The 132547-nt window shown below is 33.5% G+C and overlaps 2 protein-coding genes across 4 annotated transcripts; one reads left to right on the top strand and one right to left on the bottom strand.

Moving 5' to 3' along the window:
- Positions 1-22589: 22589 nt before the first annotated feature.
- Positions 22590-97166, bottom strand: LOC145247543 (recQ-mediated genome instability protein 1-like). Of its 3 annotated transcripts, none has more exons than XM_080109383.1 (16): positions 97038-97166; positions 88413-88550; positions 76672-76824; positions 74572-74682; positions 71590-71709; positions 68837-68970; positions 64456-64601; positions 63051-63087; positions 58695-58750; positions 56561-56607; positions 47920-48583; positions 34273-34358; positions 32019-32129; positions 30965-31006; positions 25458-25508; positions 22590-23538 (listed from the first exon to the last, which is right to left on the bottom strand). In XM_080109383.1, the coding sequence occupies exons 2-16, from the start codon at positions 88518-88520 to the stop codon at positions 23374-23376; spliced, it is 2031 nt and encodes a 676-aa protein (XP_079965509.1). In that variant the 5' UTR covers positions 88521-88550; positions 97038-97166; the 3' UTR covers positions 22590-23373. The 3 variants fall into 3 exon arrangements, with proteins under 3 accessions (XP_079965509.1, XP_079965510.1, XP_079965508.1); XM_080109384.1 differs by lacking the exon at positions 97038-97166 and adding an exon at positions 94340-94359; XM_080109382.1 differs by lacking the exon at positions 97038-97166 and adding an exon at positions 93999-94110.
- On the top strand, positions 94246-107791 carry LOC145247544 (uncharacterized). The gene is made up of 2 exons (XM_080109385.1): positions 94246-94410; positions 106422-107791. Exon 2 carries the CDS (start codon positions 106430-106432, stop codon positions 107624-107626), a length of 1197 nt encoding a protein of 398 aa, XP_079965511.1. The 5' UTR covers positions 94246-94410; positions 106422-106429; the 3' UTR covers positions 107627-107791.
- Positions 107792-132547: the final 24756 nt, after the last annotated feature.

Here is a 132547-nt window from a genome sequence, read left to right as displayed (position 1 = left end):
ATATTAATTAATATTTTCAAACTTTTAGTAGGAAGGATGGAAAAGGCATCTAAAAAATAGATAAAAACATAAAATAAGGGAAAAAGTTTAAGACAAACAAGTTAGTTGTTACGTTCCTTTGTTATTTGTCGCTAGTTAAACGGGAAATCGATATATCGATTTCAAACAATAAAAAGTGATTAAGCGTGACGATGAAGTCACATTCTACGAAGATGACACGATGCGTGAGGATGGGTGTGTACTAAATAAATAAAAGATTTTATGGATTAATATATAATGAAACAAAATATTTTGAAAAAAAAAGGATGAAAGCGAAATGCAACACAATATTTTCATGTCTGGGGTGTTACCTTCTTTTTTTACGGACTCTGAAGATGGCCTCATCGAAAAAAAATAAAAATCTAACATACCTCGAACATTACGAACAATTGTACGCAAATAAAAACCGATTTTTGTGAATATGTGATAATTTTTGTTTTCTACATTTGACGTGGATTTTAGAATATCACAATATTTTTATTGAAGTTCCTGTCTTATACATGTGTGTGTATAAATTAATGTATTTTTAGTATGTTCATACTCGATTGTGCCATCGTCGTTCTTATTGCCTTATTCTAATAATTAATTGTGAATGTCATTAAGGTGTTTCATGACGATAATGTTGGTTGGAAAGTGCCATTTGGTTGTGATATCATTACAACCGGCACGCTACATATCTTTTATTTTTATCTTAAATCGTGCGTTTGAGAGGAGAATTTCCCTTTGAAATTCCTAACCCCGGGCTACTGACGCACGGGATTTCCATCCGGGATCCCAATACACGTCAAACCCAAAACCGTTACAATATATATATATATATATATATATATATATATATATATATATATATATATATATATATATATAATATCACAATATTTTTATTGAAGTTCCTGTCTAACATTATATATACATGTGTGTGTATAGTCTGTTTATTTTACAAACATTATTGGTTACATAGGTGCATACATGAATCCCAATTCAAAGAGACCACTTCATTCGACCAAATTCATCTAAAGAAAAATGCATCATATAAAGAAAAAAGCATCATATAAAGAAAAATGCATCATATAAACCAAAAATGCATCATATACAGAAAAATGCATCATATAAAGAAAAATGCATCATCTAAAGAAAAATGCATCATCTAAAGAAAAAAGCATCATATAAAGAAAAATGCATCATATAAACCAAAAATGCATCATATAAAGAAACATGCATCATCTAAAGAAAAATGCATCATATAAAGAAGAAAGCATCATCTAAAGAAAAATGCATCATCTAAAGAAAAATGCATCATATAAAGAAAAATGCATCATATAAAGAAAAATGCATCATATAAACCAAAAATGCATCATATAAAGAAAAATGCATCATCTAAAGAAAAATGCATCATCTAAAGAAAAATGCATCATCTAAAGTAAAATGCATCATCTAAAGAAAAATGCATCATCTAAAGAAAAAAGCATCATATAAAGAAAAATGCATCATCTAAAGAAAAATGCATCATATAAAGAAAAATGCATCATATAAAGAACAATGCATCATCTAAAGAAAAAAGCATCCTATAAAGAAAAATGCATCATATGAACCAAAAATGCATCATATAAAGAAAAATGCATCATATAAAGAAGAAAGCATCATCTAAAGAAAAATGCATCATCTAAAGAAAAATGCATCATATAAAGAAAAAAGCATCATCTAAAGAAAAATGCATCATATAAAGAAAAAAGCATCATCTAAAGAAAATTGCATCATATAAAGAAAAAAGCATCATCTAAAGAAAAATGTATCATCTAAAAAAAATGCATCATCTAAAGAAAAATGCATCATCTAAAAAAAATGCATCATCTAAAGAAAAATGCATCATCTAAAGAGAAATGCATCATCTAAAGAAAAATGCATCATATAAAGAAAAATGCATCATATAAAGAAAAATGCATCATCTAAAGAAAAATGCATCATCTAAAAAAAATGCGTCCGTTAAAGAAAAATGCATCATCTAAAGAAAAATGCATCATCTAAAGAAAAATGCATCATTTAAAAAAAAATGCATCATCTAAAGAAAAATGCATCATATAAAGAAAGAAGCATCATCTAAAGAAACATGCATCATCTAAAGAAAAATGCATCATTTAAACCAAAAATGCATCATATAAAGAAAAATGCATCATATAAACAAAAAATGCATCATCTAAAGAAAAAAGCATCATCTAAAGAAAAATTCATCATCTAAAGAAAAATGCATTATATAAACCAAAAATGCATCATCTAAAGAAAAAAGCATCATATAAAGAAAAATGCATCATCTAAAGAGAAATGCATCATCTAAAGAAAAATGCATCATCTAAAGAAAAATGCATCATATAAAGAAAAAATGCATCATCTAAAGAAAAATTCATCATCTAAAGAAAAAAGCATCATCTAAAGAAAAATGCATCATCTAAAAAAAATGCATCATCTAAAGAAAAAAGCATCATCTAAAGAAAAATGCATCATATAAACCAAAAATGCATCATATAAAGAAAAATGCATCATCTAAAGAAAAATGCATCATATAAAGAAAAAATGCATCATCTAAAGTAAAATGCATCATATAAGGAAAAATGCATCATATAAAGAAAAAATGCATCATATAAAGAAAAATGCATCATCTAAAGAAAAAATGAATCATCTAAAGAAAAATGCATCATATAAAGAAAAAATGCATCATCTAAAGAAAAATGCATCATATAAAGAAAAATGCATCATATAAAGAAAAAATGCATCATCTAAAGAAAAATGCATCATATAAAGAAAAAAGCATCATATAAAGAAAAATGCATCATCTAAAGAAAAATGCATCATATAAAGAAAAATGCATCATATAAAGAAAAAATGCATCATCTAAAGAAAAATGTATCATCTAAAGAAAATGCATCATCTAAAGAAAAATGCATCGTCTAAAGAGAAATGCATCATCTAAAGAAAAATGCATCATCTAAAGAAAAAATGCATCATCTAAAGAAAAAAGCATCATATAAAAAAAATGCATCATCTAAAGAAAAATGCATCATATAAAGAAAAAAGCATCATATAAAGAAAAATGCATCATCTAAAGAAAAATGCATCATCTAAAGAAAAATGCATCATCTTAAGAAAAAATGCATCATCTAATATATATATGATGCATTTTTTCTTTATATGATGCATTTTTCATGCATCATCTAATATATATATGATGCATTTTTTCTTTGTATGATGCATTTTTCATGCATCATATAAAGAAAAAATGCATCATATAAAGAAAAAATGCATCATATAAAGAAAAATGCATCATATAAAGAAAAATGCATCATTTAAAGAAAAATGCATCATATAAAGAAAAATGCATCATATAAAGAAAAAATGCATCATATAAAGAAAAAATGCATCATCTAAAGAAAAATGCATCATTTAAAGAAAAATGCATCATTTAAAGCAAAATGCATCATCTAAAGAGAAATGCATCATCTAAAGAAAAATGCATCATATAAAGAAAAAGCATCATATAAAGAAAAATGCATCATATAAAGAAAAATGCATCATATAAAGAAAAATGCATCATCTAAAGAAAAAATGCATCATATAAAGAAAAATGCATCATCTAAAGAAAAATGCATCATCTAAAGAGAAAAGGCATCATCTAAAGAAAAATGCATCATATAAAGAAAAATGCATCATATAAAGAAAAAATGCATCATCTAAAGAAAAATGCATCATCTAAAGAAAAAATGCATCATCTAAAGAAAAAAGCATCATCTTAAGAAAAATGCATCATCTAAAGAAAAAATGCATCATCTAAAGAAAAATGCATCATCTAAAGAAAAATGCATCATATAAAGAAAAATGCATCATCTAAAGAAAAATGCATCATCTAAAGAAAAAATGCATCATCTAAAGAAAAATGCATCATATAAAGAAAAAATCATCATCTAAAGAAAAAATGCATCATCTAAACAAAAATGCATCATCTAAAGAAAAATGCATCATCTAAACAAAAATGCATCATCCAAAGGAAAATGCATCATCTAAAGAAAAATGCATCATCTAAAGAAAAATGCATCATCTAAAGAAAAAAGGCATCATCTAAAGAAAAAAGCATCATCTAAAGAAAAATGCATCATATAAACCAAAAATGCATCATATAAAGAAAAATGCATCATCTAAAGAAAGATGCATCATATAAAGAAAAAATGCATCATATAAAGAAAAAAAGCATCATATAAAGAAAAAATGCATCATCTAAAGAAGAATGCATAATATAAAGAAAAAATGCATCATCTAAAGAAAAATGCATCATCTAAAGAAAACTGCATCATATAAAGAAAAATGCATCATATAAAGAGAAAATGCATCATATACAAAAAATGCATCATATAAAGAAAAAATGCATCATATAAAGAAAAATGCATCATCTAAAGAAAAAATGCATCATCTAAAGAAAAATGCATCATGTAAAGAAAAAATGCATCATCTAAAGAAAAATGCATCATATAAAAAAATGCATCATATAAAGAAAAAATGCATCATCTAAAGAAAAATGCATCATATAAAGCAAAAATGCATCATCTAAAGAAAAATGCATCATATAAAGAAAAAAGGCATCATCTAAAGACAAATGCATCATATAAAGAAAAATGCATCATATCAAGAAAAAATGCATCATCTAAAGAAAAATGCATCATCTAAAGAAAAAATGAATCATCTAAAGAAAAATGCATCATATAAAGAAAAAAGGCATCATCTAAAGAAAAATGCATCATATAAAGAAAAATGCATCATATAAAGAAAAAATGCATCATATAAAGAAAAATCCATCATCTAAAGAAAAAATGCATCATCTAAAAAAAAAATGCATCATATAAAGAAAAATGCATCATCTAAAGAAAAATGCATCATATAAAGAAAAAATGCATCATATAAAGAAAAAAAGCATCATCTAAAGAAAAATGCATCATCTAAAGGAAAATTCATCATATAAAGAAAAATGCATCATATAAAGAAAAATGCATCATATAAAGAAAAAAGGCATCATCTAAAGAAAAATGCATCATCTAAAGAAAAATGCATCATATAAAGAAAAAATGCATCATCTAAAGAAAAATGCATCATCTAAAGAAAAATGCATCATCTAAAGAAAAAATACATCATCTAAAGAGAAATGCATCATCTAAAGAAAAATGCATCATCTAAAGAAAAAATGCATCATATAAAGAAAAAAGCATCATCTAAAGAAAAATGCATCATCTAAAGAGAAATGCATCATCTAAAGAAAAATGCATCATCTAAAGAAAAATGCATCATCTAAAGAAAAATGCATCATATAAAGAAAAATGCATCATCTAAAGAAAAATGCATCATCTAAAGAAAAATGCATCATCTAAAGAAAAATGCATCATCTAAAGGAAAATTCATCATATAAAGAAAAATGAATCATCTAAAGAAAAATGCATCATATAAAGAAAAAAGGCATCATCTAAAGAAAAATGCATCATCTAAAGAAAAATGCATCATATAAAGAAAAAATGCATCATCTAAAGAAAAATGCATCATCTAAAGAAAAATGCATCATCTAAAGAAAAAATACATCATCTAAAGAAAAAAGCATCATATAAAGAAAAATGCATCATATAAAGAAAAATGCATCATCTAAAGAAAAATGCATCATATAAAGAAAAATGCATCATCTAAAGAAAAATGCATCATATAAAGAAAAATGCATCATCTAAAGAAAAATGCATCATATAAAGAAAAAAGGCATCATCTAAAGAAAAATGCATCATCTAAAGAAAAATGCATCATCTAAAGAAAAATGCATCATCTAAAGGAAAATTCATCATATAAAGAAAAATGCATCATCTAAAGAAAAATGCATCATATAAAGAAAAAAGGCATCATCTAAAGAAAAATGCATCATATAAAGAAAAATGCATCATATAAAGAAAAAATGCATCATCTAAAGAAAAATGCATCATCTAAAGAAAAATGCATCATCTAAAGAAAAAATACATCATCTAAAGAAAAAAGCATCATATAAAGAAAAATGCATCATATAAACAAAAATGCATCATCTAAAGAAAAATGCATCATATAAAGAAAAATGCATCATCTAAAGAAAAATGCATCATATAAAGAAAAATGCATCATCTAAAGAAAAATGCATCATCTAAAGAAAAAAGGCATCATCTAAAGAAAAATGCATCATCTAAAGAAAAATGCATCATCTAAAGAAAAAGCATCATCTAAAGAAAAATGCATCATATAAAGAAAAATGCATCATATAAAGAAAAAATGCATCATCTAAAGAAAAATGCATCATCTAAAGAAAAATGCATCATCTAAAGAAAAAAAGCATCATCTAAAGAAAAATGCATCATATAAAGAAAAAAGCATCATCTAAAGAAAAATGCATCATCTAAAGAAAAAATACATCATATAAAGAAAAATGCATCATCTAAAGAAAAATGCATCATCTAAAGAAAAATGCATCATCTAAAGAAAAATGCATCATCTAAAGAAAAATGCATCATATAAAGAAAAAATGCATCATCTAAAGAGAAATGCATCATCTAAAGAAAAATGCATCATCTAAAGAAAAATGCATCATATAAAGAAAAATGCATCATATAAAGAAAAAATACATCATCTAAAGAGAAATGCATCATATAAAGAAAAATGCATCATATAAAGAAAAAATACATCATCTAAAGAGAAATGCATCATATAAAGAAAAATGCATCATCTAAAGAAAAATGCATCATATAAAGAAAAATGCATCATATAAAGAAAAAATACATCATCTAAAGAGAAATGCATCATATAAAGAAAAAAGCATCATATAAAGAAAAATGCATCATCTAAAGAAAAATGCATCATCTAAAGAAAAATGCATCATATAAAGAAAAATGCATCATATAAAGAAAAATGCATCATATAAAGAGAAAATGCATCATCTAAAGAAAAATGCATCATATAAAGAAAAAATACATCATCTAAAGAGAAATGCATCATATAAAGAAAAAAGCATCATATAAAGAAAAATACATCATCTAAAGAAAAATGCATCATATAAAGAAAAATGCATCATATAAAGAAAAATGCATCATATAAAGAGAAAATGCATCATCTAAAGAAAAATGCATCATATAAAGAAAAATGCATCATATAAAGAAAAATGCATCATCTAAAGAAAAATGCATCATCTAAAGAAAAATGCATCATATAAAGAAAAATGCACATATAAAGAAAAATGCATCATATAAAGAAAAAAGCATCATATAAAGAAAAATGCATCATCTAAAGAAAAATACATCATCTAAAGAAAAATGCATCATATAAAGAAAAATGCATCATATAAAGAAAAATGCATCATATAAAGAAAAATGCATCATCTAAAGAAAAATGCATCATATAAAGAAAAATGCATCATATAAAGAAAAAATACATCATCTAAAGAGAAATGCATCATATAAAGAAAAATGCATCATCTAAAGAAAAATGCATCATATAAAGAAAAATGCATCATATAAAGAAAAAATACATCATCTAAAGAGAAATGCATCATATAAAGAAAAAAGCATCATGTAAAGAAAAATGCATCATCTAAAGAAAAATGCATCATCTAAAGAGAAATGCATCATATAAAGAGAAATGCATCATATAAAGAAAAAAGCATCATCTAAAGAAAAATGCATCATCTAAAGAAAAATGCATCATCTAAAGAAAAATGCATCATATAAAGAAAAATGCATCATATAAAGAAAAATGCATCATATAAAGAAAAATGCATCATATAAAGAGAAAATGCATCATCTAAAGAAAAATGCATCATATAAAGAAAAAATACATCATCTAAAGAGAAATGCATCATATAAAGAAAAAAGCATCATATAAAGAAAAATGCATCATCTAAAGAAAAATACATCATCTAAAGAAAAATGCATCATATAAAGAAAAAAGCGTCATATAAAGAAAAATGCATCATATAAAGAAAAATGCATCATATAAAGAGAAAATGCATCATCTAAAGAAAAATGCATCATATAAAGAAAAATGCATCATATAAAGAAAAAATGCATCATATAAAGAAAAATGCATCATATAAAGAAAAATGCATCATATAAAGAAAAATGCATCATATAAGCAGACATGAGCACTACTAGCAGCACGTGCTGGACGGTCACTTCTAAAAAGCCTAGATCTTGCACGTCTGCCCGCAGTTGACATAAGTTAGTTCTGGAAACATTGGATTTTTTATTGATGTTCATATCTGTATTAGCTTTCATTGAATGTTTGTTTATCGTTTTAGGCCAACCTTATTGTTATCGAGATACGCACTGATAATAAAATGTGTATTCCATTGCATATTAAATAATGCCTGTGATTGAAGTTTTTTATAGTGAAGAAAGACTTTGCGCCACTCTCTGAACAACTTTCACATTGAACCAAAAAGAAGAGCAAGTCAACATCATTGGATGCAGCAGACGCCGCAGGTTTTATATCAGGGTTTTCCTTCTCCTAGAGAGGTTGCCTTCACTACGTCTTACATGAGCCTTCAATGCATACATACATGATGATTGCAACGTCTTGTCAGACGAGTGTCAGCCCGAAAATGACTTTTTTTAGTTCTGCCGGCGAATTCACACGCTCAAGCAGACATGACACTGAAGACGGTCATAGGTATACATACATATATATACATACACGCATATATACATATATATACACATACATACACATACACACATATACACATACATGTCTGTAACCATACACACATATAGACATATATACATACATACACAATACATAATACACATACATATACATATACATGCACACATGCATACATACATATATACATACATATACATACACATACACACATATACAAATACAAACGCCATATACATGCATATGCACATACAAATACGTACACATATATGCACATATACATACATACACATACATTTACCAACATATACATACACAGACATATATATGCATTTATACAGATACATATATATGCATATATACACATACATATATATGCATATATACACATACATATATATATACATACCCACATAAACATATATATACATATATACATACAAACACACATAAACATATATACAAACATACATATATAATACATATATACATAGATATACATACATATACATACACATGTACCTATATAAACATACATGCACATATACATACACACATACACACATACATACATACATACATACGTACGTACATACATATGATGGTAGCAGATCAATTATTACATGCTTCCAGTATTTCAGGCGTACACGTGTCACAACTTTTCCATCACCACAGGACTATTTTTTATAGACAAATGCCTGAGGGAGTATCTATACAAAGATGATGTTACAGAAGAGATTTAGCTTTGTTGGACAGCTAAATCTCTCTCTCATTTCAAAATGTTGAGATCAAACAAGCAAGAGCAAGATAGTCAGCAACAAGTCAAACTACAGACAAGCTTAATGCGGGTACTGATCTCCTGCTTTATGTTTTTTTTTTAATTAGAGATTTGCTTCTCCTACAGAGGTTACCTTCACCACAGTTAACGAGAGCCCTCTACACCTCTGCATACATATGGAAATAAACACATGCATGCACACATACATGCATATATACAGATGCACGCAAACATACACATACATGTACACACACATGCAAACATATACACATAGAGGCACATATATGCATGTACATACATACACTTATACACACGTATACATACACATACATGTAAAATACACGTGGAGTAGCATTCTAAAAGTCATAAATCCTCAATGATCAGGACGACGATGATGGTGATGGGTACGATTAAATGAGTTTGACATGAACAAAAAAAGAAAAAGAATCCAATACAAACAATTTGTAGAAGAGACAGTCATTCGTTGAAGTGTTTGTGCAACTTAACAAATGAATGGACGTAGGAATCAGACAAAAACAAAATCCAACAGATCAGTATTTGAAACGCCTGGACTTTTTTTAAATGTTTGTTTTTAAGACTCGCACTTCCGCTGTAGATAATGATGATGATGACAATTTTCACACATTATTTTACGAATAAAGGGACGTAGGAATTAGACGAAAACAGATCAGTACTAAAACGTCTGGACTTTTTTTTTAATAAAACACACATATTCACACAATGAACACATTGATCTACACATTTCTAAGCTTTGTGACTACTAACTCAACTTTATTTACTAAACACAAATTTGTATAAATGAACATAAACCAATAGAAAACAACATTAATTTATTTATAAAATTTTAGACATAAAAATGCTTTGTCATAAAAGTTCGTTTTTCCTAATTTTTCCATTTACAAAATTCTTTTTTAGTTTACATGTGTTAACTGATGACCCTCCTATTCTCTCCATGTTTCATTTCTTTCCATTTTCATAGGCATACTCATGCCTACTGAAAGAGCTTGAATGCATACTATATACTATCGTTGAGTGTCTAAGGTCTCTCTGTACAGAGGTTTGTCAGGACAACCTGGCAAACAGATACTTTTAATGTACAAGTAAACTCAGACTAAATATTTTAAATCATGTAGTATTTGCAGCTCAAAAAAGATCTTGCTTGATATGTCCAACCCACACTGGCTTTTAGGGGGAGCAGTGCACGTCTCTAGGTGATGTTATTTCAAGTAACAACGCTTACCTGGATACTCCACCAGACTAGATTAATTCTCGTTCTGGAATCCAGTTAAACAAAAAAACACAAGAAATACATGTGTTATATTATGCCGGTGTGCATTGCTAATAGTCTATTTATGAAATCTACTATTATTATTATTATTATTATTATTATTATTATTATTATTATTATTATTATTAAAAAAAGTAAAATGTTAGATAATGAACATTATTGTTGTTTTGTAAGTTAAAAAAATGGTATGCAGAAAGAATGTTATTGAAACAAAGGAATGTTAGCAAAATATTTAACTTACAACAAAGAGATCTTGGAATTTGACAGAGAAATGTGACTAAATCAAGTAACGGAAATGTGTTTGGAAGTCACGTATCAGGCTATGGAAGTCAATGACATAATAGGATCTGTTAGTTTAGATATATGTATGAGTTAGTTACAGAGCTAAAAAGAGTCCGGGACAGAAGTTCAAATGGGGAGAAGTCGAGGAGAGACAGTGGGACAGTGGAGTCCTTAACAACAGGCCTTTGGGAACTGGCGTAAGAGGAGTAGACTAAGACCAGCATGCAATCTTTCAACAAGGAAACATGGTGAAATAAAAGTTATCTGAAATTTAATCGAAGACTCCTGGTTATTTCTTTAGAAGAAATGTTCATTTCAACTTTTGGCAGCTTTATCAACCAGAATCCGGACAAACAAGGTACGATTTCTTTGTTGGCAAGATAATAACCCTACGACTGTGTCCATCCCCGTTTGTGTATTAAATGTTATATGTTGGACTGTACTGTATGTCATACCCACAAACATACTCGCACAAACACATACAAATACACAAAAACAGACACACTCATACACAAACACACACACGCATAAACACACACACAAAAACACAAACACAAACACACACACAAATATGCATACACATACACAAACACACACACACACTCGCAAACACACAATTACACACAAACAACACACAAACACATACACAAAAACATACAAACACACAAACACGCATACAAACACAAAAACACACACAAATACACACACAAACACACACACCCAAGGACCAATTAGGAACTACTAGACGACCCAAGAAACTTCAAAATAAATACACTTGATTCTATACACACGATTACGTGAACATTGAACGGTTACACTCTCCCACTATACAACATATTCTTGCTAGTGCAGTATACACACAGTCATATAGAACCCCCCCCCACAACGTAACAATATGCTATAAAATATTTAAATGGTCAATTGGGAAGAGGATAATTTTGTTCTCAACTTCTTTTCTAAGTTTGAGATGTAAAACCTTTAATGGAATATTTGAATCTTTATGGATCTCATATCGAGATCAAGTGTAAGCCCCAGATTTCTGAGAACTTCGACTGCAGTAAAATGAAACATAAAAACTACGACACATTCAAAACTTCTTCATCCAATCACGGATCAAGGCAGTGCTATATAAATATTGACTCTGTTAATTTGATATATTTTCTTGATAAAGTCCATACTTTAAGACGAAATATTGAATACTGATAAAAATGGTGACCCTGACGTGATCAGAACATGCAACTCTCTGGGCACCTATTCATTATAACTCTTCGCTGTCAGACAGTTTCTGATTGTGTTCAATAGCAACATTCCAGCATTTGTTTGGTAAAACTTGCGGAGAATGCTCTGTTTTACGGTTCTTGTATAAACTGAACGGAAATTTAAATTTTGTTCCGTTGTAATCTTTTTTTTATTGTGTCTTCCCACCAAAAAAAACGAAATTAATCGAAAGAATAACATTCAACAATCATACTTCTTATTTATAAAAAAAATCGAAAGATTTTTTTATAAAAATAAAATTTTATGAACAAAACAAAATTATTTAATTTTTAAACGAAAAAAAGTCAATTTGATATACCTTTTTTACATAAGTCCGACTCACCGTTCATATTGGAAATGTTGACCTTTATAGGTTTTTGGGTATGCTTACAACGAATAAACACCCCAACCTCCCCATGTTAAGAACAGCTTTCGGAATAGACACCCCCCAACCTCATCATGTTAAGAATGGCTTTCGGAGTAGACACCCACAATCTTGTCAGCATGCCCGAAAATCTATATAAGTTGGCATGTAGAATGTGAACGATGAGTTGTATATAATGGAAAAATGTACCGAATTTAAAAGGGAACGAAATTAAAATTTCTGCTCCATTTTTACAACAACCATAAAACAGAGCATTCTCCGCGAGTTTTACCATTTGCTTTACATTATTGCCAACTAAATATCTTCAGCGAAGAATGTACGTCACTTTCACCTTATTAGTAGAAAAGGCCGTATTCTCTGTCCATGTTTCTCAATATAGAGGTAGTGCCAATGTCTATCATAATGAAGTTTCAAGTCACCTTGAACAAAATATTCAGATGGCATAAAGATGTACGCATCTTCTCACTGTCCTTTTTTAAACATGTGCTAGATTGCATGTTGTTGTTGCTGAGCAAATAACTTATACCAAACGCAATAAAATTTTAATTTTTACCGACTTGCATAGTTTTAAACTTCTGAAAACTTTTTAAAAAAAATTTTTTTTTTAATTTCAATATAAATTTTCATTTATATCAAAACAAAGAGAGAATATCCTTTATTTTCTTCCTTCGCTAAAACAATTTTTATGTCCAAATTCATATTAAATGTTCTTGACAATATCCAAAGATGTTACTGTCATCCAAAATGGTCTCTAACGAGACCAGCAACCACACCCCACATTTCCAATAGAAAAGTACAGAGAGTAATAGAACCTTGTATGGGGTGGACTATTGTCACTCAAATTCCAGAGAAAGCCATCAGTGTTACTCAATCAGAAATCAATGGAAAACGTCAGTTGCTATAATGCATAGTGTTGCAGCGATTAACTTAAGAGGGAATGAGTGTTTGATATTTGGTAGACCTGTTACTCAGACTCCAGAGAACACCAGTAGGTGTATCAGAATTTTTGTAGGAATTTTTGACACCCCTAACACGAAACTGCGACTAAAATATAAAAACTCGTAATTTCTCTTTTAAAAGTGGGTTGTTTATTTTCTTTATGGATTATACTTCCAAAATACACAATTAAAGTTGTTTTAAAAGTAATAGAAATATTTTTTTTTTTTTTTTTTTTTTAAACAGTAATGAAATTTTACGAGCTCAGTATTTTTCAATTTTTAAACTTTAAAAATCTATCAAAATTTTTCTATTGAGTCTATTTTTACGATATTTTCAGGGTCAATGTGAAATTTTATGTTCTTTCCAATATAATATTTTAGACAAACGTTTTTTTTTTTTTTTCAATTCACGCCCCCCTCCCCATTTCAAATATCTATTAAAAAGTAAATAATTAATTTACTCACCAAAGTTTTATATATCACAAATTGAAGATAAAAGATCAGTAAATAATATATTCAAATTTAAAGCAAAAAAGTAGTGTTTTTTAGAAATTTACCTGTAAAGTCTGAAGTTTAAAACCTTTTTTTTAACCACGTTGTTTACTTTGTTTTTGTTTTTTTTTTTTGTTTTTTTTTTTTTAATGAAACCTTGATCCTTGCTCCTTTAATTGAAAAAAAATTAGGGTTTGAATTACATTTTTCGAGGAGTTATAAGCTTGGAAAGACAGGGGGTGGAATTATTCAATATTTTTCACGAAATTTCTGACACACCTAGAACACCACTTGTTATTGCTAGGGAACCACCGACTTGTATGAAAAATCTTAATAATAATAATAATAATACAATAATAATAAGAACGATATTTCACAATTGTTTTGCCGAATTTTTAAATAAATTTGTCAAAAATGGAAAAGCATTGTTTTCTAAAGACAAACGCGATAATTTTTTTTCAAAATAACAAGGTATTAAATAAACAAGGGCAGTAATTCTGTATTACTAAAACAGAGTTATCTCCCATGTTATTTGTGGTTGCGTTGCCTAAATTTTATATTTTCAATATTTTTATTCGAAATCAAAATTCTCGTAAGAAAAAAAAAATGAACGAAATAAAAGGAACATTCGATGATTTTTTATTGTTACTGGTGTTATAAACTTTGTTACATTAAAAACAAAAAGACATCGCATTTCTCCGATTAACGTCGCATTTTAAAATAGTCACATCTTTTTTATGCAAACGAACTTGGTTGTTTTTCAAAATAACAGACTATTTTTAAAATAGCATTTTAAAACTGGTAAACATTAATCAAAAATAACTTTAGTAAATTTTTTACTTGGTTTACACCTTAACAATTTCCTTTAAAATGACGACTACCATATGTTTTCGGGTATGCTGAAAATGAATATCGCATTTAAATTTTCTGCAAACAAATAGTTTTCTAAATATTAAGCAATGTAAATTTTTATGCTAAAAGTAGTGGCGATTTTTGTATGCGTAAGCGCGCGTATATTTTTCCCCAAAATTTAAATGCGATATTCGTTTTCAGCATACCCGAAAATCTACAAAAGTCGTCATTTTAAAAGAAAAAGGAGGTATTTATGCATTTAATGAACCAAACGTAACAGCGTTTGCTTGGCTTTGTTTGGCGCATGACGTCAACAGATTGGGTTTTGCTGCTGCCTGACGAAACATGGCGATCAGCCAATCAGAATGCCACACACTTAGTTACGACTCAACGCACGTGCGCGTGTGAGCAGAAGATAAGAATTTCGATATCAATTAAAAGAGTGAAGAAAAGTGCATACAATTCAAGAAACGCGGACGCTAACAGTAACATTGAAATGAATTTTAGCGAACCAGATCCAGATCCCGGAGCCAGAACAGAAACTTGATGGCACAATCGAAGGAGTGCTCGACCTGCAGCCAGAAATGTTTACTTGCCAAGAGAATGAGCCAGTCTCACAGACGGGTACAGCTGGAGATGCCGCAGTGCAACATGTCGCCATCGGACATCAATTTGAATTGGGACCTTCTTCGCCAATTCTTGACTGAGGATCGCCTGCATTATTAAATTAATTTACCAACGAGCGTTTGAGATGGCCTCATCAACAAGGCATCTCCAGCGTGAATGTGGTTTATGCTCATGACACACAATTGTAGACTGGAAGAATTTCCTGGGAGATATTTGCCGAGATTACTATCTCAGAAATTCCCAGCAGATAGGAGGCCCAGGCCATACGATTGAATCAGCGAGTCCGTTTTTATTCACCAGAAACATAATATCAGCAGACGTCTAACACCGGTCTGGGTCTTTTGTGAAACATTGGCATTGTGTTTTCAGTGTTTGTTTTATTTTAATATTTCTACATTTATGACCAAACATGAGCAGCCCCGACAGACTGCTGACTTCCAACATTGTGTGTTGTGGATTTTTCGTTCGCCTATTCCTCTTATGGCCGGATCGTCATTTTCTCGCTGGCAACTGTTGATGGAAGCACACATGGTTTCACAAAGTAGAAATATTAAAATAAAACAAACACTGAAACACAATGTCAATGCTTTACATACATATCAGTTGAAATCAGGGTGTGTGTGAAGCTATAGTCTAACCCCCACGTACTACCAAGGTTAGGTTCAGCTGTCAGTCGCAATTCGTCTCTGTTTTGCAGTCAGCTCTAAAAACTGTCCATACGTGTCGCTATCAGCTACTATCCATCGCAATCAGCAACTCGATGTCAACTGTTTCCTCTGCGTTGGTATCCCCCCACCCCACCACGGCTACTTCCCTGTTTTACCTGTAGGTTTCTATTGTCATTGTCAAATCTAAAAATACCTACAGATTCATTGATTGCTATTTCCTATCTATTGTTTCCCTTCAGCACTTAGCGACTCGTTGGTCACCTTCATAGTATCACATAATTGCAAAAAACATTTCATGTGTTTTCAATAACAATTTTTTGTGAAAATTTCAAATGTAATATCATAGTAGGTTTCTTGTATGCATGAACGTATAAACATAGCATAATATATATATATATATATATATATATATATATATATATATATATATATATATATATATATATATATGATGAAAATAATGGAAATGTCATGGTGTAGTTCTCTAGTAGGTCGTTAGCTAATGTTTGGGCTTCATGGAATAAATGAGAGCTTTGTTGTTTTAAAAGATCCGCTGGAGCAACTAAATATTTTTCAATTTTCATTTAAATATTTGAAATATTTGCATCATATTTTCCCGGATTACATTGAAAAATATTTAGTTGCTTCAGCGGATCTTTTCAAACAACAAAGCTCTCATTTATTCTATGAAGCCCGAACATTAGCTAACGACCTACTACAGAACTACACCATATATATATATATATATATATATATATATATATATATATATATATATATATATATATATATATATAATTGTTTTTGTTTTTCTAATCTCTCTCAAGTGATTGGAAATCATTGTATATTTTACATCTAATTCAGAATCAATTTATCGGATAGTTGTGTGTGGATTGGCTTCAACTAAGGCTCTTAATTGATTGTTGATGGCCGACCACGACACGTATCATCTTCAAGACTCTTGTTGCCAGCACAAAATTTCTTAAACCACCATTGTGCTGTGCGTTCAGTAGTGGTTCCTGGGCCAAACGCTTCGTTGATATCTTATATATATATATATATATGTTTCAGTAGCTTTTCAGCCTAGTTTGCATTCAAATAAGAAAATTATGCAAATTTGCTTTTTTTCCATCATATAGTCAACATTGTGAAAATAGGATAGAGAGAGAGAGAGGAGGGAGAGTCTGAATTACAGTGTAGACACGTTGACAGGAAGTTAAGATCAGCTGATTGGATTGCGTGTGAGTCATGTGATCAGGTTAGCTGAATCGAGGAGATTTGGTTGCGACTTGGACGAGAGCGGACAGCTTCGCCGTTGTCTCCTCCCCTTCGCTGGGGGTAGGGAACAAACGCTGACGTGGTAGAAATAAGACCTAGAAGAAAAAAATAACACAGGTCAAATTCACTTTCCACCTTCTGCAAGACATCTGGGAAAGTGAAATAAACTATAGAACCAATTTCTTGTCTTGGTGTGAAATAAATCTTTGTTCCCAAAAACAGGTATCAAGTCTCCCTCCCAGACGAGAATTTCCAGATGGACCAACAAAATGGCAGAAGATATGCTCAAATGACATGTCACACACATATTCACACTTAACAGCATATGAACATATGTAATAGAAAGACCACTAGATGATCACACACAAACGACATTAACTCTGATAAGATAATCAAACAAACAGACACGTTTTAATATATCATTTCCATTCCAATTTCAACCAATATACAACAAACGCTCATTTTATGATATGACACAACGTAACAAACGCTCATTTGTTGACACAACGTAACAATAATTGTTTTACAATGATTGTACCTATTTACAATGCCTCCCCACGGGACAGAGTTAGACACTAGGGTCGTTTTTTAACGTGGAGAAAAGGTACAAAAATAAAAATTGTCTCAGTCGTGAATGATTTCTCCTCCACTGAAAGAGAACGAGAAATGGAAGTGCCGCATCTGAAGAACAGATACTACACTTTGATCTTGGCCAAAAGGCCAATATGATTGTAATTCAAATGCTTAAAAGCTCTTTAAAATGATATAGAAATGTATTATAATGAAAATTTATTTGAAAATGCATCATTTGAAATCAAAATTTAAAATTCCACAAGAACTTTCTTTTCAATATATATATATATATATATATATATATATATATATATATATATATATATATATATAACTACTTCATTTACTCACATAAAATTAATATACGAAAGTATAAATTTATGCGTAAACTTTAAGTATTTACTTCAAAAGTGCTCAATACTTAGGAAGAGCTAGTTAGTAAGTTATAAAATATATATGGCGCTACACTGAATATTCCGCGTTTCATCCACTCTAGGATTCTTCAGGCTTATGTATATCCACAAAACCTCTGGTCTTGGTGGAGAGGAGACTAAAACTTTCTGCTATGGTTTCAAATGATCTGAAATAACAGCAAGAGGAGACTTGATTCCAAATATTTCTCATATGTTATATCTCCCCTCTTTTTGGAAATAGAGTACAATTATGAATAACTCTAGAATCAAATAATCCTTATACACTGTGAAATTTACTTTATGTACGAAAACCAAAGAGGGGAAATATAACAGATGAGAAATATTTGAAATGAAGTCTCCCCTTGCTGTTATTTCAGATCATTTGAAACAACAGCAGCAAGTTTTAGTCTCCCCTCTATCAGGAGCAGAGGTTTTGAGGAAATGTTCCTATTTACAATGCCTCCTCACAGGACAGAGTTAGACACCAGGGTCGTTTTTTAACGTGGAGAAAAGGAACAAAAATAAAAATTGTCTCAGTCGTGAAGGATTTCTCCTCCACTGAAGAACAGATACTACACTTTGATCTTGTCTCGTATACAAAACTAGGAAAACAAATGACTGTGATTGAAACATTTTATGGCTGTAAAAAAAGTGCTAAAAATAAGCTCTGGGGGATGGATGACCCTTAATTCTGCGATCTTAAGGTCAAATGTCACATAGCCCACTACACAATTCCGGTCATTACCTTTCCAACAAGCCTTCATTTGTTAAATCCTGATCAATAGTTGCTGAGATTTGGAACTTATAAAATTGCCAAAAAAGGTGAGATATATATATATATATATATATATATATATATATATATATATATATACTCATAGCCATATTGAATATTGAAATGCTCATATCTTTGGTTCTATGAGATGAAAGTACATGAAAACTCGCAGACTTTTTGAAGATTATAATACTATTCTATGGCTAAAATTTTATAATTTGTAAAAAAAAACTATATTTTCAAACCAATAAAATATGCAAAAATTTGCCTACATTTGCATATATATAGTGTCCTGGCAGGCATCTTCAGTTTTGCTGCTTTGGTTATCTCCCCTGTGGCCTTGCCAGGACACTAATATATATATATATATATATATATATATATATATATATATATATATATATATATATATATATATATAGTGATGATCATATTTATTGGCACGGTAAAATAAAAGTTAAATTTTGTCTAATAAATTCTAAAAAAGGGATTAAATTAAAGAAAATAACAAAGTATATTATGTATTTTTAACTGGCCTTTCCGATGCAGCAATCGGATTTTAGAAAAAATAAATAACAAAGGAACAACAAACATAATTGCAAAAAACCCTTGTTCAAAATTATTGGCACGGCTTTGTTTTTCTTTTAGTATCAGTATAATATCAATCAATTTCCGGTTTACGTGCTTTCTGAACTTTTTTATAGCCATATTATGCTTGTTTAACGCTAATTCAGTGAATAATTTTTTTCAGATAATTTTTAGATAGCGATTTATTTAAACTATTATAAGTGACTAAATTATAATTTTCAATCGCCATGGTTAAAACTAAGGAACACAGCGAAGACGTCAGGAAGCTTGTTGTAGCATGCCATACCAATGGGGAGGGCTATGATAAGATTTCAAAGAAGCTAAACCTTCCCAAATCCACTGTTAGAGCCATAATAAACAAGTTCAAATCGCAAGGCCACGTTATGAGTTTAGAGGGTAGAGGGAGAAAAAGGATTTTTTCCCCAAGAGATGAACGGAAAATTGTTCGACAAGTAAAACAAAACCCAAGGATCTCTGTTGGGGAGATTGTTGATGAACAGAGCACCTCTGGAGTGAATGTATCTCGACATACAGTTGGTAGAGTTTTGAAGAGAGCTGGTTTAAAAGCATGTCGTCCGAGAAAGACTCCCTTATTGAAGCCTATGCACCTGAAAGCAAGGCTAGCCTTTGCAAAACGTCATATTGATAAAGATGTTGCATTCTGGAAACGTGTTCTATGGACTGACGAAACGAAAATAGAGTTATTTGGCCATAATAAAGTGTCTTATATTTACAGAAAATCTGGCGAAGCTTTCCTGCCTAAGAACACCATACCCACAGTGAAGCACGGTGGAGGCAGTTTGATGTTTTGGGGATCCTTTGCTGCCTCTGGACCAGGGCGACTTGTTAAGGTCACAGGTAGCATAAAAAAGGAAGATTATGTTAAAATATTGGATGAAAACCTGAAAGACTCTGCTAAAGAGCTCTCACTTGGTCGTCGTTGGTGGTTCATGCAAGATAATGACCCAAAGCATTCGGCTAAACTGACTAAGAAATGGCTTGAGGACAATCATATTAATGTTTTGGAGTGGCCATCACAAAGCCCAGACCTTAATCCAATTGAAAATTTATGGAGAACATTAAAATTGAGGGTAATGCAAAGGAAGCCTAAGAATCTTATTCAATTGGAGGATTATTGTCAGGAAGAGTGGGCTAAAATTACTACTGAAGAGTGCAACAACTTGGTTGTAAACTATGAAAAGCGACTGAGGAAGGTAATCAAGGCCAAAGGCTATACAATTGATTATTAAATAAATCGTGCCAATAATTTTGATCAAGGGTTTTTTGCAATTATGTTTGTTGTTCCTTTGTTATTTATTTTTTCTAAAATCCGATTGCTGCATCGGAAAGGCCAGTTAAAAATACATAATATACTTTGTTATTTTCTTTAATTTAATCCCTTTTTTAGAATTTATTAGACAAAATTTAACTTTTATTTTACCGTGCCAATAAATATGATCATCACTGTATATATATATATATATATATATATATATATATATATATATGACTAAAAGACTTAACTTCTTTTTATTTGACTTGTTCTACCTTCTCATTTTTTATATCAACAACCGACCATGTTGGATATATGCCAGTATATGGCTAATGTATCACAGTGCCTCCATAAACTTTGTCAAAAAAAAAATAGAAGCATAGGGAAACATCACGACAAATGTCAGTTACTTTACCAATTTAACAAGTGTTTTTGCTTTCATATTTCATACGTAATACAAAATTGATTTTAAACACTAATAGCACGTCATAATCTTTAAAAATAAATACAATGTTTAAGCTATGGATATCGTCTTTCCGATAAAATGAATCATGAAACAACACGATTACTGAATATTTTTAATTACTCAAACAAGGGTGCGTTGAATGTCAATAAAACTATCTTCATAAATAATCCCATCTGTATTTCCTTTTAGCAGTCATAAACTGACATTTCTTTCGCCTCACAAAGAGCAACTCCTTTGAGATGGTTTCATCACACGATGACCAATCAGCATCTAGAACTAATTTTAACTAAGCCCTTTCGAGATGACTTCCAGATCCTTTGGCATTTACAAAGCAGTAACAGAGAGCTTTGAGGTACACACAAAGAAAGATGTCTTCACTTTTGCCCCGGTCATCATGACGCCAAGCAAGACATCATTTTTCTATTTCATGAATAATACTTAATTGATTTTAACGAAAATATGTTCAGCATATGATCTAGGCCAAATACCAAAGTCAAGGCAAGATTTTGGCAATTACTTCGGTTCTGTTTATCATCAAAACTCAAAAGACCATATTGTAGCCAATGATTTCCTTATTTCAAATAATTTGACAATAGCTATTTATCAAGGCCCGAAGGTTACTCGAGGATAAGGGTTAAAGACCATATTGTAGCCAATGATTTCCTTATTTCAAATAATTTGTCAATAGCCCTTTATTTATCAAGGCCCGAAGGTTACTCGAGGATAAGGGTTAAAGACCATATTGTAGCCAATGATTTCCTTATTTCAAATAATTTGTCAATAGCTCTTTATTTATCAAGGCCCAAAGGTTACTCGAGGATAAGGGTTAAAGTAAAGCATACTCTAAGCATAGCATTTCAAATTTCTTAACTGAACTGGAAGAAAAAAAATCAAATCATTGATAAATGAGTTAGAAAATAAACTTTAATCAAAGAAAATATTTTAAAGCAGTTTTTTATGGGGGAGGGGGTAAGACAGCCGAAGATTAAACGGATGAAATATTTGAACAATTTTATGATGACTGCACAGCAGTTGAATTTGTTTAATGAAAACAAATTAAAATTACAAGCATCCGAGAATGATATATATATATATATACAGGGTGATCTGAAAGTAATTCACTATTCTAAAGTAACTATAATTTTGTAATATGTTTCTCAATTTTTGTGTGTATGTTACTTAATTTGTTGTAATTAAATCTGTTCTTTTGTTTTCTTTTCAGATCTGTTATATAAATTTGGTTTTTTAATCTTGAAAGGAGAATATGTGAAGTTATTAGTTTCATCCCGCAAGAGTTTCTTGTGAAATCAGTTGATGCGGTTCATGGCTGACTTGAAAAACTGGTGGCGAATGGTGGTGCCCATATTGAATTTTAAATAAAAGTCCATGTAATATACTTTCTTCACGTATTCATTAATTGGAGAAATTATACTTCAAAAATATATTATAGTTACTTTAGAATAAGGAGTTACTTTCAGATTACCTTGTATGTATAGAAAATAATATATAAGCTCCACATCAATTTGTTGAGCTTTGAATTATCCTGATAAGTTTCTTCTTTTAAAGAATGTATCTAATATATATGCTGAATATAACATTTTCTTTTTTTACAAAAGTTTTTTTTGGGACGGGGGGGGGGGGTAATGAAATGATCCTTTTCCTTCTGTTTCATCTTTCATTTTTTTGTCACACTTTTTCCAGAGCACCTGTGAGTTGCCGCCTTAACTGTTGAATATGTCCTGCATTTATGGATGTGATCTTCGTCACCAGAGGATGCGTATAGTTTTGGTTGGTTTCAATCTCAAAGATGCTGCTTAGGTTGACAAGCTTCAGTTGACACTGCTTAACACCCTGCAACGGAAACAAATATCCAAATTTAAATACAATAACTCTATGTTCATGTGTTGGAATGGCTCCTGATTAATATTGCAGAATGCATACATATATATATATATATATATATATATATATATATATATATATATATATATATATATATGTATGTATATATCGAGAGAAATATAGTATTTTATTGGTGTTCAAAAGCTTCATATTAGCCTAGATGTATTGAATTTGTATGTGGCATCTGTTGTTGCAAACCTATGATACTTTGGTCCAGAGGAGAATTTCTACAGCTACTTTATTAATATATATATATATATGATGTTTGCAACGTCTTGTCAGACGAGTGCCACTCCCTCAAACACTTAAAGTCCATGAGCCCAAAAATGACTTCCATCGTCACAGAACCATTTTTATAGACAAATGCCTGAGGGAGTATCTATACACAAATGATGTTACAGAGTCTTAGCTTTGTACAACAGCTAAGTCTCTTTCTCGATTCAAGATGTTGAGATCCAGCAACAAGCAAGAGCAAGATAGCCAGCAACAAGTTAAACTGCAGACCAGTTTAATGCGGGTACTGGTCTCCCGCTGTAAGGTTTTTTTAAATCAGTGATTTGCTTCTCCTAGAAAGGTTGCCTTCACCACAGCTTACGGGAGCCCTCTCCACCCCAGCACATACATACAAACACACACGGTGCTAGTTGGCCGTTGACCCTAAAAAAGGTTCATTCGCCCTTTGAAAGGTCTTGTTATTCCTTCAGGGAGACAAGCTGCCCTCCTCACCAAACAAGTCTGGTGGGGGAACCAGTTTAGTCGCCGGTGACCTGATCATGAGGCAGGTAGTACTGGGTTACATGGTACCAGTAGCATATGACATGACTTGACATACATATATATATATATATATATATATATATATATATATATATATATATATATACAAACCCAAATACATAAACACATAATAACAGTGACTAAGAGTATAACCATATAAAAAAACCTGTGTTAATTTAAAGAAATTTACATTCAATGATTATTTAATTCCATAGAAAGATTTGTTATATTTATCCTAGATAAATTTATGAAGTGCTTACAATTAATACATATTTCATCTCTTTAGATCATCAATTTATTTCTAAATGTGAATATAATAATAGCTAATTTTTCATTAAGACAAAAAAAGCAAGTGTTGTTCTGTAGCGGCAGGTTGAAGTTTTCTTTAAAATGTTTCACCATATTATAGGTTCTATATTATTTTCTTTATGACAAAATTATTGATAAAAGTAATAGTATAGTTTCATCTTCAGGCAGACAGATATCAAACCGCTATTAGTAATAGATCTGTGAATGAGAGAAAGAGGAAATATACAAAATTATATATATATATATATATATATATATATATATATATATATATATATATATATAAACTTAATGAGAAAAAAATATGTTCTTCATTTCAATATAAGAGAAATTTAATGCAACATGGGTCACTTGTATGCACACAAAGCACAATCATTCAAAATGGACATTTATTATCCAATATTCAAACACTTTTCATGTTTGGCCCTGAGACTTGACGACTCTTGTTGTCAATAATCTTTGGTATGTCAAACTGAAATTTTTGTGTGGTTCCAAGTTTTATCAGAGTTGACAAGTGATTGATTTTGCAATTGCATTATTTAGAATTTAAAGTGAAGACAGCTAAGAAATTCTCACAACTTTTATCAGATATTTTGATATTTTCCTTTATCTCCTCCACGTTTTGAAAGTTATTTAAAATCGTCTGTGTAGTCTGACCACAAATAAGCAAGCCACATGTTTGAAAGGTCCCTACTAGTGTACAGTCTCTGTCAAAAATGGCTGAGAAAAAATATGCTTCATTTCTGGTTCTACTTTATATAACAGGAGAAAAAAAACCCTACCTCTTGAAGTTTCTTTTTTAAATTTGGATCCACCCCTGGCCCTGTCATTTCCTGAAACAAAGAATTGCAAAGATTACATTAAACAAACTTTAACAAATGCAGAGGGAAAACAGTGTTAAAGTGTAAAAAGATGAAACAGTGGACATATAATTTCGTTACAAGTTTATAGACAAAGAACTCGAGAGCTTTACAATTAAAAGTGAAATCCTTTTCGTTAAAAGTCATTGAAACGTAATTAGTAGTGTTGGGACGATTAATCGGAATCAGAATCGGGAATCAAAAAAAAAAAATCGGAATTTTTTGTGGTATCGGAATCGAAAAAATTTGTGTCTATTTTCCGATGCCAAAAACGATTCTTTTAATTGGCCTTTTTATTTGATTTTCTATAAAGAAAAATATTTTCCCACTAGTAGTATTACAAAAACAATGAATATATATTAATTTTAACCTATTAGTAAAACTAAAATTGACAGATCATCACTCACATGTAAATCCTTACATTTGAGAACAGCACATTTAACGTGTGTTTTTACGGTAATCATGAAAAATAACAACTTTATAGTTAAATATTTAGAGATTTATAAAGAATCGGAATCGGTAATTGTATCGGAATTGGAAAAAATATTGGAATCGTGACATCCCTAATAATTATATCTGTGTTAGTGTTATAATCGAAAATAAAGGGAAATAAAAAAAAATGTAAAAGAGTAAGGTTGTTTCCTCTGGCAGACTCACATTATTTACAATATCGTTCTTGTAACGTTATCATTTTTTTCTATTGCTATTAAATAGTTTCATGCTAATATGAAGTGTTCTCGTTAATTCTCATAATCAGCAGCAAACGACGTCATTCTTACAAACACAACAGTCAGGATTTTTGTTTGTCAACGCACAATGGATAAAATAGTTGTTAGAATTTGTTAAATCACGAAGGTAAAATTATTTCACATACATGCTGTGAATTACCTACCCTAGGGAAGGTACAATTATTTCATACATGTGTAATACCCGTCCTAGGATAGGTAAAATATTCTTTTACTCGAAATAGCAAATGATACATAGACATCAAAAATTCCTCTATCCTAAGAATAAAAAATATGTTCAAAATCAACTTCAATTTTCTCATTGTTTATACGGTCCCAAGCAACACCGGGTAGCCCTACTAGTTCTTACAAAACAAAATTTTTGTTTGTGACATTAGTCAACGCACAATCGATAAAATAGTTGTTAGGATTTGTTAATTCTCAGCAGTCACAATGTTGGAAGGATCACACTGGTAATTGATAATGTACACTCTATGGAAGCTGATGTCCTAGTTATGAAAAGTGGGCTGTTGGGCTTTATCATCATCAAAGAGTTGACGGTGGCTAATGACACAGACAAACAGCCTGGGTGTCATATGAAGACATCTTTTCCTCTTAAAATATGAAGAAATTACAATTTCTTACACTAAATAATATAATTAACCAAAAATAATAATTAATAAATAATATATAATGAAACTATTTATTAATATAATTAAATATTATAATAATATAATATTACTTGAAATATTATATAACAAAATAAAATATAAAATATAATACAAAAATAAATATAAATAATATATAAATTAAAATATATAAGATAACATAAAAAATATTACTTTAATATTAGGAAATGAAAATATCCTTTTAAGCGTTTCTGGAAACTTTTAATATATAACTGAAATAAGTATTCTTTTTTCGTTGTTTCCAGAAGGTTCCAAAAACTAAGTGTATTAAATTATTGGATTCTGGAACATTCTCCAGTGATTACTATGAATAGAAGAGTATGCGTTTGTAAAACCAGTTATTGATTCATACACCAAATTGAAACAAACCACAACAGACAGCATCTTGGTGAATATAGATTTTTCTGAATCTTGATATTGACCTAAGAAAATATATCTTCGAATGTTATTAAGTACTTTTGACTTATGGCGTATTGCTAGAACAAAATCTCCCTTAGATCATTTTGTTTACTGCAAAATAGTTTTTGTTAATTTTACTTTTTGTTTACAATGTTTTTTCTTTTTACTCCTTTTTTTTTATTTATAATATTCATGTTGCAGTGAATACCCCTAGTCATCACAATAACATAACAATCACACTAGTAAGTGATAATGTACTGTTGGACTTTATCATCATTAGAGCTGTGACAACAGCATATTTTTTTCATTGCTTTGACTTTCGAGTGTGTATCCCTTGATATCATATATGCTTTTATATAGAGTGATGTGGTTCTCGGTTGATTAACTGTGTCTGTGTTGGATATATACTGGAGAGTCAAAACAATGAAAAGAATATTCTGTTGTCACAGCCCTACTCATCATCAAGGAGTTGGTGGTGGCTAATGACATGGACTGACAATCTCGGTGTGCCAAATTCAAATCCAGTTCGTTCCACAAAATCATTTTCACTTAGGAACGTTGACAACTTTCACGTGATCAATCCCATAAGTACCTAATGTCTTTCTAGAAAAAATTTTAACTAGAAAGATATCAGAGGAATGAATACCAACTATAAAATCATCTGATTCATTTCAAATGACATCAGCTTCCATGATTCAAGATGTGATGTAAGCCAGGAAAGAAGCAGGCTAACCCAACCATTTATCTCCTCTTTATCTCAATTTTTATCACGTTTTTTGCTATCTCCGTGTCATCTGAACCTGCTACCTCAACTGCTCTATATCTACAAACCCAAGAACCACCCCTCCATTCTTTCAAAGTGGTCATACCATTAAAATCTCCTGTTCTGCACACGTCTCTCTCTATACTGTCCAGATTTAATCAGAACTAAGCCTGTCTTTAAGAGTCGCATTATGAATCAATAATATTTTGTAATATTCTAACCTACTTATTGGTATAGAACGTAATTAAAACGCTGGATGGAGTTTTTTTTCAAAGAGTTTGGTGAAACTACATTCTCAGAGATGAGTCATCATGCTGACCGCATTGCGATCAAAATAGAAAAACCAGATTTATATGTAGAGTTTAATGACAGGACCAAGTTGTAGACAATACATTAATTGTCCACCTAGGGAAATGAAAAAATAAAAATACCAACATGAACTGGAGAGATGGCTGAACGAGAAATACTTTCCTATTGTGCCCCCCCCCACTAAAAAAGCTGGATTCCATTCCTCACAGTCGTTTGACAGAATTAATTTATGATGCGTCTCGTGTTGGACTTCCACAAAACTAAGCCGGCACATGATGCATGCACAGTCCATGCTGACATCTGTGCACAAAAGCTAAGAGAGTCACTGTTTATCAAGGTGTGAAGGCCACTGGAGGATAAGGTTTAATGAATGTAAGGTGGTAGTATAGTAATCGTTAATGGTTTCAATTGGGTAGAATTTTGATTATTTATGGGGACGGTTCAACAAGAACTTGTTTACATTGGATTTCAAGGCTACCATGTTGTATTCAACCGGGAAGCAGGCCAGAAGAACAGTGTTCCAAAGGTGGGCAGTTATGGGAAAGAAGCTTTGTTCATGGAATCTGCGTTTAGATATAGGCACAGATAGAGAGTGGGAGAAATTGTTGAAATTTTGCGATTTGACAAGTCCATCTGAGTAAGGTACCGTTCTTAAGAAAAAGCAGTTAACCAAATTCTGGGTGGTCAAAATTTAATAGGCCAGATATTATGAGTTTCTTTGGATAAGGAAAAACAAGATGGTGGAAACAAAGTCAGGTGTCTATTGATTATTGGCCGGGGGAATTTGATCATCCCAAAAGGATAACCAAATTATGTCTTTTTTTTTTTACTCATACGAAATGGTATTTGGGGGAAAAAAACGCCTGGTTATGCAAATGAAGGAGTGACCACTCCCACCCCGCGCGCACACACACACGAGTGATGATAAAAGGTAAAAACCCAATGGAGAGTGAAGGCAATGAACCCTCCGGTCGGGAATGGCAGTCAGAGATGCACATTAAGGAAAAGAAATGGAAAAAAAATTTTTAGAGCTTGAGAATTTCATGAGCTGCCTAAGATTGGTTTTCTGGGAATTGTGAGATGGAATTGTGAGAATTGGAGGTAGGGTTAAGCCCACCTGATTTTTAATATTATGAAAGGCAAAAATAGCTTCAAGGACACATTCTGCTAGCCACTTGGGGTTTTCACACCAGTCAGAGAGAAGCTCCTGACTTAAATCTCACTTTATTCTCAGCTTCTGAATCTTGAAGAGACAAGCATAACTTTACAAATGGAAGTCGCCAGAAGATTTGTATTTAGTCACAACTTATGGACACTCAGAGTTTTGTAACTTTTGTTTAATAATTAATTTTTTTTGTTTATAAGAAAAATGACCACTGGTTTTTCTTTATTTGTTGGTTGCCTGTCAAATTGAAGGTGCAGTTGACTTCTGATCTGCCTTGCTGCCAGGCGGTGAAGACACAGACCAAGCCATTGTGAGAAGAGAAATCAGCACAAAGACAAAGCAAAGTTAGTTGAAGTAAACAGTGTTGCCACACTGACTTAAGATTGTGCATGAGCGTCCGAGCAGTATTTTCCAGTGACCAGTGAGGATCTAGTCACTCTTAAAGGACCCACCACTAGACAAAGTTAAAAGTGTAGTTATTAGAACTAAGGGTTTTCCTTGCCCGTGTGTATGACGAGGACCTGTCCAGTGTTACAAGATTGGCTTTCAACCGTCCTTAGGCATGTTGGTTGTTGTTTGGGAAAGAAAAGAGAAAAGTTATTGACTCTGTAGATATTTTCGTATTCTTTGAGTTATTCTCTATTTTATGGTTATTGTTTTGTATTTGTAAAAAATTAGTTGACAAAGGGAAGGCAACTCTAATAAAGATCAACAGGGGATTATCTCCCTTCCATTACCAAAATTTTACGGGTGTACATTCGTTTTTTTCTACAATTAAAGGCTCCCAAATGGTACTAATCTCTAGACTTGGTCTGCTTAGTAATTTTTCGTTTTTGTGCTGCCTCCTTTTCTTTCTTTCGTTTTTCAAAAATGACGACCGTGCCAAACAGCATACTCGTTCACATTATTCTTTCAAAGTAAAAAATTTAATATCCATTTTTTATTTTAAAGAAAAACATATAAATACTCTTAATCCATCTAATTAAACCTTATCCTTGAATGGCTTTCAACCTTAACTAGCATGGGACTAACCATGTTTGGGCACCCAAGTGACTAATGCAGGGTTAAGGAGTTGGATTTTCCCCACATTAAAAACTGATCTAGTGTCTAACTCCGTCTTCATGGGAGGCAGGTAAATAGAGATAAGATGCAGCGTGCATCATTTGCAAACCTTATCCTTTAAACTTGACCCCAACTAACTGAAATGCTCTCTGACAATAATATAACATGTAAACCCTTCAGCAGCTTCGCAATTCTCTCATAGTATTTATCATCATTCACCTGAAGATCTAGCCATCTCAACCATTACTCTTGAGTAGCTTTTGGTTTTGATAATCGTGGACAATTTATAAAAAAAAAAAAAAAATTGATTTACTTACAATTGATTGTTGCACTGTGAATCCAATCAGTTGAACAAGAACCTTAAAAAAGAAGAAAGCAAATATAAATACACGTCTTTTAAATGTGTTTAAAGTTGAAAGAATGATTATGTTCTAATGTGTGAGAGAATAGTGCATTTAAGGAATTGTTATTTTTTTTATCTTTTATGTTCACCAAGCCTTTTCTTTAGTTCACACTGACTTTTGCCAATATGCATATCTGATGGCAATTACAACATGAGACAGTATACACATATATATATATAGATAGATGCATTGGATGTGAGAGGTTTTGGAAAAATGTTTTAATGTTTGCAATGCTTTTTCTACAATTTATCTCTTTTAATAAGAAAACTTATACTAACCAAACAGAAATTGAATTTAGAACTAAGCTATTTTACCTCGGACTGACCTTCACTTCTGATCTAGAATGGAATACATAGATCAAATCTATTGCCAAGATCGCTGGTAAAATGGTTGGATCACTCTACTGCTCCAGTAAGTATCTCACTGCCGATGCGATCCTCTATCTGAATAAGAGTCAGATACATCCTAAAATGGAGTACTGTTGCCAGTTCTGGTTAGGAGCTGCCTTGATAGAATTCAAAATCGGCTTCGAAATCTAGTAAGTGATGCCTTTTTCTCTTCCCTGTAATCTCTTTCCCACAGAAGAGACACCACAAGCCTTTCTCTATCGTTATTTTCATTGAACTCCAATCGAATTGCCAAACTTTCACAAAAAAACACTCAACTAGCTACAAGCATTATATATGATTTTCCCCAATCTCTGTCTGTGCCTAAATGTAAACACAGATTCCATGAACAAAACTTCTTTCCCAGAACTGCCCACTTTTGGAACACTGTTTCGCTGGCATGCTTCCTAGTTGAATACAGCATTATCATATGACGTCATCGTCATTCATTTCCATTCATCATTTTCAATCCTCTCATAATTATCTTCATCATTCAACTGACAATCTAATCATTTCATTAATTCTTATCCTCAAATGGTTTTTAGTCTTGCTAAGTAGTAAAAAAAGGTCCAGAAGCTCACCTCATTTGATAACTGCACCGGAAGTGTCCCCGTTCCATCATTTAACATACACATCAATTTCCATTTGTGATCAGTTCGTTCTAGTTTCCCAAGTAAAGTCGAAACGTAACCCTAAAACGTAAAAATAGAAACAGAAATGTTACTGAGTGAAATAAGAATGGTGTGTTCTCGTCTAAAATTTCCCCCATATTAAAAAAAAATGTAAAGAAAAGTCTGTACGATGTACATACCTTGACAAAACAAAAATATCATATTCCAAAAGTCACTTTTTTTTTTTTAAACTCACTTTACCCCAAACAAAGCATATCGCCGCTTGGACATAAGGGGTTACTAATTGAGACCATGTCTAAGAAAGATTAACAAATATTAGTTTATGTTACATTTGAACTTCTGCATATCAGTACAATTAGGAAATCAGGTAGCAGGAAGGGAATTCCAAAGTTTAGCTGCTCAAGAGAAGAAGCTATTAGAGTAGAAAACTTTCTGGCATTTAGGGACCTCAACAGTGAAGGGGTGTGATTTTGTTGCTAAGCAGGTTTGTCAGTGATATGTACATGAAGGGGGCACAAGTGCAATGAGTTCATCAGAACATATTTCATTATAATACCTATAAAACAGGCACAGGATGCAACATTGCGGTGATGGGACAGGGGTTAGAGCCTTGTTGACAAAACGGGACTTATTAAATTGGAGACTGTTTTGGACCTTATCCAAGAGAGAGAGGCTAGTGGTAGAAGATGCACCAGCCTAAATGTGGCAACAATACTCCATGCATGGGCAAATGGTAGCCTTGTAGAGGTACAAGATACTCTTATGTGTGAGTAGTTTTCTAGTATGATAGAGGGAGCTCATCTTTCTTGCAGCAGTAGTTTTATTCTTTTAAAGAAAATCATTTTTAACTGATTAATTGGAATTTATAGGCATCGCAGCATAAATCTTACAAGTCTTCAATTATTTTTGAGTTATCTCCCTTGTTTATTTTTAATTTTTTCAAAATGGCAGGCAAGACAGTCACTCATATGATGTCATAAAATTTGATTTTCTAATTAAAAATTAAATTTACTTGATCAATTTATGTGATTTTTGGAATATGATATTTTCGTTTTGTCATGGGTAGGTATATCATATATATTTTTCTTTATTCTTGTTTATTCCAAAAATCATATAAATTGTTCAAGTAGTTTTATTGTTGGATATTGGACTCCCAGATAGCACCAGATGACCCGATTGAAGCGGGAGAGGTTAGGGAGATGGCATTGTGATTGTCAGTGTTAGAAAATATGAAATATTTCACTAAGAGAAAAATGTTATTGAAATGGATGTTTTCGATGGCAGAAGAATGTGTTAAAACAATAAAATATTTACAGGATATTTAGCTGATAATTTTGATTGATATTTGGGTAATAAAAGATATAAAAATAAATTACAATTTACAAAAACAATAAGATTGACCTGGTATTATGACATCAGATAACGAACAAAGAAAGAGTGATCATATATTCATAAAAACACAGACCAGGCAGGTAGTGAGAAGCAGTTCACCAGAAAAGGTTGAAGTTAGAGTTTGTCAATTAGTCATTGAAGCATTTGACTTAAGAATACTAACTAGAAGAATGTAGGAACACCTATAGAAAAGTCTGCAACTTCGAGGGAAGTCACAAACAAGAAATAAATGTTATATATAAAATATAACTTGGTCGTTATGATTTTCTTCAGAGAAAAAGTGTCTTCAATTTCAGGACAGCACGGCAAAGAACTAATCAAGAAAGTATGTGTTCCTTTGTCTGGTGCCAAGCTGGCAAAGATGCTCATCTCTTTGTAAAAGAACTGTCTCTAAATTCTAATGTGCCTCGTTTGCTGAATTATATCTATGTGTAATTGTCTATGTGTAAACACCACATGCACCCATGCAGTCACTAGCTTAACGAACAATATACATACAAGAAAAGAGAACATTATGTATACACAAATTGGCATCTATATACACCCACATGCACAACAGAGATACCAAGCGATACGGCCCTGTAGCAATATGGACATCAATACACATACATGTATTTATCCCAGGTTGACAAGAAAATTCTTCCAGTTTTTAACTTTTAAATTCGGATGAACATATCTTGGCTCAAACAAAAATAGTTCTGCAGTTTCAACTTTAGACAGATACCAAATCTTCATTTGTAATAGAATAATATAGTTTGGGCTCCAAACAGACAGGAACCAAATCTCCATTAGTAGTCAAAATGCAACTTACTTTAAGACGAAATTTTGATGCATTTTCTGGCAACTGACATTCTTGCAACACAAATAAGTATGTGAATGGCAATCGCTTTGGTTCAACTGCAAAATAAAATTTTTCATTTAACATATAAAATAATCTTGTGAGATTTCAAAAGTTGGACCTAAATAGCATTTAAACTGACGTAAAATATTGATTCTAAGTTTCATTTGTTATAACATGTTATTAACACTATCATTCAAACACGATATGTACAGAATATATTCACGGAAATACAACATATCAATAGTAATAATAATAATGATGACTGGCAGATCACATGGAAATTTCACAGTAGGTGAAAATTTTTAAAACACATTTTAAATAAAATGAATAAAAAATAGAATGAAACCAATAACGATGAATTTAAAACAATTTTTTAGCAAATTCTTTTTTTACCTTTTAAAGCTAAAAAGAACCAATTTTTAAAAATTTAGATTTTTTTTCAACGAAAATTCAACACACAACACAGGGTTTTGTCTTGTTTTTCTGAATAATGTTTTTTATATAAATTATAAAGGAACGAACTGAACTCCAATCTCTGGTCCCCCCTCGCCAATCTTTCACGAAAAACACCCGTCTAGCCGAATCCACTGTGAAAAATTTCCCCCACTCTTTATCTGTGCCTAAATCAAACCATGGATTCCATGAACAAAGCTTCTTTCTTAAAACTGCACGCCTGTGGAACTCTGTTCCGTCTGCCTGCTTCCCACCTGACTACAACTTGGATGTGTTCAAGTCCAATGTTAACAAATTCCTAATGAACCGCCCCCTTAAGTAAACACTTCATCAAATCTCCACACTAATGTAATGTACTTGCAATAACCCTTATCCCTGAGTGGCTTCCGGGCCTTGATAAGTGGTGACCACTGTGTAAAAAAAAAAAGAAAAAAACAATTCACTTTAAAAAGAAAATATAATAAAAAAATTACAGTCTCCTCTTAACATGACTTTTTTTTTATTAAAAAATAAAATAGCTAATTTGAAACCGAAAACAGATAGCTATATTTTTGTTGTTTTTTTTTAATTTTTGGAGCCCTGAACTCGCAGGACTACTTCGTTTGGTCATACGTCGAGAACATCACCAACATGATCTTCCACAACACCAAAGCCAGCCTGATCACCGTCATCTGCCGAGCATTCATTGAGCTCCCACCAGTGCTTGTGGAAAAGACATGTTCCCAGTTCCGGACTCATATCCAGGCGGTGATTAAGGCTGAAGGCGGCTACATTGAATAGATGTCAACTGTACTACATGATTAAGTTAACTGAATTGATTTTTCAATAAAAGTTTTAAAATAAACTGTTGTGTTGTTTTCTTTAGGGCAACATGTTTATCGTTTCACTCTGTATATAAAAATATGCACACATAAACTCCTACCTCAATATATATATATATATAGATAGATAGATATAGATAGATATAGATATGCATATACAAAGCCAAATACATAAACACCTAAATATATAAGCACCTTATTAGTCAGTGACTAAGAATATAACCACATAAAAAAAAACCTGTGTTAACTTAATTTAAAGAAATTTACATTCAATGATTATTTAATTCCACAGAAAGATTTGATTTATGATATTTACTCAAGGTAAGTTTTTGAAGTGCTTACAATTGATACATATTTCATCTCTTTAGATCAACAATTTATTTCTAAGTGTGAATATAATAATAGCTAATTTTTCATTAAGACAAAAAAAGCAAGTGTTGTTCTGTAGCGTCAGGTTGAAGCTTTCTTTAAAATGTTTCACCATATTATAGGTACTAGTGGTGGGACGATTAATCGGAATCGGAATCGTTAATCGTAAGAATCGTGTATTTTGGGAGGTATCGGAATCGGAATCGCATCGTTAAAAAGTACCTTAATTTTCCGATTCCTTCATTACGATTCTTTTAGTCTGATGTTGAAAAAAAGTAAAAAAATTTCCTGATATTTCTAACCGCAAGAGAGAAATGTAGCATGTTATAAAAAGAAACCAAAGAAATTCATTATTAACAGGGCAATGCTTAGTGCCCCTCCCTTACAAGGTTCATTCATTCAGATCTATTGTAATCAAAACTACAAAAGAGTTAACTTGAAAAGAAGTATGCAGGGCTCTACATTGCGAGTAAAAATAAAAAAACGCTTATCTTTTTGGCGATTGTTTTCTTTTACTGACAAATCTTCTAATACTGAATGAAAATGTTTTTTCAACTTATATTTTCTTAAAATAAAACGAGCAAAGTCAAATTATTTAAACAGTAAACGGTTTAATAGAACAATGTACTTTTTTTTCTTTTTTTAAAAGAAGGCTTTTGAAAGAAATATCTCTAAAATGAAATTGATCACATTGTATTATTTCGCAAAGTTTTTACAGTTGTCGGCTTCTTTTGATGTTTCCAAAAAATCGACCCCATACCTATCTCTTCCAAACCTAAAGTTATTAAATAACCCCTTCGTTAATTCAAGGGTAATTAATTCAATTCAGTCAAGTTTTTTTTTTAATTTCATTGAAATAAAATCCATTTTTTAAATTTTTTTCTCCATAAAGATAAAACCCTGAATTTGATTATATTAAAAGCAGAATAATATAATCTTTTTTCTAGAATTTTAAATTGAAAATTAAAAGTGTTTTGCGCAGTTTTTTGCTGAACGAAAAAGAAATTAATATATATATTTTTAAAAGGTTTTGTAATCAATTAATTTTTATGTCTAAATAATATTTACGATTAATTAAATAATTTCATTCTAAAAAGTATTTATGAATAGAATTTTACTTAAGACTTATAGTTTAGCAATATTGAACCGCATCAACCATGTGTGAATTGAACACAGTCAACCAAAAAAAAAATTCAAAAGAAAATGCATATTTGCATTTCATTATGTAAACTTTTATACATTGGTTTCAAAAATTAAATTCTATAAGTTTTTTTTGTTAACTACCGGTTGGTACAATTTACCGCCCCATCTCTTTATATTTTTTTTTTTGTCTTTTTTAGCGGATTTTTTTTTTTTTTTTTTTTACACAGTGATCACCACTTATCAAGGCCCGGAAGCCACTCAGGGATAAGGGTTATTGCAAGTACATTACGTTAGTGTGGAGATTTGATGAAGTGTTTAATTAGGGGGGGGGGGGCGGTTCATTAGGAATTTGTTAACGTTGGACTTGAAAACATCCAAGTTGTAGTCCGGAGGGAAGCAGGCAGACGGAATAGAGTTCCACAGGCGTGCAGTTCTAAGAAAGAAGCTTTGTTCATGGAATCCGCGTTTTGATTTAGGCACAGATATAGAGTGGGGGAAATTTTTCACAGTGGATTCAGCTAGACGGGTGTTTTTCGTGAAAGATTGGCGAGGGGGGACCAGGGATTGGAGTTCAGACGAGCACCTGCCATGAAAATAATGATCAAACAAGGATAGGCTCGCAACGTCTCTTCTGTGGGAGAGAGGTTGCAGGGTAGAGAAAAGAGCATCCCCCACTAAGCCACGAAGACTATTTTGTACTCTGTCAAGGCATGATAGGCTGTTTTTGGCAGCTCCTGCCCAGATATGGCAACAGTATTCCATCCTTGGACATACTTGGCTTTTATATAGATAGAGAATTGCATCAGTAGTGAGATATCTTCTGGAGCGGTAGAAGGATCCCACCATCTTTCCAGCGACCTTGGCAACAGACTTGATGAACGTGTTCCATTTCAGATCAGGAGTAAAGGTCAAACCCAGAAGCTTGTCAAAACACGGGGCCTCACCCAGACGAGAGCCATCCATCACAATTGATGCCAGCTGGGGATCAGAGCGTTGATGATGTAAGGATAGGAATTTGGTTTTGGATGCATTAAAGGTAACCAGCCACATCTTCCCCCACTGAACCACGCGCTCGAGATCAGAGGAGAGAGAATCCGAGAGAACTTTGTCATTTACAGCCTTTGATGTGTTGCCGTAGATGGTCGTGTCATCAGCATAGATGTCAATGAATGATTTAAGTATGTGTTTAGGGAGGTCATTGATGTAGATCAGGAAGAGAGTTGGGCCCAGGATTGACCCCTGAGGGACTCCAGCATTTATATTGCAGGCCTCCGATTTTTGTCCATCTACCACTACTCTTATGAGCCTATCGGAGAGAAATGATTTAATGATAGAGAACACATTTCCAGTTATACCGTAGCTGGAAATCTTGTGAAGTAGACCCTTATGCCATACCTTGTCGAAGGCCTTTGATATGTCAAGAGCAATTGCCCTAGAAAGGAAGCCTTTGTCAAGAAATTCACTAATCCTGTGGGATATAACTGTCAGCACATCTGCGGTAGATCTTGCAGAGCGGAAACCATATTGTGTGTCACTAAGAAGGTTATTCCTGCTGAGGTGGTTGACTATTTCTCTATTGAATATGGATTCCAGCAACTTACTCATAACACACAGGAGACTTATTGGTCTGTACTGAGAGGGAGAGGACTTATCACCTGAATTCTTAAACACAGGGCAAACTGATGAGGTCTTCCAGGGGGTCGGAAAGCACTTCTCCTTAAGGCAGCGCTTAAATAGTTTCGTAAGTATGGGAGCAAGTTCTGGTTGAAGCTTTTTTAACACTATAATTGGGATGCCATCAGGGCCAGTTGCCTTACTAGAATCTAGGTTCTTGATTAGCTTGGCGACCTCATGCACAGATATTTGTATGTTACCTAGCTTGTTCTGTGTTGTAGGAGGAAATATGGGGAGTTGATGGCCTTCGTCGCATAGGGTAGAATTAGCTGCAAAGTTCTTTGCAAATAGTTTGGCCCTGTCTGACGCTGACTAGATGACCTCTGGTCCATTGATAATGGTTGGGATAGAACGCACAACGCCAAAGTCCAAAAAAGTCTTCCATGGAAACTTTTTGAAGTTGATGAAGATGATGAGTTGAAAGCCATTTGCAAAGTCTGTCAAATTAAAATATCGCGAGGAATAAAACCATCTAACATGACCACAACCAACATGTTAAAACATTTAACTATGATGCATCCAAATAAATTGGAGGAGCAAAATAAAAAAGAAAAGGAACAAAAAATTACCAACTAGTCACTCAGAGCAGTTTTATTAGTGAGGGTCGAAATCGCAGTGTCTTTTTGTTTTTTTTTGCCTACGTCACCATCTAGGTGTCACTAATTTTTTTAACCCTCCTTAACTTCAAAGAGTAAATACAATATATACAACTAAAAAAATAATTTTTAAAAATGCTGATTCTATTCATGAAAAATTCTTTTAACTAAAATTAAAACTTAGGTAAAGATAGCTGACTGACAGCAACAGGAGCACTGGTTAACTACTGAACCACGTGGAAAGGTGTGGGGGGGAGGAAAAAAAGGAAATTAAATGATGATAATAAATTATGATAACCGTCTTTGAAAGGCACTAAACTCCTAAAATTTACTTCTTTAAAATTTTAGGCGGCACTCCCCGGCGATTTTAAAGCACTCTCTCTCTCAAAAAAAAAAAAAAAAAAAAAAGATTTAATTTTTAAGTTTGGGAAAGATATATTTATTAAAACCGAATTCTTGTATGAAGACTGGATCTACTTTATTGGACGTTAATTTGTGAGATAAGTAATTTTTCAATGTTTAATATGTTTTTAAAGTTTCAATTATCAATTAAATTTTTTTAATTGCGTTTATTTTTAAATTTATTTAAAAAAACAGGGTTTTAAATGCATTTTTCATGGTAACAAGCTTCGAAAGAAGTCTAATAAAAAAAAATCACTTAATTCTTAATTTCGACAACCCTGAGAATTTAATTATTAAAAAAATATTGAAATGTGACATTTTTTTATTTAACATTTCTATTAGTTCAATTCATTTTCTTTCAATAATTCATTTCACTCAACAAACTTCACCATTTTTTTTTTTTATCGTTTCCTGTAATTTTGGTAATTATGTTTGCTCAATTTTATCTAGTATTTCATTTGTTTTTTATAGTAGTATCATTTTTATATGTGTTCCTTTGATATACCCTATTTCAAAATTAGTTTGGCTAAACTTATTCTTCACGTTAGAAACAACGTGTAAAAGCAATGAAAAAGTAAGAAAAAATAATATGTGTTAACTACTCCTTGTGAATTATGGAGGTCTGAAGAACTGCCGTCACAAATACAACTATCAATAGCCAAACAAAAAATCGTTTTTGAAATTCCTTTAATTGTAACTTTTCGCTATACCTACCTTTTTGGTATAAAACACAAAAACTTTTGATTAATGGTATTTCTCATATATGGTCGTTAACTTTGGAAAGGTTATTTTGTATCTACGGCGCCATGTCACATGGTATATTGGTTTTTTTTTTCATTACGCACGTTCATTTATAAATTATTTAATTAAATATTTATCTTTTTTATATTTAATTAGTATATATTTTCTTTCTCTTCCGCTATATTTTTTTTATTTAATTCATTAAATCTATTAATTATGAGGACCAAAATAATGAATCGTGTGTATTTATTCTCTAATTTTCTTGTTTTTGTTCTGTTATATAAATTCTATTTTATTTGTTTTTTCTCTGAAGGATAAATTCTATTTTCTTTGAGTTTTTTTTCTGTATTCCAATTAAGTAAAATAAATTTTCTCTAAAATAAATTTTGCTAAGTTTTCCGTTTAGTTTATTATATAATAATTCTATTTAAACCAAAACACGATGGTGTACTGGTGTAGACATAAAATATCTCTTCCAAAGTTAGGGAACATATTTGGGAACTACCGACCATAAGTATAAAACTACCTGGTATATTTCAAAACAATAATTCCCTAGGAATCGGAATCGGAATCGTACTTGGTATCGGAATCGTTAATCAATATTTTCCTGGAATCGGAATCGGAATCGGAATCGTATAAAAATTAGGAATCGTCCCAACACTAATAGGTACTATATTATTTTCTTTATGACAAAATTATTGATAAAAGTAATAGTATAGTTTCGTCTTCAGGCAGACAGGGGAAATATACAATATATATATATATATATATATATATATATATATATACAAACCCAAATACATAAACACATAATAACAGTGACTAAGAGTATAACCATATAAAAAAACCTGTGTTAACTTAATTTAAAAAAATTTACATTCAATGATTATTTAATTCCATAGAAAGATTTTTTATATTCATCCTAGATAAATTTATGAAGTGCTTACAATTAATACATATTTCATCTCTTTAGATCATCAATTTATTTCTAAATGTGAATATAATAATAGCTAATTTTTCATTAAGACAAAAAAAGCAAGTGTTGTTCAATAGCGTCAGGTTGAAGCTTTCTTTAAAATGTTTCACCATATTATAGGTACTATATTATTTTCTTTATGACAAAATTATTGATAAAAGTAATAGTATAGTTTCGTCTTCAGGCAGACAGATATCAAACCGCTATTAGTAATAGATCTGTGAATGAGAGAAAGGGGAAATATACAATATATATATATATATATATATATATATATAAAATTAAAAAAGATGAATATATATATATATATATATATATATATATATATATATATATATATATATAAAACTAAAAAAGATGAATATATATATAAAACTTAAAAAGATTAATATGAGACAAAAATATGTTCATTTCAATATAACAGAAATTCTAAATACAAAGCCAAATCCATAAACACATTAGTCAGCGACTAAGAGTATAACCACATAAAAAAACTGTTACTAATTCATCTGTTAATTAATATTTTAATTACAACTAGTCTTAATTTAAAATAAAAATAAAGTGTTGTTTTCTTTGGGACAACAGATTTATCGTTCCACCCTGTAATAATAATAAGTATAGTAATAACAATAATTATAATAGTAATAATAAAAATTATAATAATAACAATAATTATAATAGTAATAATAATAATAACAATAATTATAATAGTAATAATAATAATTATAGTAATACAGCTTCCAGAGAACATCACAGGTTGTTTTCAATGGGAGATCTTTGATGACCTGCGTGAAAGCTCCTTGTAAGCCAATAATAGTAATAATTATTACTAGCGGGACCTGTGGAAATTCCACAGCAGCATTTTTCCTATGCAATATATTGTTGCTGGGCATGCTGTGAGCGTTCTATTCAGCATGAATGAAGGCACGATCATATTATTCAAGTTTTTTAATAAAACTGTACTGCCGCCTTACTAAAATAATAACTTTGATATATTTCCTGAGCTGATTATTTCATTACAAATACACCGGTCAATTAACTCACATTTTATCATTTTTCATAATTATTGAATATGTTACTATGTTCGACAATAATTTTTCATAATTTCCACCCACATTATCGCCCCTCCCTTTACTAAAATATTAAATTTGATATATTGTATCGGCTGATTATTTTATAAAAAAACACAACTATCAATTTACTCGCATTTCGTCATTTTTAATAATTCTTGGATATGGTACTAATTTTGACAATAATTTTTCATCATTTAAACTCACCATATCGCACACCTTACTAAAATAATAACTTTGATATATTGCATAGGCTGATTATTTCATTACAAAAACACATCAATCAACTCACATTTCATCATTTTTCGTAATTCTTGGATATGTTACTAATTTCGACAATATTTTTTTATAATTTAAACCAACGTTGTCGCCCAACCTTACTAAAATAATAACTTTGATACATTATCGCCCCCTCCTTAATAAAATAATAACTTTGAAATATTGTATGGGCTTATTATTTTATTACGAACACACTAATGCATGAAATCACATTTAATCATTTTTCATAATTCTTGGATATGTTACTTATTTCAACAATCATTTTTCATAATTTTAACCCACATTTTCGCCCTTCCCTCTTTACTAAATAATAACTTTGATATATTGCCTAGGCTGATTATTTCCTTACAAACACACCAATCAATTAACTAATATTTCATCATTTTTTCGTAATTCTTGGATATGTTACTAATTTCGACAATATTTTTTCATAATTTAAAGCTCTCCTTGTCTCCTTCCCCTTTACTTATATAATAACTTTGATATATTGTCTAGGGTAATTATTTTATTATAAACACACCAGTCAATTAAATCACATTTCGTCATTTTTCGTAATTCTTGGATATGTTACTAATTTCGGTAATAATTTTTTATAATTTAAATCATCCTTGTCGCCCTCTCTTACTAAAAAATTACTTTGATATATTTTCTGGGCTAATTATTTCATAAAATCACAACTATCAATTAACTCACACTTCATCATTTTTCTTAATTCTTGGATATGTTACTAATTTCAACAATTATTTTTAATATTTTTAACCAACATTATCAACCCCTTCACTACTAAAATAATAACTTTGATATATTATCTGGGATGATTATTTCATTTCAAACACACAAATCAATTAACTTACATTTCGTCATTTCTCATAATTCTTGGATATGTTACTAATGTCAACAATCATTTTTTATCATTTTAACCCACATCATCACCCCACTTCCTAAAATAACTTTGATATATTGTCTGGTCTTATTATTTCATGGCAAACACACTAATACATTAAATAACATAGCATTTTTCATAATTCTTGGATATGTTACTAATTTCGACAATTATTTTTCATAATTTAAACCATCCTTATCGCCCTCTCTTACTAACATATTTACTTTAATATTTTTCCTGGGGTGATTATTTTATTATAAACGCACACTCGATTAACTCACATTAAATCTTTGTTCATAATTCCTGGACATGTTACTAATTTTGACAATAATTTTCATAACTTTAACCCACTATGTCACTCCCTCTTACTTAAATAATAACTTTGATATATTGCCTTGGCTGATTATTTCATTACAAACAAATCAATCAATTCTGGGTATTCTCATAGTATATATGTTTCACCTATCTTATCCAATCCCGAGTGACGCAGCATATTCTGCTAATATATATCGTTCACCTATCTCATTCGATCCCGGGCGGCGCTGGGTATTTTGCTACTATATGTTTTCCACTTATGTCATTCAATACTGGGCAACGCTTTCTGATATTATATATTTGCACATCTCATTCAATCCCGGGACTTACTTCATGTCTGCCACCCCACTGTTGAGAATATACATTAAATAATGTAATGTTTTAATCATAAACAGTTTCAGCCATTTCCGGGACTGACTTTATATCCCCAACCCATTGCTAAAAATATACATGAAATAATGTAATGTCTAAATAGTAAACTGTTTCAGCCATTTCGGGAACTGACTTATAATCCCCACCCCACTGTTGAAAATATACATGAAATAAAGTAATGTATAAATCATAAACTTTTTCAGCCATTTCCCATTTCCGAGACCGACTTCATATTTCCCACCCCAATGTTAAAAATATACATGAAATAAAGTAATGGAGGAGAAATCCTTCATTACTGATACAATTTTTATTTTTGTTATTGACCAGAGTGCCCCTTTTGGGGAGCTGGTTTCCCCCCTAAATTTTTAACCGACCTCATGTTTCCAGGGCATTTTATAATTAATCAGAAATGGCATTTCCAGGGCATTTTGTAATTAAATCAGAAATAACTTTTTCCAGTTACTTTTTTAATATTAAAACTTTGTTACATTAAACATAGTACCTATTCACAATGCCTCCCCACGGAACAGATTTAGACACCAGGGTCATTTTTTTAACGTTGAGAAAAAATTGTCTTAGTCGTAAAGGATTTCTCTTCCACTGAGAGAGAAGAAATTGAAATGTAGAACCTTAAGAACAAATACTACACTTTGATCCAAGTCAAAAGGCCAAGAAAGCCAAATCATTTTTATTAGCTTTGCCTCAACCGCGACTCCAATTTTTTTTTTTTTAATTTTTAAGGGGTGACAAGTTTTATTTGAAATATTCTACTTTCCTTTTTAGGGATGCACAGTATGATAATGGACAGAGCGATAAACGTAATAATATAATGATTATAGTAATAGAGGACATCACAGGTTGTTTTAAATGGGAGATATTTGATGACCTGCGTGAGAGCTCCTTGTAAACCAATAATAATAATAATAATTATTATAGTAATAACAATAATTATAGTAATAATAATTATAATAGTAATAACAATAATTATAGTAATAATAATTATAATAGTAATAACAATAATTATAGTAATAATCTATTTAATATGATAGTGTGTGTGTTATTTTTTTGTGTCACGTTTACATCCATGTCGTTTAATGTCATAAATAATTTTACCAAGAATTCTTCATAATTTTGGTTTCGGTTTCGATTATAGCTGATGGCACTTAAGTCATCTATTGCTTTTATAAATAATTTTACTAAGAATTCCTCATAAGTTTTGGTTTTGGTTTCGATTATAGCTAATGGCACTCCAATAATTTATTTTTTTTTAAATAATTTTATCAAGAATTCTTCATAAAACTTGGTTTCGGTTTCAGCTGATGGCACTTTAGTAATCTATTTTTTTTTATATAATATATATATATATATATATATAATTTAAAGGAGATTAGAATAATAGTCTAAAGAGCTAAGTGTATTTTAATGTAATAGTGAAATTACTAGTTTAATTAAAATACAGGAAATGCTCGTTGTAATTTAGATATATAATAAGCTCGATAGTTAAATGTCCTAGAGCTAATTCAATATTAAGTAATCTGATTTATAATTTAAAAGTTTCAAATTTTTTTTAAATTTAACAATCAAAATTTAATTAAATTAAAAATCAGTTTCATAAGAAGGAACAACAACAAAGTCAATTATCTGTACGATCGTTTCGGAAATCCGTGCTTTTTATTTGTGGTATACATGAAGTCACGTAGAATAATTATACATAGTTTTTTTGGTAAGCACGGTCTCCTCATCAGCAAATTTAGGAGGATTTCTATTGAATTGAAAAGACACCAAAAATAAACCTAGCATTAAAAGTAAGGCAGATGAATCTGAAAAATTGAAGTAAAAGGTTTGGATATAAAATTTATAAGAAAATTAATAAGAAAATTTGTATAGGTTAGAGATAGAAATGAGTAGAAAAAATATATATATTTTTGAATTTACATAATAAATTTGATTTAAAAATATATAGATATATAATTACCTTTTGGTTTTTCTTTTTTTGAAATCAGGAACTGTATTTAAAGTAGTCATTTAGATGTTTGCTATAGCTTTTTATTTTATTGAATGATGAATTTTAAAAGGGCGACGCTCGTGCAGTAAATTGTTTCCGTTAGCGTATTTTGATTTAGAGACGCTACAGTTAATATCTATAGAGAGAGAGTTTTTTTTTTTTTTTTTTTTTTTTTTTGCAAGTTTTTAAGGGGAGATAATTGTCATGGCTTTATTTATTATTTGATTTACGAGTCTAAGGGCGGTAATTGGTTTAACTTAATTTATTAATAAAAAAAAAAAAAAAAAAAAAAAAATCTATTTTTACTAATGAGTAATTTTTAATAATTTAAGGTGGTTTATATTTATTAAATTTAAACCAACGTTTATGATTACACGATAGAAGCTCGTGTCTTGAATTTACTAGTTTGGTTGTGCTTTTTATATCTTCATATTTTAAAATTTTTAGGGTTTCTTTTGTACATAATGTACAAAATTTATCTCCTGGTTTATATGATTTGCAAGTCTCAATTATTTGCCATTTTAAGTTGAAAGAAATATTGCTATTTTTTAGTTGCCAAATATAGTTGGATAGAGTTATAGTTGGAAAAGAAAAACCAAAAGGTAATTATATATCTATATATTTTTAAATCAAATTTATTATGTAAATTCAAAAATATATATATTTTTTCTACTCATTTCTATCTCTAACCTATACAAATTTTCTTATTAATTTTCTTATAAATTTTATATCCAAACCTTTTACTTCAATTTTTCAGATTCATCTGCCTTACTTTTAATGCTAGGTTTATTTTTGGTGTCTTTTCAATTCAATAGAAATCCTCCTAAATTTGCTGATGAGGAGACCGTGCTTAACAAAAAAACTATGTATAATTATTCTACGTGACTTCATGTATACCACAAATAAAAAGCACGGATTTCCGAAACGATCGTACAGATAATTGACTTTGTTGTTGTTCCTTCTTATGAAACTGATTTTTAATTTAATTAAATTTTGATTGTTAAATTTAAAAAAAATTTAAAACTTTTAAATTATAAATCACATTACTTAATATATATATATATATATATATATATATATATATATTCATGAGTTTGGGATTCAGTTTCGATTCAAGCTGATGAACCCAAGCCATATAGATATATTTTTTATTTTTGCAATCACAACTTTATAATATATAAAAATCGATAGAACAATAACTCTAAAATAATATATACAAAATATACAAGAATTTAAATATCATATGTAAGCGTATTTTACGACCTGGCTTTGCCGAGTGTCCCTGCTAGCTTAGATAAATACTTTTGCATTTTAACAAAAGAGCTACAATAATATCAGAGCATCTCCATTTACATTGAACATCTACAGAATGCCAACATCAATATATTACATATGAATAAGCCCCCTGTGGAATTTCCACAGGTCCTGCTAGTAGTAATAATAATAATTATAATAATAATAATAATTATAGTAATAGAAGTAATTATAGTAATCAAATAATCAAATAATTTTGCTCACCTTTCATCAGATCAGAATAGGCATTTGCGTTATTAGTTTTTTGTTTACAAAGTTCAAAAAACTTTTTCAGAATATCATCCGGGCTTGAATTTGCAGTTATCTTTGTTGATTCCGACCGAGTTTCCATGCTCAACTTTATGATCTGACCGGACTGAGAAGGGGGTTTGACCAGAGAACCAGATAACTGGCATGGTCTGGATGAAGAGGATGATGACGATGATGATGACAGTGTAATAGGTGAACAGTCTTTCTTGGCACGATCAGACATTAAACCCGGTTTGTTTGTAACGGCACATCCAGCGGAAGAGGATTCTTTAGCAGGGGCCTTTGAAACACAACGCGAATACAAGTCTGCATCCATTGCCATGGCCATCTCCATCTCATCATCGTCCCAGTTGTCAACACAATGTGTGCTGTCGTCAAAACCTGAAGCTGGTGATAATCCGTCTTGGATGTTGCTCGTGGTAGGTGTCAATCGCGATGTCTTCTTCCGAGGCAGAACAGAAGTGTCATTTATTTCGTAGGGACTGAAGCTACGTTTTTTATTCTGTTGTTGTTGCCGTGGTGTTTCGTCTGCGTTGCTGTTCCGAAGATTCTGTGCAAGTGACGAGGATTCCTGCGAGGCTGCGATCAGGAAATCATCATCAAGATCATCTGCTTCCCACTAGCAAAACAAAAAAAAAAATGTTTGTTATAAAATCATTGATTCATTAAAAACTGATTTGGTTATTTGGTGCTTCTTTATTATGAGAGCGAAATTGAAAATCAAAATATTGAATTTCAGGTAAAACTAATCTTCTTCTCATATCATTATGTGTCCATGCCGGAGATGAAATCATGGTTAGTGTGGTCCATTGTTGGTCCAATTCCTCTGAAGACATCACATGATTTGCACTTGGCCGAATACCTGGGGTGGGTTGCCTTTACCTTTCCTAGCTCAATCACATCCGACTCGCCTGTTTACACCTATCCGTTGTCCTTACAATTCAAACTCTCCTGCTTTTTTTTTTTTTTAACAAAACTCAATTTTCACTAATTTTCTTTGCAAATATCTAGCCGAATTTATCTGGCCTTCGGGTCCAGATCAAAGTGTAGTATCTGTTCTTCAGATCTCCACTTCAATTTCTTGTCCTCTGTCGGTGGAGGAGAAATCCTTCATGACTGAGAATTTTTATTTTTGTTCCTTTTCTCCACATTAAAAAACGACCCTGGTGTCTAACTCTGTCCCGTGGGGAGGCATTGTAAATAGGAATTTTCTTTGCAAACTATTTTCATTAATAATTCATTTTCTACCCTATCGTTTTTCATAATTTTTGAATATGTTCATTACTGCAACATAACAATTAAGTAGATAGCATTGGTTTTATTTGAAGTTCAATATTTCGATTTTCGCTCTAATAACAAAGAAAGCTCCAATTATCTTACATCAAACTATTATTATATATAGTAATAAAAGAATTTAATAAAAATAATCTGTAAACAAATAAACCTATCACGATAGTGAAAGCATAGACGTGCATACATATCCAAGACTAATGGTTGAATTGTTGATCCGAAAGATTCTATTAAGAATACATCAATTCCGGACTTTCATGGATTTTTTTTTGTTGAAAAAAATAATCTATTTGAATGATCTCCCTTTGACTGTGTTAAATACTTTGTTGAAGTTTGTTCCCTTCAAGTGTATTTCTGACTTATGTTAACACTATATATATATTATTCCTTAATTGGAATTCATTTTTTGAGATGAGCATTATATATATTAATTTATTTTTATTTCGGACTACTAGTCTAATCTTTATTAGTTGTTGCTTTTTCATCTTTTATTGATTTGTTTATTCACAACGTTTCGGCCAACTAATTCCTCTGGCCTTCGTCAGGTGGTAACCGCGACGGATAGGAACTTCGAATCTCCTAACTGCATTCTCAGCCATCACTGCCATCTGTAGTTGTTGTCGTCTCACCACATTTTTGGCCAATTAACCGTCGCGGTTACCACCTGACGAAGGCCAGAGGAATTAGTTGGCCGAAACGTTGTGAATAAACAATCCAATAAAAGATGAAAAAAAACAACAACTAATAAAGATGAGACTAGTAGTCCAAAATAAAAATAAATTAATATGTTAACACTAGCAGGGTGCCCGGCATTGCCCAGGTGTTTGGAGGTGTGTATGCTGTGTTTAGATCTAAACAACCCTGTTTAAAAAAAAAAAACGTTGCCAGGTGTTTGGAGGTGTAAAAAAAAAAAAAAGTTTTGGTAGGAAGGTAGGCTCGAACCTGAAGCCTTGACGCGAAGGTGGAAAAGAAAAGAAAAAAACCTGACGTCTAACTCCCTCGGCCACGAGGGGAGAGGAAGTGAACACTGTCTTAATTTAACGTTTTTAAAGTGAAATTGTCAGGTGCAAGAATTTAATAAGTTCAAACATCACGCGACTTAAGTTTGGCTTAAGTGTAAAAATATGAGACAACCATAACTCTTCGCATAAGCCTGACGAATCCTAGCGTGGATGAAACACGGAATATTCTGTGTAGCTTAATTGCTATATATATTTTATAACTTACTACTACTATATATATATATATATATATATATATAGTATATTTCTATCTCATTTCTAAGCTAATATATTTATGCCAGCATCTTTTTGTATATATATAAACCTGTGGGAATGGAAATTCCCAGCCAACTGACACACAGACACAAACAGTACTCCCAGGATAAACTCAATTCTCGCCCCTTAACTCTGGTGACACATGCTTGGCCACCAGAGAGCAAGGTATACGCCATTTCCTGTTTCTTATATTTCTCTCTCTTTCGTGCTGAACCCTCAAGCAGTCAACATGTATTCAAGAACCACTCTGGTGGCATCGGCCACCAACCAGCTTACCGGACGAACCTGTCAGCCTCTCATCAATCGCAAGTAACGTTACTCATCTCTCAACGAACTCTTATTCTTTCTATCTCTTTCTTAATATTTCTCATGTAAACTTATGTAAATAAATTGTATTCTTTCGCTGGTTTATACCGGTACGTTTTTCGTCATCATTATGAGACCTTTTGCTTATCAATCCTTCTACCATCCCATTCACCATACACATGGGGACGGGATCGTCAATAACACAAGCAGACCATCCTGACCCCTCAACAAACCTATCTTTTTCTCCTTTTCTAATGAAAAGCATTAGGTTCCGAAATACCATGGCCTAAAGAGGTCCTTTCTTTGCTTTTTATTTTTAAGTTTTATTTAACTTGAAAATTTGATCTTTTCTTTCTTATATTAATCTATCATCGCAAAGTCCTAGGCTTAGACCCTACGCTAGCAAGTAGAGATTATATTAACTAGTATGAATTTTGGTGAGGGTTACATTAAGTACATGTCAGAATAACCTGGCAGCAAATGGAAAGAGACCTTGTAACCTGCGTGATTAAGGTGGGGACTTAAAAGTTAGCTCCCCAGACAAAATGCATTAGAAATGCAGATGTCGAACGATATGACACAGAGATAAATTCACGTGTTTGAGGGATGGAACAAACTTTTCTTAGTCAGTCGGAGTTAGGAAGCGAACGAGGCAACATGTGCCTCGGAGTACTGCTGCCACATCTGAGCAGGAGCTGCTAGAAGCACTTTATTCTGCCTTCACAGAGATCAAATAGACTTCATAGCCTAATAGGTGATAGGCTTTTTTTTCTCTTCCCTGCAACCTGTTTCCCACAGAAGAGATGTTGCGAGCCTGTCTGTGTTTTTTTTTTGTTTTTTTACACAGGCATCACCACATTATCAAGGCCAAGAGGCCACTCAAGGATAAGGGTTAAAGAGTGTACAGTAGAAATTGGAAAATATAGTAATCATTAGTAATGAAAATTTGGTAAATTTGTTCATGGCAAGTGCTCATCTGAGCTCCAATCTATAGTCTTTCACGAAAAACACTTGTCTTGCTGAAACCCACTATCAATAATTTCCCCCACTCTCTATCTGTGCCTAAACCTAAACGTAGATTCCATGAACAAAGTTTCTTTCTCAGAACTGCACGCCTGTGGATCTCTCTTCCATTTCCCTGAATTCCAGCTGACTACAATTTGCGATAAATCTTATACTCTTGTTTGTTCTTTTTGGTAAACTTATTTTTGTTATACTTTATCGTCTTTTACTTCCTTATACATGGGGATGGGGAGGGGTGCGACATTGTTAGCATCACATGTACACATGCTTCATGGAACGAAGTATGGAAGTGAATCTTGGCCAGCAAAATTACATGGAAAGAAATGATGAAAATCTCATTTATATTTTTCCATTCTGCATGTTTGTTTTTGTACGAATGAGCCATTACTTATCAAGGCTAAAAGATACTTAAGGATAATATGACAGGTGAATCATAATGAATACAATGAAAGAAATTAAAATAATTAACGGAATTAATAAAAACTTGATCACCTATGAAGACAAGTGTTTATCATGCTGTAGACCTTGGGGAAGCAATCCTGTGCTAATGTTAGGCCAAATATAACTTATCGAAAACTAATTTAATGTTACAAACCGTGTTTGTCTCGGAATCACATTATCATTTGATCACTGGAAAAAAGTAAATCATTTCAAGTCAATCATATTTCGATTGAATAAATTGTTTGTTTTACTTATTCATTAGTTGTACCTATGTGATATTGCCTGAAGTGCAGAAAGTCATTTTAGTTGTTAATTTTTAGTTTTTGGCACATTTTTAAACATAACAAAGAAAATTCCTTGGTGCAAGTCTATAAATGGTCCACAAGTAATCTTTTTTACTATAAAAATCTGAAAAAAAATCTTTATAATGTACGTACTTGTAACTGCATGAAAATGTCATATTCCAAAAATCAATCGACTTTCCACACTATAGAAAAAAAACTTGGAAAATTAAGACATTTATAAGTTTCTGAGGATGTTGAAAACGAAAATAACGTTTAAAATTCCAGCAAACGAGTACTTTCCAAGATATGAAGAAATGTTAGTTTAAAGAAAGTGGGGTATCACTTTTCTATAATAATTTAACGTATAATGATCACCCACTTTATGGCCACCACTAGTGTAAAAAACTTGAATTTACGCCGCTGAAATACACATTTGCCGAATTTTTGTTGGAGGAGCGTCAACATGTGGGTGCTCAATTTACATAAAATTCTTTTGCTGGAATTTTAAACGTTATTTTTGTTTTCAACATCCTTAAAAACTTATAAATGTCTTAATTTTCCAAGTTTTTTTCTATAGTGTAGAAAGTCGATTGTCTGCCCCTTTCAGGTCTTATATGCCAAACATTTCCAATAGGTGTCGCTAGCAGTGTATCATTCAAAAACAACATGTTGTGAAGTTTTTCTTCAATAAAATGTCTTATATTTGATTTTCTTAAATAAAAAGAAAAACTACTTGATCGATTTACGTGATTTTTGGAATATGATATTTTCATGCAGTGACAAGTACGTACATTATAAAGATTTTTTTAAGATTTTTATAGTAAAAAAGATTACTTGTGGACCATTTATAGACTTGCACCAATTCCTTTTATATTCTTCAATTTGAAATCATTTGCTAACTTATATTTTTTGGGAAAGTATTTAAAAATTTTTCGTATTCGAAGTTGTATTGTATAAACTTAGTAACTTTTAAAATAATTTGCTAATTTTTATTTTTAAATAATTATTTAAAAATGTTTCATATTAGAAGTTGTGTTGGGCGAACTACATAATTTTTGTAAATAAATTTTTACAAAGAAAATTATTATATTGTCAATAACATGGTACATACCACTAACAAATGAAAATCAGCTAGTCAGAAAGAAAGTTTTGATTTGGTTAAATGCTATTTGGGTCTAACTTTGCAAATACGAAAAATAACTTTATATATTGATTGCAAAAACATTTCATGCGTTACTCAAAAATATCCAGTATACTAGCAAAAATATGCTCCTCCTGGATGCATATTTTTTGCTAGTATATATAATATGAGCATATAAAAAATGGGGTTCCTTCAGTCTTTGACAGACTATGGATACCCATGAAGGGAAGCCTGCGAATGAAATTTTTTGTGGCAGGAGGTGCACAATCTCCAACCACACCTCTCCTGAGTCGACATTGTTAAATACCAGCGGCAAGTGAAATGTATGTACAGGATGACTGGAAACAAATGTTGGGATAAGCGGAGAGCACATACAGTGCATAAAATTCCCAAATGGTCACCCATCTGGTCCTAACTAGACTCAACGTTGCTTAACTTTGGTGATCTGATTAGAACGGGTATGTCAATGTGGTTATATGAGTATATATATATATATATGTATATATATATGTATATATATATATATATATATATATATATATATATATACATATATATATATATATATACATATATATATATATATATATATATACATATATATATATATATACATATATATATATATATATATACATATATATATATATATACATATATATATATATATATATATACATATATATATATATATATATATATATATATATATATATATACATATATATATATATATATATATATATATAGGAAACATGAGTTGGAACAATTACATTGAAAACATTGCCAGGGCCGCTGCGAAGAAGGTAGGCTCTCTCTACCGTGCTAGAAAACTACTGACACCTGAAAGTATCCTATACCTCTATAAGGCCACCATTCGCCCATGTATGGAGTATTGCTGTCATATTTGGGCTGGTGAATCTGCTGCTAGTCTCTCGCTCCTAGACAAGGTTCAAAAGAGAGTCGCCAATCTGATAGGCCCTGAACTGGCATCTAAGCTTCAGCCTCTGTCCCATCGACGAAATGTTGCATCCCTCTGCCTGTTCTACAAGTATTTTAATGGTGAATGCTCTGACGAACTGCAGACACTTGTGCCCCCACAACGTAAATACTCCCGACAAGCAGCTAAATCCCACCCCTTCACAGTAGAGATCCCTAGATGTAAGAGAGCCTTCTACTCCAGTAGTTTCCAGAACCGCTAGACTGTGGAATTCCATTCCAGGTTCCTACTTCCCCAACTGTACTGACATGCAGAAGTTCAAGTGTAACATGAGCCGACATCTTGCTGCCCAAATCCCTACATAGTGCCCCAGTAGTTGCTGCCCCTGATAGTAGCCCCCTACACCAAAGTGGCAATGTGCCTTGTTTGGGGTGAAAATGTAATAAAAAAAAAAATTTTTTTAAATATATATATATAGCATAATCACACTGACACATTGGTTCCCATTAAATCAACAAAGTTAAGCAATGTTGAGCCTAGTCAGTATTAAAATGTGCGACTATTTGGGAATTATTGATGCTGTATGTATTCTCCGCTTATCTCAGCATTGTTTCCAGTCATCCTGAACTTCTCCTTGCCACTGGACTCAAGCAGTGTCGATTCAGGAGAAGTTTGGTTGAGAATTGCGCAACTCGTCTCACAATTACACGCACAGTTACTCTTACTGGGGATATCCATTGTCTTTCAAAACCGAACAAAGGCATCCATATAATATGAGCATTGCATTTGCTAATAAACAGCCAATTTTTACAACTTTTTTATTGATATACACAAACCCACCACCAACACCATAAAGAAGGAGATAATGCCTGGGAGGATGTTACTATGACAACGGAACAAATATTACATTACCCTAATTTTAAAAAACTTGAGGAGTTCATGGCTGGAAAGGTAGAATCATGATTATGGAATAGATACTAGACTACTTTCACCTCCCCAAAAAAAGATAATGCCTGGGAGGATTATCTCATAACAAAAGAACAGATACTATCCACCCCTAATTTGAGCATTGAACAGAGTATTCTATACCTCTACAAATCCACCATTCTCCCATGCATGGAGTATTGTTGCCACATCTGGGCTGATCATACATCGCTAGTCTGTCTCTCTCTCGGACAGGATCTAAAGAAAAGTCTCCAATCTAATAGGTCCCACATTGTCAACTAAGTTCCTACCCCTGTCCCATTGCTGCAATGTTGCGTCCCTGTGCCTATTTTACAGGCATTTTAATGAAATGTGCTCTGATGAACTCGTTGCACTTGTGCCCCCATGATGTATATATCTCCAACAAACCCCTTTAGTCACAAAATCACACCCCTTCACTGTTGAGATGCCTAAATGCGAGAAAGACTTCTACTCTAAAAATAGTTTCTTCCCTCAGACTTTGGAACTCCCTTCCTGCTACCTGCTTCTCTGACTGTACTGACATGGAGAAGTTTAGATGCAATGTAAACCAACATCTTGCTCATCTTCCCAGATCATGGTCTTTAATAGTAGCTCCTTACATTCAAGTAATGACGTGTCTCGTTTGAGGTGAACATACATGAAAAAAAAAAAGGTATATTAATAGAAGTAATAGTATAATTTCAGCTTGTTTGAAGCAGATATCAAAGCTCAATTAATTATAGAAGTAAAATATTCCATTAATAAAAGAAATGGACTTCAAACAGACAAATATAACAACAGAACAACTACATTATTCCCTCCCTCTCCAAATTGAGCATTAAAAGGTAGCATAATAGTACATTAATTAATAATATAGTTTCAACTTCAAACAGACAGATACCAAATCTCACTAAGTAACGGATAAGATAAACATTAACTATGAACCTACCTCATCTTGAAAATCATCCACGCTCATGTTGGTCTCCGTTGACATCGCTGAAAAACAACTGATCAAAATTTAATGTTTCGAACTTTACAAAAAGTACAAAAACAAATTATGAAGGCTTCGCATCCGTTTGCAACGTGCATCAAACACACTGCGGCCATTTGCGGTCATGATTTGGGACAATGTACAAATATGGCTCAGGCTTCCAAAAAATAAAAATCGTTCATCGAAATTGAATTCATCTGGTAGTCTTGTTTTTATAATATAACTAGCATTTCAGCCCGGCGTTGCCCGGGTGTTTGGAGGTGTATGCTGAGAAAAAAAAAAGGGGGGTTAATTTTTTAAACTTTGACCCCTATTATGACCCCTTAAAATTTATTGTTTTGGGCTCAAACTGAGTTATTAAGTTAGATCTATGTGCAAGGAACCTATATCTAAAATTTCAAGTGTTTAGACTCCAAATTGTCGGAGGAGCTTGGTAGAGTTCTCAACGGTCAAATTGTTGAACTTCAACCCCTTAACAGCCAAATTTCTGGCCGAAAACGGATTACAAAGATTTTCCCAAATCTCAGTACCCTGTATATCAAATTTAGAGTCTGTAGACTTAAAATTGACAGAGTTATTCGGTAGGGAAATGTACACAGACACACACACAGACAGACACTTTCACTTTTATAGATATATATAGGTAGATAGATAGATTGGATGCAATATATAGTATTGATTTTAAAAAAAGTATTAAAAGAAGACTCATGCGCCACCACCGAAAATCGAAACCAAAACGTTCAGCTCGTGATTTATTTTGCCGTGCTGTCAATAACTGAGCTATGAAAACATGTTTACTGCAAGGCTAAAAATTAAAACATGAACCAATATCAACTACGTTGTGCATTCGTAATGCCGGCGTTCGACCTTCACCTGGCAAATTTCATTTTTTTTTTTTCATTTTCACACTTTTGCACCGATTTTTCTGGGCTAAAACCCAAATATAAAGTTTTGCATAGATTCAAATACCTTATATATGAAGTTTCATGTCTGTAGACAAAAAACTCTAGGAGGAGTTTGGTAGACAAAATTCGCTAAACAAAAATATATACGTATACATAAATATATATGGAAACAATTTTGTGTTTACTATAAACATTTTACGCAAATATTATGCAAGTATAAATCATGTAGAATATTTGCATGAATATAATTACACGTAATAGTTAACTAAAGATGATTATCCCATTAAAAAAACGAAGCAACTAATGGGGAATTAATTAAAATGAATGCTTAAAAGAATATGGAAATTAGCTAGATCTTTTTGCTGATGGATGCAATTGTACAACTCATATATAACAAAATTGTGTTTTCTGTTTAAATAAGTAGAAAAAGGGGTTTTTAATATGAATATCAATACACACAAAAGAGAAACGAATTTATAGGAGTATAGATTTCAAGTTTTAGCGATACGAGGAAAATTACTGTCACTATCAGGATGAATGCGGAAGTCAAGGGAGATAATTCAAAGATAGTAGATCTGCTCTTCGGTCTAAGATCACAGTGTAGCATCTGTTCTGATGCTGCATTAAACTTAATTTGTCTTTAGTCACTCTAGGGGAAACCCTTTATAATAAGGCATTTTTTATTTTTGCCTACTTCCAGAGTGCCCCTGTTTTGGGGGGAACTGATTTTTCCCCACATTAAAACGATCTTGTGTCACATTTTATTTTCATGGGGAAGCAAATAAATACTAATTCAAACTTTTTCAAGAAAAATCAATTTTAAATAGGTTTATGTGAACAAAGTTATCTCCCTTGAATTGCATCGACATTGCTCATTGGGATAAAAACTTAAATTTACTTTAGAAAAAGCAGAATTAGTGGATAAATTTATGTCAATTTTGGTTAATGGTTTTTATTTTCCATGACAAGTAAGTTCCTTGGTATTATTTTTACGACATTCATATTCAATTTACGTGTAATCATGGAAAGGCAGCAAATATGATTAACATTTTTTAATCACCATAACAATTACTAAAATTGGAATTTTATTTAGTTTATTTAATGAGGAGTGCTATGCCAAGAAATACAAAAAATTCCCTTGTAAGAATTACGAAAAACATGTCTATCATTTATGTTAATAAAGTTACCTTTGAGATTGTTGCATTTTGATTTCCATGATTCTGTTTTATGGGCTGAATTCCAACTGAAATAGCAAAAGAAACATTAAGGCAAAGTATCTTTTTATTTTTATTATATATATATATATATATATATATATATATATATATATCTTTTTATTTTTATTATATATATATATCTTTTTATTTTTATTATATATATATATATATCTTTTTATTTTTATTATATATATATATATCTTTTTATTTTTATTATATATATATATATATATATATATATATATATTTTTATTTTTCAATATTTAAATATAATATAATATAATAAATATATATATATATTTTTTTTAAATAAATAGAAAAGAGGCTTGCCTTTTTTCTGTTGTTCTTGGCCTTCGGGCCGGGATCAAAGTGTAGTATCTGTTCTGCAGATGCTGCACTTAAGATAATTTGTACCAGTCAATGGAGGGGAAACCCTCTATACTGGGACAATTATTATTTTTGGTAACCAGAGTGCCCCCTTTTTGCCTACTTTTAGGTGAGCTGGTTTTTACCCCACATTAAAAACGGCCTTGTGCCTAATTTGCTCTCGTGGGGAAGCAAATAAATACAATATATATATATATATCTTTTTATTTTTCAAGATACCATGTTAATAAGGATAGATAGTCATTTTCAGAAAGTTTTTCTTTTATGTGTCACAACAATGTATACAATTGGTTCAGTCCCAAGTGTTGGCATATAAGGATAGACTTGTTCATCAAATTATAACTTGCACAAGCCTGGGATTCATCAGTGCATTAGAAAAACCAATATTTCAAAAGTTATTTCAAGAGTGTTTTTCGCCTACGAATAGAACCTTTCCAGTTAATACAGTTGGCATTCATCATTATTTTATCAACAACATATGTATGAGATTTCAAGCAGACTTAAAAAAGGAAAAAAAAAAAAAAAAAGAAGATGAATGCCACTGTATTAACCAGAAAGGTCCTACTCATGGGCTGAAATTTTTTTTTTTTTATTTTTTACTAACGCGCTGATGAAGCCCAGGCTTATGCAAATTATAATTTGATGAGCAATTTTATCCTTATATACCAACACTGTGGATCGAAACAGTTGTATGCAATGTTGTGACCAATAAAATAAATTTTTTCGAAAACGAGTGCATCTGTGTATTTATCCTTATTAACATAGTATTTTGAAAGAAAAGAAATATTTATAGCTCTAGTATTGCACTATTGAGCTATCTAAATGAGAACTTTATTATTCATTTATATTTATGTAATCACTGCCTCAAGTATTTAAATTTCATATAAACATATTAACTATATAGATAGACACAAAATATATAAATATAATGTGTATAATTTGGTAGATTATTGACAATGAAAATTTTAAAAATAAAGTAAATCGAAAATGTGAAAATCGATATACACGTTTATCCATATATACACGTGTTTCAAAAAAAAAAATTTTATTATCACTATTATATTAGAATAAAGCTTCAAAAAAAACTTTTACAGTTGCTGTGTTGCTGTTAGGTTGACATACTGTCGAACTGCGTATGCTATGATGGGGTACGAGGTGAACATTCAATATACGTGCGCCTATGTGCAGATATTATTATTTTTTTTTTTCTACATGGTAGTCACCACTTATCAAGGCCCGGGAGCCACTCGGGGATAAGGATTATTGCGTGTAAAGTAATCAATGGGATAATATCGTAGTAATCATTAGTAATGGAGACTTGATAAAGTCTTACTTAAGGGGGGGGGGGTTATCAGGAATTTGTTTATGTTTGGCTTGAAGACTTCCAAGTTGTAGTCAGGTGGGAAACAGACAAATGGAAGAGAGTTCCACAGGTGTGCACTTCTAAGAAAGAAGCTTTATTCATGGAATCTATGTTTTGATTTAGGCACAGATAAAGAGTGGGGGAAATTTTTGACAGTGGGTTCAGCTAGACGGGTGTTTTTCGTGAAAGATTGGCAAGGGGGGACCAGAGATTGGAGCTCAGACAAGCACTTGCCATGGAAATAACGATAAAACAAAGATAGGCTCTTCTGTGGGAGAGAGGTTGCAGGGAAGAGAAAAGGGCATTCCCCACTAAGCCACAAAGTCTATTTTATACTTTGTCAAGGTAGGATAGGCTGTTTTTAGATGTGGCAGCAGTACTCCATCTTTGGACGTTTATACAGATAGAGAATTGCATCAGTAGTGAGATATCTTCTGGAGCGGTAGAAGGATCCCACCATTTTCCCAGCGGTCCGGGCAACATACTTGATATCCATGTTCCATTTCAGATCAGGAGTAAAGGTCAAACCCAGGAGCTTGTCAAAACAAGAAGCCTCCCCGAGACGAGAGCCATCCATTTCAATTGATGCTAGATGAGGATCAGAGCGTTGATGATGTAAAGATATTTGCACTTATATTTTTCATAATTATCTATTATGTGGACCGCGCATAAGCCCCCTATTTCAAGAAAACTCCTTCTCTAATTATAACCTCTAACTGCATATGATTATAAAAGCATCTACCTTCAATCACTTCTCCTAGATTCCTCCCAATAATATAGATGCACATAGGCGCACATATATTGAACATTCACCTCATACCCCACCAGGGCATACGCAGTATCCACCTATCTCCATTTTGTAATATCACCTATCTTCTTCTTCTATCTATATGACCTTAAACTATATCCGATGGTGAGACCCCAGCTTGCAGGCTTTGGGGAGTGTGGGGGAGTGTGGAGCCACCCTTTAATTGCCATTGCTCCCAGGTCCACTCTGACCCAGAGTGGTAGTATCTGTTAGAGTCCCAACTATGGGTTAAATAGAAACCGACTTGAAAAAAAATATATTCTATTAAAAATTTTTTCAGCAAAATAACTGGATTCGGCATTAAATAACCTGAAAAGGGTTGATATGCCGTAAAACAAAAACAACCAAACCAAACCAAACTATTTCCCTCCCCAACAGTTTCAATGTATTACCATTCTCCTCTCACACACAATTATTTCGCTCCTAATGAAGTTATTGCTAGATGTCACATCTCTAGCATCTTCTCTCCTCTTCTGATGAGAAGCATTAGGTTTCGAAATACCTAGGTATAAAAGTTTACTTATCCCTAATTGATGTAACAACCATATTGAATAAATGAATAAATCTATATGCATTGGTATACATTTTTATATTCTCGTTTTTATTCTTCATAATTTATATAAGTTCCAAAGCAATTTATTGATCTTTGCATAATCTCGATAAGTCTTCTCTTAAAGAATCTATCTTTCAACTCCCTCATATATATAGAGACACACATACACACACATAGATACAAAAATATATACATACATACATGTATATATATTTATATTTAAACAGACATTGTTAAAGACAACAGAAAGCTTCTGTTTTGTAATACCTTTTTTTATTTTGTGTATTATCTTTTTTGAATATACATCGAAGGTACGGATGTATGATTCAAGCATTATATATATATATATAATATATATATATTATATATATATATATATATATATATATATATATATATATATATATATATATATATATATATATATATATATTATATATATATATATATATATATATATATATATATATATATATGTATGTATTATATATATATTATATATATTTAGCATAATTTAGGAATTTAACATTTCTGAGTTGAAAAAGTTAAATTTCAAATACAGAAATTTTATTGTATGCAAGACAAAGAATAGTATAGTAAAATATATTTCCTTAACCCATGAGTTTTCGATGTGTATACATCATACGGAGGATACATATTAGCAAATATTATAAAAGGTTTGCACCTAATTTGCTAAAGGTAATAAACATAGAAAATTAAATTAAATGTTTTTCAATTACTGGATTAGCACATCAGTAGATTTATTGTATTTCATTATTCTGAATATATATATATATATATATATACAGGGTGACCAAAAAAAACGGGCCCCAACTCTAATTAGGCCTCGTTTCTTAGTGTTTTGTTCAAATGAAATGAAACATTGGTCATAACTAGTTTATTATATTCAAAACATCACATCAAAACACTAGGGTCTTTGGCCTTTTTTTCTCCGTTCTGAAGCATATGTTCTAGATGGCCTCCATTTAGCTTTTGTTTTTTTTGGGTCACCCTATATATATATATATATATATATATATATATATATGTCTATTAGTAGGGATACAAATATATAATATGCGAGTGTGTACAACAAGCATTAAAAACGGTATTTCACATATAAGCTTAAAGTAAACAGAGGCAAATTCCATTAGAAATTAAGACAAAGTTAGTAAACAGTTGGCTATAGATTCAATATTCAGTGCAAAACCTTACCTTTTATTTTTTGTTTCAATAAATCTTGAAGAATTTCCTAAAATAAATTTTTAGAAAATTTTTAACTAGTTAGAACCAAATTAAGTTTCATAAAAAATTTGAAAATTAGTAAAAAACCAGATAACACGATGCAAAATATTTTTAAATATTTTTTTTAATCCAAAATCTTTTAAAATAATAGATTTATTTTTTTAATCCAAAATCTTTTCAAATAATAGATTTATTTTTTTAATCCAAAATCTTTTCAAATAATAGATTTATTATTTCTTAATCCAAAATATTTTGGGCTCTATAAGCCCCCCTTTTTGTTTCATTGTTGAGATCTTACAATGTTACCAAATATCACCAAATTGTTTTGGTCGTGTTGAAGAAACTGTTTTTCGTTCCAATAGCAATAGTGAGAAGCATTAGTATGCATGTACAAATAACAAGAATAATTTTACTACAGTAGAAACATCCATATAAGAAATTGTTTTTTTTAATTCTACACATTGCTTTTAACTTACATTAAATTATACCAAAGTTTTATGATTAAATAATCATATGACAACTTCACCAGTATCACCAGAAACTAATCATATCATAGAAATATCACCAGAACCTAATCATATAGAAATATCAGATACTAATCATATCATAGAAATATCAGATAAATAGTAATATTATAAGACACTAATCATATAATAGCAAAATCATCAGATACTAATACTATAATAGCAATATCAACGAAATATCAAAAACTAATTATATCATAGCAATATCATCAGATACTAATCATAGCATTGCAATATCATCAGATACTAATCACATTATAGCAATATCATCAGATACCAATCACATTATAGTAATATTATCAGACACTAATCATATCATAGCAATATTATTACATACTAATCATATTATAGCAATATCATCAGATACAAATCATATCATAGCAATCATATAGAAATATCATCAAATACTAATCACATCATAGCAATATTACGAGATACTAATCATATAGCAACATCATCAGATACTAATATCATAGCAATATCATCAGATACTAATTTTATCATAGCAATATCATCAGATATTAATTTTATTATAGCAATATCATCTGATATTAATTTTATCATAGCAATATCATCAGATACTAATTTTATCTTAGCAATATCATCAGATATTAATTTTATTATAGCAATATCATCAGATATTAATTTTATCATAGCAATATCATCAGATATTAATTTTATCATAGCAATATCACCAGATATTAATTTTATCATAGCAATATCATCAGATATTAATTTTATTATAGCAATATCATTAGATACTAAAAATATTATAGCAGTATCATCTGACACTAATCATAGTCACACAGTAATAAAAATTAATTCTCTAATAAAGAAATTATTTTACATACCTGAAGTGTATGTGTTATTATGCATGCCAGGTAAGTCAGAACCTTTCTTTTTTGAAGCAGCACTAATCCTGTCAGCAAATTTAACAGCATCAGCCGCTGTGAATTCTCGACGCTTGCATTCTCCTGCATAAGATGCACTAGATTCCCTAAAAAAAACAATTCATTTATTAAACTGCACTTTTGAGGGGGGGGGCATTTTTAGTTTGTAAAATTTCAGATTTCAGATAATAATGACATGGACACTTTTTGTCTAAAGTTTTCGCAAGGACCCGTCATGTTGTGCATAAAGTACTTGATAAAATTCAATAATAAGCTACACTCTTTTGGTGGTTTTTAGTTCAATCCTCAGTGTGGGCAAAACTCAAAATACAATTGTAAATTACTTAGGACTTCTACCTGGTTATGGTTGACGGAAGGAGAGCATGCTAACGCCATGAATTAAATAAAAATGTCTGTTTTAAATTCTGTGCAGATTGACAAATTTGACAGAAAGATTCATAAGTTCTGATAAGATGCACCTGAAGAAGATTGGAGGTTATATTAACTGAAATAGTTTGAAAAATGGTAGTAGCAAGGGGGGAGGTGTGGAACAATAGTAGGCAGTTTGTGTTGAGAGAGAAAAAAAAGTGGTAGTGGGCAGGGAAGCTCGAACTCATAACACGAAGGGGGAAAAAAGTGACATCTTTGCCGACGTTGAAATTAAGCGAAGTCAATCCAACCGATACAATGACTTGCAAAAATGGTGACACAAAACACTGACCCCTCCTTGTAGAAAACTGGCCAGTTTAAGGTGAAGGAATTAATGCTTTTGGCTAATTTTTGGATATTTGTCGTCCGAAGGGTCAAGCTTTAAAACGACATTGATCTCATGAAAATCCGTTGCCTCTGTCGGAAGTTTTTGCCATACATACAAATACACACACACATTTTGTCTTTTATATATATAGATAAATAAAAATCTTTTTTTTCAATATTTTTTTAAAACCTTTTTTTTGAAGATGATTGTTGGTTATTTAGTGTTTTTTTTTATTCTTCATCTTTCTAGTGGTATTAAACCTGATGAGATTGCCTCATTGACAGCAGAGGGTGTGACCAGCCCAGTGAAGGCGTCTCACGAGAAGAGCCTGTTGGAAAGAGGTGATGTGGCACCTCACTTGGACAACCGCGTTTGGCAGTCTGCGAAGATCAACAGATCTCATCAGTCAGGACTCACAACTGTAGAAGGGAATGTAAATACCCAGTAACATAACATTTTTTTCGTACAGGCTACAAAGTGTTAAAAGTTTGTGTTATGAGAGGGCATTTCCATATAAGGTCGTTTTTAATGTGAGGGGGCAGTCTGGAAATTGCTTTAGTAGAAAAGGGTTTCTCCTACATTGTCTAAGGACAAATTAACTTAAGTGTAGCATTAGAACAGATACTATGCCATGATCTTAGCCCGAAGGCCACATCTATTTAAAAATGTAATGATTCCTTTCCTTTGTTTTTAAAAGAAAAGAAAATAATTTTTTATCTAACACTATTTGCTGAGGACTTTGTGTTGCCCATTTTTCCGTGTTACCAAAATATTGAACAAACTCTACAATCATGAATTATCTCGGTAACAACTTTAAACAAAATTCATATTCTCCGTTCACACACCAACTCGCATGTACGCATGCACACAGTCTTATGCATTTTTCACAAAAGCTATTGTCTGTAAAAATATGCAAATATTATTTCTTGTTTTAAATAATGCTGTATTTGTATATAAACTTGGTATCTATGTTTGTTAATTCATGTCGTCAAACATGCAACGAATACTGCAATATATATATATATGTGCTCAGCCGAAGTAGCTTCAGTTCTCTCCAAACTCTACAATTCTTAATGAATCTTGCTTTCCGGGCTGTTGGAAAACTGCTTCTGTGGTACCAGTATTCAAGAATTCTGGCGAAAGAACTGACCCATTAAATTATCGCCCTATTAGCCTCCTCCCACTTTTTGCCAAAATATTTGAGACCTTAATTAACCATGCTCTAGTCCAGCACCTTACAGATGCTAAACTTCTGACCGACCAACAATATGGATTTAGACAAGCCCGTTCCACAGCAGACATCCTCACTGTAATCTCTGAACGCATATACCATTCACTGTACAAAGCGGGAGAGGGCAGAGCGGTAGCTCTAGATATATCTAAGGCTTTTGACAGGGTATGGCATGAGGGTCTCCTCAGGAAGATTAGATCATACGGTATCACTGGTAGAATACTTAACATAATTAAATCCTTCTTCGATAAAAGAAAAATCCAGGTTGTCCTCGACGGTCGTACATCTAAACAATATGATATAAATGCAGGAGTGCCCCAGGGATCTATCCTTGGACCTCTACTGTTCCTGATATTCATAAATGACCTCCCCGACAAAATTGCCTCTGAGATGGGTATATATGCTGATGACACCACAATCTATAGCAGGCACGACAGGAAAACAAATGAACATATATCTAAAGTAATGGCAGAAACACTAGAGGATGACCTCCAATCAGTAGTGGAATGGGGACAAAAATGGATGGTCACATTCAATGCCGCCAAGACTAAACTGGTTTCATTCAATAATTACAAGCAACCTTCTCTACCACCTATAGCAATGGCCAACGACTCTTTATCTGAGAGTACGTCTTTCAAGCTCCTTGGCCTAACATTCACAGGAAACATGAGTTGGAACAATTACATCGAGGGCATTGCCAGGGCCGCTGCAAGGAAGGTGGGCTCTCTCTACCGTGCTAGAAAACTACTAACACCCGAAAGTATCCTGTACCTCTATAAGGCAACCATTCACCCATGTATGGAGTATTGCTGTCATATTTGGGCTGGTGCATCGGCTACTAGTCTCTTGCTCCTTGACAGGGTTCAAAAGAGAGTCGCAAATCTGATAGGCCCTAAACTGGCATCTAAGCTTCAGCCTCTGTCCCATCGACGAAACGTTGCATCCGTCTGCCTGTTCTACAAGTATTTTCATGGTGAATGCTCTGATGAACTGCAAGCACTTGTGCCCCCACGACATGAGCACCCTCGACAGACCCGACAAGCTGCAAAATACCACCCCCACACTGTAGAGATCCCTAGATGTAAAAGATCTTTCTACTCGGGTAGTTTCTTCCCCAGAACCGCTAGACTTTGAAATTCCATTCCAGGTCACTGCTTCCTCAACTGTACTGACATGCAGAAGTTCAAGTGCAACGTGAACCAACATCTTGCTGCCCAAATCCCTACATAGTACCCCAGTAGTTGTTTCCCCTGATAGTAGCCCTCTACACCAAAGTGGCAATGTGCCTTGTTTGGGGTGAAAATATAATAAAAAAAATATATTATATATATATATATATATATATATATATATATATATATATATATATATTTATTGTCTTGGAAGCTTTTTAACCTTAAAAATTATAGAAAAAGATTTTTTTATAAAAAATTTAATTTTAGTCCTTCATTGGAAAATTATTTTGTCTGTAAATCATTTAATCTCCTGCAAACCTTCTTTCTTGAACTAATAATAGTTCTATGTTTTCAGGGATTATCAGTTTGTTTGCCATGGAACACTGTTTCAGGGATTTAAAAACAATATAAAATACAATATCACACAAAAAATAACAATAAAAAATAGTTCAGACATTTAAGTTGAACAGAACCTTCCAAATGAGAGCAAAAAAAATAAAATTATTTTTGAACATTTTTTTCATAATCCTGCAGCTTATCACTTCACTCTTAGCAATAAAAAGAAATTTTTCGTTTTTAAAACTTTCAAAATCTATATTATAGAGCAGATGGCATTTTGTGGTGTACCATAGAGAGAAATCAGTGCAATGGACAGATTATTTTCTTCTTTAAATATTGGTACTTACGCAGAATTTAGACTCTGTTAAAATAATAATAATGTTATTTAGAAACCCTTTCTTATCATGCTGACACACTAGTTCCCGTTAGATCACCAAAGTTAAGCAACGTTGAGCCTGGTCAGTACTAAAATGGGTGACCATTTGTGAATCCCAGGTGCTGTATGTGCTCTCTGCTTATCTCGGCATTGTTTCCAGTCGTCCTGGACTTTTTTGCCACTGGACTCAAGCAGTGCCGATTCAGGAGAGGTGTGGTTGGTTGGAGAGTGTGCAATCCTTGCCTCATAATTACAGGCAGTATCCATTGTTTTTTTAGATTAAACGGAAGCATCTTAAAATGGAAAGGAGAGGGTTTTTTTTAAACTATTCTGTACTTTCACCAAAAAATGAAATAAACAAAAGTAAAAGTTCCGTAAAAATTGCATTTAACTTGAAAATCCTATCATGAAAATGCACAGCCCATATTCTGCATAAGTACGTAAATAGCTTTACTTGCACTTACATGGCTTTCGTAAGTAATTGTGCGTTGGTGTTTGTCTCCATAAGGCAATCAACCTCTCCGCCCAACACTTGAATATTTTCTTTCTTTAGCATCAGCATTCCTTTTCGGCATAAAATATTACCTTTGATTAAAACCTAAAAAATACAAATCAATACGTGTCATGAATTTCAAAACCTAGAAATAATTATTTAAACACATTATAACAACATAAGTTATTTCCCTTTCAGAAGAACTTTTTTAGAAGCTAGAGTTATGTCCCTTGGTAAAATGGGTTAAAAGTTCTGTGGTAAAAAAGGATTTATCTCTTATCTATCTATAATTCTCCTTATATTAAACAAAAAAATAAATAAACTTCTCTATGACGTACATACTCGTGACAAAATAAAAAATGATGAAAATTGATCAAGTAGTTTTATTTTTATAAAGAAAATCATTTCTAAGCGATAAATGAGAATTTATAGGCATTACAAAATAAATATTGAAAGTTTGAATTATTGAGTTATTTCCCTTTATTTTTTTTTAAATTGTTTAAAAAATGGCAGACAAGGCAGACACTCTTTTGTTAGTCGTAAAATTTAATTTTCTAATCTAAAAACAAAACTAGTTGATCAATTTATGTGATTTTTTGGAATATGATATTTTCGCTTTGTCATGGATCTGTACATTATATCCATGTGTTACCCGCTCGACAGCATTGCTATCCCCAACGTTGTTTCCGTAGTTATCTCCTTTTCGTCTACTCTTCTTTCATATTGACATGATAAAGACACTTTATTTTACAAGGAAATCGTGGAAGAAAAGGGAAACAAAAATGAAAGAAAAGGTGAGAGGTAAGACATTACGGAACATTTCCTGATCGAAAAAAAAAAAAAAAAACACAACATCCACCCTCCATCAAACTACTTCCCTCCTCCCCTCTATTTGATAAAATCAAAACTAAAACCCTTAAACTTTTGGTCATGTCAAACGATCAATCAATGTCCTGTCAAAGTTATGATTTGTGGATATGTTAGAGGGCAAAAGAGGCAGAGGAAAGCCAAGGAGAAGGTGGAGAGAAAATGTTTTCGATTGGACATCTCTCAACAGTTGGCCGTCCATCGACCAACTTGCCCTGGATCGGAAGGAACGGTGAAAACGAAGTCACGTGGGTTCACAATCTGCATCAAATGGAAGATGCAACTCATGAAGATAAGAAATTCACGAAGGAGATGGGATGTGTCAGTAAGGGAGAGTATCTCACACATAGAGTGATACCTAGCGTAGAAGCAACTGGTGTTGTTCTAGCATAAGGAGTTCCTATTTACAATGCCCCCTTCTCCCGGGACAGAGTTAGACACCAGGGACGTAGAGAAAAGGAACAAAAACAAAAATTGTCTCAGTCGTGAAGGTTTCTCCTCCACTGAGTGAGAACAAGAAATTGAAGTGAGAATAAAATGCGGGAGTGTGAAACATTGGTTAATCACTATTCAATCCCAGGCAATATCAGGTTTCCCTTCTAGTAATATAACCAAAAGTTTTCACTGTAACCTTAATAACATTCATCGACCATATGACAATTAATGTTCCTATTTACAATGCCTCCCCACGGGACAAAGTTAGACACCAGGGAGGTTTTTTAACGTGGAAAAAAAGAACAAAAATAAAAATTGTCTCAGTCCTGAAGGATTTCTCCTTCACTGAAAGAGAACAAGAAATTGAAGTGCAACATCCGAAGAACAGATACTACACTTTGATCTTGTATATATAGTGTATTGCCGGTACAAATTTAGTTTAATGTTGAAAAATAATAAAAAGAAAAAATCACAAACAAGAAACTTAGGCATGAAGCACTACAAGGAATTGGGGGAGGGGGATAGGTGCAGGGTCTTTCTATTGTCTATATAACTTGTGAAATTACTCTTGACTAGCACCATTTACCACAATACCGCATTCACTCCGTGGAGTTAAACCTACTTAATAAATGAATTCCTCAGCGTTTTATGTACATGTATGTGTATATATATATATATATACATTTTTTTTTTAATAAAAACAAACTGAAAAAGGTTCATCTGACGAGTTCATTAGACGAAAAAAGTCTTTGAATTTCTTGGTGTAATAAAAGTTTGTGGCGTGGAGTGGGGAGGGGAGCTAAGAAAAACCCAAAAAAGAAAAAGATTTGAAACAAAATAAAAATAAAAAGATTTAAACAAAAAAAAAACGCCTATTGGGGTATGTTAGTATGGTCCCTCCCGAACCTAATCAAGTATTTGATCTTGGCCCGAAGGCTCCATGAATGAAAAATTTACTTTCACCATGATTAATGTTTGTGCAATAGAAATACTGAAGAACAATAAAAGTGAAGGAACTGATTTGCCTTGTCACCGCTTCCGGTAGTTAGGAACTACATTAGCTGACCTCCTTGCTATTTTGATTGAAAGAAAAGTTGTTTTGATTAGTCATCAATATTTTAGCCTTTTACATATCAATTATTATATAGTTTATTTCAAATCAACACACTCCTTGCTAGGACTGAAAGTGCAAAATAGTAAATATATCCACATAAATCTTTCAAAGACAAACAGATTTTTTTTGTATATCAAAGTAAATCTTTGAAATCAACTTCTGCAACTTTCTCTGTTGCAATTTTACATTTTCTCTGTTGCAATTTTACATTTTCTCTGTTGCAATTTTACATTTTCAAAAAATAGTTGAAAATCAACCTACCCTCATACATGAAGATAAATGTAATCAGAAAACCCGTTTTAACATACCTTAAATCCAGGCTTAAAGTCTGATTTTAAATCCGGAATTGTATTGTATTCCATGGCATAAACTTTTGTTGTTCCATCAGTCAGTTCCAGCTTAAACATTCGAGTGTGTGGAGGTTGCCACTGAAAAAAGAGAGAGGAAGATCTCAGCCAGATTATTTTTAACATCTCCATATTAATAAAAGTACAAGTGAGACCTATGGAAATTCCACTGTTGTATATTGTTGCCGTGCTTAAAAATTTTCCTATTCTATGAACATTCGGTGTGAACAGAGAACAGAATCATTTTGTACCATCTTTGTTTAAACTGCATACTATGCAGTTTCAGAATATATCCGGTTATGGTCTCAAATACTTAAAAGAAATATATCAGTCACTACAACACCACATTTACTCCAGGGGGTGTCCTACTGAAGATAAACCCAAATTTGAAAAAATATTATTGAATCTAAATATTTACAGAGATTACATTTCATTGACCAGTGAATGGAGAACAAAGAACAACAAAAATTGGTTAGTAAGACCCTCCTAACACTTTCTAAATAATAGACCACCCACTGTTTTTCAGTTTGCTCAAAACAAACAGGTCATGGTTTGCTGAAAACAAACAGGCCAATCTCTAAGTGAGAGTAGGATCTAAGTGTGGGAGAAAAGAAAGAAGTGGATTAGAATCAGGGAGTGTGTGGAGTTCTTCATCAGGAAGGTTTAGACCAGGGGTGCACATACTTTTCTACTTATGGCATAACCGAGTCTAAATGATCTACCATCTACTAAAAATGGGAGGATGGAGGGAAAAAATAAGAAAGGTGTTTTCTGATAAACAAAAATTGAAATTAAAGACTATTTTTGAGTTTCTATTGAAAAATTTGGGGGCAATTGCATAATTTTAAAATTCTGATGTGTTTTATTATGTAAAAAAAATTCTGTTGTGAGAATTTTTCCTTTATGGACAAAAAAAAAACATAATTTCTATAAATTCTTATAAATATGTCTTCTTCATTTATTGAATAAAAATGCTTACTAAAAATAACGAGAACAATCAAAAGTGAAGCTATTTACTTCTAATAATGTAATTGATGTTTCTAATTAACGTGGGGGTAACAATTTTCCAATATGTTCTGGCATATGTATGTCACGTGTCATTGTGAGGACAGATGATAGGTTGGCATTAATGCTTTTTTTTTGTTTTTTTCCTCAATGTTATGCGATCTGTCGCCAATGCCTTTGCAATTGATGTATTGGGCACCCCTGGGTTAGACAATACTTTTTTTCTTTTTATTTTTTAATTATTTGTTTTCCACAAAATGGATAATCATACTTATAATAGATTGACATTTATTCATTTTAGAAATGTTTTTAGTTCAGATTTCATATGCGGTATCGTTTCTTGTTTCTTCAAATGTTTTTTTTTTTTTTTAATTTCAGCAGGGTCAAACTTATGGGCTTATTTTCATTAAACTTAGTAATTTTTCTTTTGCCTTAATTGAAAATCTGATATTTATGTATTTTTAATCATTTTATCACTATTTCATCTCTTGTGCAATATGGTCTCTCTCTCTCTCTCTCTCTCTCTCTCTCTCTCTCTCTCTCTGATTTATTTCTCTCTATCTTTTCTCTCCCCCCCCGTCTCTCTTTCTTTTCTCTTTCCTCTTCCGTTCTTCATTCATAGTATTTGTTTCTCTTCCTTCTCCTCCTGTTCACAGGTCTCCTCCTCTTTTCCTCTCGTTTTGTTTACATAATAGAAACGAGCAGATGGCAACTGCTTATTTTGAGCGCAAAAATGAAATAAATAAAAGATGGGACAAATATATTTTCTCTCGGTTTGAAAATCAATAAAAATAATTTATTATACATTTTCATAAATGTATCACACTATATGAATTGATATATCAAGTGCGAAGACAGTACTGCAGAAAGTGTGTTAGAGGAAGAACTAAACGAGTCTGGGTATCTATTTTATTGAAGGTGTTTTAAAATTTTGGTTGGCTTGGTATGGTAATTGGTATCTTGGGCTTATCTCTTTGTTAGTGGTAGATTTAATCAATTGGGATGTTTAATTAAATGGGTGCATTAGGTATATTTCAGATACGCATATATAGATACACATAGTATTGTATTTACATTGTATTTGTATTGTACATTTGTATATTTTTTTCACTATTTCATAACTTTTGTGAAGTTTCACTATTGTAGAGTTAACTGCCCAAGAACAGAAAAGATAATCTCTTCACATAAATAGGTCACAATTAGCAAGAAAAAATCCCCTACAAATGAATTCAGAAACAAAGCAGCTTGCAGTTTTTTATTATGACTAGAACTTATTTCTTTAAATGTTGAACCTCCTTTTTTATTTTTAGCGGTCACAGCTAGGAACAGCAGCTTTGTGTCCCTGTGAAAGCTTAAAGAATTATTTAGCTTAAAAAATAATTATTAGAGTATCATTTATGAATAAAATATAATATAAGAAATCCACTGTAATTGACATGGTACAAATATGTTTCGTTTCTGGATTTTTTAGATTGTAACGTAATGGATAAACATTCTGTTGTAAAGTTACACCCTTCTGAAGGTTGGGGATACAATCCTCAGTGTGAGCGATACTCCAAAAATACAACTGCGAATTACTTAAGACTTCTAACCAATCACGGCTGACAGAACAAGAGCATGCTACCCCCTTGGATTAAATAAAGGGTTCCATTAAAAATTCTGTGCAGATTCCTGAGTTCAACAGAAAGATTTCCGCGTTTGACAATATACACCTTAAGAAGGTCAAAATTTACAACTAATATGTCGAATATGTTTATTTGTCGTATGTAGTACAATTCTCAAACTACTGTGTTTTAATAATTCTTTGACTTCCGATTTTATCAAGTCCTTTGTAAGTGACTTAAAGCTAAACTCTACGTCCATCGTCGCACCATGTTACATGGAGATAATTTGACTGTGCAATTGGCGCAAAGAGAAAAAAACGTAATGCAAACTTACCGTCGGTTTCTTTGGTTCATCAAACGTAATTTTACTATTGGTGTTATCTATGCCCTTTAGCTTCACCTGTTGGGCATAGTACGACATACTAATATCAATCATGCTGTTCACCTAAAAAAAAAAGAAAAGAAATCTTAGGTGATTTGATAAACTTTGCTACTGGTACACTTTTTAAACCGGACATAACTAACTTTTGCAGACCCTCGTGGGTACAACTTTTGAACTGGTTAGAGTTAGTTTAAGGTTAAGTTAAAAATAATTTTAAAAATGACATAACTTTTGTAAAACCGATATAAAAATCAAAACAAAATCGGTATAAAATCAAAACAAAACTGGTATAAAAATAAAAATAAAACCGTTATAAAAATCAAAACAAGGTAGATTGTGAAAAAAAAAAAAAAAAAAGAATATACCGTATGTTAATTTTTATGATAGAAAAAGTTTGGGTTTCAGTTTCAATTATAGCTGAAAAAACTTGTTTATATATATATATATCTATATATATATATATATATATATATATATATATATATCCATATATATATGGATATTGTGTCTGTATTTGTATGTCTGTGTGTAGGTGTGTGTATGTGTATCTATATATGCGTATCTGAAATATACCTAATGCACCCATTTAATTAAACATCCCAATTGATTAAATCTACCACTAACAAAGAGATAAGCCTAAGATACCAATTACCATACCAAGCCAACCAAAATTTTAAAACACTTTCAATAAAATAAATACCCAGACTCGTTTAGTTCTTCCTCTAACACACTTTCTGCAGTACTGTCTTCGCACTTGATATATCAATTCATATAGTGTGATACATTTATGAAAATGTATAATAAATTATTTTTATTGATTTTCAAACCGAGAGAAAATATATTTGTCCCATCTTTTATTTATTTCATTTTTGCGCTCAAAATAAGCAGTTGCCATCTGCTCGTTTCTATTATGCAAACAAAACAAGAGGAAAAGAGGAGGAGACCTGTGAACAGGGGGAGAAGGAAGAGAAACAAATACTATGAATGAAGAACGGAAGAGGAAAGAGAAAAGAAAGCTCATAGATGAGAAATAGAGGGGGGAGAGGAAAGACAGCGAGAAATAAACCGTATATATAGAGAGAGAGATAGATCGTATATAGAGAGAGATAAACTGTATAGAGAAAGAGACAGACCGTATAGAGATAGAGGTGACTGACAAAAGTTGTCAACAACAGTTAGAGCTTTGCACTGAGAGGCGAAAGTCGGGAGTGGCGAAGGCAGCGAAAGTGGAGAGCAAAAGATGACAGCGACAATTATAATAGTTAATGTGGAGCAACTACTCTCGCGCATGTGCACCTAATAAAAACATAAGTGAGGAGGAGTATATAATGGTTTTATTTATATAAGTATTAGAAGATGCATCTGGTATTGCCCGGTATTAAACGTAGCGTTAAATTCCTTTAAAAAAAAATGAAGTAAAAAAAGCGGAAAAAACTGAGACATGTGCACGCAAGTATTACGTTTTTTGTAAGCACTTCACTTCTTGTAAGTAAAAAAACATACTCGAGTTGAGATTAAAACCAAAACCTAAAAGCAGTGAGTCAAGTACAATAACCATTAGGCCAGCTTGACACGACCCATAAAATGCGTTTTCAAACCTACTTATTTTTAATATAATGTGAACGATTCGTGCATGCGCAGTTGTGAAACAGTTGACAGATAAAAATCAGATGGCCCTTGAATTACAATTTTTCAATTTTTACTCCTAGCAGCCTTTTTTTTCTGGATGAAAACCGATTAAAAGATTTTCCACATGTCTGAATACCTATATACTAAATTTCAAGTCTGTAGATTAAACATTTGTTGAGTATATAAGTTGAGAAATGTCTTCACACAATTTTCACTTTCATAGATATATAGATTTGACTACATTGACGTGTTTCGACTGGAGTATTTGAAAATATCAGGTGTACAAATGCTCTGATTGGAATATGTCATAAAATTTAATTAAATGTTTGTATAAATAAAATTATTTCAAAGAAAATGTCTGTTTTGATACACACTGGACTAGATTAAAGTTTGTACCTGAAATTTAAGAGTTATTTTTTTTACCTGTAGACAATAATGTCCGGAAAGAGAGTATTTTTCTGCAGTGGCCACCTGAGGGGGCAGATATTGCATCCCCAATTCTGTTAGGTCTGCCACCAACCATTGTTCATAGACTAATTTCTTTATTTTATCCAAACTGAGATGATCTCCAGAACTCTGTAGAAAGAAAATAAAAAAACATTGTAATAGATTATGTTTCGAAAAAAGTTTTTAAGATAACAATTGATAATGTATTTATCTTTTTATTTCTACAAAAAAATAAAGGAAAAAAAACAAGATGTGGTATAAAAAAAAGATGTGGTACACAAAATAAAAAGATGTGGTACACAAAAAAAAGATGTGGTACACAAAAAAAAAAGATGTGGTACACAAAAAAAAAAGATGTGGTACAAAAAAAAAGATGTGGTACAAAAAAAAAGATGTGGTACAAATAAAAAGATGTGGTACACAAAAAATAAGATGTGGTACACAAAAAAAAAGATGTGGTACAAAAAAAAGATGTGGTACAAAAAAAAAGATGTGGTACAAAAAAAAGATGTGGTACAAATAAAAAGATGTGGTACACAAAAAATAAGATGTGGTACACAAAAAAAAGATGTGGTACAAAAAAAAAGATGTGGTACACAAAAAAAGATGTGGTACACAAAAAAAGATGTAGTACACAAAAAAAAAGATGTGCTACACAAAAAAAAGATGTGCTACACAAAAAAAGATGTGCTACACAAAAAAAAAGATGTGGTACAAAAAAAAAGATGTGGTACAAAAAAAAAATGTGGTACAAAAAAAAAATGTGGTACAAAAAAAAAGAAAAGATGTGGTACAAACATTTTTTACCGTTGGACTACTATTCTCATCAAGATTGATCAAGATTTCACGTTTCAGCAAATGTAACCTTCAACCTTCTTCAGGTACATCTTTTTGAACTTGGAATGTTTGGGGGGGGGTTATGGTTTTGTTTTTTTTGTTTTATCATTTTGTTCTAGCTGGGGATGGGGCATCATACCAGATGCCAAACATTTACACATTATCTCATACATTCTAACCAAAAGATCTTTTTGAGATTGTAATTGTCTCTTTAACTGCAATTGTTTGTATCTCTATTGCACTTGGATCACGAGGCATATTTGCCAGATCATTTTTGAAATTCTTTTTCATGAGTCCAGTTATTCCTTTAATTATTAGAATCCTAAGATTGCAGTTTCTTTTCATGTCGTACAAAAAATCTTGGTATTTCATTACCTTTACCACCTGAGCTCTATTTAACCCAGAATCATTGGGGGCACTAACTTCTACTAAGGTTGTCACTTTCTCCTTCTTGTCCCATATCACTATGTCAGATTTAATAGCTCCGTTTTTGTAGGTACGTAGCTGTAGGGATTGCATAATCATAGTGGATGCTGAAGGACTTATTTCCAACTGTTCTTTCTGGTATATGTTCCCATGACACTGTTTCATTTGAGATTCAACTTTTTAAAGATGCTCCAACAGATATATTTACACACTTCATTGTATTAAACTGTATAGTCGACATCCTTCAGCAGAACCTTGACAACCGCCACAGAATTTCAATCTGAACCCTTTATTTTATAAACAAGATAGATTGTTCTCATTTCATCGGCCATGACCAGATAACAATGTTAATTATAACTAGCGGGTTGCCCAAGTGTGGAGATCAATGGAGCCCTAAAAAAAATGTTTCAAAAAAAAATAAATAAATAAAAAAATAAAAAGTAAGTGAAAAAAATAGCGAACGGTTTAGTCACTGTGCCCACCACGACATACAACATCGATGCCATTCAAATTAAGCTTAGTCATTGCAAAGCACGAATGACTTTGCAAAAGTGTTGACAAAAAAGTGACCCCTCCTTGTAAAAACCGGCCCAGTTGACGGTGAAAGAATTAATGTTTTTGACCAATTTTTGGGTATTTGCTGTCCGAGAGTCCAAGCTTTCAAATGATAACCTATTTTGCCAGTGTTCGTCGCATCTGCCGAAAGTTTTAGCAAGACATACAAACATACACACACACTAACAGACGTTTGAGATTTATATTATAGATGGTATTCTTAGTTATTATCAGATGCACCGGCACAGTGGATAAAAACGTTGATAACAATTAGTTGTACCTATTTACTATGCCTCCCCACGGGACAGAGTTAGACACCAGGGTTGTTTTTTAACATGGAGAAAAGGTACAAAAATAAAAAATTGTCTCAGTCGTGAAGGACTGATCCTCCACCGAAAGAGAACAAGAAATGAAAGTGCAGCATCTGCCGGAACAGATGGTATTTATTTGCTCCCCCACTGAGCAAATTAGGCACAAGGCCGATTTTTAATGTGAGGAGTGAAGGGAGGGGGAAGGGAAAAAGGGGGACCAGCTCCCGAGAGGTGGGAAATGGGAGCTGGTTAATGGTCAGGCATGTGGGGTTGCCCCCACATCTGGTCTTTGCTAGTCATAGCTAGTCATAGCTTGCAGCATCTGCCGGAACAGATACTACACTTTGATCTTGCATCTGAAGAACAGATACTACACTTTGATCTTGACCAAAAAAAAAGGCCAACACTCTTCTAAAGGTTGGAGATCAATTCTTATGATGGGCAATAATAACCGAAAAAATAACACGAATTAATATTTCTATTTCGGTCATGGTTGATGGAATAAGAACAATCTACCCATGGATAAAATAAAAGGTAAAGTTTGACAGAAATATTCTATCAAATTAGTGGATTTATAGGGAACATTGCCTTCCTTTAAAAAAAAATCCAACCAGTTTGAAGATCATGCCAATAAGAGATACTCATTTTCTAAATATCCAACAATATTGAGAATGAGACTGCAAAGGCTTGGGTTCTTGTCCAGAATTCCCACTATGTTAAAAATAAAAATAAGGAAACATCTGTATAATGTACATATCTGTGACAAAACAAAAATTTCATACTCCAAAAATCACATAAATTGATCAAGTAGTTTTATTTTTAAGTAAGAAAATCAAATTTTATGAACATCTAAAGAATGACTGCTTCGCCTGCCATTTTAAAAAATCTAAAAAAAAAACAAGAAAGGCAAATCAACAATAATTCAAACTTACTATGTTGTAATGCCTACAAATTCCCATTAATTGCTTAAAAATGCTTTTCTTTATAAAAATAAAACTACTCGATCAATTTACGTGACTTTTGGAATATGATATTTTTGTTCCATCACAGGTACATTCATAATAAGAGATTTTTCTTTATTTTTGTCTTTTAATATTTGGGGCCAGTAGTGCACTTTTACATTAAAACCAAAGATTTCAAAGGGAGACAACTGTGGCCCAACAAGACTTAAAATTCTGTTCTGCAGCCGTTTTCTACCAGCTGAGGATGCTTATTCGGCAATCAATCCGACAATAATCAGACCTTTCTTCTTGGGATGAGGAATGGTCCAGCTGGGTCCTAGGAAGTTCACTCTCCCAGTGATTACCTTCTACTTTTGCAAGGAGTATTGCCGAGCATCTAAGGTGTCTCAACTGGAGATTTATTTTTGCATTGTTTATTAAATTGTTAGGTGAAAATATAGACTAGTTTTTCAAAAAATACTCTTCTCCACATGTTAAGAATGGGATTATTAATAATAGTTTGCTGCATGCTTGAAATTTTAAATCGGGAATATTTTTATTGCAGACGACTGTAATTTCAAGAAATTGAAGGATATTTTCAATTTCACTGGAAGAGGTAGAAGACCATCCATTCCCAAAGTTAGCATAAACAATAAAACTTTTTTTACAACTGTTTTTACCTGAAAGATGAAAAAAAAAAATCTGGGATGACATTGTCGAATTTGCATCCCAATTTCATCATCATCAATCAGTTAAGAATAAGATACTTAATTGAGAAAGCTCATGCTAATGCCAATTTGCACATAAATGACTCTGACAGATTCCAAAAGAAAGAAGTACTTCCATCATTTTGGGTATGTCAGGCTGCCGAGTATCTATCTGGACGTTCTATTGATAGGCAGTTTTTTTTGGGAAACAGTTAAAGAAAATTCAGGCAACAACTTAAAATGTCTGTAAATTTCAGCATCATAATAACAATTATGAAGACTTCATGAAAGCAGATTACTGGTGTCAACCAGTCAGTGAGGATGTCAGCACAATCATTGTAAAATCTAGTCCAGGTACACCGAAGGCAGCTATGCCAGCCTGTAGAAAGACACTGATGATTCAACAGACTCGGACTAATGATGATGAAAGCAACCTAGAAAACTCACTATTGCTCTCTGGCTCAAAAACTATTCAGATAAAAAAATAGAGGGAGAGATGGAAGATATGCAAAAAAAACTGAAAGAAGAACAAGATAAAGTGCAAACCATAAAAGATGTACTTTCGGAAAAGATACCGTCTTTTCACAACGATTTGCAGCAGAAAAATGAAGAGTTAAGAAGAAATAAAGATTTGTTGTCGTCATTACAACAGCAATATAAGGAAATTCAAACTAAACTTGAAAGTACCGTGACTACCTTGCAGCAAAGAAATCAGGAGCTTTCAAAAATTAGACAGCACTTTACAAGCGTTTGAAAAGATGGGAAACAAGATTGAGTAAGAAAGAAAAGATGGAAAGAATGCCCAATCAAATATTGTCTAAACAAATTTTTAAGTTGAAACTAAAACTCAAAAAAACCCAAACTCTCCTTTCCAATTCCAAAAAAACTTCATAAGTAAACAAGGAAAAACAAAGAAGAGAAAAAGAATGAGTTGAAAATTCAACAGATGAAATTTGATTTTCTTAATCAGGCCGAGAAAGGAAATGTTTCTATGAAGGAACATAATAGCAACCGATATACCAAAGATGTCATCAAGTGTGTCATTGAATTGATAGGGCAAGCAGAAGTATCTGGCAAGAATTGTGGAAAGATAATTGATATTGTAGCAAGACACATCTTTCACGCAGCTATAGATTCAAAAGACCTGCAATCAAAGCGATCATCTCTTAAGGTATGCATACTGACAAAGGGCATGTCCTCGCCAAACAACAGATAGCTGAAGCATTACTGCAATCGAGCAATGTAGACTTCCATTCTGATTGAACAACTAGGAATCGTCAAAAGATTGTGGCACACCAACTTTCAACAGATAGTGGTCAGTTGCTTTCATGTAGATTCACTTCAGTATTCAAGGAAGATTCAGATACACTTGTTGATGTGGCCTTTAATCTGCTCCAGGAGTTGGCTGATCTCTATACAGATAGTGAAGTGGATACTGTATTTTGATCAATGTTACAGAATCTGATTGGTCTTATGAGTGACAGAGCAAGTGTCATGAAGTCATTCAGCAAAGCCTTTAACATACAGAGGATGAATACACTTGGCATTGATGAAAACATGGAGTTTTTGCATTGTAATGCTCACTTCCTTCTTGGCCTCAGTTCTGAATCCGAAAAAGTCTTGAGAAAATGAGAACAACATCTGAATGAGAAAATCAGTAGAGATGGTATTGAAAAATTCAAAAGGTTTTCTTCAAGTTCAGAAAATGCAGGATATCGCTTTATCAGGGCTGCTTGTGATGTGTTGGGATCAAGAGATGATGAGAAAAATGGATGCAGAGCCTCTTGGGAAGCCTATAGTCACCTTCAGTCACAAAATTCTAGCATAACAAGTTTTCAAGCGAATAGGTTTAACAACCTTTTTCAGGCTGCTGCTTCACTCCACTATCATCGAAATGATATTCTGACATTTTTTGCAAGATTTCATGGCATCATTGAATCTCAAGCAAGAAAGTGTACATCATAACGCGAGGAGTGATTCAATTGACTGTGCCATGGTTGCACTTGGACTGTTATACAACAAAGTTACTGGACCTTACTGGATCCTACTCAGCAGACAACCAAAATACTTGGACTTCTTTTGCTATGTTGTGGAAATGAATGCTGCTCTTGGAAGATGGGAACATGATGCCAAACAATTGACAGATGCCAATTTTCCACCACTTTTTAGCATCAATTTAAACAGCCCTGTTTTTTCTGCCCTTTACAAAATGGATGCACAAAAGAAGACTTGTTTAAAGTTTACTTCATAGACTTTGTTCAGCATACAAAGATGTTCTTCAATGTCAGCTGACAGACTTCCTGCGAGGTGGAAGATACTATGATATTAAAGATGAAAAGAAACGTCAGCAAATGCAGCATAGCCAGATAACCAATTTGATAGGAGAAGAATACTTTGACGATTTGGATTTTAGCATTTTCAAGAGACGACATGCATCTTCACACCACCATAGTACCATCAATACGCTGAAGAAAAACAAGACTTCAATTTGGCTTGATAGTAAATCTGAACAGGAACAAGTTGCTGGGATTGTTGGATCCAAATCTAAAGAAGTCCGAATAAAACACTAGACATTACAGAAGGTGGTACTTCAGAAGAGAAAGTAACAACTGGAGAAAACAAAACAAGAAAAGGAGAAAAATGCAAGGAAGCAAGCGATAAGAAAAAATCTCATCATTGAGAGGGTGAAGACACATGGTGGGCCTTGTTTCAGTGAAGAGAATGTCACACAAATGCTACATGTGCTAGGAAGCAGGAATAGTAAACTTGAGACCCTCAAAGATGAAATTAGGTTTCAGAAAATAGTTCTGGCCAATAAGTCTGAACATTTAAAACTTGACCGACCTTTAGAGTTACTAGCAAGCCACTTGAAAGCATTTTTGAATGGCACAGACCTAATAAATGACTATGAAACACTTGCCGACAAAGAAGAATCAGAAAGCGCAACAGATGAAGAAAGTGCTTTTGTTGATCAGGCAGTTTGGAAACTACAGCTTCAGCAAACGACAGTTTGTGGCAGTATATTATGACGATGACTTTTATTTAGGTCAAGTAATTTGTGTCACAAGTATTGAAGAAGGACAAGTGAAATTTCTGGACAAGTGTAAGGTGAAAATAAATGCCTTTAGATGGGCAAGGTCAGAAGTAGAGAAAGTTTCTTCTCTGTTTGTGTTTGACTGGGGGTTTGAGGTAACCACTTCAAATGGACGAATGTGGTCAGTTCCCAGTGAAGAGTTTAACAGAATCACAAGGACATATCAACTGTATAGAGAACTCTATAGTTAATATGCAGCTTCCTTTTGTAATGAATGTAAATTGGTGTTAAACAGGTACGTTTGCTTATATACTATACTTCGCCATGATAAACACAGTGAATTATTGCGATTTTTAAGTTTATTATTGTAGAACTACAAGGTGTACAGAGCTGAAATTTAGGTATGACATTCTACAATATGTATTGATTATGCATGCAAAATTTCACATCTATATCTTTAATAGTTTTTGTAATTTTAAAATTTGTATACGTTTAAAACATTTGGTACTTTATTTTCGCCATTGAAATTGAACATAGCAGTATTTTTATCGGCTTATAATGAAAAAACTTGCAGCTGGAATTGTTTGAAAAAAAAAGGCATAATAACCACTATGTATAGAATTATATCGCATGTTCATATTTAATTTTCTTTAATTCAGTTTTATTTGCTGATACTTCAAAAAGTGCCCACCAGTGTGATTTTGCGATTATAAATAATGCAATGTTCATTTTTCACATCTCAAAAATGAAGGCTGAAATTGAATTAGATATGATTATACTTTTATTTCCTATTGTCTTCTAACACTAAGAGTGATGAAAGCATCTTTTGTGACATTTTTACTGGTTACTTTTTTTGTCAGTTGCTTTCAAAGTTGCCATGTCGTAATGTAAACATGTTCATGCTACGTTTGCAAATATGAAAATGATCATAACTTGAAGACTAAACAAGATATCTTCATGGTTTTTGTTTTGTTTTTCTTGTATTTGTGTGTATTTTTATATGAGAGGATCAAATTTAGGTGTATTTTTATATGAAAGAATAAAATTTAGGTGTATTTTTATATGAAAGAATCAAATTTAGGTGTATTTTTATATGAGAGAATAAAATTTAGGTGTATTTTTATATGAAAGAATCAAATTTAGGTGTATTTTTATATAAGAGAATCAAATTTAGGTGTATTTTTATATGAAAGAATCAAATTTAGGTGTATTTTTATATGAAAGAATCAAATTTAGGTGTATTTTTATATGAAAGAATAAAATTTAGGTGTATTTTTATATGAAAGAATCAAATTTAGGTGTATTTTTATATAAGAGAATCAAATTTAGGTGTATTTTTATATGAAAGAATCAAATTTAGGTGTATTTTTATATGAAAGAATCAAATTTAGGTGTATTTTTATATGAAAGAATCAAATTTAGGTGTATTTTTATATGAAAGAATCAAATTTAGGTGTATTTTTATATAAGAGAATCAAATTTAGGTGTATTTTTATATGAAAGAATCAAATTTAGGTGTATTTTTATATAAGAGAATCAAATTTAGGTGTATTTTTATATGAAAGAATCAAATTTAGGTGTATTTTTATATGAAAGAATCAAATTTAGGTGTATTTTTATATGAAAGAATCAAATTTAGGTGTATTTTTATATAAGAGAATCAAATTTAGGTGTATTTTTATATGAAAGAATCAAATTTAGGTGTATTTTTATATAAGAGAATCAAATTTAGGTGTATTTTTATATGAAAGAATCAAATTTAGGTGTATTTTTATATGAAAGAATCAAATTTAGGTGTATTTTTATATGAAAGAATCAAATTTAGGTGTATTTTTATATGAAAGAATCAAATTTAGGTGTATTTTTATATAAGAGAATCAAATTTAGGTGTATTTTTATATGAAAGAATCAAATTTAGGTGTATTTTTATATGAAAGAATCAAATTTAGGTATATTTTTATATGAAAGAATCAAATTTAGGTGTATTTTTATATGAAAGAATCAAATTTAGGTGTATTTTTATATAAGAGAATCAAATTTAGGTGTATTTTTATATGAAAGAATCAAATTTAGGTGTATTTTTATATAAGAGAATCAAATTTAGGTGTATTTTTATATGAAAGAATCAAATTTAGGTGTATTTTTATATGAAAGAATAAAATTTAGGTGTATTTTTATATGAAAGAATCAAATTTAGGTGTATTTTTATATGAAAGAATCAAATTTAGGTGTATTTTTATATAAGAGAATCAAATTTAGGTGTATTTTTATATAAGAGAATCAAATTTAGGTGTATTTTTATATGTGAGAATCAAATTTAGGTGTATTTTTATATAAGAGAATCACATTTAGGTGTATTTTTATATGATAGAATCAAATTTAGATGTATTTTTATATGTGAGAATCAAATTTAGGTGTATTTTTATATGTGAGAATCAAATTTAGGTGTATTTTTATATGTGAGAATCAAATTTAGGTGTATTTTTATATGATAGAATCAAATTTAGATGTATTTTTATATGATAGAATCAAATTTAGGTGTATTTTTATATAAGAGAATCACATTTAGGTGTATTTTTATATAAGAGAATCACATTTAGGTGTATTTTTATATAAGAGAATCAAATTTAGGTGTATTTTTATATAAGAGAATCAAATTTAGGTGTATTTTAATATGTGAGAATCAAATTTAAGTGTATTTTTATATAAGAGAATCAAATTTAGGTGTATTTTCATATGATAGGATCAAATTTAGGTGTATTTTTATATAAGAGAATCAAATTTAGGTGTATTTTTATATGATAGGATCAAATTTAGGTGTATTTTTATATGATAGGATCAAATTTAGGTGTATTTTTATATAAGAGAATCAAATTTAGGTGTATTTTTATATGATAGGATCAAATTTAGGTGTATTTTTATATGATAGGATCAAATTTAGGTGCATTTTTATATGATAGGATCAAATTTAGGTGTATTTTTATTTGATAGAATCAAATTTAGGTGTATTTTTATATAAGAGAATCAAATTTAGGTGTATTTTTATATGATAGAATCAAATTTAGGTGTATTTTTATATGATAGGATCAAATTTAGGTGTATTTTTATATGATAGGATCAAATTTAGGTGTATTTTTATATAAGAGAATCAAATTTAGGTGTATTTTTATATGATAGAATCAAATTTAGGTGTATTTTTATATAAGAGAATCAAATTTAGGTGTATTTTTATATGATAGGATCAAATTTAGTCACAGGCGATTTTAAAATTTTGTCCACCGGTACCTATTATAACCAACAAAATTTCCTTAAAGATTTTTCCGACCTTGCAGCTTTCTGTTACATCTTGCTCCAATGAGAGGCTTTTAACAAATATATTGAAGACATTGCCAAGGCTGCTGCAAAGAAATTGAGGTCTTTCTATCGTGCTAGAAAATGACTCACATCAGAGAGCATCCTATACCTTTACAAATTCACAATTTTTCCATGCATGGAGTATTGTTTCCACATCTGGACTTGTGCATTTACCACTAGTCTCTACCTCTTAGACGAGGTCCAAAAGAAGTCTCCACTCTAATAGGTTTCACACTATCAACCAAGCTCCAACCTCTGTTCTATCACCGCAATGTTGCATCCTTGTCAGTTTTACAAGTATCTTAATGAAATGTGCTCCAACAAACAGCAGTTATGCCCCCTCAATGTAAATACCCCTGACTAACCAGACAAGCAGCAAAATCACACCCCTTCATTGTAGAGGTCCCTAGATGTCGAAAAGCCTTCTACTCTAATAGTTTCTTCCCACAAACTGCTAATCTTTGGAATTCCCTTCCTGTCTCTTGCTTCCTTGATTGTATTAACTTGTAGAAATTTAAATGTAATGTGAACAAACATCTCACTGTTCAACTGCCTAAATAGTGCCTCCATAGGCATGGTTCCAAATAGTAGCCTTTTCTGTCCACGTGGCAATGTGCCTTGTTTTGGGTGAATAAGAGTACAAACGAAACAAAACTAAAGCTTTTAATAAAGGACATTATAGGTTATACTTAGCAGACCAAAAGAAACTGGTGCAATGAAAGGGAGTAAAAAATGTCGGTTCTTATTTAGAATTCAACCTAATTAAAAAAAAAAAAAAAACTACAGAAAAATCTTTATGATGTACTAGCCTGGGTGCCCAGCGTTGCCCGGGTGTTTGGAGGTGTGTGTTGAGCAAAAAAAAAAAGTGGTAGTAAGCAGGCAGTGAAGAAGGTTTAAATTAAGGCTAGTCAATCGAAAAGAGGGGATGACTTTCGAAAATATCGGCGAAAAAAAAACGACCCCTCCCTGTAGAAAAGTGCCTAGTTGAGGGTGAAGGAATTAATGTTTTTAGCCAATTTTTCGATATTTGTCGTTTGAAGGGTCAAGCTTCAAAACAATACTGATCTTGTGAAAAGCCATCGTTTCTTTTAAACAGACAGGTGAGATTTATATAATAGATGTCCTTGTCACAGAATGAATAATGTCATATACCAAAAATCACATTGATTGATCAAGTAGTTTTATTTTTATAAAGAAAATTATTTTTAAACAATTAAGTAATTAACAATTTAAGCAATTAATGTGAAATCATTAGCATTACAAGGCTGATTTCACAAGTTAAAATTATTGTGGATATATCTGACCTTGCTTTTTTTATCAAGATGGCGATGGGAAACAGCCTCTTTTGGCTTACTCATAAAATTGGATTTTCTTAATTAAAAATAAAAACTACTTGATTAATTTACATAACTATTTGGAATACGACATCTTTGTTGTGTGAGGGATCTGTACATCATAAAGATTATTCTATATTTTCAGAGTTTTTATTTTTTTAATTTGATTGAGTTCTAAATACCCCCCCTCCAAAAAAAATATATGACAAAACACTTACTTGATGCTCTTCTTGCAACCAATCAATACAAGCCTCTACCCATTCATCGAGCACTTTGATGTGGATGCTTTTCAAATAGGACGTAATCGCAGCTACCGTTCCTGTCATGTTGGTCGTGTATCAACTTTCACGGCATCGCTAATACAGGAGAAATACAAAAATAATTACAGTATATTATCTGGACGGACAGAGCTTCTTTTAGAAAAGCATTGACAAATCTTCAAATTCTTTTTCTGATTTAACCATGACAGACAGACAGACAGAAAAATGAGTGAATATTAGTGATGAGACAATTCCAATACAATTACTGATTCGGTACTAAATTCATGATTCCAATACAATTACAGATTCCGATTCTTTATAAATCTTTACATATTTAACTATAGAGTTGTTACTTTTTTCCCCCCGATTACCATAAAAAACGTTAAATGTGTATATATTTTCTCAAACATAAAATCACACTTGGGTCGAGATGATCTGTTGATTTTAGTTTTACTGGTAGTTTAAAATCAATAACTATTTATTAACATATTATCAGTAGTGAGAGATTTTATTTTAAACAAAATCAAATAAAAAAAAAGATAATTAAAATAATCGTTTTTTGGCATCAGAAAACAGGTATGATTTTTTTTCTGATTCCGATACTAAAAGAAGTTCCGATTTTTTTCAATTCCAATTAATCGTCCCAACACTAGTAGATATGTCACGTGTTAAGACTACACACACATACACGTAGGGCGGTCTAAAGCTAAAAGCACTGAATGATGAGGTGAAGCTGTCAAAACTGATGTCACTGAAGAATTGACCTCACAGCTCTCAAGGTTGAAACAGCTGCTAAAGAACAGGTCAATATAAGCAGGGGAGACAGAAGAGAATGTGAGTTGCCGCTGAATCCACCACCTCCTATCCTCGTCTTTGTCTACCACTTGAAGCACGCACATGAAGTAAGAAATAAAATAATAATTTTATATTTTTCTAACAAACGTGTTGCAAGTTTGTTTTTCTTGGCTGACGAGAAACTACTATCATTCAACTGGCTACATCACAGACATATTAAAAAATGTTATTTTTAACATGAGCATGACAAATGGGCAAGACAAAATTAAGTTTGACAGACGAATAGACTGATGGACATACAACTAAATGGAACATCCATGAGTAAAGTTTCTTTCATAGAACTACCTGTCTCTGGAACACAATATCACAAGGGTACTTCTCAGTTGACTATAACATGGTTATTTTCAAGTCAACCCTTATCCCCAAGTGGCTTCTGGGCCTTGATAAGTGGTGACTTCCATGTAAAACAAAAAAGTCTAATGTTAACAAATTCTTGTTGAGTCATCCGCTTAAATTCTGCCAATTTCAACCATCATTTTAGCATAAAAAATTCTTGTATGAAAACAAGGAATGAATCATTTAGGAAAATAGAGGGTATTTTTTTTTAGTTTAACTGCAACTCAACATTCACCATTAAACTGATGACTTTTACTGGTTTTCAGATATGCTGAAAGCAAATATTGTATTTAAATTTAGGGCAGACAAGTAGTTTTCTGGATATTAAGGCCTTTATTATCCAATGTAACCACTTATGTTTTCACTGGCGGCCAAGTTTTTTTCCAACTGAATAAGTACTAATGTGAACGTATGTTACAAAACACCTCCCTCCCCATGTTAACAATGGCGACGGGCATTGAAATTCATCAAGTAATGCATTAGAAAAAAATGTCTTAATATTCAGAAAACCAGTTGTCTACCTTAAATTTGAATGTGATATTCGTTTTCAGCATACCCAAAAACCTTTAAAAGTCGTCAATTTAGAGGTGAGTGTTGAGTTGCAATTAAAGTAAAAATTTATCAAATAGAGTTATCTGCCTCAGACCAATGACGACAATTGCAAAAGCAGCCGTCTTCAATCCTTTGTCTCAGCCGTTCACCTGACAAACTCATTAAGTGTTATTTTTGAGCTTTGATAAGTGCTGACTCATACATGAAAAAATAAGAAACTTTTCATAGTAATTTGAAAATACTACTTTCATTTTTTACTTATGCTTCTCATTTTCTTGTATCATGGTATGTTCATGCCGTCGATGAAATCATGGTTAGTGTTCTCCATATGTTTTTTTTTACATGGAATTCACCACTTATCAAGGCTCAGAAGCCACTCAGGGATAAGGGTTATTGCGTTTACAGTAATCAATGGGATAGTATCGTAGTAATTGTTAGTATTGGAGATTTGATAAAGTGTCTTACTTAAAGGGACGGTTCATCAGGAATTTGTTTATGTTGGACTTGAAGACATCCAAGTTGTAGTCAGGTGGGAAACAGGCAGACGGAAGAGAGTTCCACTGGCGTGCACTTCTAAGAAAAAAGCTTTTTTCATGGAATCTATGTTTTGGTTTTGGCACAGATAAAGAGTGGAAAAAATTTTTGACAGTGGTTTCAGCTAGACGGGTGTTTATCGTGAAAGATTGGCGAGGGGGGACCAGAGATTGGAGCTCAGACGAGCACCTGCGATGGAAGTAACGATAAAACAAAGACAGGCTCATAATGTCTCTTCTGTGGGAGAAAGGTTGCAAGGAAGAGAAAAGGGCATCCCCCACTAAGCCACAAAGTATATTTTGTACTCTGTCAAGGCAAGATAGGCTGTTTTTAGCAGCTTCTACCCAGATGTGGCATCTCCATCATTGTTGGTCCGATTCCTCTGAAGACAATCACATAATTTTTAACTTGGCAGAATACATGGGGTGGGTTGCCATTACCTTCCCCAGTGCAGTGGCATCTGACTCACCTATTTGCACCTATCCGTTGTCCTTACATCATCTGCATACCTGCCGTCGAATGACATAAGGTATTGCTTGGCCTTTTAACCAAGATCAAAGTTCAAAGTTTAGTATCTGTTCTGGTAGATACTGCAATCAAAAACCATATGTGGGGACAACCCCACATATAAGACTATTGCTCTTGTAGCAATCAGTTATTGGTCAAAGTAGGGGAAACCTTTCATACTAATGGTCACTTTCCAGCTCCCCTATTCCCCAGAGAGCTGGTCCCTCCTTCTTCCTCTCTCCACATTAAAAAACGGCCTTATGCCTAATTTTCTCAGTGGGGAAGCAAATAAATACAAACTCTTAATACCATAGAACCGTTGATCTGCTAGAGATTCATCCTCCTCCATGGCCATCCAACGTTCTGCTTCCGATGTCATCAGAGTTATCTTCTCCTAGATGCATGTCTTAACGAAGACTAGGAGTGCATCTCTCCCAGTGAATTAATGTGCCTTCAGATACCAACCTGGAAATTTCGGTAAATTTATACAAATACCGTGACAGCGAATTAGTAGAAAAAAATGTACCCTAACCCTAACCCAGTTTTCAGATTCGTGTTCAGCACACCGAAACGTAACAGAATACTACGTAAAAGATTTTACTAATTCGCTGTCACGGTGTTTGTATAATAATACCGAAATTTCTTATGACTGTGTGGGTGCATCTCATATTAGGGTATAAATGCCACCATTTGCATGAAACAAATTTCTACAAGTATTTTATTTAATTTTCAATTTTTGAAGAATTATCAACACTTCCCCAGATGATTGTCTAATGTCGGTTAGTTTTCTTGTTTTAACTTAAGACTCGGCACTGATTGTGTTTTAAATGAAATAAACAACTGAAACACAACAAAACTGATTAAGGTAGGTAGAAGAGTAAATTATCTTGCCTTTGGTAACATTTATTTGATATATATTTGTTTTTTGACAACTTTTTCATTTTGTTATCTATACAGCAAAATACCCTTTTTTATAACTAAACTTCAAAATTTAATTGGCATCTAAACTCCAGCCTCTGTCCCATCGACGAAACGTTGCATCCCTCTGCCCGTTATACAAGTATTTTAATGGTGAATGCTCTGGCGAACTGCAGACACTTGTGCTCCCATGACATAGACACACTCGACAAACCAAACAGGTAGCTAAATCCCACCCCCACACAGTAGAGATCCCTAGATATAAAAGATCTTTCTACTCCAGTAGTTTCTTCCCAAGAACCGCTAAACTCTGGAATTCCACTCCAGGCCCCTGCTTCCTCAACTGTACTAGCATGCAGAAGTTCAAGTGTAACGTGAACAACCGGCATCTTGCTGCCCAAATCCCAACATAGTGCCCCAGTATCCCCCTACACCAAAGTGGCAATGTGCCTTGTTTGGGGTGAAAATGTAATTTTAAAAAAAAGAAAAAGAACTATGAAAAAAGTAAATAAAGAAAGTGAAAGAGAAAATATATCCGTAATTGTTTAATTGGAAATGTTTCGATTTAATTAATGAAAACGGGAAAACTTTTCATGAAACGTACATATATTTTTTATTAAAAACAGAAAATGAAAATGACATATTCATGATTGTTTAAACTGAGCGAGCACCATTTGAAAATCAAAACATTGTATAAAAAATTATCAAAATATAATTGTAAAGATATTTATTGAAAAGTCTGCGTAAGAAAATATATTAATAAAACAATTTTGTAATTTTTTTGTTATTTATTTCCTACTTAGTACTTCGGTCATTGATTTCTCCTGATTTTAACGACAGGTGCCCGAAAAAAATGTCTTTACAATTATATTTCGATAAATTTTTATACAATGTTTTGGTTTTCAAATGGTGCTTGCTCGCCCAGTTTAAACAATTATGATTATGTCATTTTCATTTTTAATCATAAATATATATACACACACACACGTTTCATGAAAAGTTTTCCCGTTTTCATTACTTAAATCGAAACATTTCCAATTAAACAATTACGGATATATGTTCTCTTTCACTTTCTTTATTTACTTTTTTTCATAGTTCTTTCCGGAAGTAATTAATATCTTAGTTTAATTTTTTTTTTTTTTTTTTTTTTTTATTTCCTACTTCGGTTTAAAATACTGATTTCTCCCTCTGATTCTAATGACAGGCGCCCGACCAAAAAATGGCGTCTCTATTTTCGGCGATAAACTGTAGAAGTACCAAAAAAAAACTACTTGACCAATTTACGTGATTTTTGAAATGTGGCACCTTCGTTCTATGAGGAGTACGTACATCATAAAGCTTTTTCTGCATTTTTTTTTATAAGTGTAATTCAAAATAAGCACCAAAAAAAGTTAATTGAGACACTATTCTGGAGAAATGCCTATTATTGGCAAATATATTCCCTTAAATTTGGGGGGCAAAATAGTTAACTTTCGTAGGTCTCTTTTTTCTTCTTCTTTTTTCCCCTCGTGAGTTTTACAGATAAGCATTTAATAAATTTAAAGAAAAACTTTTGCATGTTGTGAATGCACTTAAAAATACACAGATATGTCAAATGTCATTAATAATTAATAAAAATGAAAAGAAACAGTCATCAAATTATGAATTTGACAACTAAAGAATGAATCGAGGCTAAGCCATGTTTATTTTTGTAATACAAAAAATATTTATAAAATATATGCATATATATATATATATACATGTCCCAACGAAATAAGTATCAAATAAAACGTATATAACTACGTAAGAAAAAAAATTAAATAACACAAATTGATAAAATTATTGAACGTGAAAAATAATTACCACTGATTGGATTATCAAAAAAATAAATTGCGCTTGGCGCGCCATGACAGCAAGTATACGAAAAATAAACGATCCTATTGGAATTATATTTTTTGTCTAGAATTAATTCTTGAAACAATATAAGAAAGAAAATTATGATGGAAATAAATTAAGCTAATTTAAAATATTTAATCAGCTATAATTAGTATTATTAATTTCTTAGAAAATAATTGAATCCGTTCGAATCTACGGCTATGTTATGGTAGTCAAACATAAAAAAAGGTTTTCTGCTGTGCAACAACCACTTGAAGTTCATTTAGAGAAGAAAAACGAGTTGCAGGAGAAAAAAATCCAGAAATTACCCAAATTTTCAAATCTGTGCATTTATTTGGTAACCGTCTTCCAAAATTGTTTTCTTTTTAATTCTAAGCAGGTAAATTGTAAAAAGAAATATTTAAATCAATTCTTTTTTATGCATTATATTACTCTTGTTGTTGTTGATGATCACGTTTTTTTTTCGCTCAAATGAAATTATCTTGTTCTGCGTACTGACTCATGTTTTTTTAATTTTCTTAGTTTCAAATAATTTTTATTATATTAAATCCAATTACAATATTGTTTTTAATATAATTACTTGTTGATTGGAATAACTTTGTTTAAAACTATGTACGTTTGCGCTCTCTCAAGCACTCTAGTAGCAACAGGAGTTTGGGGGAGAAAATATAAAATTTTATTCTTTGCCCCCATGCTGTCAATGAAAAAATAAAAAATTAGATTTGGTGCTTGTGTAGATTATTCATCTTTTAAACCACCACCTTTTCAGTAAAAACACTATTACGTACTTACATTTCATGGTGAAATTAGTATAAAATCTAAAAATTACGAAAAATGATCCAGTAGAAAAATAATTACAAAAGTAAAAGAATTTATCGATTAATCGAATTTTATTGTGGAACAGTTGTGCAACCAATTCAGTATGACAACCTGACTTATCTCCCTTGACTTAAATTTAGAGTCCGCCATTTTTAATCAGAACGTAATTTAATACTAGCACATCTGCTGGATCATTTTTGTGTAAAATTTCTATACCAATTTCGGCATGACATGTAAGTACGTAATGTTTTCACTTGAAATGCGTTGATTTAAAATCTATACAGGTACCTTGATTTGTTTTTGTTTTAGTGTCTTTTTTTTCTTTTTTTAGTGTTTTGATTTTTTTGGTACTTGTACAGTTTAGTTAAGAAGACATTAAAAAAATGAAAATATCGAAAAAGGTTATATTGTACGTATCCGTTTTGGACTAAAGATCTCCGAAAAAAAAAATTCATTTAATTTGATCGAGTAGTTTTTTGTTTGTTTGTTTTTTTTTACAGCGGAAAAACACGTTCTTATGAGAGCGCGTTGAAGTCCGCCATTGTGAAATTTGCTGAACACGCCACGGGGAGATAACTCCATGTAAAGCGCCGATACTCCCTCCCCATCTTTAATTCTAGCTTTTCTTCCTAAAAATCGAACTTTTTGCTCGGTATCATAACAAATGGTTTTTTCGCAGTAAAAAAAAAAAAAAAAAAAAAACTACTTGATGAAATTAAGTGAATTTTTTAGGGGGAGGACTTCGTTCCATAAAGGATACGTACAATATAATCTTTTTTCGATATTTTCATTTTTTTTTTTTTAATGTCTTGACTAAACTGTACAAGTATCGATTTATTTATTTTTGTTATTGTGTTTTTTTTTTTTTTGTAATTAGACATCAACGCCCTGGAGATATTTTAGGAAAATTAAATAAATAAAAATTAGAGGTCTGTATAAAGATAACATAAAAAGATCTTCCATCGCATAGGACAGAACTAGTAACCATTTTTGCTGCTACTATACAATGTGACTCAATGGAGTGTGTAACTTATCTTCACTGAACGATCTGTAAAAAGTCGAATATTGAATGCAGCAGTAAGTCCTTGGAACATGTACCAGAAAGAACTGTATACAACCTCCACTGTGACTATCCAGTTACGTACCTAGAAAACAGAGCCATAGACCCTGACATAGTGATATGGAACAAGAAAGAGAAAGAAGCAACCTTAGTAGAAGTTTAGCGCCCCCACCCCCAATAATTATGGATTAATCAAAGCTTAGAAAAAAAAAGACAACGAAATACCAAGATCTTATGTACGACATGAAAAAAGACTGGAATCTTAAAAAGATCTCCATCATTCCAGTAATTAAGAGCAACCGGACTCAAAAACTACCTGATAAATATGCCTAGTGAACAAAGTGCAAGAGAGATACAAATAATTGCACGTAAAGAGACGGGAATCTTAAAAAGATCTCTCGGTTGGAATTAATGTTAATTTTTATTCAACAGGAATACAAGAACATAAGACAAGTTGGTTCTGCAGGCATGTATTAGAGAAAAAGAATTGACTTCATGTTTTTAGCCTTGAATGGAAATTTGTATCTCGCCTCCTGACAAGTCATGACAAGGAAAGCAATATGCTTTCTTGTCACAATGATATCTTGTGATACAATAACATGGTTAAATTAGTTATTCTCGGTCTATCTATCCAGCGATAGTGTTTAAATAGTTTATATTGGGAATTATTAATGTTTACAGAAATTAGCTAAGTAAACAAAAATAACTAGATCAACCTTGAGCAGTTGCGTACGTGACAGAGGTCACACGTTAGGGGACGTGTGCTTTTGATCATGACATAACGGAACTGACAGGTCAAGAGGTCAAAAAGATGAGATTGAAGAGTTTGAGTTTGGTCACGAAAGTGAACAGACACATTCAATCCAGGAAGCGGGGCTGAAAGAACAAGCATGTAGAGACGTAAGCAGACTCCTTGTGAAGACCACTGAGACAGCAGAAATAAATTTATATTTTAAAAATATAAAGTTTTGTTCTGTAGTTTCACAAAAAAAAAAGAAAAAACAGGTGTCTCAATCGGTTATGGTGTTGGACATTGCATGTTTACCAAAGAGCTCAGCAGTGAAAGAAGATCTCCAGAGAAAGAAACGGTATGAAGCATCTATATAAGAATATGTAAAATATGATACCTTGCTGTAAATACATGTAATATATCTCCTGGATATCCTCTCTATACAACAATCTCTTGAGGAACTCTTCATAAAAGGCGCCAAATAAGGCTGGGCAAAAATGTCAACACATAAGACCGGATGGTTCATAAGAAAAGGTACAAATGCATAGAAGTATTCTAATCACCCGATGTATCTCTATGCAAGTTTCAACATGTCTGTTTTAACTAACCAAATCACATCCAAAGTATTCCATATAAATACAAATGGAAAAAGATCTCAATGATCTAAGTGCTACTAGTATATCCTACAAAAACTTGTTAGCTTCCTTTCTTATCATATCTACACACAAACATAAGACAGTTTGGTTCAGCTAGCATATATTAGAGAAAAGAGATTGCCATTTTACTTAAAAATGGATGACGTCATAAAAGATGAATGGTTGTTACAAAAAGCAATGGACATGTATGTTGGTTTAAAAGCAACAAGGCAGAATTAATAAAAGTACTATCTATTGACCTTCACATCAGGCAAGGGCACTAAATGTATACACTAATCTACAATGCACCAACATTGTCTCAATGATTCATGGATTTATAAATTAAAGAGGAGTTAGGAAAAGATTTCAATCTGTCACTACCAAAGTGAATGAAGTCTTGCCATTTTGATTGGCAAATAGTTTAGATCAGTGCATTAAAGTTATTAAAGCTGCTGCCAAGGCTGTGTCAAAGCCACTCAGAATAGAAAAACGGAAAAAAGAAGTAAAGAAAGTGCCCTGGTGGCAGAATTATTTAAATAAATCAAATTAGAAAGGATTTAAGTAAAATAAAAGTTGCCGGAAATGGCAAACTCCATGTCAAAGTGACAGACACCAAAACGGTTTCAGAATAACTGAAACAGCATATCACAGCTAAAACGGACAAAGTTAAACATTAGAGACAGAACTGAGCAGTATTGGCAGAACAAACTGCTCAAGGATAACCAGAAACTTTATTTTAATGTCGATTAAAAGGAATTGAAAATGGGAAAGACATTAACCTGATGCTGATCAATCTCATGTATCCCGGAAAGTCGTTTGAGAAAAGAAGGTAAAACACCAAGATAATGCAAGATAGATCAAAGTTATTGAACGGGAGGTGTTCTATAGTAGGATTTCCAAAAATGGGGCTCCTTGATTGAGGCTGGGGGACTCCAAAAGCCTTTGCTTAAAGAGGACCAAATGCTTTATTGGAAAAATTAAATGATCTTTTTTTACTGGAAATCAATATGATATATTTATATATGTGAGATATGATATATACCTACAGGCGTAAAGATTTTCAGGATGGTTCATGAAAAAGAAAATAAAAAATAAATTAACAAAAAAGTGCAACAAATTTTGATTAATCAAAAAAAAAAAAAAATGGTTGTAAACACGAAAATATCACAAACAGGAACAACTAATGAACAAGTATAAGCTAAAATTTGAAATTAATGTTTTTCATATTTATTTTAGAAATTATCTTGTTAGTGCTCCGTTAAAAACCTTTGCCCTGCTCAGGGGCTCCATGGTGTCATGAAGTTTGGAAAACTTTGTTCTATACAATAGAGCGACAAATGAATATAACAGTCACTATTGAGATGCTGGAATTAAATGTTAAAAAGTTTTTATATTTGAAAGCATCTGGACCTGATGAAGTCCAAGAATACTGGTTCAAAAACTTTCAACTCTTCACCAACTTCACCTGCAATGTTAAATAACTGTTTGATGACAGGTAGCTTCCTTGAGTGGCTGACAAAGGGCACTACAGTTTGGATCATAAAGGAAAAGAGAAAAGTGGGTGAAATGACAAACTTTACACCAATCACTCGCCTCACAGTTATGTGGAAACTTTTTTACAAGAATATTGTCTGAAAGGATCTATGGTCATTTGGACCAAAACAATTTCTTGCCGAAGGAACAGAAAACCTGCCAAAAAAGATCACGAGACACAAAGAATCAGCTTCTGATCGATAAAATGATCCTAAGAAACTGTAAAGATCTACTAACCTTTTCATGGGCTGGAGCAGATTATAGGAAGAAATTTGATATGTTGTGCAAATGTTTCAAATTTTTGGAATAGCTCCCAATCTGCAAACATCTATAAAGAATAGGATGAAAAATTGGGAAACCAATTTCAGGAAATGTTGCATTAGGCAAAGTAAAAATTAAGAAAAGGTATAGTCTTTCTCCTTTGCTTTTTCTTGTTAGCTCGATCCCGTGGACACTTCTTTTACAGAATATGAAAGCAGGATATAGATTTAGAAAAAAAACTTCCTACCGTCACCCGTCTACTTTTCATGGATGACCTAACGTGTTTGGAAGGAATGAGAACCAACTTGATACTCTAATGAATACGATTAGATTGTTTAGTAATGACATAAGGATGGAAGTTAGCATTAGAAAATGTGTTTTTCTTGTGATGAAAAGAGGCAAGCTCATCCACTCAGATGGCCTTGAATTTCCAACAACAGATCTGAAAAAGAATGCTGACAGTGAGAGAGGCTAAAATATTTGGGGATACTGGAAGCCGATAAGCTTAAGAACATGGAAACAACAGGTTGGTTGGTTGGTTGTTTTTGTTTTACGGCATATCAACCCTTTTTGGGTTATTTAATGCCGAATTCAAAGATTTTAAAGAAAATTTTTTAATAGAATATATTTGTTTTTTGCAAGTCAGTTTCTATTTAACCGATAGTTGGGACCCTAACAGGTACTACCACTCTGGGTCAGAGTGGACCTGGGAGCAATGGTAATTAAAGGGTGGCTCCACACTCCCCAAAGCCCACAAGTTGGGGCCTCACCACTGGATATAGTTTAAGGTCATATCCAGGACCCCCATTGAGGGACTTTTACCCTCTGCAGGGGGCAGTCGGTGTATTCTAATGCCCCACCGACAGGGCCGGAAACAACAGGAGATTAAGGGTTATTCTCAAATCGCACCTCCACAGTCGGAATACAATATATGCCATCAATGCCAGGAAAGTAGTTATTATTTGATATACTGCTGGTATACTTGGCTGGAATCTAGATGAACTGTGCTGCTTTCAACTTGTATCAACTTTGTAAATGTTCTACAGGTGCCAATAAATGTTGATCAGTTCAAATTTTTTTGCATGGAGGAATTCAATGATGCATTGCTGCTTCTGATGCCCGTCTATAACAGGGATTGCTTTCTAGAGTCTCACACTGTCAATATCTGCAACAGAAAAATGAAACTTTCAGGTTATGAATACATAAGTTCAGTCATCAAAATAATGCAATTTGCAATCTACTCTGATCCATTCGGGCGGAATAAAAAAAGTAGGAGCATTACTTTTGGAACGTCCCTCGTAAGAAGAAGAAATAATAGGAAAACGAAGGAGAAAAAGTAAAAGAGAAAAAAATAAGAATAAACCAGAAGAAAACCAAAAGGATAATAAAAAGAGAACGAAGAGAAAGATAAAGAAAATAAAGAGAAAGAAAAAGGAAATGGAGAAAAAGAAAGAAAACGAAGAGAAAGAAAACAAAAGAAACAAGAAAAAGAAAAGATAAAGAGGAAAACGAAGAGAAAGAAAAAGAAAACAAAGTGAAAGAAAAAGAAAACAGTGAAAGAAAAAGAAAGATAAAAAACGAAGAGAAAAAATGAAAAGAAAGAAAGAAAACAAAGAGAAAGAAGAAAATGAAGAAAAAGAAAAAAAAACATAAAAAAAGAAGAAAAAGCAAACTAAATAACATGTCACCAGGTGTATTTATTTTAATAGTGAGGTGGTTGGTTCAACAGCAAACCTTACATCCAGGCAGACATTGATTGACCTTGGTTAATTTTGAACACTTTTGTGTTATCGCGTGTGATTATCAGGTGTTTTTATTGTAATGATTAGCTCCAATATTTAAAACATTTTGTTCGTTAGAAATGTACTTGGAAGCAGAAAACGGTAACAGAGGTTGACAATCTTATGATGTGCTTAGAAATTAACTAAAAATTAACTTTACGCTTTTTTTTTTAATTTTTCTTCCTTTGAAGATTGTAACGCTGGGTATGGGGCTGCCAAACCAGCTGCCAACATTGCTCTGCTTTTTATTGAAACCAACCGAGACCTCTTTTTAATATCCTCGTTGTTCTCTTAAGTGCAATTGTGTGGACCTCTTTTGCACTTGGTTCATCAGGAATATTAGTTAGGTAGAACTTCAGGTTCTTCTTCATAAGCCTTGTGGCACCTATGATAACTGGTAGGATTGATATCTCCTTAAGATTCCAGTTTTTTTTTTCATATCATACACGAGACTTTGATATTTGATCTGTTTCTCCCTGTCGGCTCTGTTCAGACCTACATCATTAGGGACACTCATGTCATAATATAATTTTCGGTGCTAGCGAAGATTGGTCATTTTTTTAAACCAATGCATTTCAAGTGAAAACATTGCAGGAGCTGTTCCAAGTGAGCGTTGTCTGAAGATATCGGTTTCAATCCTACCCAAAGAAGGCCAGAGGATGAGTTGCCCAAAACTTGGTGAGACAACAACAACTATGGAAGGCAGTAATTACTGGGGATAAGTTACAAGACTCAGCATTCCTATCCCGTTGATGCTAATCACCTGAAGAAGGCCAGAGGATGAGTTGGCCAAAATGTGGTAATGCAACAACAATTATGTCAATAATTACAAGAAACCTTCTCTACCACCTATAGCAATGGTCAACGACTCTTTATCTGAGAGTACGTCTTTCAAGCTCCTTGGCCTAACGTTCACAGAAAACATGAGTTGGAACAATTACATCGAGGGCATTGCCAGGGCCGCTGCGAGGAAGGTGGGCTCTCTCTACCGTGCTAGAAAACTACTAACACCTGAAAGTATCCTGTACCTCTATAAGGCAACCATTCGCCCATGTATGGAGTATTGCTGTCATATTTGGGCCGGTGCATCGGCTACTAGTCTCTCGCTCCTTGACAAGGTTCAAAAGAGAGTCGCAAATCTGATAGGCCCTGAACTGGCATCTAAGCTTCAGCCTCTGTCCCATCGACGAAACGTTGCATCCGTCTGCCTGTTCTACAAGTATTTTAATGATGAATGTTCTGGCGAACTGCAAGCACTTGTGCCCCCACGACGTGAACACCCTTGACAGACCAGACAGGCTGCAAAATCCCACTCCAACACTGTAGAGATCCCTAGATGTAAAAGATATTTCTACTCCAGTAGTTTCTTCCCCAGAACCGCTAGACTTTGGAAGAGTAGAGTATTGATGTTTTCAGATTGTTAGACGAGAAGCTAAGAGCTGGCAATTTAGAACAGCGACTTCTGATTCAGAAGTCGCTGTTCTAAATTGCCAGCTCTTAGCTTCTCGTCTAACAATCTGAAAACATCAATATCTTCTTTTGTCTTCCTATGTTCAATCATCATTATTACTATTACTCACTAGGAGTTTTCATACAGGCCATCATTAAAGATTTCTCTCTCAATAACCTCTGGTGCTCCCTGTAGTCTAGGTGGCAGCAAGTCTCCCCAGATTCCCTGTACTCTTCACCTCTTTCGATAACTTTTGCAAATGAATTTGCATTATCACAACCGCCATTTACCATTTATTTCTCGCTGACAACAACCATTAGTTTTTACTAGGATTTTGGTGGCAATAAGCCTACTTACGGTTCCAGTCCTCTTTACACTCATCCAGTGGAGGTCAGGTTAGTGCTTTCTTTCTCCGGTCTCTCCATCATCTTTGACCCTTCACTACTATTTGGTATGATGCCAGTTGATACTGACGCTACAATATTATTTCGGGAGAGTAGCTTATAATTATCCAGTTTCAGTTTTCTTTAATCCATGTAGTGTTTCTCTATCTTTTTGTCTCATCTGTTTTTATTTGTCCAGTTATCTTTTGTAGCTCATATGAATTACCATATATAAACTTGTGTATAAGTCAAATTTCTGGGAGACGATTTTAAGGTTATTTTTTGGGGATCAACTTATACATAGGTAATGTTTTTGGACATGTTGTTAAAAAGCGACTCTGCACTCGATCATAACTAGGGCTGTGACAACAACATATTTTTATTCTTTGGACTCTCGAGTATATATCCAACACAGTCAATTAATCGAGAACCACATCAGCCTATATAAAAACATATAAGATATTAACGGATGTATACTCAAGTCAAAACAATGAAAAGAATATTCTGTTGTCACAGCCCTAATCATAACATAGAAAACACCATTTTGCTTGTGTACTCGGTGATTAATTGCACTCCTTCTGAACTCCACTGCAGTGTGTTTATCAGCATGTAAGCACATGTGTGTTTTTCCAGTGGGAGGCTTTTTTTTTTTTTTTTTTTTTTTTTTTTATTACATTTTCACCCCAAACAAGGCACATTGCTACTTTGGTGTAGGGGGCTACTATCAGGGGCAACAACTACTGGGGTACTATGTTGGGATTTGGACAGCAAGATGTCGGTTCACGTTGCACTTGAACTTCTGCATGTCAGTACAGTTGGGGAAGCAGTGGCCTGGAATGGAATTCCAGAGTTTAGCGGTTCTGGGGAAGAAACTACTGGAGTTGAAAGATCTTTTACATCTAGGGATCTCTACTGTGTGGGGGTGGGATTTCGCTGCCTGTCGAGTTTGTCTACGTTGTGGGGGCATAAGTGTCTGCAGTTCGCCATAGCATTCACCATTAAAATACTTGTAGAACAGGCAGAGAGAGGCTTAATAATAATTGGAATAGCTCTTGCAATGTTCACTCTCAAGACGTGGCTATAGGCCTAAGTTTGATATGATGTGTTCGGTGATGATATGAAGGCTTTTTGAGCAGGTTAGGAAATGTAGTGCTTATGATATGTCGTTCTCCCATAAGTTCAACAAGTTTTGACAATTTAATGAAACCATTTAATGGCACTTAACGCATGCGTTCACATTTTCACAGTATATTATGGCTCCTGCAATGTATGCGTTTCCATTATTATGGTACGTGATATATGTCTAAAAACAGTAACTGCGCCTGGCATCTACAGCATGTCATTGATCAGAATGTCTGATTAGCAACGTTTGTGTTCATTGCATGTAAGTGTGCAGTGGGTTGGTTCTATATATGAGAATCGAATAGACCACACTTGTGTAAATGCATGAATTATTACTTGTGGATGCCGAGAAACAATTTATAATATGTCTTGACAAAAAAGGAAATCATCTGTGCAAGAAATAGTCATAAGACGAACCATTTAACTTGTCTAGAATCTACAGTCGACTTATACACAGATAATACCTAAAATAACACAATTTTTGGTCTTAAAATACAAATGGACTTATACACAAGATCTCAATTTATATGCAAGTACATATGGTAGTCTCTGCATTCAAGGGTTTTCCTTAATATTTCAGCCATTTTTCATTATTGCTATCTGTTGTATCTTCTCAGCCATTCCTCTGATTCCGATTTCTCTTATTCTTTTTGCAAAGTTTTTTGGGATTGTTCCTAGTGCTCCTGATATTATTGGTGTTATCTTGACTTTCTTCATCTTCCATATACCTTTCAAATATTTTTTTTTCTTTTCATAGTAAGTCTTATACTATCTCTCCCATTTAGTAGTAATATTCTTTAAAAAAAAAAATGTGACTATTGAGTCGCCTTCAGACTGGCATCCCTACTTCATTTTCTCCCACTTAAAAGATCAACCTGTTTATTTTTGGTTATAAAAACAAACAGAAAATAGTGGGCAGTCTTACTAACCTTTTCTGTCTTTTGTTTTTTTTTTTTATTGTTGTTTTATCCCTCTAATCAAGAGGATAAAAATTACAACCAGAACAGTAGCAGAAACTCACCATGAAGCAAGCAATCAACAGAAGATGTTGTGTTTTGAAAGAAACAGCTTACCTTATAGGCTTGTATATAATGATGTTTATGAGCTGTTTTCACTTGTGAAGTGATCCTTCTCAGATAAAGTTAATGTCAAGAGAGAAAACACGCGTTTGTATGGCTTTCCTCATCTAAGTTTTGTATAGGACGGTGCTTTTTGGAGGGGGGGGGATATTTCATTGCATATCTTAGTTTTTTCTTTTTTCTACTTGTAAACTTTATATAGTCATGTCTTTGGGGGATATTTCATCTTACAGATAATATCGAGTCATTAGGAGAGAATATGCACCATTTCAAGGCCTTAAAAATAATGTATTTATAAAAAAATTCAAAGTATTGAAGATATTTTAAGTAGGATAGCCCTTAGAGTGAATGTGGTATTGTGGTGACTGATGAAAGTGATGGACAAATAGCGAAAGAATGAAAGAAACAGTGCTTTAACGAATGGATCAAGTTAACAATGCGATAGACAGAAACTGGAGGTTGAAGGTTCAATCCTCAGCATAGGCGATAATCAGAATACAATTGCAAATTATTTAATACTACCACCCAAGTCAGTCATGTTTAAAATTTTGTGCAGATTCACGAGTTTGACAAAGGAAACGCGAGAAGTTACATCAACGAAAACGTACAAAGAAACGTTGTACGAAGAACACTCAAGATGAGAATAATACTCCAGCTGATTTGTATTTAGATTTTTTCAAAATTAATTTTTTATGAAAGGATTTGTGTTTGAAGGCTATATCAATGCAATTCATAGGAAAACCATGGATACAAGCATCTAAAAGAATAATGACAATGTTAGAAGGAATTTTCAATAATTTTATGTTTATTTACCAACATAATGTGTCGTACAAGATGGTAAGTGTTGATGTCCCTAATTTTCGAGAGTAGTAGCTCTTTTTGGGGGTGGAAAATAAAAAGAAATATGTACAACTGTTCAGCAAGGCTTTCTTTTATCTATTCTATTTATTTTTTTATTTTTTTTATTATTTCTTTATTTCCGGAAGTCAGTGTCACAGACTGGCTGTCAAATCAATTTCCAGGATACAAGTTGTGGTGAATATTAAGTATTGTTGAGAATTATTGTAGCTTTTTTTAATGATTATAAATAATTAATTCTTGCGTATTACACTCATTGTTAATGACTGCTGTATTGGTATTGTGTAATATATGGTTTGGGTAAAGCGAATGGTCTAGGGGAGATCACTCTAAGTGTACTTGGGCTAGTTCCCTTGCCAAAGTGTATATGTTAATATGTATACACATACACGCCTACGTTTATGAAGAGATCCTACCCTCGAAAATTAAGGACATCAACACCTACCATCTTGTGCGGCACAATATGTTGATAAATAAACATAATATAATTGAAAATTATTGAAAATTCCTTCTAATATTGTCCTTATTCTTTTATGTGCCAACTCATGTCTACAGTGTTTCCTACGAACGACATTGATAATAGCCTCCAAACACAACTCTTTTCACACTACATGCAATACTTCAAACAAACTACAACATCCTTCTCTAATTTTTTTATTTTTTCCTTCTTATTTTCCAGATTCCAATATGATTCCACAGATGGATGAAGAACTTAACCTCAGTTTGGCACAAGAAGGAACTGTTCTGAGAAATGTCTTCATCCAGCTGTCAGCTGAAGCCATCTACTATGCCTACCTCAGTAAGCAGACAAACGAAAATCTGGTTTCAGCAGATGTACAGTGTGACACAGCCACCCAGTCTGGCCACCACCGGAAGTGGGCATCCAACAAAGGGGAGGAACTGCACAACAGCAAGAAGAACAAGGACATTCAAAACAAGAATAAACTTTTCTACTATTTACTGTGTGAAGATTATGCGTTGTTGAAGTCAAAATACACATGTGAAATTAAAGAGGGTCTTTATCAGGCGATCATTACCGGATACGGACCGAAGACAACGCATAATGACAGGAACCATAACAGTCACAAAAGATTTGTTCACAAATCGAAGGATAGTAATCTTTCAAACCAGAACCCAAACGAGGGGTACTCTGCCAACAAAAACACAAAAATGCGATTCCGATCTCACAATAAAAATACAAACTTTGATAATGAAGATTCAAATGTGAGGTTGACTCGACGAAATGAGATGTACCTATTCTGGGGTCTGGCTGGTGACTACCGACTGATGAAGTGGAAGAAGAAGCGTGAGAAAGCGGAGGGTCGCTACCAGAAGTATTTGGCCAATCGTCGGAAGAGAGAACTGAAGAAAGAAATGACGGCTCAGAACATGCTGAAGCAGTCACATGCAACGTCTAGCAAATCGGCTTCAGGGTTTGGAGTGGCCATGAAACCGGTGAAAAAGTTTCTCAAGAAGAAGCTGTTTGTGATCCAAAAGAGTCTTGCCTATGATTATCGTCACTGCCTGAAGAAGAAGAAAAACCGGGAGGACGATGAAAGCTTCTACCAATTTTACCTCGCAAATATTACACCTCCTCTTCCACATTCCATCTCTGGTGCTTCTTACGTTGTGAGTTCTGCTCCGAAAGTTACTGCCCCAAAGGTCCTTTGTACGGGACGCATGAAAGGGAAGAAATTGAATGTTAGTTTTGATCTACCTGATGAAGACGAACTTCTTTCAGAAACCGTTGAAGCAACAGATTTATTTCTCTTTCAGTGTTTAGCACTTGATTCAGCGAGAATGTCCTGGAAACAACGTTGTGAGAGTAACGAGGCTTATTATCAAATGACCATCAGAATGAAGGAGAATAGTATGATGCTTTAAGTAACACAAAAAATGGTTTATAGTCAGCTAATGTACTTTCTACCTTTCGGTGTAGCGCTATCAAATCAGTTCCTTCGCTTTTATTGTTCTTCAGTATTTGTGAAGCAATTTATTAAAATAAAATAGAAAAGAAAGAGGAAATTATTGAAAAGTATGCAATAAAAATCAACAAAATTATACAGAAAAAATAAGTCTTTACTTGCACCTTTTAATAACAAAATAAGAAATAAAATTTTTATTTTATTCGAAATTTTATAAGAAATATGTTTATGAAATTATAAAAATAAATCTTTTTTTTAATTTTTAAAATCAGTTTTTTTTATTTAAATTTTTATAATCAATATATATTTATGAAATTATCAAAATAAATCTTTTTTTTTAAATAAAAGTTTTTTATTTAAATTTTTATAATCAATATATATTTATGAAATTATCAAAATAAATCTTTTTTTTTTAAATAAAAGTTTTTTTATTTAAATTTTTATAATTAATATATATTTATTAAAGTATAAAAATAAAATTATATATAACAAAATGTCAAACATTATAAAAAAAACGTATCCAATACATAATATTCCTAAAATAGTTTTAAAAGATTTTATAACGTGTAAAAAAATAAGAACACAAAACGTTTTTATAACGTTTAAAAAAAATAAGAGCACAAAACGTTTTCAATAATTCTTTTAAAAAAATAAATAAAACTAATTTCAATAATTCTAAATTATAATAAGACCAAAAATCTTTTCAATAATTTATTAAATAAATAAAAAAAAAAGAACAATTGGAAAAAAACGTGATAAAAATAAGCGTACATGCACAGGGGAGATATAGGTGTGAGAGAAAAAAGCAAAGGATCTGATTTGCCTTGTCACCGCATCTGGTAGCACTACACAGGAAGTTAGGAAGTACATTAGCTGACTATAACCCTAATAATCATGACATTTTTTTAATATTATTTTGATTCTTGGGACTACTGTTCTTATCTTGAGAATTATTTTCACAACGTTTCGGTTAATGTTACTTCTGATCTTCAGGTGTATCTTGTCAAATTCACAAATCTTTCTAGAAAACTCTGGGAATCTGCACGGAATTTTAAATGGAACCATTTATTTAATCTATGGGGATAGCATGCTCTCATTCCATCAGCCATGACTGGATAGAAATTCTAAGTAATTCATAATTGTAGTTATGCACAATCACGTTGACACATCGGTTCTCGCCAGATGGCCAGTTAAGCAACATTGAGCCCGGCCAGTATCAGATAGGTGACCATTTGGGAAGGTGAGGTGCTGTATGTACCGCGAGGTAAAATACCAGGTTGAGAAGGGTAGATGAGACTCTCTTAAGCCATGATAGGCACTCTGTCTAGTGATGGCGTAACAATAAAAAATACCCTTGATAGCCCTGGCGAAGCATCAAGTATTCAGCTACTGACAAGATTTGAATTACGCTACAAACTCGTGTAATGAGTTCAATCTCGGCTACGGCAATGTTGGATGGGATGGCACTGAGGATTAGCATAGTGAAAGTACTTAGTAAAATTTAATGGTAAATTACATTAAAGGTTTAATCCTACTCCCATGGAATAAATAAAGGGTTCAGTTTGAAATTTTGTGCAGATTCCTTGAGTTCGATATAAAAATTCTCGAGTTTGATAGAAAGATTCATGAGTTCAATGAGATACACTTGAAGTAGGTCACATCAACCGAAACGTTGTGCAAAAATCACTCAAGATGAGAACAGTAGTCTGAATAATCCAAATAATACGAATAATTAATCCTCATCTCAAAAATTCAGAAAGATAATATTTTGTTTTTATTTCAGAACTTTTTAGATGAGGATTGATAATTTGAATTATTCGTATTACTGTTCTCAGTTTGGATGTTCGTCTCACAGCATTTTGTTCGATGTAACCTTCAATCTTTTTCAGCTGTGTCTCTATCAAATTCAGGATCGAACAGTGGGGCAAACATGTTAACCCGTGGTGCAACAGATTATAAGTGCTATGTAATATCATATCATATAAAAAGGAACTTTGTGTGTGAGTTTATTCCCTATGGACTCCAAAATAACTGGGTTGATTTTTATGAATTTCTACACAAAGCTACTTCATGTGCCTGGCAGTGTTCTCAGATAGGTTTTCTATTGGAATGTCTTTGATAAGTATTGATAATCAAAATAATCCAATGAAAGAAGGAACAAGCGGTTTTCACCAAAGTTAACACCTTACACAGCTCAACATCGCAAGTGCATTTGAGAAATTTTATTACCACACAAGCTGAAAGGTCCAGCATATAAAATCAACAGTAGGTTCTTTGATATGACAGGGGGTATGTTTAAAATAAGTATTTCTGTTTAAAGCACAATTAAGCCATTATGACCACACAAGCAGTAAGGCCAGGACAATCAACAATAGGTTCTTTGATATGACAGGGGCGTGTTCGAAATGAATGTTTCTGTTTAAAGCACAATCGAAGCATGGTACTTGACTTTTACATGTTAAACTTTAATTCAAGCGATTATATATAAAAGATAATTTTATAAAATCAACAGTAGGTTCTTTACAGCGCAATGTAGACTACAATATATTATAGATTAAGTTACTGCACGGAGGCATGTGAAGATTTCTCCTGTCGCACCATGATGAGTTCCCAATTAGAGCAGGCAATCAACCAATTTGATTGTAAAATGGGCGATTTAACCGATTTTGATGACAATATAAATATGGGAGTATGAGACATTTGTTGATCATCATTCAGTCCCAGGCAGCGTTGTGTCTCCCTTCTAGTCAATTCGAAATGATAAATTATTATAAACTTCATGGTTGATGGAACGAAAGCAAGCTACTTTTGTGGATTAAATGGATTAAATTCCATTTGAAGTTCCATACATGTTTTTGAGTTTGACGTGATGCGTTTGAAAAAGGTTGGTGGTTACATCGGTCAAAACGTTGTTGGAATAACATCCAAAATTATAACGGTGTCCAAATAATCCAAATAATATATAACATAGTTTTTTTTGTTTGTTTTGTTTTTTTTTTTCAAGAGTTTTCTACCAGCAGAACCGACACTATTTACTTGTGTGCATTCTGACTGGAAAGCTGGGGGTCAACGGGAGGAATAGTTTCAGCAACACTCTGGAGGATTTCTTTAGTTTTCTTTTATATATGCTCTTTTTAATTGAAACGTTACCAGAAAAAAAAATAGTCGCTTTTAACGATAACAACATACTCAAAAGCAATTTGTTTTTTTTTTTTTTCTACAAATGCGTCAAATGCTCCAAACCGGCTTTGAAACCTAGTAGGTGATATCCTTTTCTCTTTCCCACAAAAGAAACATTTCAAGCCTGTTCCTGCTCTATCATTATTTTCATGGCAAATGCTCGACTGAGCTCCAATCTATGATCCCCCCCCTTTCTATGATCCCCCCCCAAACTTTCACAAAACACACTCGACTACTACAACCACTATCAACAATTCCCCCATTTTCTATCTGTGCCTAAATCTAAATGCAGATTCCATGAACAAAGCTTCTTTCCTAGAACTGTCCAAGTGGGGAACATTGTTCCACTGGCCTGTTTCCCAGTCGACTACAATATGGTAGCCTTCAAGTCTAATGTAAACAAATTTTGGTTGAGCCGTCCCCTTAAATAATCAAATTCTACTCAACTTACACCATTAACGATTACTGCACTACCACCTTACATTCATTGGCCCCTATCCTTGTGTGGCCTTCAGGCCTTGATAAGTGATGACTCCCTTGTATAATAAAAAAAAAAGTGCTTCTTTAAAATAACACTATGATGAAAAACTCATAATTTATTTTATTTATTTATTTATTTTTTATTTTTTTTTTTTTTTGAATACCCATTTTTTTTTCACAAGGGGATTACTACTCATCAAGGTGCAAAGGCCACTCGAGGCTAAGGATTAATGAGTTTCAGGTGGCCAGTGAAACAACACTGTGATGATCCGTAATGGTGGGAACTGGTATCATTTTCTTGCCTTGGACTTGAAAATCATAATGTTATATTCTGCTAGGAAACAGCCCCATGGTATTGTGTTTCGCAGACGGACAGTTCTGGGAAAGAAACTCTGCTCATGGAATTCTCGTTCAGTTCTAGACACAGATAGGGTGTGAGGGAAGTTGTTGGCGGTTATAACAGCCAGGTGAGTATTTGTTGCGAACGTTTTACAGGAAGGGACCATAGATTGGAACTCAGTTGAGCATTTGCTATAAAAGCATTGCTAGAGAATAAACCAACTCGCAACGTCTCTTCTGTGAGAAAGAAGGGGGGGGGGTAAAATGGCCCTCGTCCACTAAATTCCGTAGACAGATTTGTACTTTGTTTAAAATGTAATTTAACTCCTTGATTTGAGGCAGAATTATTTTCTTGCAAATGCTATATTTAAAAAAACAGGGGGAAGTAAGTCTATCTTTGTCAATACAGAGTTACTTATCTTTGTTTGGAGTGAAAAATAGTTTTTGGAAAAAAAAAAAAAAAGAACAGGCATAGTTTGAAAAAACAAATTATAAATAAAAATATGAGCAGGTAATGCCGGGTAGGTACGGCTAGTCTCTAATGTAATAATATGCGTCTCTTTATCAATATATCTACAGAAACATCCTAACTGGGGAGTTGTGCAGCAATTCCTTTGCTTGTAACACTGAGTGTACTTCAGTCTCTAGTAAAGTAAATGTTAACATCAATCATTTTTATTAGCCCCCAAACAGAGCCATTAGGGGCTACTGTGAATTAAGGGTCCTATCTACAGAAGCATCCTAACTGGGGAGTTGTGCAGCAAGATGTTCACATTACATTTAAATTTCTGCATGTTAATACAGCCAGGAAAACGGGGAGCAGTGAGGAAATTCCAAAGGCTAGCAGTGCAGTATGAGTAGATAAGCTATTAGAGTAGAAAGCACTCCAGTATCTAGGGACTTCTGTTTGGTCAGTCGGTTGTATTTACATCAAAAAGAGATTACTAAAATATTAGTATTGCGTTTTAACAAGATGATAAATTTTTGTAGGTAGTTTTGGAAGCAATGAAAAAGTATGCCGTCATTTCTGATGGCACGGGCACACTAATAATATCATAAAACGATAATGCTTCATTTTCTTTCTTCTTTTTTTTTTTTTTTAGACTATGACGTAATGTCTTTCAGAATTGTAACTTAGTTGTGGTTACAGGCAGATACTAAATACCAATTATATTAAAATTAATATTTCACAAAGCCACGTGCATCCTCTACTATGTATTTTCCTATTTAACTAATATTTAAAAAAAAAAAAGCACTGAAAATCTATTATAATGTATCGGTTTTTATTCATTCTGATGAATAGAAAAGAACGTGATTTATTTACTTTTAAACAATAACACACCATAAAATGCACACATGTCGACTTTCTGTGTGGAGAATAATGAAGGCAAGAGATCCTTTGTCTCAAAGAAGTTACAGATCTGACCACAGTGGGTTTCTTTTCTTTTACAATGGAGTCACTATTTATCAAGGCCTGAACGCCATTCGAGGATGAGGGTTACATTTGACTTGAACTTGGAAGCTACCATATTGTAATCAGCTTTTTTATTAGAACTGCACGCCTGTGGAATTGTCTCCCGTTTTCCTGCTTTCCGGCTGACTACAATATGGTTGTCTTCAAGTCTAACGTAAATAAGTTCTTGATGAGCCGTTCCATATAAGTTATCAAATTTAACAAATTTTCATTACTAATGATTATTATATTGTCCAATTTCTACTGTACACTCTTTAACCCTTATCCTTGAGTTGCCTCTTTGACCTTGATAATGAGTTGATACCTATGAAAAAAAAAAAAAAAGAAAAAGTCCAATGTGAACAAGTTCTAATTGAATCGTCCCCCTAAGTAATCCAAGTTTCAAAATTCCCACTGTTTACTATGCTAAAATCACAATGACTAATGTATACCTATTAACCCTTATCCTTGAGTGGCCTCTGGGCCTTGATAAGTGGTGACACCCTTGTAAAAAAAAAAAAAAAAAAAAAAAAAGCTGGGAAGTGCTCCACAGGCAGGCAGTTCTTAGAAAGAAACTTTGTTCATGGAATTTGCGTTTAGGTTTAGACAAAGATAAACAGTTAAGTGTTTTTTGGGAAAGTCCAGCAAGAAGGGACCATAGATTGGAGTTCAGGCGAGCACTTGCCACAAAAATAACAATAGAGCAGAAACAGCCTCATAGCGTCTCTTCTGTGGGAATCAGTGTTATTATATGAGTAGTCGGAAAGAAAGGAAGTGAACTGTCATGACGCTACTTTTATATTTGCTAACCATCAATCAATCAACGGTCGAATATCCCCCCTCCCCCATGAGACGATGGGATACATGGATCGGAAAGTGATATTTGAAAAGCTAGTGCACTAGAGGAAGAGTACTTCTGATAAAATACCTGGACAATCTTGTCAGTATTCTCTAATAGGGGTGCTCCAGGCGATTAGCAGTCAGCCAATAGGGGGAAAAAAAGTAATCTCAACAATGGACTAGACTTTGGCTTTGATATTAAGGGAAATTTTCTCAGTTGAACATCAAATCATTATTACTCCACACATTGCAAACGACACACCCAACATTTATATTAAGTATCCTTCCACACTTATTTTATTATTTACTGATCTACATTCCGTAGTCATATACAACCAGGTTTATTTTGAATCTCAACAGCTTTATTTATTTATTTTTGAACTGTAGCTTTTTAAAACTTTGTTTTTATTAAATTATTATTTATTCTATTTATTTTTATCTATGAATAAAAATATTGTGATCTGCTACAAATTAAAATTGTAAATCATTGTCTTAGGTGTTGTGTTTTTTTTGTTGTTTTTTTTTGCTCTTCTTTGTTTTTATGATTAGCAGGTGTTACTATATTCAACAGAAATCAACAAGTGCAAAAAATATATACACAACAAATAAATGTTGCCAAAGGCAAGATAAGTTACTTTTCTACCTACCTGGATAAGTTTCTAGTGTTTTTATTTAATATAACATGTTTATTTGGTTCGAAAAACGCGTCATGTTAAGAGTTACAAGTGAACAAGAAAAAATGGCCGCGACAGCTTTGAAGGTTTGAAAAATGCTTTAAAATAAAAAAAAATTAAAAAAAAAAACGGTGGCAGAAACCCACCCAATAAATGTTAGCGTAACATTTATTGGGTGGGTTTCTGCCGCCATTTTGTTTTATTTTTAAGTCTTCGTCAAAGATGTAGAGACATTGCGGCCAGATAGAAGTGAAACATGCATGGTCCCCCCCCCCATGAGTGCACAGTGAATGAGGCATAAAAAAAATGACTAAGTTCAGCATTGCCCCTTCCCCCCCCCCCCCATTTAGCCCCAAAACTCCCTAGGGGACGTCAAATCCTGGTGAAAATGAACAAACAGAGCAGTTTCAGGCCTTAACATATGTCAATTTGAATTCTGCACCATGCAAAAAAAAAAAAAAATGACTAAGTCCATCATTTGCCCCCCCCCTCCATTTAGCCACAAAAATCCTCAAGGCCTTAACATATTTAAATTTGAGTTCAGCACTGTGGAAAACTGCTAAGTAGATATACATAGAAAATTTTGGACAAATATGGTAAAATAGTTCCAAAAATGGAGTGTTTTTATTAGCCCTAAAAGAGCCTCTGGAGCACACCCAAGAAAAAAATAAGATAAACAAAATTATATAGAAATCAGTTAGTTACAACTTTTCAAAAAGTTTTATAAAAATCCAAGGCATCAATTTTTTTTTTTTTAGTAAGCACAAGTGTCAATTTAAGCTATTTTAACCTGAAAGACCCCTCTAGGGGTGCAACCGGAGTTGTTCATTGTGTCTCTTTGTGAGTCATTGAGTTAAGTGTGTCATGTCGACTGCGTGCTTGTGTGTTGTAGCATCGAGAGTATATTTGCGAGTCTCCGTGATGCATGAGTCTGAACTCTTGTTGGTTTTCGGAAGTGGGATTGAAATCCTGCAGCCAAAATATCACTCTGTTTCAAGGCACCCCACCCAGAACGATCGTGAATATCACAAATGTTCAAAAAAAATACTTGATGTAGCAAAAGGAGATTGAAAATTTAAGTATAGAAATCTTTTGAAAGTTGCTTACGCACGTGGACCGTCCTCCCTGCTGTTTTTGTTGTCGATTGTTCAAATGTATGTGTCAGTGAATGTAAGAGGTTGAAACTGGGTGTGTCGAGTGCGTTCAACACGGCAGAGTCGTGCTCAATATGGGCTTTGTTTAGTCTTTCCACCAACACCGTTTCCGTGCGGCCATCTATATCCAGCTAAAATGATTTTTTTTGTTGTGTACAAAACCTTGAATGGTCTAAGGTAGAGAGGGTTGAGAAGTCCACAGACTGTCATTTTGGTCAAAAACGTGTCCATCTATCCATGTATTGAGGGACATGTACTGAGATCGTTTGTGGATGAGGAGGCAAAGGCAGTAACTTTGAAAAAATATGATCAAAGACATACGACGAGTTGTTTGTACTGAGTGTATTGTCAGGTGTGAAGCAGTTCTGAGGATGAGTAACCTAAATCTGATTTAACAGCAGTACGTCAGCTGTGTTGAAATATAGGTAGTGTTTCAGACCAAAACTAAAGATCTGGAGATGCATGCAACATGGCCTTAAGTTGCCTATGAAACCGCTCTGCCATCCCATTGGAAGCTGGATGATAACTGGTTGTGTGAATGTGTTGAGTACCTCAGATTCGCAATAACTCACGGAAAAGAGAAGCTTCAAACTGCCAGCCATGATCAGTACTTATTTGTTCAGGTACTGCAAAACAAGCACTCGAGAAAGGCTTTTGCAAATAGTTTTTGCAGAAATATTGGTTATCAGTGTGGCGTCGGGCCACCAAGAGAAACAGTCGACACATGATAATATGTAAGAATAACCAGAACTGGCAGGTCACGATCCCAGGATATCTATATGAACATGTCAAAAACGTGCTAAAGGAAGGGAGAAACATTCCAGGAGAGCTCGAATGTGTCTGTGAAATTTGGAGTGTTGACACTGCAGGCAAGCATAAGCTCAACCAGTGAGAATTTGTTGCATGTTTGGCCAAAAAATAATGGGGCATGACAAGTTTTACTGACGCAGCAATGCCTGGGGGTGATAGTATGTGCAGTGTATCAAACGCCATATGTTGATGTTGTTCAGGTACCAGGGGTCTAGGACCCCAGTTGCAGAATATGGTACCCTCCAAAGGGAAGTGAAAGGTAGGAGAATCTGCAGCAGGAAAATTTTTTGGACATTAAATGTAAATTTTCCAGGGTCCTGTGCTACGTCTTTTAAGTTAATAGAGGCAGAAGTTCTGAGGGCACCAACCGGTAGTTGGGAAAGTGCATCAGCTGATACGTTTTCAATTCCGAGAATATGACTAATGTCACTGGTAAACTGAGATATATAGTTCAGATGACGGAAAGTGCGATGCAAGTGCTTAATCAGATCTAGATAACAAAACAAAAGTGAGTTGCTTGTTATGGGTAAAAATGACAAAAATCTGACCTTCGAGCTGATGTTGAAAATGTCGAACAGACAGGTATATTGCCAGTAGCTCTTGAGCGAATGTGCTGTAGCGACGTTCAATGGGTTTGAGCTAGCAAAAAAGAATGCCAGTGGTCGTATTACTCCATTTACAGTATGCTGGAGAACTGATCCAACAGCATAATCAGAAACATTGACTGTCAAAGATGAAGGGGCATCTGATACTTATTTAAGCAAATTCCTTTTTCCTTTTTTACAAAATCAAATAAAAATAACACATCTCCGGTCAATTGTGCTTGGGCATTTACTTTCTTTTGTGCTTTCAACAACAAAATCAAATGAAGAAGTTTATGATCACACTTAGGTATAAACCTTCTATAAAAATTCACCATGCTTAGAAATTTACATAACTTAAATAAAGAGGTGAAAGGTTAGATCCATTGAATTGCATCAATTTTTGTTGGAAGCGGTCAGTAAAGTACATCAAATGACCCAAAAATTCAAGAGAGTTCTATCCAAACACGCATTTGTCTGCATTTATGCCTACATTGTGTTTACTGAGTCGTTCAAAAAGCTGAGTGAGGTGATTTACATGATTTTCCTCAGTGTTATTAGTGATCAACAAATCATCAATTTAGACAAATACAAAACCCAATCCCTGAACAACTTTGTCAATAAATCTTTGAAACATACTGGTTGCATTCTGAAGGCCAAATGGCATAAAAAGAAATTCAAAACTCCCAAAGGAAGTAGTTATTTCTCTGTTAGGAATATCCTTTGGATTCATAGAAATTTGATGATATGCTGAGTGAAATCAATCTTACTAAATATGGTGCAAGCATAAAGATTAGCTGAAAAATCCTGGAGATTTAGGAGGTTTGTGTTGTTCTCTTTTTGAAGGTAGGAACTCTTGTTGAATCTCGCCAGTGGGATTGAAATCTTGCAGCCAAAATATCGCTCCATTACATGTTCAATGATTGCTTCAAACATCCATTATCAAGAATGGATGACCATTCTTTATCTTTGCCATACATACGTGTCAGAAGAAAAGGGAAAGATGAATAGTGAAGATGCAGTTGAATTTATATGCATGCACGTCCGATGACTTTGAAAGGCCAAACAGAAAAGGCATCATTCCGAATTTCTGTAAATGTGTGAAGCAAGTTGTTTTAACTTCCAGACAGTAAAGTGCATTCCTCTAATATTGGTCAGAACTATTTAAGGGAGATAACTCGGATATCAGTCCACACAAGAATCCAGATTTATTTACATGAGAAATAATAAAGATATAGATAGTAAGTGTAAGAGTTCTTTGAGGAGGAGTAACATTACTTATGGTTGATAGGAGACTGACGGGTTAGTCAGGAGAGCTGGCTGGTGGCTGATGCCACCAGAGCGGTTCTCATTACATGTTGACTTCTTGAGGGTCCAATGCGAAAGAGAGATGGAGAAATAAAAAACAGGAAGTCATGTGGCTGTGTCGCTCTCCGGTTATCAGAGTTAAAGGGTGACAATCGAGTTAGTCTAGGAGTTTCAATTCCCACAATACTCCCTTCCTAGTTAGCTGAAAACGAGAGAAAAGAAAAGATAATTGGAGAAAAAAACATGCATATATGTGTGTGCGTGTCCACTGTATAGGGAACGAGAGAGAATTTTTATTAAGTATCAAGGTGAAAAGAAGAAGTTGCGACATTAAATCAGGCAGAAATGTGTTCAAAACTTGTATAACTGTAGGATGGTCACAGGAACGACATTGCGAGTTTGAGTGTGAGTGTTGCGGTCATAGACTGTATTGCTGTGGAGTCTATGAAGTGTGCGCAAGGGTCGGCACAGTGGGTTGAAGTTGGTTCATGTGAGCTGCGAATGTGTCGACAACATGCTCACGGTTGCAAGTGCGTCGGCGAGGAAATTGGTCCATCCGTAGAAAATTGTGTCAACGTTGTTCAGGTGATCGGCGTATTCATGGGTCGGTACGGATCCGAACGCCCAGGAATGAGTGTCTTAGTGTGCAGGATGCAGCTTACTCATGTTAGCTGGTGAAATGAGGTGAGCTGTTGTGAGATCCAGGTGAACATTTTGGTGCTTGGTTGTAGCGTTTGTTGCTAGAAAAGGTTTATATCCTGTAAGGTGTTGCTGGAAAGGGTTGATATGCCGTGGAGAGGCTTGTTGCGCCATAGCATGTTGCTGAAAAGACTTGTTGTTGCTTTTTCTTTTCCATAATTGTTGAAAAGCGGTGAAATAGCGTGAAAATTGCTATGTGAGTTATGCAGTGGGCTTGTTGCCGCATGTTCTCCATGATTGAGTTGAAATATTTGTTTTTATATTCGCACATGGCAAAAAATATTTAATTGTGATACGTAGCTAAAACCCGTGTGTGATGGAATGTTCTGAGACTTCGTCATCCACGACAAAATCTATATAAAATGCGTGTGTGATGGAATGTTTGTTAGACTTTGCCATCCACAGCAAACTTTACATATAATTTCTGGCATTGAAAATATGTTGAAAATGCTATTAAAGTTGTTGGGATTCTCATTCAAATAAAGAAGTTATTTTGTTCGTTGTAGCGGAGACATATGTCGCTGGAGTTACGTCTGTGCTGTAGTATGACGTATGTCACTGGAGTTACGTCTGTGCTGTAGTGTGACATTCGTTGCAGGTGCTCGTCGCATGTGCGTAATCACGTCTTGTTTGTGCAAAGTGTTTCCCAACTGAGACAAACAAGAACTGGTCCTCGAAGAATAGTTTAGTTGAACAAACTGATTTATAAAAAAGAATGCAGCAAACAAATTTGACCTTTCAGGTTCACGAGATTAGATTTTGTTTCAGTTATGATGAAGAACAGAATAAAGAAAGTTTGCGTTAAATGACGAGAAAAAAGGTATAAGAATATTTCAGAGCGCACGTTGTATTCAAGACGTAATTAAAATATTTTCCTGTTTGGATCATAACAGCAGAGTGCATCGTTTTTGAGAAAAATTGAAATGTTCGTGAAGATAGTAGTCCATTGGTATCGTTGAAGCTTTTAACGGACATCGATGTTCAAAGATACGCTTCATAATAAAAATGTGAAAAAGAGAATAAAATGTCTATACATTTTTTTGTGCATGACTATAGATAAAACTTCTTGTTTTTTTTTATTATTATGATGGTTTAGGCAGCGACAGAAAAAGTTTATTTTCTTTTGAGAGTGGTTGTATTTACATTTAAGTCGGCCACGAGTAGTAAAAATAGAGATGGCGGACAATAGATAATTGACGCACATGTGTTGGACGTAAAGGTTAAATGCTGGTCAGAATGTTCCTCCTCTGGGGAGCTGACTTCTCAATCCCATTTTCCGGCCCTGGTGTCTAAGTTCTTGCAGTGAGAGAAAATTAAACAATGTCAATCTGGTTAGGGAGCAGGAATCCTCCTGAATCACGACAGTAATGCACCAAGTCAAGTCGTATGAATCCAGCAGCAGCTGAGAGGTCTCAGCAACAGTAACAGTAGTTCAAACAGTCCTTTTTAGGACTAATCCCAACAACTTACTACCACAAACTACTATTACTACACACTATTGCATGCAAACTACTAAACCTACTACTGCCTGCCTGCCTTCTAAGACTACCCTCTAAACTCTGGCAACTTCAGCTCACTCCAGCAGCTCTCCAGCGGCTCCAGCTCACTCGTGCAGCTTCCAGTGATTTCTGCTTACTCCTGCAGCTTCCAGCACCTCTTGCAGCTCCCGATGTTTCCTGCAGCCTTCGATCTCCTGCAGCTACCTGTTCCAGAACTTACCAATGTCCAGCTACCCGTTCCAGTACCTGTTGACATCTGACTCCCTGTCCCACTGCCTGTTGATGTCAAATGATCCATACTAGTGCCTTCTGTTGCTGAGTTACCTGTTTCAGTGCCCACTGAAATCCAGCTACCCGTTTCTAGTATCCACTGATGTCCAGCTACCCGTACCAGTGCCCACTGACGTCCAACTAGCCGTTCTAGTGCCTCCTATGTTATACTACATGTTCCAATTGTTGCAATTTGACCATCTGCGTGCATAGAATAAAGGAACTATGATGCGTCCCATGTGTAGGGATACACCAAATAGGCTGGAATGTTCCAGAACATCTCTATATAAGGATTCACCCACGAAAATCAAATCAGGTTAGTTTTGTTCCAGTTTCTTTTCTTGTCTTCCCCAAGACTAAATCTAAAAATAACTCTGTCCTTGAAAGGCGTTAAAATTCTCCATTTTGAATTTGTGCATCAAGCACACAAACCTCAAATTCTCACCATGGAAAATTACCACATCGAACGGGAATTAAAATTTTCTTTTTTAACAATGTTTTTTTGTACTTCTGTTTTCTTATGTGATAAACACACACACACACACACACACACACACACACACACACACACACACACACACACACACACACATTTCACTTACATGGTTTAATGACAGTTTTCCTCTCAGAAAATAACCATATTTAAACCATGTGTGTCACTCATATAATAAAAACCCAGTGATTTTAAACCCCATGCATATTCTACATGAAAACCGTCATTTCACTAATCCTTCGTTACTTCGCAAACCTTTACGTTGGGAACATGTTGCCTTAATACATTCAACACGATCATAACTGTTGTTCATTATATAAATTCAGCATGCGACCTTGCCGCTCTCATATGGCGACCTACAAATTGGTGACTCTGCATGTGAATCCGAAAACTGATGACTACTCGGACCCGATGCAGATCGCTTATTTTGAATAACGTCACTAAATAAATAATGACGGTGAAATCAGTAAATCATAACTCTGGCAGTGATTGAAGTATTACTTGACGAGTGTCAGACCAGAACACTTGCAAGGCACAAAACGGAGAACGTCACAGTGTCATTGAATTCGACTATGCTTGCATTGGTTAAAGTCCCATCTTTTTGGATAGACGACCTTATGCTTTGGTTTCTCACCTCCAAATATAAAAGAAAAAAAAAGAACAAAACTCATTTTTCTTTTCCAATCATCTAATACGACTTCAGTAAATCAACGATGCATATCCATGGACCTTCCTTACAAACTAGCGACACTAGTCCAATAAAATTAGCGATTTATGCCTATAATCGCTCAAAAATCGAAAATTAAACAACACGGTTTTCCTACAAATCGGACTCTGATGACAGAAAATTAGCGCCAAGCACAAGGTCCTCCTACAGATTAATGGTCCCAAAGTCAGCACGTTAGACAATTCACCAACCAACAGGATTTTACCTACATCGTTGGGAGCAGTGATTATCAAAGAATGTTTAATGCCGAATCTTCCATGAAACTTGTGAAAATGCAGACAAATGCTCTTGCGTCAACCACAACTGCATGGAGACACCGCCATTTTTATATGTGCGGAATTTAATAACACTTCACCTTTCAGACTGCCGTCAATTTGCAATATTCTATTCCTTCTTCTTAGATTGACGTTTTGTCTAGGAGGAGAGTCATATCGCGACTGCCACATATGACTGGAACAAATCTTCAACAGAGAGATTTTCATGGCAATCATCGTTTCAACGCCCACGTATATCAGAACGTGCAAGCATACAATGTTGCAGTTTGACCATCCGTATGCATAGAATAAAGAAACTACATTTCGTTTCATGAATAGGGATACACTAAACAGGCTGGAATGTTCAAGAACGTCTCTATATAATGATTCTCCCGTGAAAATCAAATCAATTTAGTTTTTTTTCCTGTTTCTTTTCTAGTTTTCCCCGAGATTGGATCTAAAAATAACTCCGTCCTTAGAAGGCGTTAAAATTCCCTGCCTTGAACCTTGAATTCTCAAAATTACCACATCGAACAGGGAGTTAAAGCTTCTTTTTTAACAATGTTTTTTTCGAACTACTGTTTTCTTATGCAATGAACAAACGTACGCACACACATTTCGCTTACATGGTTTAATGACTGTTTTTCTCTCAGAAAATAACCAAATTCAAACCACGTTTATCACTTGGGTCATAAAAATCAGTAATCTTAAACTTCATGCCATTCTCACGGGATCCTCATTTAGCTAAGCTTGCATAATGAACACTCGTTACAAGAAAACATTAACATTGGAACGACTTGAATTAATATTTCTCTAACACGTAAATAAATGTTGTTATTCTTTAGGAGAGGTAACTGTTTTGCCTTCCTAATAAATTATATTAAAAGAACAAGGCACAAAAGAAATAACAAACTTCTTTTTAACAGTGAGAACAAAGAATATTTTATTTTTAGTAGGAACCAGCAGGTCATACTGTGAAAAAGGGAGAAGGAAAAGAAAGTTCTTTTTAGGTCGTCATCAGTCAGCCAGTACTGTGACGTAGCAATTGGCTCTAAGGCCGTCGATGCTATAGCGAGATGTCCAGTGGACAGGGGACGAGAGAGGATAGATGTTGCTAGGCTGAAGGTCCGGTTCTGACTGACTGACGTTCCCTCAAGACGTTTTAGGGAGCAGATGAATCAATGCGCTCTGTTAGCCGATTGGTCAGCTTGTGGATGTGGCCAAAGAACTCAGAGGGAGGTATTGATAGTTCTCTATGACTACTACAATTTTATATCAATACAGCAATCTCGACTTCTTTGTCAAGTGTCGGTATTTTCCGGAGTTATTCATATTTTTATTTTATGTATGTGAGGATGTGATTTGGTGAAAACCTTCTGTTAATCAGAGATCTCGTTAAATTTACTTTTAACGGTCCTGCGGATTCTCTACTACTTTCGACTTCTAGAGATTCCTGCATCTGCAACCTCGGTCTTAAAAATTGATATGAATTGGTGGACGCTGACTCACACTCTTACAATAGGTTACTCCACACTGAGTCATTCTACATTTTCATTATTTGAATAAAATAAAATACGCATCAAGTGCGTTTGAAAGCCAAATCACAACGTAATAGGAAAATAAACAACGTTAGGAAAATAAACAAATATTTTACTTGTTTGAAATTTATAACATAAATATATTTCGGAGGTAGACTCCATCTTCAGTGTTGTTTTGTTTCTTTTTGTTTTCTTTTTTTTCCTTGCCACACATGTTGTAAATTTGAAGCAAGATGTCTGTTTGTATAGAGCCGCGCGTTGTATCTGTCGGTTGTATTTTGAAATGTTTGAACTGTGCTTAGGTAACGCGATAATAATGTCAAGAATGAGAGTTAAGTAGAAATGTTGTTTTAATTTGAATAAAATAAAATATGCATCAAGTGCGCTTGAAATCATTCTGGACGTTATTCTTGCGTTAGCTACGCACAGTTCAAACATTTCAAAATACAACTGCCAGATACAACGCGCGGCTCTATACAAACAGACTTCTTCTCCAAATTTACAACATGGCAAGGAAGAAGAAAAAGAAAAAAAACAAAAACAAAACAACACACTGAAGATGGAGTATACCTCCGAAATATATTTGTGATAAATTTAAAACAAGTAAAATATTTGTTTATTTTCCTAATATTACATTGTGATTTCGTTTCAAGTGCACTTGGTGCATATTTTATTTTATTCAAATTAAAACGTTTCTATTCAACTCTAATTCTTGACGTTTTCATTATTATTTTGTTCAGTTTTGCCTCGGTTCATTCCATTTCACTCGATCTTGGTTTTTGATTGCAAGGTTAAGTCTGTTACTTGTTTTTAAGAAATTCTGCAAAAATAAGCAGGCCCCTCATTGGTCAGTTTGACCGCCCACGATTTTGTTTGAACCTATCAGACTGATTGTTCTTACTAACTGGCAAGGGTATTCTTGACGCTAAATTTATCTTTTCAGCCTGCCAGTTTTCACACAGACAGCAGGTCAAAATGGACGGACGAACACTCACTCGAGGCTTGTAGCCTCAAAACCTCTTTGTCTCATTGAGATGCCTTAATGCCCTAATGTGGGTCGAAATGTTACTATCATTCGCAAACACCAATGCTCTTATGTTTGGCGAAATATATTCATCTCATACTGTTGTGTTCTTCAATTGGATTGACTTTCATCATTACTTATAAGATCTCTCAGAGACAAAATGAAGATCTACATTTGGACCTGTTCTTCGTCTGCCATTTGGACAGTTATTTACAATGAACTCCGTGATGACTACCAGACTCTCAGCATTCATCCTTGGAAGGCATCATTAACTCATCGACCTGTTACAACTATTCGACCAAGTTCTCTCCGATTCTCTCTCCTCTGATCTTGATCACGTTGTACAATGGAGAAAGGAGTGGCTGGTTACTTTTAATGCATCTAAAACCAAGCTTCTATCTTTACATCATCAACGTTCTGATCCCCATCTGGCATCAATTAAAATGAATGGCTCTCGTCTTGGGGAGGCCTCAAGTTTTGACAGGCTTCTGGGCTTGACCTTTACTCCTGATCTTAAATGGAATACGTACATCAAATCTGTTGCCAAGGCCGCTGGAAAAATGGTGGGATCCTTCTATCGATCCAGTAGATATCTCACTGCTGATGCAATTCTCTATCTATATAAGAGCCAGATATGTCCAAGGATGGAATACTGTTGCCACATATGGGCAGGAGCTGCTAGAAAAGACTTGTCCTGCCTTGATAGAGTTCAAAATAGACTTTGTGGCCTGGTGGGAGATGTCCTTTTCTCTTCGCTGCAACCTCTATCTCACAGAAGAGATGTTGCGAGTTTGTCTCTGCTTTATCATTATTTTCATGGAAAGTGTTTGACTGAGCTTCAATCTATGGTCCCCCCTCGCCAAACTTTCACAAGAAACACTAGACTAGCTGAAAACATTATCAATAATTTTCCCCACTCTTTATCTGTGCCTAAACCTAAACATAGATTCCATGATCAAAGCTTCTTTCTTAGAACTGCACGCCTGTGGAATTGTCTTCCATTTTCCTGCTTTCCAGCTGTCTATAATATGGTTGTCTTCAAGTCCAACGTGAACAAGTTTCTGATGAGCCGTTCCACTTAAGTTAACAAATTTACCGAACTTCCATTACTATCGATTACTATATTGTCCTTTTGACTACTCTACACTCTTTAACCCTTATCCTTGAGTGGCCTCTCGGCCTTGATAAGTGGTGACATAAATGGTGATAATACACAAACTATTACCCTTTCCGGGTGTTACCAGCTCTGCTCGGCAGATAGGTAAAGATGACACATCTTTTGCAATTTGAATCTTTTTACTTTAATAAAATTTACGTTGAAGCTTTAAGGTGAGCCTGTTGTGATTTCTGATTGTTTCCTTTCATTCTGCCATGGGCAAAACCGAGATGAGAGAATATCTCACATGCTCTACGAAATTGTGGGTGTACAAAAATACGCCCACGCAATTTCTGTGGGGAACAAAACTTAAAATGTGTTTTGTTCAGCGGACGTAGTTGAAAGCATACCATGTGACAAAAGAGTGCACTTCTTGGCCAATCAATGCTCAGAGAAAGATTTAATTTTCAAAACTTTTTTTCTCACAATGCCTGGGAGCCGATCGAAAACTTGCTGTCTTATCCATACTATATTGCACTTACATCTTAACCCTCCTATCATCTAAAATAGCTCGGGCACAACTCGTAGCTCAATTCTTAATACCTACTCATACTGTAACATTATCCTATACTTAAGCTAACATAAAAAAAAAATAAAAAAAGGGTAAGACTAAAACCACGTTATCTCCTCCCTAACAAGCCCTCTTACAATCATAGACGCTTACACTGCATGAACTTCACTCACCCCCTTTATCCATTAACAATTAAATAGCATGTCCCTAAATCACTTTGAGGAGTGTAACTAATCAGCAGAGATATAATCCCCCACAAACTAACCCAGTAACACTAACCACGCGGGGTCGCAGAAATACCTAGATTAGAACCAAGGCGCGGAGAAAACCCTCTCAGTGCTGACGGACCCAGTAGGTCTTCCCAGATCATCCGTCTAGGAGAAGGAAAACTCTGAAACTAAACCAAAGGGGAGAGAGGCCTCTTCAGTCTTGGATGACAACCTTCCTAGAGCTGGTGACTCAAACAAATTCACCGGTTTGCAAACCTAAATTGCTTAAGGAGTAAATAGGCTCTGTCTATCGCCCGGCTTCCATACTCCTTCTTTGCCTATTAGTCAAGCGCAGAGACACTATCTCAGTGATTCGACAGAAACACCCAGCGGTAGATCTTGTTTCCTGGCTAGGGCAACGAACGCTGTTTTTCCCCATTCCCAGCACGCCCCACCTCTAAAACTGAACATTTGGGAGTGCTTGAGTATGAGATATGCCTGAGCAATTAGATTGGGTTGACCTTTTCTAATGGGTTGAGGGTACCGGATTGACAGTTCCTGGCTGCTGTTCCCGCCTGGTAGTACAGGAACCCTAACTCTTTGGTAGCGCTTAGAGCGGCTGCTCCATCAACAGTTGAATAATATTGGGTTGTTTGTAGTGCCATGACGCGCATGGAAAGGGACCCTGCACTCATCCCCGGTGGGCTTTCCTAAGGCCACAATCCTAATTGGAGAAAGGTCAGCTGATGATCTACTTGTGATGCATGTCTGAAGTTCTGCATAACCTCTTGTTTAGCTCCCCCTTACCGAAACTCTTAAAAAAAATATGACAACAGTACAATGTAAAAATAAGCTTAAACCAGGATTAGGGACAAACAAATTCAACTTGCCTCCTCCCTTGAGGCTCTCATTCACAAATATCCGTGGGCTTAGAACTAACTTAGCTGATGTTGAAGCATTTCTCTTAACAAATACCCCGGATATCTTAGCACTAAGTGAGACTAACCAACACTCCTCCATTCCCTCTAACCACTTTAACATGCCTGGATATCTCCCACTCTGCCGTAAGGACTCTGACAGACATATGCACGGACTTGGAGTTTACATTCGTAATACCCTTCCCTTGACTAGAGAAGCAAACCTAGAAACAGATGATCAAGCCTTTATGTGCTTTAGACTAAACATGCAACACAATATTAGCTACTATTATTTTCTCTACCGCTCTCCCTTGACTCAGGACTGCTCCATAATAAACAAAGTATCTGACAGCATAGACACGGCATTGTCCCTCGACATTAGCGCACAAATACATGTATTTGGTGACTTTAATGTCCACCACAAAAACTGGCTTAGATTCTCTACTTACACAGATGCAGCGGGCAGCACAACCCATAGCTTCACTATATCTCACTCCCTATCACAAATTGTTACGTTTCCAACCCGTTTCCCTGACCAGGAAGAACAACACGCATCACTTCTAGATCTGTTTTTGACCACAGTCCCCGATGACTGCATAACGAAGGCCCACAGCCCACTCGGGAACGCTGATCATGCAGTGATAATGGTTGAAATCGCCCTAAACTCTAGAGCCAAAACTGAAGAGCCAGTGCTCAAAACAACAAGATATTATAAAAAGGCTGACTGGGAAGCCATCAGGGAACTAATTAGAGATGCCCCATGGAGAAATATTTTCTCTCTCCCTGCTGAACAATGTGCAAACGAGACCACTGACTGGTTCAAAACTGCAATCGAAGCGCATGTTCCCATGCGGAAATTTTATAGTAAGCCTCACTCTCCCCAATGGTTTACGTCGACTTGTGCAACTGCCATTGCTCAAAAGCAGCATGCATACCATAGGTTTAACCGACATAAATCCAGTTCAAACAGACAGAAGTATATAGAAACTATAAGTAACGTTAAGAAAGAAATAGCGACAGCTAAGAGAGAATTTACGGAAACCACTAAAAAGCGCATCGAAGCACAAAAACTAGGAACTTGAGACTTCTGGAAAATCTACAACAGTGTAGTAAATAATGGGCAATCAACAATTCCCCCACTAACCAACAATCACGAGGTTGTCTCCTCAGCAACCGACAAGGCTAACATGCTTGCCAGTCGGTTTGCCTCCAACTCCACACTGGACCCTTCCAACCACCCCCTACCTGACTTTCCTATGCGGACAGACACCATGCTAGACGATCTGAAAACCACCCCTGCTCAGGTGCATGCTATCATAAAAAACCTTGACACTTCAAAAGCATGTGGACCCGATCTTATCCCAGCTGTGCTATTAAAAAAGTGCCCAGCCGAAGTAGCTCCAGTTCTCTCTAAACGCTACAACAAATGCCTTAATGAAGCTTGCTTTCCGGGCTGTTGGAAAACTGCTTCTGTTGTACCAGTATTCAAGAATTCTGGCGAAAGGACAGACCCATCAAATTATCGCCCCATTAGCCTCCTCCCACTTTTTGCCAAAATATTTGAGACCATAATTAACCATGTTCTAGTCCATCATCTTACAGATGCTAAACTACTGACTGACAAACAATATGGATTTAGACAAGCCCGTTCCACAGCAGACATCCTAACTGTGATCTCTGAACGTATATACCATTTACTGGACAAAGCGGGGGAGGGCAGAGCGGTAGCTCTAGATATATCTAAGGCTTTTGACAGGGTATGGCATGAGGGTCTCCTCAGGAAAATCAGATTATACGGTATCACTGGTAGAATACTTAACATAATTAAATCCTTCTTAGATAAGAGAAAAATCCAGGTTGTCCTCGACGGTCGTACATCTAAACAATATGATATAAATGCGGGGGTGCCCCAGGGTTCTATCCTTGGACATCTATTGTTCCTGATATTCATAAATGACCTCCCCGACAAAATTGCCTCTGAGATGGGTATATATGCTGATGACACTACACTCTATGGCAGGCACGACAGGAAGACAAATGAACACATTTCTAAAGAAATAGCAGAAACACGAGAGGAAGACCTCCAATCTGTAGTGGAATGGGGACAAAAGTGGTTGGTCGCGTTCAATGCTGCCAAGACTAAACTAGTTTCATTCAATAATTACAAGAAACCCTCCCTACCACCCATAGCAATGGCCAACGACTCTTTATCTGAGAGTCCATCTTTCAAACTCCTTGGCCTAACGTTCACAGGAATGGAGTATTGCTGCCACATCTGGGCTGGTGCATCTGCTACTAGTCTCTCGCTCCTTGACAAGGTTCAAAAGAGAGTCGCAAACCTGATAGGCCCTGAACTGGCATCTAAGCTTCAGCCTCTGTCCCATCGACGAAATGTTGCATCCCTCTGTCTTTTCTACAGGTATTTTAGTGGTGAATGCTCTGATGAACTGCAATCACTTGTGCCCCCATGACGTGAGCACCCTCGACAAACCCAACAGGCTGCTAAATCCCTCCCCCACACTGTAGAGATCCCTAGATGTAAAAGATCTTTTTACTCCAATAGTTTCTTCCCCAGAACCGCTAGACTCTGGAATTCCATTCCAGGTCCCTGCTTCCCCAACAGTACTGACGTGCAGAAGTTCAAGTGTAACGTGAACCGACATCTTGCTGCCCAAATCCCTACATAGTACCGCAGTAGTTGTTGCCCCTGATAGTAGCCCCCTACACCAAAGTGGCAATTTGCCTTGTTTGGGAAAAAAAAAAAAAAAAAAATTCACTCACTCACTCACTCACTCACTCTCACTTGGCGCTCCATACTCTGCATTCTTCACTCTTTGCTCTTCACTCACTTTTCTATTCACATCAACGACTCCGTTGCTACTTATTTTTATGCCAGCATGACAAAACACGATTATCCACATGCACGCACACACACAGAGCTGCGCGAGCTTTTTCTAGTCTCACACAAAAATACGCGTTCACATTTCAAGCTATATTACTTGTCATATACATATGCGCACACAAACATACGCGCCCACGTCCACACACGTACATATATTCACGTTCGCGTACATACACTCACATTCACGTGTATACTCAGACACGCGCACACAAGGACAACGTCACTTCCCCTTTCAAAGGAAATCCACACATGCGCAAAAGACCACCGGAAACAATTATAAAAGCAAGAGACAAGCTGTTTCCAGCCTTTTTCGACTTAGCTCTCGAGCTGAGCGGTTGTCGGACCATTCGCCCCCCCCCCCTTTCGGGACACCCGCGTGCGTCACGTCCCCTGCTACTATGTAGGGGGCACGAGCTAACAGACCATACGTACACTTTATACGCTTTCTATCTCCATGTCCTGGATTGACTTTTTCTCATTCTCTCTCTATACTATAATAGACTTTCCTCCTCACCAGCTAATAGTGAAAGACGCACACAATACTGGATTGACATTCTCACTCTTTCTCTCTCTATCTACTACTTGTGCCAGAGAACACCACCGCGTAGCTGACGGCTAACATGGCGCACAGTTTAACTGATGTAAACCCTCTATCTTTTTCTTTGTCTACACGCTGGACTATCGTTCCCATTTTCCACTACATCACTCACTTCTCTTCCCACGCACAAACAAACGATAGTGACCCGAACGTGAGATGAACACACATTTCCTTTTTCCTTCTATACTACCAATCCCGCAACAAAACGATGGTTACACCTGCGCTGACATGAACACGTGTTATATCTAAAACATTCATTCTTTCAGCAGTAAATAAAGGACACGTTTATCTATTCCAGCAATTGAGTTTTTGTTTCCTTCATTCCATTCGTTTCATTATTTCTCTTTTGTAACGGGACTAGGATTTATATATCCTAGTCCTCTACAGAGGAAATAATGCAGATATTCAGTCACACGCAAGGACATTTACCTTCTTCTTTATTCCTTTTAACAAAATAGACTTCGTGGCTTAGTGGGGGATGCCCTTTTCTCTACCCTGCAACCTCTCTCCCACAGAAGAGATGTTGCGAGCCTATCCTTGTTTTATCATTATTTTCATGGCAGGTGCTCGTTTGAACTCCAATCTCTGGTCCCCCCTCGCCAATCTTTCACGAAAAACACCCGTCTAGCTGAATCCACTGTGAAAAATTTTCCCCACTCTTTATCTGTGCCTAAATCAAAACGCGGATTCCATGAACAAAGCTTCTTTCTTAGAACTGCACGCCTGTGGAATTCTGTTCCGTCTGCCTGCTTCCCTCCTGACTACAACTTGGATGTCTTCAAGTCCAATGTTAACAAATTCCCAATGAACCGCCCCCTTAATTAAACACTTCATCAAATCTCCACACTAACGTAATGTACTTGCAATAACCCTTATCCCTGAGTGGCTTCCGGGCCTTGATAAGTGGTGATCACTGTGTAAAAAAAAAAAAAAAGCAAACCAAAAGATTAAGCCCGTTTTCTCGCTGAGAAAACAAAGGCCACTCTCTGCTTTTGCTTGTCAAAACAACGAACAGTCTCAACAACGTTCACATTTGCATGAACCAGGCGCACCTTTTGGACACTAAAAAATTATTCGTTTGTTACCTGTTATTTTTTGTGTAAATAAACACCGTTTATTTCACGTTTTATTATTTTATTTGTAGTGTAGGAAAAAGGGATCTTATGAGACCTACCACTACCAGTGGCATTATCAATTTTTCTGCATTTTCTTTGCTTTTAATAGCCGCCGTAAGTGCCAATCTCAATAAGCACCGTATTTTGTC

The sequence above is a fragment of the Euprymna scolopes genome, chromosome 25 (genome assembly GCF_053919585.1).
Source record: "Euprymna scolopes isolate OS-2025 chromosome 25, ASM5391958v1, whole genome shotgun sequence".
Classification (NCBI taxonomy): Eukaryota; Metazoa; Mollusca; class Cephalopoda; order Sepiida; family Sepiolidae; genus Euprymna; species Euprymna scolopes.
The sequence above is the reverse complement of the archived record's forward strand: the minus strand, read 5'-3'. Positions and strand labels throughout refer to the sequence as shown.

Bases quoted from the DNA above. Each gene is read 5' to 3' on its own strand.
- LOC145247543 (XM_080109383.1), bottom strand. From the start codon at position 88,520: ATGACAGGAACGGTAGCTGCGATTACGTCCTATTTGAAAAGCATCCAC. The intron at 76,825-88,412 runs GTAAGTGTTTTG...TTCTTTCTACAG, and splicing joins GGTTGCAAGAAGAGCATCAA to AGTTCTGGAGATCATCTCAG. The intron at 58,751-63,050 runs GTAAGGTTTTGC...TTGCTATTTCAG, and splicing joins ATTGAAACAAAAAATAAAAG to TTGGAATTCAGCCCATAAAA.
- LOC145247544 (XM_080109385.1), top strand. From the start codon at position 106,430: ATGATTCCACAGATGGATGAAGAACTTAACCTCAGTTTGGCACAAGAA.